The sequence below is a fragment of the Lampris incognitus genome, chromosome 17, assembly GCF_029633865.1.
Source record: "Lampris incognitus isolate fLamInc1 chromosome 17, fLamInc1.hap2, whole genome shotgun sequence".
NCBI lineage: Eukaryota > Metazoa > Chordata > Actinopteri > Lampriformes > Lampridae > Lampris > Lampris incognitus.
The window spans coordinates 42,702,904-42,807,903 of NC_079227.1; the positions used below are offsets into that span (position 1 = coordinate 42,702,904).

The 105,000-nt window shown below is 45.1% G+C and overlaps 1 protein-coding gene across 1 annotated transcript; it reads right to left on the bottom strand.

Moving 5' to 3' along the window:
• Positions 1-19,468: 19,468 nt before the first annotated feature.
• bms1 (BMS1 ribosome biogenesis factor) lies at positions 19,469-95,849 on the bottom strand. Its single transcript, XM_056297244.1, has 23 exons — positions 95,727-95,849; positions 90,876-91,056; positions 90,075-90,265; positions 81,883-81,962; positions 79,246-79,434; positions 78,876-79,018; positions 70,126-70,247; positions 68,912-69,105; positions 68,666-68,808; positions 64,857-65,491; positions 64,617-64,718; positions 58,968-59,119; positions 58,747-58,828; positions 57,533-57,615; positions 53,025-53,213; positions 48,592-48,780; positions 48,182-48,362; positions 47,657-47,718; positions 47,324-47,446; positions 37,555-37,702; positions 27,452-27,627; positions 22,461-22,622; positions 19,469-20,372 (listed from the first exon to the last, which is right to left on the bottom strand). Exons 2-23 carry the CDS (start codon positions 91,046-91,048, stop codon positions 20,145-20,147), a joined length of 3,747 nt encoding a protein of 1,248 aa, XP_056153219.1. The 5' UTR covers positions 91,049-91,056; positions 95,727-95,849; the 3' UTR covers positions 19,469-20,144.
• Between the last annotated feature and the right edge of the window lie 9,151 nt (positions 95,850-105,000).

Genomic DNA, 105,000 nt, shown 5'->3' on the forward strand with positions numbered 1-105,000 from the left:
TGTGTGTGTGTGTGTGTGTGTGTGTGTGTGTGTGTGTGCGCGCTCACCACTTCCCACGGCTCCATAGCTTTGGGTATACTTATTCCGTGAGCAGTCCAGAGTCTGAGGGAGGTAGGTTTGTGTGAGGTGAGACCAGCAGTCCAGAGTCTTCCTCGGTTTGAGGGAGGTAGGTTTGTGTGAGGTGAGACCAGCTGTCCAGAGTCTTCCTCGGTTTGAGGGAGGTAGGTTTCTGGGAGGTGAGACCAGCAGTCCAGAGTCTTCCTCGGTTTGAGGGAGGTAGGTTTCTGGGAGGTGAGACCAGCTGTCCAGAGTCTTCCTCGGTTTGAGGGAGGTAGGTTTCTGGGAGGTGAGACCAGCAGTCCAGAGTCTTCCTCGGTTTGAGGGAGGTAGGTTTCTGGGAGGTGAGACCAGCTGTCCAGAGTCTTCCTCGGTTTGAGGGAGGTAGGTTTCTGGGAGGTGAGACCAGCTGTCCAGAGTCTTCCTCGGTTTGAGGGAGGTAGGTTTCTGGGAGGTGAGACCAGCTGTCCAGAGTCTTCCTCGGTTTGAGGGAGGTAGGTCTCTGGGAGGTGAGACCAGCTGTCCAGAGTCTTCCTCGGTTTGAGGGAGGTAGGTCTCTGGGAGGTGAGACCAGCTGTCCACAGCCTTCTGCTGGGGTAGCCTCTGCTGACCTACAGGTGTTGCCCTTTGCGTGAAGACAGCTGGAAGTTCGAGGCAGTCGCCACCTGACAAAGTGCTTCCCTCCCAGCCAGACACCACGTAAGTGCGAACAGCTTTCTCTTCGTTCATGGTTCTCAGCAGTATGTCGGTCTTCATTCCGCTGAGCTTTAACTTATCCATCAGTGCCTCTGTACAGAACCTGGCTGAGCTCCCGGGGTCCAGAACGTGGCAGAGCTCCCTGGGTCCACAGAAGCACAAGTCTGCACCACCACACTTCCCTTCTTGGCTTTGACTTGGACAGGAACTATTGCGAGTGTGCAGTCAACTTAACCTGCACAGACACATGCACTCAACACTGTTTGGCCTTCACAGGTACCAGTCCTCTTCTTTGGCTCAGCAACCGGGTCCTTTTTCTTAATGTGCAGCCGTGTGGGGCGAGCTAAGGAACCCACCTCTTAATGTGCAGCAGTGTGGGGTGAGCTAAGGAACCCACCTCTTAATGTGCAGCAGTGTGGGGTGAGCTAAGGAACCCATCTCTTAATGTGCAGCAGTGTGGGGTGAGCTAAGGAACCCACCTCTTAATGTGCAGCAGTGTGGGGCGAGCTAAGGAACCCACCTCTTAATGTGCAACAGTGTGGGGCGAGCTAAGGAACCCACCTCTTAATGTGCAGCAGTGTGGGGCGAGCTAAGGAACCCATCTCTTAATGTGCAGCAGTGTGGGGCGAGCTAAGGAACCCACCTCTTAATGTGCAGCAGTGTGGGGCGAGCTAAGGAACCCATCTCTTAATGTGCAGCAGTGTGGGGCGAGCTAAGGAACCCACCTCTTAATGTGCAGCAGTGTGGGGCGAGCTAAGGAACCCACCTCTTAATGTGCAGCAGTGTGGGGTGAGCTAAGGAACCCACCTCTTAATGTGCAGCAGTGTGGGGTGAACTAAGGTACCCATCTCTTAATGTGCAGCAGTGTGGGGCGAGCTAAGGAACCCACCTCTTAATGTGCAGCAGTGTGGGGCGAGCTAAGGAACCCACCTCTTAATGTGCAGCAGTGTGGGGCGAAGCTAAGGAACCCATCTCTTAATGTGCAGCAGTGTGGGGCGAGCTAAGGAACCCACCTCTTAATGTGCAGCAGTGTGGGGCGAGCTAAGGAACCCACCTCTTAATGTGCAGCAGTGTGGGGCGAGCTAAGGAACCCACCTCTTAATGTGCAGCAGTGTGGGGCGAGCTAAGGAACCCACCTCTTAATGTGCAGCAGTGTGGGGTGAGCTAAGGAACCCACCTCTTAATGTGCAGCAGTGTGGGGTGAGCTAAGGAACCCACCTCTTAATGTGCAGCAGTGTGGGGTGAGCTAAGGAACCCATCTCTTAATGTGCAGCAGTGTGGGGTGAGCTAAGGAACCCACCTCTTAATGTGCAGCAGTGTGGGGCGAAGCTAAGGAACCCATCTCGTAATGTGCAGCAGTGTGGGGCGAGCTAAGGAACCCACCTCTTAATGTGCAGCAGTGTGGGGCGAGCTAAGGAACCCACCTCTTAATGTGCAGCAGTGTGGGGCGAGCTAAGGAACCCACCTCTTAATGTGCAGCAGTGTGGGGCGAGCTAAGGAACCCACCTCTTAATGTGCAGCAGTGTGGGGCGAAGCTAAGGAACCCATCTCTTAATGTGCAGCAGTGTGGGGCGAGCTAAGGAACCCACCTCTTAATGTGCAGCAGTGTGGGGCGAGCTAAGGAACCCACCTCTTAATGTGCAGCAGTGTGGGGCGAGCTAAGGAACCCATCTCTTAATGTGCAGCAGTGTGGGGTGAGCTAAGGAACCCACCTCTTAATGTGCAGCAGTGTGGGGCGAGCTAAGGAACCCACCTCTTAATGTGCAGCAGTGTGGGGCGAGCTAAGGAACCCATCTCTTAATGTGCAGCAGTGTGGGGTGAGCTAAGGAACCCACCTCTTAATGTGCAGCAGTGTGGGGCGAGCTAAGGAACCCACCTCTTAATGTGCAGCAGTGTGGGGTGAGCTAAGGAACCCACCTCTTAATGTGCAGCAGTGTGGGGTGAGCTAAGGAACCCACCTCTTAATGTGCAGCAGTGTGGGGCGAGCTAAGGAACCCACCTCTTAATGTGCAGCAGTGTGGGGTGAGCTAAGCAACCCACCTCTTAATGTGCAGCAGTGTGGGGCGAGCTAAGAAACCCACCTCTTAATGTGCAGCAGTGTGGGGTGAGCTAAGGAACCCATCTCTTAATGTGCAGCAGTGTGGGGCGAGCTAAGGAACCCATCTCTTAATGTGCAGCAGTGTGGGGCGAGCTAAGGAACCCACCTGACAGCTCACCTTTACTACAGGTTTTGCTCATGTGACCATGCTTCAGGCAGCTGAAACAGTCCTTTGCCTGTCAAGAATTCCAACTTGTCTTTGTGTGGCTTGTGTTTTAGTTTACCACATGACTCTATGGTGTGTTCGCCCTTACAGAAGAGACATGTCCTTGCCGTAGGTTTGATGGGGTCGTGTGTTCTGTTTGCACTGCGTCTTTTGTTTGATGGTCCAATAGTATAGTGCTTGTGGTGAACGACTTCTTGCTTCCACTTCTTTTCTTTGCTCTATGATCGTCTTGTTTAGTTGTGGATTCTTTAGCAGCTGTGCCGTCCTTTATATATCGCCAAAGACTGGATGAAGTGCAATGTTGGCCAGTTTGTTTATTAACTCAACCAGATCTTTAAACCCGACTCTCGTGTCGCATTGCTCCTGTACACTACACACAACAGCTCTCCACCTTTCACGTAGCTTGTATGGAAGCTTTGCTACGATAGCCTGTAAGTTCACAACATGATCCAGTTCTTCCATGTAACTCATTTCAGTCATGGTATTGCTGCATGCCGTTAGAAAGGGTGAAAATGCATTTAAAGCTCCTCCATCCTCTGGCTTGATAGGTGTCCAGCTCAAGACCTTGTTCATGTAGGCTACAGAAATCTTGTAATCATTCCCAAAATGCTCTTTGAGCAGCCGTTTAGCCCTGCAATAACCTACATCTGACTTCATATGAAGACAACTTTTTATCAACTCTTGGGGTGGACCGCTAGTGAACTGCTCTAAGAAGTAGAGACGGTCCTTATAGCATTCGGTGCGTGATTCTACTCCATGCTCAAAGGCTCTTACAAAAAGATTGTAGTCTAAAGGATCACCGCTGAAGATGGGGATGTCTAACGGTGGCAAGGTCGTCATTTTTTGCTGCTTCACCATCAACTCTGTAATGCTGTTCTGGCGTGTCATGACACTGCAGAGCGTTTCTACTGCATGATCATCTGCAATAAAGTTACGAGACTGACCTACACCAGTGGGCTGGGGACAAAGTGGCCTGAATTCTTCACTTCCGTTTTCTGTGTTGATGATTGGCTCTGCATGTGGTGGTAGAACTCCAGATTCAATAGTCATCCGACATGTAGGACTTACTTGGGATAAGCGCTCAGTTTCAAAATGTTGTAATACTTTGATTTTAGCGTCAGAGGCAGCAATCGCAGTTTGTAGTTCTAATGCTTCCCTTTTTGCCTTCAACTCAGCTTCCTGACGTTCAAGATCTTGCTTCTGCTTGAGAGCAGCAGCCTTTGCAAGTAATGTGGCGCTCTCTACCTCAGCCTTGAGGCACGCTGAGGAAGCACTGGAGGACGCCTTGCTTCCAATGTCTGACCCACGCCTTCTACTCTTAATGCTCGAAACAAAGGACGCCATTGATACACTGTCTATAGGCTTTACCTCTGCATCACAGCATCTAGCTTGCTCTACCTGCTCCTCGACTGCCTTTATCCATTTTTCCACTTCTTGTATAAATCCTCTTATACGACTTATTTTCGACTCATATGAATTTTGATCTTCAGAGAACTGGTCATCATGGATTAATTGTTTTATATTATCATTTAGCTTGTTTATTTCCCCAAGCGAATCCTGATAATCCAAACGTAATTTCCTTTTCACTGCATTGACGTTAGCATCATCTTCCATTAGCCGCTCCAGCTCATTTGCCTGGTTGGTTAGCTGACCCAGCTTAGCTCTTCTAGACTGTGTTAACCTATGCAGTTTGTCCTCGACAGCCTTTTCCATCATTTTCTCATTCCTCTTTTGTCGAGGTAGCTCCTCAAACCCTTCTTCCATATTTCCACGTTACTTTGAAACGTCTTCAAATGAAACAATGCTAGCGATAAGTTTTTTACTGCTTACCGTGCTGCCTTTCTTTTTACCGTCGCTCGCCAGTGCTCGGGTAATCCTCGTCAGCGAGTTTCCTTGCTGGTCACAATGCCTTGAATCCGTCTCAATCTTCCTTTTCCACTTGGAACAAAAGGGTTTTTCTGACAAAGATATAAGGGCTGCTATAGCTATCCTGATAAACTAAATAAAAGAGAAGAGCCTCATGGCTGACGCGTGTTCCACTTGTCTGTTTGGTCCAAGAGTGATTCTTCCTTTGCGTTTTAAGTATTTATTTAAACTTGCTTGAAGACATACAGTGAAATAATGATTTGCATCCATGAAATAATAACTTTTAACCTGACCTAATACACGTATGCACAAAGCACGAATACACGTAGGCTATGCACGGTCAGAAAACCGTGTGGCTCCACTCTTCCATATCGGCTACTAGCAAGTCCACTCAACTTCCACTCACTAGAGCGCGTTAACCCGGGAACACTCGTCTCCAGTTCTTAAAGTGACATGCACCTATTTAAGACTACACAGCAAACTTAATACATACACTAAAGAAAGCAGTTACCTATAGTATACAATGTGGAAAAAATAAGTATTTAAGCTAATTATTCAAATTACTAATTAAAGCATTAATTATTAACCATCAGGAGACATTTGGCTCCTACAGTGTGTGTTACCACCGCATTGTGCATGGTTCTGTATCAGGCAGAGTTGTGGAAATGAAGACACATGTATGTAATTATTATATTCACTGTTGTTCCTATAAGATCAGTTCAAGTGAAAAATATCACCACAGTAACTACAATGAGCCCTTTTCATCTTCAAGTGGAGATCATTGGGGTTATAAAAGCGCACGCACGCACGCACGCACGCACGCACGCACGCTCACACACACACACACACACACACACACACACACACACACACACACACACACACACACACACACACACACACACACACGATGGTTCACATGACGGAAGGCTATCGGGATTTGTCAAGCTGTCATACCAGAACAAAAAACTCAGGCTCGCTCGCCAGTACAATCGATACCGTACACCGATACCGTATGACAGTGTTTCTCAACCGGGGGTCCGCGGACCCCTAGTGGTCCGTGGTGTAATTGCAAGGGGTCCGTGAAAATAAAATATCTTTAAAAAAAAGATCCTATGACATTTATAGAAATAGGATTATTTTACTCAAATGTGACTGAGACCTTTATCTACCTAAACTATAAAGGGTAACAGGACTTTTTTCTCTAATTACATCTGTTTCACAAGTGTAATTTATTGTATTTTAATAAGAGATCTCGCTCCCGTTTGCATTGTTAAAAGTTACTGCATAAAAATTCTGTTGTTACATATATCTGAAAGTTACTGAATACATATTCTGTTTTGTTACATATATCTGAAAGTTACTGCATAAGAATTCTGTTTTGTTACATATATCTGAAAGTTACTGAATACATATTCTGTTTTGTTACATATATCTGGAAGTTACTGCATAAGAATTCTGTTTTGTTACATATATCTAAGTTACAACTGAAAGCTCTTATTTTTGCCCCAAAGAGTGAATAAATGCTATAATGCAATTTAAAATGCAGTTTCTACTGTTTCTATCAAATTGCAACCCCCCTCCCCCAAGATCAGGTGGAGGGGTCCTCAGGGTAGATCAAAAATACGCAGGGGGTCCAGGACCCCAAAAAGGTTGAGAACCACTGCCGTATGACGATACTGTACATCGATACCGCATGTCGCCTCGGTCCCAAACGGCAAAATGACACCAGGCCCAGGGGCATCATCCTTAGTTTTCCTCACGAGTCTGCAGAGATGATATTTGGAAAGGCACAAAGATGTCCCCGTTCTTGCGGGACAACGAAGTACGATTCGTGGACTTGACTTGACTTGATTTGACTTGACTTGACCTTTCAAAAGAGGACAGGGGGTGCAGGAACAAGCTGTGGCCATTGATGAAGAAGGCTCGAAAGGAAGGTAAAGCAGTCTACTTTGTCAGAGGTCTTGCATTCATTAACGGCTCCGAAGTGTCCCTCCCTTCCTGATGACTTTTCTGCTCACGGATAAACACCAACAGTGGTATAAGTTGATTAGTTTCATTTTTCATTCGTTTGAATTACTTTATAACATATTTTTGGTTTGAGGGGTTTCTCTTTTATATAAAATATATATTATAAACGAGATCCATTAGGGGATCTTGTTTATAATACCTGCAGCAGACAGGTACCGGGAGGCCAGAAGGGCTGCCGCTTCGGTGGTCGCGGAAGCAAAAACTCGGGTGTGGGAGGAGTTCGGCGAGGCAATGGAGGAGGACTTTCGGTTCGCCTCAAGGAAGTTCTGCCAAACCATCCAGCGACTAAGGAAGGGGAAGCAGGGCTTGACTCGGGCTGTGTTTGGCCGGGGAGGGGAACTGTTGACCCGGACTGGGGATTTCTGGGTCAACAGAACACATTGACGAGCTCCTGAACTCGGCTAACACGTCCTCAGGGGAGGAGGTAGAGTCTGAAGACTCAGGGGAAGCCCCACCCATATCCCTGGCAGAGGTCTCTGAGGTAGTTAAAAAGCTCCTCAGTGGCAAGGCGCCGGGTGCGGATGAGATTTGCCCTGAGATGCTGAAGGCTCTCGACATTGTTGGGCTGTCTTGGTTGACAGGCCTCTTCAGTGTCGCGTGGAGGTCGGGGACAGCACCTGTGGAGTGGCAGACTTGTGTGGTGGTACCTATATTCAAAAAGGAGAACCGGAGGGTGTACTCCAATTATTGAGGCATCACATTGCTCAGCCTCCCTGGGAAAGTCTACTCTAGGGTGCTCGAAAGGAGGCTCCGACCGATTGTCGGACCGCGGAACCAGGAGGAACAATGCGGATTCCGTCCTGGCCGTGGAAAAACAGACCAACTCTTTATCCTTGCGGAAGTGCTGAGGGAGGCATGGCAGTTTGACCAGCAAGTCTACATGGGTTTTGTGGACTTGGAGAAGGCTTACGATCGTGTACCCGGGGCACTCTGTGGGGGGTAATGCGGGAGTATGGGGTACCGGGGCAGTTGCTAAAAGCCATCCGGTCCTTGTATAACCAAAGTGAGAGCTATGTCTGCATTCTCAGCACAAAGTCAAACATGTTTTCTGTGGGTGTCAGACTCCGCCAAGGTTGTCCCTTGTCTCCGATTCTGTTTGTGATATTCATGGACAGGATCTCAAGGCGCAGCCAAGGTGAGGAGTGTGTCCGTTTTGGGAACCTCAGAATTGCATCACTGCTCTTCGCAGATGATGTGGTTTTGTTGACTTCATCAGAACGCGACCTCCGGCGCACACTGGGGCGGTTTGCAGCTGAGTGTGAAATGGCCGGGATGAGAGTCAGCACCTCCAAGTCTGAGGCCATTGCTCCCTCCGGGTTGGGGATGAGTTGTTGCCTCAAGTGAAGGAGTTCAAGTATCTCGGGGTCTTGTTCATGAGTGAGGGTAGGATGGAGCGGGAGATTGACAGGCGGATTGGTGAAGCATCAGCAGTAATGTGGACGTTGTACTGGACCGTTGTGGTGAAGAAAGAGCTGAGCCAGAAGACAAAGCTCTCAATTTACCAGTCAATCTTCGTTCCAACCCTCACTTATGGTCATGAGTTTTGGGTAGTGACCGAAAGGGTGAGATGGCGGATACAAGCGGCTGAAATGAGTTTCCTCCGTAGGATGTCTGGGCTCAGCCTTAGAGATAAGGTGAGGAGCTCGGACATCCGGAGGGAGCTTGGAGTAGAGCCGCTGCTCCTTTGCGTCGAAAGGAGCCAGTTAAGATGGTTCGTGTAGTGTATGGAGATACACACGAAAGCAGATGTTTTTATTTGCAGTAATATGTATTTTATGTTTGACCTCTGACCCTCCATGTCTATTGGTTGTGTATGTTGTATAAATGTACGCGCGTCTCTCTGGTGCGCGCCCTTGGAAGACAGAGCAAAAGGGTCACTCATGTGTTTTGGGGCCTGCGTAACGCAGTCGTTTTGTAATGTTACTACGGTCTAGCAAATAAAAGAGGAAGACCAAGATACACCTTGATCGTTTTATAATTCAGTTACCCTGTAGATACACGACAAGTTTTGGCGACGAGGATGGGATTTTCCTCTTTACTTTTATGTGCAGTGGGTTGCTCCCGTCTTGACCGGTAATGATTGAACAATGCTAGCAGCTTAGCAGCTAACGTACGCGATGGCACTGTATGGTACAGATATACCAGGACTGCAGTTCGACGAAACGGCAGAAACCTTCGACAATTATGAAGAAAGGCTTATGCAACTCTTGTCTGCTAACCAAATTGAGCAAGATAGGAGAAGAGCCGTATTTTTGTCCGTGGTCGGACCTAAGAATTTTGCCTTGCTAAAGGACTTGATATCACCGACAAAGTTCAGTGAAGTTGCTTTTGCAACCTTGCTACAGACGTTGCGGGATTTTTACACGCCGAAGAAGAAGGTACTGGCGGAAAGATTTGCTTTTAGAAGCCGTCGACAACAGTCTGGAGAGACTTTTGCTGACTACATTGCTACTAGCTTGGGAGGATTAGCTTCTACATGCAATTTTGGCGCGAGCCTGGAGGAGCAGCTCCGAGATCAGCTCGTGTGTGGAACATCTAACAAAGGGCTGCGCCGGAAGTTACTGAATGCCGCCATTGGCGAGGGATTAACATGGCAAAAGATGGCGGAATTAAAGAACAATTTCGAATGCAGGAATTCTGGATTAGAAAGCATGCAGAAGGGACAGTCATCTGTGCATATGCGAGCGGATCATGTCGGAGTGCTGAGACACCGAGAGGCCAGGACTGAACGGAACCATAGGGAGGTCAGCGACAGCCACCAGGACTGCTACTGGGGCCTCGGGGAAGGACACGGACCGGGGAGCTGCCGCTTCAAAGACTTCCAGTGTCGCGGATGTGGAAAGAATGGACATCTGGAGCGAGCCTGTTGGAACCAGCGCACCGATGCCGGTAGGGACCAAGGGATGCGGTCAACTGGACATTCGTCTGCCCGCCCGCCTCGGACCAAAGGCGGCCCGGAGATGAACTTTGTGGACCAGGCAGACGCAACTCGCGAACCGGACTCAGGGACTGATTCTGAACAGCGAACTGATATGAGACTGTCTTCAGTAAAGACTGAGTGTGAGTATGTGAAACCTTACAAGGTGATGGTAGAATGCAGTGGTGTTAGGATGTACATGGAGGTAGATACCGGGGCAGCCATGTCAGTTATCTCAGAGAGCTGTACAAATCCAAACTGGAAGGGTCGAAATTGCATTCATGTGACGTTACATTGACAACATACACAGACCAACCGTTGGCTTTGTGGGGTAAAATCCTAGTGAATGTGCAATGTGGGAAGCAGCATTTACAGCTGCCTTGCTAGTGGCCCGTGGTAAAGCACCGGCGCTGATGGGGCGTGATTGGATTCGAGTGCTCAGCTTAGATTGGTCAAAAGTGAATCGCGTTGCCGCATCTGACCCAGTGGAGCAAGTGTGCTCAGAGCACAGAGCAGTTTTCAGCGCAGCGCTAGGCCGTGCAAAAGGCCTCACTGCATCCTTGCGTGTATCACCGGATGCTATACCAAAATTTTACAAAGCGAGGCCAGTGCCTTATGCACTGCGTGAAGCCGTGGATAAAACGTTAATCGAACTCGAACAACAGGGAATTATCTCTCCTGTGCAGCATAGTGAATGGGCTGCGCCGCTAGTGTGCATTCTGAAAAAAGATGGATCAGTGGCGCACAAAGTCCTCGTAGGTGAAGCAGAAACTGGCCCTCGTGGGCCAGGAGGCAGTGGCCCACTGAGCTGCTCGGCCTGTGAGCAGGTTGGTCACGTAAGTGACACGGGCAGCATCAGACGTGAACATGCTAGGTCGGTGCGTGAAGACCAGCTCACACAGCATGATGAACGTGGCACAGGTCTCGAAGTTGCCATCAAATGGTCGTGGACTGGAGAGGCAGGGCTACCGGGGAACCAGGTTGAGCCCCACAGGGTTGACTGAGGCAGCGCGTCCAGGGGGCGGGTTACCCACGACTCCAGGAGCAGTCTGGCCCGGCGGCTGGGTGGCGAGAGCCGCCGTTATGGTCTGCAACTGCCGCAGGATCTCTGCTTGTTGGCTCGCCAACGCCGCCTACTGGCCCGTTAGGTTATCCAGAGAGGCCTGGAGGGGCTGGACCCGAGTCTGGAGATCCCTCACAGCGACAGAGGCCGCCTCTAGCAGCTGGGTGTGGGAGTTGGTCAGGCGGATCTGTTCGATGAGAGCTGCTTGAACCGGACTGGTCGGTACGCTCTCTGAGCCGGCTGGGGTCGTCAAGGCCAGTTCTTACTTTTTGGGGTTTGTGGAAGACCCCAAGCGCACGACACCAAGCAGAGATAGAGTTCGCCGAAACTGGCGTACTTTATTAACGGTTCATACAAAGGTCCAACGGGACCACATGCACGGCAACGAAAAGAGTCCGGCGAGTCGCTTTGCGGGTAGTCACCAACAAACAGGGAAAGTACGGGAAAACTCACGGGTGATCCAAATTGCGGACGCGGCAGGATGATTCCGCAGGGAAAAAACCTCCGCAGAGAAAACAGCAAATCCACGGGTTGAGATAAACTCTGAGAATACACAGGGAGGGAAGCATAACCACTTCAATGAGGACGTTACGGCACGAACTGGCAACGGGCTCCGGGAGACCAGCAAACTTAAGTCCAGCCCTGACGACTAAGCCCAGCCCTGACGAGCTGATTGGCTGCAGGCGCGGGATGGGCGAGCCGTAACAGATTTTTGCCCTATCCTCGAGTGTGTTTGCATTCTGGGTCCTGCTCTAGTTCAGTGCTTGACAGTACATACCTAATCACTAACAAGATTAAAGAGGTGTCCTTTAAAACCATTCATAAATATGTATTATCTCAACAGTCACTACAGAAATTTAAGAGTTGTAAACACGAACTGTTCTTCCTGTGATGAACCTCCAGAAACAGTGTTACACCTGTCAACCATGGCAAAAAAAATTTAAAAAAAAATCTGAATCCTAATCTACAATCCATTGCAATTTAAATGTTTCTGTGTCGTTCATACTGTTACGACTGTTCTCAGTTCAGTCGTTCATTTTACAGTTTTTTCCCTTCATTTTGGTGCCTTCGTAACAGACTAACAACTGCTTTCTGTCTCTGCGTTGTGTAGTTGAGTGAGACACACACCGGAGTTGAATTCATAAGATATACTACATTTCATAACACTGAATTCGCTACATTGGTGCCAGAAGTGGGATGGTGAGACCGTGAGGCCATCGGAAGAAACTGGTTTTATATCTGGTTGTTTTGGGGTACAGTGCTCTGTAGCGCCTACCAGAGAGGAGGGGTTGGAACAGGTTGTGACCAGGGTGTGATGGGTCTGCAGTGATGTTGCCTGCCCATTTCCTGAGTATGGAGGTGTATAAGTCCTGAATGGAGGGCAGGTTGGCACCAGTGATTTTCTCTGCAGACTTAACTGTCCATTGTAGTCTGTCCCTGTTCTGTTTGGTGGCCGATCCAAACCAAAAAGTGATGGATGTGCAGAGGACAGACTGGATTATTGCATTGTAGAACTGAATCAGCAGTGCCTGAGGCAGGTTGAATTTCTTGAGCTGGCAGAGAAAGTAAATCCTCTGCAAGGCCTTTTTGATGGTTATGTCTATGTTGGAAGCCCACCATAGATCCTGGGAAATTATGGAACCCAGAAATCTGTAGTTTTTCACCATAGACACCATGCTGTTGAGTATGGCGAGGGGGCAGTGTTGGGGGTCTCCTCCTGAAGTCCACTGTTATCACCACTGTTTTGGGCATGTTCAGCTTCAGGTTGTTATGGCTGTACTAGAAGGCCAGCTGATCAACCTCCTGTCTATATGTAGACTCGTCACCATCCTGGATAAGGCCAGTGATGGTTGTGTCATCTGCAAACTTCAGGAGTTTAACAAACGGGTCACCTGAGGTGCAGTCATTTGTGTAGAGGGAGAAGAGTACAGTGGAGAGCACACATCCCTGGGGTTCACCAGTGCTGATTGTCCGGGTGCTGGATGTGATTTTCCTGTCTCACCAGCTGCCTCCAAGAAGTTTTCAATCCACTGGCAGATGGGGTCGGGTACAGTGAGCTGGGTGAGTTTGGGTCGGAGGATATGTGGGATGATGGTGTTTAACACTGAGCTGAAGTCCACAAACAGGACCTTGCGTATGCCCCTGGGGAATTGAGGCGTTGGAAGATGTAGTGCAATCCCATGTTGACTGCATCCTCCACTGACCTGTTTGCTCGGTAGACAAACTGCAGGGGGTTGAGCAGGGGGCCTGTGATTTCCTTCAGGTGGGCCAACACCAGTCTCTCGAAAGATTTCATGATCACAGATGTTAGGGCAATGGGCCTGTAGTCCTTTAATCCTGTGATATGGGGTTTCTTGGGGGACCAGGATGATAGTGGAGCTCTTGAAGCAGGAGGAGACTTCACACAGATCCAGTGATCTGTTTAAGATTAATATGAAAATGGCTGCTAGCTGGTCAGTACAGACTTAAAGACAGGAGGGTGACATGCTATACGGGCATGGTGCCTTCCTGGTCTCCTGTCTCTGGAAGAGCTGGCGCATGTCGTCAACACAGATCCTGAGTTTGGGTGGGGGTTACGTGGGGAGGGGAGAGAGGCTGGAAGGGAGTGCAGTTGGTTGTGTGTTGTGGCTGGAGAGGGTGAGGGGTGTAAAAGTGTGCTTTTCAAACCTGCAGTAGAACCCATTTAGGTCATCAGCCAGTTGATGGTTCCCTGCAGTGTGGGGGATGGTCTCCTGTAGTTGGCAATGCCTTTCAAACCACTCCAGATTGATGATGGGTCGTGGGCAGAAACCTGTTTTTCAACTTTTCAGAATAGTACCTTTTTGCCACTCTGATCTCCTTTGTGAGTGTATTTCTGGCTTTGTTGTACCAGATCCTATCTCCACTCCTGTAGGCTTCCCCTTTGGCTTGACGAAGCTGCCTGGGGTTAGTTGAGAACCAGGGCTTATTGTTGTTAAAGATACAAAAGGTTTTGGTGGGCACACACGTCCTTACAAAAGCTGATATAAGATGTCACAGTGTCAGTAAGTTCGTCCAGGTCTGTAGATGCAGTCTCAACAACACTCCAGTCAGTGCAGTCAAGGCAAGCCTGGAGTTCCAGTTTTGACTCGTTGGTCCATTTCCTCACAGTTTTAGCCACAGGATTTGCAGGTTTTAGTTTCTGCCTTTAGGTTGGGCTCAGATGAATCAGACAGTGATCAGAGAGGCCCAGGGCTGCACGGGGGACAGAGCGATAGGCATCCTTTAATATTATGTAATGATCCAGGGTGATTTTGTCTCTGCTGGGACATTTAACATGCTGTCTGTATTTTGGCAGTTCGTGGCTGAGGTTTGCTGTTAAAATCCCCAAGGATAATAAGTGGGGAGTCTGGATATCTGCGCTCCATGTTTGTAATTTGATAAGCCGGGTGTTTTATTTATAAGTTTTCTAAATAAAACATGTACAGAATTACAGCTTTTGATATCGTGTATGTATATAAATATTCTTACCCAACCCCTCAATCCCCTGGCAGACCCTCCCGATCCAAGTCTCCCCCTCCATCCCCTGAACCCCAGAGGAAAGAAAGAAAAAAAATAGTAGTAACAATTGAACATTGTCCGTCTTGGGAGAGATCCTCCTCTGTTGCTCTCCATGAGGTTTCTCCCTATTTTTCTCCCTGTTAAAGGGTTTTTAGGGTTTTTAGGGAATGATCAATTGTAATTTGTGATATTGGGCTATACAAATAAAATTGACTTGACTGGACTTAATAATAATGATAGCAATAAAAAGGGAAAAGGGGGGGTAATATACAAATTTATCAATAAAGGTAGGTGGAAGTGTGTTTGTATGTGTGTGTGTGTGTCATATTACGGCTGATACTCCTGCTAATCCAGTTCTTGTTCCCATTCGGTCTTCAGATTGAGGGTTCAGGATTGATGCATCCGATCTTCTCTTAAAATATTGAAATCAAACTTTTTGACCTTAGGATCAAGTCCAAGAATTAAATCAATATGTGAATTAGGGGGACTGTACTGCTCCCTCAATGTTGTAAACTTCCCAGAAGTGTTGGAACAAAGATGAACAGCAAGCCAAACTCGAAGTCAGGGGAATTTAATGACGTCTTGCCATTAACTATAGTGAAACGACGACGACGACAAGTGAAACTGTAGAGAAGAAAATAAAATAAAATTTTGAGCACCTACGCTAAATATAAAAATATACATAGGTGTAAAATATCTGCATATCGATATACCGTTATCTATCAAAAGTAAGCTGAATTACAGTAAGACTGTATAAAATCTCTATGGCTAACTAGCTAAAACATCTATTTCTGCAGCTAACATATAGCTATTTACCTAATATCTGTAGCTAACGCAAAACTATCATAGTAATATCCAGTATTGCTAACACAATGCAACTCAATAATGTAGCTAACACATCCAAATGAATAGCTAGCACACAATACAGCTTAGCTTATAGATCCCGGTTTTCCTAAGCTAACAAAACTACCCTATAAAATATTCGGTAACACTTTAGTATGGGGAACATATACACCATTAATTAGGTGCGTATTAGCATGCAAACTAGCAACATATTGGCTCTTCATTGGTCTTTATTAAGCACTTATTAATGCCGTATTCTGCATGGCCTTATCATACAACCAGTAAGCCATTAACAATGAGTTTTCCCTCTATAACCTCAGAATTATTGCTTATTAGTAGTACCATCTCAATATGCTTTGCTTATAAGGTGGTAGTACCACAAGAAGAGTTATTCTCCCTTACTAACACGTAATGAATATGGTCTGTTCTTACATAACAAAACACAAAAGTACAAGTGTTAATAGTGTTAAATTATTCTAATTAAGTTTTTGTTACTTAGCATATGTTCCCCATACTAAACTGACATCTTGATCATTACTAATTCACTAGTAATTAAGTTTTTTTACTTAGAATATGTCCCCCATACTAAAGTGTTACCAAATATTCAAACTACACAATATACACCTACAAACGTTACCAAATATGTACACTATTATTTATCTTACAGTCATTGCTTTCTGATGGCATTAAACAGAATGATGAGCGAAGATTGAGACATGCAACAACTTTTTCTACTTTCTTTACTGTAACTTCACTTCCCGTTTCATTCTTCTTCTTGTGCCGGTGGCGCTAAATCACATCAAAACAATAGCATGTAGCGATCCAGTGGTTGAAAGTGGTATTACATCAAAATAAACACCGCGCAGGCAGAACAGGGACAGTTAGGAAATTGTGGAAAGCCAATCTGTACGAAGTGGCGAATTTGAAAATAACAAAAGGGATTTAGGCGGATAAAATTTCCTTCACAAATCTGAAAAAGAAAAAAAATCCACCTGAATAGAGGTCTCTTAGAGATTGTATTCCTTTATTGGACCATGTGGCCCAAAAGTGGGATCGGTACACGATGGAGCGAATTGGTGATTATGAGTGACAGGCGATAAGGTAGAGGATGTATGCAAGCCATAATGTTTTCTAAATTGGGACTAAATGTTTAGTGTATGAGTGACAGTAGGAACTGGACTAACATTGTGACTGAGTGGAAGTTGAGAGCAGATCAAGGAATTCCAGGATAAGAGTGAAGAGGAGATCTCCAAATGAGCCCATTCCAGCAAGTCCTCTAGGGTTATATTGCTGGACCAGTACAGTAATTTGTGAATATTACTAGCCCAGTACTACCGGGCAAAGTTTGGAAGGGCCATGTCGCCTGATATTTTAGGATGTTGAAGGAATGATTTCTTGCGCTTTGTTGCCCCAAAGACAGGCTGTTCTCTTCTGGTCAAGTATGGTGAAAAAGGTTTTCTTGATGAAAACTGGAATATTTTGGAAGAGGAAGCGAAATTTGGGTAGGATCATTTTGACTAAGTTATTGCGACCTGCCAACGACAAGGGAAGAGTGGAGCAGATCTACTTTGCAATTCAGCCAGCTGTTTTAACGTCTCGTTAACACATTCCTGCGGTGAACAGAACGGTTTTCTATTCACCAAACATTGTTCCAGACCAAGTACAATCCTTCATGGTAACGGCAGTGGCCTCTTTCAGTAGGTTAATGCACGCTGCCACACTACAAAAAATGTTCAGGAATAGTTTGAGCAACATGACAAAGAGTTCAAGGTGTTTCCTTGGCCTCCAAATTCCTCAGATCTCAAAGGATCTGTGGGATGTGCTGGAAAAACAAGTCCGATTCAGGCCCCACCTCACAACTTACGGGACTTAAAGGATCTGGTGTTAAAGTCTTAGTGCCAGAGACCAGAGGACATCTTCAGAGGTCTTGTGGAGTTCCTGCCTCTACCGGTCAGAGCTGTTTTGGTGGCATGAGAGGGACCTACAGAATATTAGGCAGGTTAGTTTTAATGTTTTGGTTCATCAGTGTACATCTCCAGAGCCAGGAGACAGGCAAGCAACATCACCGCAGACCCATCACAACTTGGTCCAACTCCTCACCTCTGGTAGGTGCTACAGAGCACTGTACACCAGAGCAGACAGACACAAGAACAGTTTATTGCGCAGGCTGTCCGTCTCATGAACACTTAAACCAGTCATGGTGTCAGAAACAATCCCCTTGTAATATATAGGGATGCCCACCGAAACCCGGTTCTAATATTTGTTTATATTTATATAAAGTTATATAATAGAATAATAAAGCAATGCCGATTCTGTTCTTAATCAAGTCTTTTTCCTTGCATAATAATAAAAAAAGAACCGATGAGTATCGATAAAGTACCGAACCGATAAGCAGTACCGATAAGAGTAGTAGTATCGATAAAATCCTAACGATACCCATCCCTTGTAATATACCAGTAACACTGAAGAGCCACTGCATATTCTGCCATGTCCACCTACGTCATGTATATGAGTAACCTGCTAACATGTTTATTCCTACACCGCTGCCTTGCTGTTCTCCCTGTGTGTACTACAGTCGCTCCGTGTTACATTCCTGAAGATTTGCTGCGTCGTTATTCTGTGTAAGTACACTGGTGCAGCGAGAGCCACTAAACCGGAGTCAAGTTCCATGTATATGAAACCATCAGCGGCCTAATAAACATGATTCTGGTTCCAAGGACGTCCATTTCCCCAGAGACATGGTTAGGTATTTGCAAGTTCTCTCAACTTTTGCTTGATTTTTCTGACACTTCCGGTGTGGGGGGATGGCGGCGGTCTCACCAAGTGCCGACTACGCGGCGCCTTAGTCCACGTCTGCGTCTAAGGTTGTGTCTTCATGTGAAGTTTTGTTTGTCTTTCGTCTTTTCTTTTCCTTTAATGGCTGGGAGAGCGGGCGTCGGATCGGCTGAGCGAGCCCAGTCTGCTGCGCCCTGTGGGCCCAAGGACCACGGCCCCTGCCTGGAGCTGTGCCCGGGGAGGAAGCACCGAGGGCGGTCTGACGAGACGTGGACACGGGGCAGGCTGGGCTAGCCGCGAGCCCATGCAGACCGGCAGTTCCGACAGTCCTCCTGGCTGGAGCTTGTTCTCTGGACAGAGGAATGATTTTGGACTGCGCTGCACTGAGTGGACTGTGTTGTTAACTGTGTGTGTGTGTTTGTATATTTTTGGTGGTGTCGTTTTTGGGAAAAACTGGATGTGTTTTTTTGTGTTGCACTGCTGTGGGCTGGGAGAAACGAAATGTCATTTCTTTGTGTATTCAAGTACATGTAAGAAATGACAATAAATTGCCCCTGATTCCTGATTTTCAAGTGTCATCAAAATAAAGGAAATCGTGTATCCAGATCCAGATCCAGCCCTGGTTTACTCTCCTGCCAGACTGTTGATTATGTTCACTGTTATGTCAGACCTACAAAGTTCCCTGAGCCAACAGCTGGAATACAAAAAAAAAAAAAAAAAAAAAACCCAGCTGGAATACAGGGCAAGATAGAAAAGCAGAAGTAGTAACGGTGCCCCCCACAGGCCTGGAGCTGAGAATCAGTTTTTGACCACATCACAGTAAAAAGATACGAGAGGCATCGATTTACTGGTCAAGCGGAAATGAACTGCCACCACCTGCAACACAGTACACTCTCTTTCATACGTCATACTGTTAAGTGACAAAATCTCAAGTACACATGAGAGATTTTGTAATGGGCTGGACCACAACAACCACCCACCTTCCACTTTTTCTTTTTAAATTGAGGGGAAGGGCACTTATGATGCAAGCTATGTGAATTAACTAAACATTTAAATATGTAGTAAATTCCTACATTTTGCAGGTACTGAGCATAGCGCCCTATCCTTCAGCACTAATGTGTGTGAATTCAACAGGACTGACTCCAGTCAGGAGTGGCAACCGGCATGAGCTGCAGTGTGTACACATGGCACTAGAGACATCAGCGTTCCACTTCTCCAGACCCAAGGAAACTAGAATTTCATTGGAGTTTGAAAAGCTGGAGAGGTTGTACAGGACAAAAGGACAGATGAGACTGTAGGCCCAGCTACAACCCCTCATGCAAAAGTCCAACAAGCAACCGCAGTAAGAGAGGGGCTCCTGAAGCCATAACTGGTAACCTACTGTACCACCACCTTCTGACAGGCATCTGAAGACATAAAATGAGTCAGATTTTCCACACTTGATAAACTTTATGACAAGTTTAATAAATCAGCATTTACTCTACATCCCCCCCCCTTTTCCTCTCCAATCGTATTTGGCCAATTACCCCACTCTTCTGAGCCATCCTGGTCACTGCTCCACCCCCTCTGCTGATCTGGGGAGGGCTGCAGACTACCACATGCCTCCTCTGATACATGTGGAGTCACCAGCTGCTTCTTTTCACCTGACAGTGAGGAGTTTCATCAGGGGGACGTAGCACGCGGGAGGATCACAATAGAGACCAGAGGAGGCACTAGTGCAGCGACCAGGACACATACCCACATCCGGCTTCCCACCCATAGACACGGCCAATTGTGTCTGTAGGGACGCCCGACCAAGCCGGAGGTAACACGGGATTCGAACCGCCGATCCCCGTGTTGGTAGGCAACGGAATAGACCGTTACATTACCCGGACACCCCATTTACTCTACATCTGCCTCAGTGAATTTGTGAAACAATTCTAGAAAACCAGAGTGGGATCCAAAGCCAGAGGAAGCTCGTACTCTGTCTGCAGGTGTCAGCAGCCAGAGAACTCTGTCAAAGCTCAAACAAAGGGTAAAAACACCCAGTTACAACACATCAGTTAGAACACATCAGAGTAAGCCAGGGCACTGACATGCTGACAGCTCAGTCCACAAAGTTGAACAGTTAAAATTAGTCCTTATGCGATGCCCCCTTAAGACTGGACTCCTGTTTCTTCTTCTCCATCTGGCCCATCATGCGGTAGAGCTTCTTGCGTGCCTCCTTCTGCCTCTTGAGTTTATCCTCCTCCTGTGTTTGCCTCTTCTGTAGGAAGTCTTTGTGCTTGCTACGCTGTAACAAGCTGGCTTTCTTACTGTTATAGTGGTACACCGTGGAGAGGGCATTCAGTAGAGCTGCCACCTGTAGGACCAGGAAGAGAAAGGCGATGCTTTAGGGTGTGGTCTGCACAGTGAACAATCAGTCTATGTGAGTCCAGCACAGGCAAATCCTTCACTTCTAATATGGCTGAATACTTCACCCAGAATGTACACATATTAAGCTGCTCAACATGTACATCAGTTTGGATAAAAGTATCTGTTAAAGCAGTGGTTCTCGACCCAGTCCTGCAGGGACCCCCAGCCCTGCTGGTTTTCTATTCTACCAGATAGTTAATTACATGCGCCTGTTTTGTCAGGTATTCCAGCTGTCTAATCACAACAGGTGAGTGTAATTAAGTGCCTGGTGGAACTGAAAACCAGCAGCACAGGGGGTCTCTGCAGGACTGGGTTGAGAATCAGAGACTGCGTTTACATGATGTTAGGAAAGGTAGATTTATTGTGTTAGTCTGACTAAAACTGGACTTTTAAAATACATGTAAACGTGTTAGGCCGACTGACATCATTCTGAATAGAATTTGTGGAAGTGGGACTAACACACCTAGATGATGCGGCTGGGGATGGATTTACTCTGGCATGTATACGCTTCAATCGTCCCCGAAATGGCCTAGGCATTCTGCGCATGATCCATAGCTCCCGCGGCAGTCTTTCATCCAATAGCAAGCAGCTGAAAGGGGGCATATCGCCACCTACCGTACCAGGGTCGACATACTTCCGTCGATAAATCAATTCTCCCCAGGTTCTTGTATACTGGGACAATGACAGTAGTCCAGTTACATGGCCTAATCGAGCTGTAACCGTAGCTGGACTTAGCTGTGCATGTAAACGCACTGACTGTGTTAAAGCATGACGCCAGACAGAACTTCTACAATCCAAACACATTCTGAATATATAAACAAAAAATACACACGCAACAATGGACTGCAGATGTGTTTGAGCGTAATACATGGTTTCACACTGAACAACTGGCACAGACAAGTTATTCAACAACTGGAAGTTTTTAACAGATTATCCTGCCGATTCCAGACGTGCCACTCACATCAGGACCTCACGGCAACTCAGCAATCCCTATGGTGCCTCCGGTCAAAAGCAGGCAACCTTTCATCACTGTAAATCTGGCTGTGAGTGGCTATTTATTTATTTATTTGTCTTGGGGATTTCCCCCCTTTTTTCTCCCCATTTGTACCTGGCCAATCACCCTGCTCTCTGAGCCGTCCTGGTCTCTGCTCCACCCCCTGTGCCGATCCGGGGAGGGCTGCAGACTCCATTTTTGCTCAACTTTCTGAAGCTTAATTTTGATGACCATGCGTACCCAGCGTTCGTGTACCGGTGTCACACAAAACATGGCTCGGCATGAAACTGTTCCACATCGACATGAATTTGGCGTGGCACCAGAAGCCTTCTTTAACTTCTTCTTCGTGGTTTTACAACTTGTATACAGTATGGAGACGATGTTTTTCCTCATCCATACTTCTCATATCCCTCACCAACATGCTGAACTGCCCCTCTCTACCCCTCCCTTCATTAAGTGGTCCAACATACCACCTCCGCGAGGTGTTCTTTTCAACATAGCCTGGCAACAGAGCAGCTCTTCTTCTTCATCCATGGACAGTGCCATGTTGTTTACAGTCTGTAACTTCCGGCAGAAAAGGAAAATGATGCACAAAGATTGTGGGACATGTAGGCCTTGTGTATGCATTGGTACGACTGGACTATGAAGACTGAAAAGGTGTGGTCCACACAGTGTGTACCGCCCTGCACTTTAGACTATGTGAGCACCCTTATGTGGTACGCACTCTACCAGATCAGCACCGGGGCACCCCAAATGATGAAGATTTCTCACTGGATTAACAACGAGGATGTTTACTGACCCTACTAAATGGCTGAACCTCAAATGGCCAGACATATTTGAAAACAGGGGAATGGAAAGCGACGAGCAGTTACAAGTTGTCATGTAAGCCCCGTGCTACTCAGGTGCTCATCCTGGGGCAGATCCCAGGATGAGCCCCAGGATGACGTTTACTGCTGGCTTAGGAACACCTTAAAAGGCACCCAAACATAAGATAATATAAATGGCTGTGAACATATAGAGCCCAGGTCTGGATTTCCTCACCTTCCTTTCATGGGGCTCTCTGATCGCTGCAGGCCTCTGGAGATCTGAGGGGGTTTTGCCTTTTGGCTGCTCCTGCTTAGGCTTACTCTTGAAGGGCAGGGCCTTCTGTAGCTGCCTTGGGATGTGTAGAGGGTTAAAGCGCCTCTCAGCTCGAACCACAGGCTGCAAGAGAAAAGTGAAGAAAGATAAAGATTCAGCACACATTTTAGGGTTCCTGTTCCAGGTTAAAGGAACAGGAACAGTTAAAGGAAGAGCATTTTTGAGTTGATCCCTAGTGCATTATGTAGATTTCCTTTTCAGTCATCCTTCCTTTTCTTCTTCATTACAGAGATGCATCTGCAGCTTACAGTCAATACTGCCCAGTGCAGTTAACGGAGGACAAAGCCACAATTCTCATTCAGCACAAAAAAGCACTTCGCAGTCCAATTACAGCAAAAATGATGCTATGGCAGTCTATCACAGCAAATCTGAAAATCTATTTTTTAACTTTACAATCCCTCTCATTATTACATTTCCTCTTAGTGTTTGCTTTACTGTGCCATGCAGAGTGACTCAAGCTGGTAACTGCTGGCAGGCTGTGTCGTACAGGAAGTACCATGGTAGGTAACAACCATAACCAACATCCATCCATCCATCCATTATCTGAACCGCTTATCCTGCTCTCAGGGTCGCGGGGGTGCTGGAGCCTATTCCAGCAGTCACTGGGCGGCAGGCGGGGAGACACCCTGGACAGGCTGCCAGGCCATCACAGCCCCCCCCCCCCACACACACACACACACACTCACATCTCGAGACAGTTTAGTACGGCTGAGTCACCTGACCTACATGTCTTTGGACTGTGGGAGGAAACCGGAGCCCCTGGAGGAAACCCACGCAGACACGGGGAGAACATGCAAACTCCACACAGAGGACGATCCCCAATGTTGGACTACCCCAGGGCTTGAACCCAGGACCTTCTTGCTGTGAGGCGACAGTGCTAACCACTGCGCCACCGTGCCGCATCATAACCAACAATAAAAACAAATATAAATGCTTAAATGACCACTGGAATTGGCAATGATAGACTCTTGCAGCATCATGTTAGACGTGGCTGAACCATTGAGTGCTTTCTGTGCATGAACAACAACTGTGGATTTGTTCCCTATTAATTGTAGTGAACTGTAGCCTGCAAGCTGAAACTGCATGTCCAGTATAACGAAAAGGAGAAGTGGTTGTGGAAATGAAAGCTACCTATGCATGTTTCGGATAAAACATAGGGACAGACTTTAAACATTCTACACTATTTCTTTAATATTTTCAGGTGGAAACTAGCCTCTTAGCTAACTCAGCTACATTTACATATGTTTCCAGTGTTGATTAATGTCCATTGCTCATTCATTCATTCATCATCAGCCACTTCTTCGCGGTCGGGTCGCAGTGGCAGCAAGCTAAGTAGGGCACTCCAGACGACCCTCTCTCCAGCAACATACTCCAGCTCCTCCTAGGGGATCCCAAGGCGTTCCCAGGCCAGATTAGACATGTAGTCCCTCCAGTGAGTTCTGGGCCTACCCCGGGGTCTCCTCCCAGTTGGCCGTGAACGGAAAACCTCCAAAGGAAGGCGCCCAGGAGGCATCCTAATCAGATGCCCAAACCACCTCAACTGGCTCCTTTCAACGTGAAGGAGCAGCGGCTCTACTCCGAGCTACCTCCGGATGTCCCAGCTCCTCACCCTATCTCTAAGGCTGAGCCCAGACACCCCACGGAGGAAACTCATTTCAGCTGCTTGTGTCCGCGATCTCACCCTTTCGGTCACTACCCAAAGTTCAGGACCATAGGTGAGGGCTGGAACGAAGACTGACAGGTAAATTGAGAGCTTTGCCTTCTGGCTCAGCTCCCTCTTCACCACAACAGTCCGGTACAACGTCTGCATTACTGCTGATGCTGCACCAATCCGCCTGTCAATCTCCCACTCCATCCTACCCTCACTCATGAACAAGACCCTGGGATACTTGAACTCCTTCACTTGAGGCAACAACTCATTCTCAGTATCCATTGTCCCTTCCCAAATAAACGTTTAAACTTAACAGACAACTGACAAGTTATGCTGGACACAAACACTTTGCAAATTATTCATACAGAAATCACAAAATAAGTGTAATATTATGTTTTCAGCTGTCAAGAGTTGTTTGGGAAAATGTTTGCATTTCACAAGGGGTTCTGGTTAACCATATAAACAGACCATCCAAAACATTAAAACCAGCTGAGGCCACTGCCATCAGGGAACACCACTCCCATGAAGAGGTGTATCTGGTCTGCAACGATGTTTAGGTAGGTGGTACATATCAAAGTAACATCCATATGAATGCCAGGACCCAAGGTCTCCCTGCAGAACCTTGCCCAGAGCATCACACTGCCTCCACCGGCTTGACTTCTTCCCATAGTGCATCCTGGTGCCATCTCTTCCCCAGGTAAACTACGAACACACACTCAGCCGTCCACATGTAAAAGAAAATGTGATTCATCAGACCAGGTCACCTTATCCCATTGCTCCATGGTCCAGTTCTGATGCTCACGTGCTCATTGTAGGTGCTTTTGGCGGTGGACGGGGTCATCATGGACACTCTGACTGGTCTGCAGCTGCACAGGTCCATACACAGCAAGCTGTGATGCACTGTGTGTTCTGACATCCGTCTATCATAGCTAGCATGAACTTGTTCAGCAGTTTGAGCTACAGTTGCTCTTCTGTGGGATCAGACCACACGGGCTAGTCTTCACTCCCCACACCCATCAATGAGTCTTGGGCACCCATGAACCTGTCACCAGTTCACCGGTTGTCCTTCCTTGGACCACTTTTGGTAGGAACTGACCACTGCATACCAGGATAATCTCACAACACCTGCCATTTTGGAGGTGCTCTGACCCAGTTGTCTTGCCATCACAATTGGACCCTTGTCAAAGTCGCTCAGATCCTTACGCTTGCCCATTTTCCTGCTTACAACACATCAACTTCAAGAACTGACTGTTCAATTGCTGCCTAATACATCCCACCCCTTGACAGGTGCCACTGTAACAAGATAATCACTTATTCACTGACCTGTCAGTGGTTTTAATGTTTTGGCTGATTGGTGTATTTCATCTTTGGAAACTAAACCTGGCTTAAATGGGAGATACTGGTTAAAGGATGTTCATAAATAAGGGTCACTTATATGTGAAGTAAATAGTTGAAGTAGACCACAAAGTTAATTACATACCTGAATTATCGGAAAATTATGAACAGCTCAATAATTTACTTAAAGGGGAAATTCATTGATCCTCAACCTTATCTCCATCCATCTGCCACAGGGATAGCACAGGAAAACCACCTGCAGCTCTTCCCAATCATTTCTGCATCTTTGGAGCGGCAGGGAAACCGAGAAAGTACAGCCTAGCATGGTTTAAGATACTCTAAACTACTAAACATGCGGTTCAAAAAACGCATCCCCCCCTCTTGGCTAAGCTATGTTTCTGATGGTGAAACTGATGTCCCACAACACTAGCACACAGGATCACCATACGCAAGCTTGCGTACAATGATCCTGGTACATGTAGGCACTGTGTGAAAGACTGAACAGCACAACACCAATTTCCCTGTCATTATAATATGTAGTGAGGACTTTACTGCTTCCATCAACTACATGACTCATGAGTACACAAAACCACCGGGGAAATTTCTTTTTGTGCCCCCCCCCTTTTTCTCCCCCAATTGTATCTGTCCAATTACCCCACTCTTCTGAGCTGTCCCAGTCGCTGCACCACCCCCTCTGCTGATCCGGGGAGGGCTGCAGACTACCACATGCCTCCTCCAATACACGTGGAGTCAGTCACCAGCCGCTTCTTTTCAGCTGACAGTGAGGAGTTTCACCAGGTGGACGTAGTGCGTGGGAGGATCATGCTGTTCCCCCCAGTTCCCCCTCCCCTCCGAACAGGCACCCCGACCGACCAGAGGAGGCGCTAGTGCAGCGACCAGGACACATACCCACACCTGGCTTCCCACCCGCAGACACGGCCAATTGTGTCTGTAGGGACGCCCGACCAAGCCAAAAGTAACACAGGGATTCGAACAGGTGATCCTGTGTTGGTAGGCAACGGAACAGACCGCCATGCTACCTGGATGCCCTGAAATTTGCCATTTACCTGTTAAAAATAGTTCATCATAAGAACCAAGGGCCAAACTACCAACATGAATTGGTGCAAATGAGATGTACGGCTATAATCGGGGAAAGGATGCCCTGTGCTTACAGTGTGCAATGGTAGACCTTACATTACATGAAGATCTAGCCCATGACACTAGTGCTCATAATGCAGGGTGACACAGACTGAGTGTCTCCATCTGCATGTACACAGACAGACAAACTGACTGACTGACGTATGGCTTCTACAGGAGCATGTACCATTGTTTTGCATATATCTTGCAAACAATATTGAAAATATCCTTCATGTCCATAATAGAACAAGACTCAAAAACCCAGCTAGACTACCTTGGGAAAGAGCATGAAAGATAACAGGCACAAGACCAAAGCATCCTTTTTATCAAGTGGACTATTAGTCATTACATCTCCTTAACCATGTAGTTTTCTCACGTTTTCTGAAAAGTCACCATCTTATCTTAAGTCTACCTTGTATGTTTAATGCGTTATGTGGTGAATATGATTATGGTGAATATAATAGTTATTATGAATGGCATTTTTACCACTGGAACCTGGTGTTTCAGGTTTATTTTGACTTATCAGCATGGCTGTCCAGGGACACAGAACAAGTGGAAAGAAATGGTGCTGTCCGATGGTAAGAATAACTGAGGACTGACGGGGGGATTAATATGGCAAAATTCCCTATAAGCCCTCCAATCAAGTGTGCATTTCATCCCACTTGATTGCTTATGGCTGAAGAGGTTAGCAGGTTTCTGAGCTGCATTATTAAAAAAAAAACCCATCTGCTCTACATTGGTGTAGTTGATCCAGTTGTGTTGGGCCTACCTTGTACAAAGAATCAGTGTTGGGTTTATTATGGATCTGAAGGTCATGTTTCAGCTGTCCTAGAGTTCTCATGCCTGACCAAGTGTTCTTCTGGCCATCAGGCAGAAGCAGTGAGGTCACAGGGTTGTAGAGCTGAGGAACTGATACTGGATACCAAGAGCGTAGGAACACGATATCTGCACAGAAACACAACCAATAATAGTCAAGCAAAATCCAGAAACAAAACTTCATCTAATAAAACTTCATCTGCACTTATTTAACATGTGCATCACTTACCTACAAGTTATCAATGAAAAGTTTCACTTTCTGATACGCCATGTTTCCCATCACCAATAGCACCTTTCAAATATTTTTTTTTTTTTTACAACTGTGTTTCATAAGAAGCTGGACATACGGGAAAACTAATGGAATTTTACTGATGTAGCGAGGTGGACTTGCCACAAAAAAATAAAGTAAAACACCTTGTTAAAATCTTCCTACATTCTCCATTTCACTTACACTACATGACCAAAAATATCTGGACACCCAAACATCTCACCCACGTAATAATGTAATAATAATAAACTTTACTTATATATTTTTATTTATATAGCACTTTTCTTAACAATGTTACAACGTGCATTGCAAAAGAAATAAAACAAGACAAAGCAAAATGAGAATAAGATCAGAGGACATGAGCACAGAGAAGGTAAAGACAGTAAATGACTAAGACCAAATGAATAGGAATAGAAATATAAACAGTATAAATAAATAAAAACAAATATCAAGCATTTCCAAAAGCTTTCACGAAGAGGAACGTTTTAAGAAGAGAATTAAAAGAAGGTAGACTGCGTGTGTTTGAGTTCAGTCGGCAGTAGGGCTGAATGATTTGGGAAAAATATCTAATTGCGATTTTTCTGACCAATATTGCAATTGCGATTTGATTTACGATATAATTTTTGAAATCAAACTTCAGTTCATTATTCACTGTATAATAAATTTAAAACGTGATGGAGCCTCACCACTTGAGAACATTGAAATATTAATTGTTCTTTATAATATTCCAAGGAGGAGAGTGAAAATATATGAATAGAGTCAAAATGTATTTATTAAAACAAAAAACGGTATAAAACATACACATATGAAGACACATAGAACAATTATCACAAAGCTCTGACTGGCGTAACATTCAACACGTTTCAGTTCACCCTCAACTTTTCCCCTGCATTTGTCATAAAGCTGAGGGATTGCCACTTGGGCTAAAATATGTCCTGGATGGAAGCACGTATCTTTTGTCCATCGTTTTTATGAGATTTCGAAAGCCCTCTTTGGACACCATATTTATTGCCACCATGTCTTTGGCGAGGTAATGAGTGAAGGTGCTTGTTATCTCGCGGTGTCTCCGTGAACTCGTCACATGGGGTAGCAGCTACAAAAGACTCCGAAATTGTAGTTTGCCTACTTTTATCTGTTGTGGTGGCAGCAGCACCGCTTTCCTCAGTCTTCTTTTTCAAACACTCATCGTATAGGTGTTTATGATGGCCTTTCAAGTACTGGTACAAGTTTGTTGTGTTACCTCGGGTGGTAGCCACTGTTCGATGGCAGGTTTTGCAGAGCACTGTCGTTTGCTGCACATCGTTTTTGGAAAATCAAAAATATTCCCAAATAATCAAAGTGCCACCCTTCTTTGGCACTAACTCTCAAGGTGCTTCTCCTTCCACGACACTGGCAGCCATTTCTTATCTCTTTTCTCTATATCTGTGATTCCTACACCACGAGTTTCCTAAACAGCTCACACATGTGTTTTTTTGTTGGTTGGCGTACTCGATCGCTGTACGTAGGGTCACTTCTGGTAGGTGAGTGTGTCTCCTACGTGAGGAACACTGATTGGTGAGTATGACTGTCACCCAAGAAGGACGACACATAGACCGATTCATACAGTCAACAGGCCCACACGAATTTTTAAACCATATACAACTGATTTACGACCGTATCAGAGTCACGAGCAGCAGAATTAATCGCAGTCTTTCTTTGCAGTTCGCTAATCGCGTTAGTTCAAATCGCGATTTCGATTAGAATTCGATTAATCGTTCAGCCCTAGTCGTCAGAGTTCCATAGTGTGCCTGAGTTCAGTAGGCAGAGTTCCATAGTGTGTCTGAGTTCAGTCGGCGGAGTTCCATAATGTGTCTCAGTTCAGTAGGCAGAGTTCCATAATGTGTCTCAGTTCAGTAGGTAGAGTTCCATAGTGTGTCTGAGTTCAGTCGGCGGAGATTCATAGTGTGTCTGAGTTCAGTAGGCAGAGTTCCATAGTGTGTCTCATTTCAGTAGGTAGAGTTCCATAGTGTGTCTGAGTTCAGTAGGCAGAGTTCCATAGTGTGTCTCAGTTCAGTAGGCAGAGTTCCATAGTGTGTCTGAGTTCAGTCGGCAGAGTTCCATAGTGTGTCTGAGTTCAGTAAGCAGAGTTCCATAGTGCGTCTGAGTTCAGTCGGCGGAGTTCCATAGTGTGTCTCATTTCAGTAGGTAGAGTTCCATAGTGTGTCTGAGTTCTGTAGGCAGAGTTCCATAGTGTGTCTCATTTCAGTAGGTAGAATTCCATAGTGTGTCTGAGTTCAGTAGGCAGAGTTCCATAGGGTGTCTGAGTTCAGTAGGTAGAGTTCCTAGTGTGTCCGAGTTCAGTAAGCAGAGTTCATAGTGTGTCTGAGTTCAGTAGGCAAAGTTCATAGTGTGTCTGAGTTCAGTAGGCAGAGTTACATAGTGTGGGGGCTCTAACAGCAAAAGCCTGATAATATAAATGACTATCAGGTTTGTGTTTTATCACCTTTATTTGAACAGCCTGGAAAAGTACAAGCATGCGCTATCTTTGAAATCTTTAGATAAGTCAAGTATGATTTCAGTCTGATCACACAATAACACTTTCTGACCCAAACAGCTGATCAGTGGTTGGCATAATACAGTTACGCGTAGGAGTATGGAAGTTCTAGAGTTGAGAAAATATAGTCCCAAAACAAAAGGGCTGTCTGACGACAACTTAGAGCACTAAAATACTATCAATATAACGTACACTTAAACTGATAGGTTCTTTTATGTGGGCCTTTTTTTAGGTGGCTAGAATACATTTTATTTCTGACACCTTCCACAGCAGTACATTGCTTGCTAACCCTGCATATACTCATTCCTGCTTCTCCAAACTGCAGGCGTGCTGCTTGCCAGTGTAGGTGATGCATTGACTATGGATAAATACCTCATACAACCCCACCTCAAAAAATCTGAATTATTCATTTAAGTGTGTGTTATCTCCTTACATCAGAGGACCAAAAACTGTGACATATATCATTATATGTTGTTATGTGACGGGTTTCTCATATTTTCAACCACTTTTGAGATTTGAAAATTATTGTAGTATGGGCCAGGCTTAAGACACCAAGCCTAAACCATGATTACAGCCTCAGACCATTATCCCTTCCTGGCACTATGTATATTTGGGCAGGTAGAATTCTCCTGGCATGCCCAAAATCTAAATTCGTTGATCATACCACAAGATAGTGAAAGGTGATTCATCACTCCAGAGAACATGTTTCCACTGCTCTAGAGTCCAATGGAGGTGGCAGCAGACGCCAGGCATGGTGATCTTTGGCTTGTGTCTGGCTTCTCAGCCATAGAAACCTATTTCATGAAGCTCCTGATGAACAATTCTTTTGGTAATGTTGCTTCCAGAGGCAGTTTGGAACTTGCAACAGAGGAGAGACAATATTTATGCCCTGCCCACTTTGTGGTCTCGTTCTGTGAGTTTGTGTGGCCTAATGGTTTGCATCTAATAATAATAATAATAATAATAATAATAAATTAAACTTATAGAGCGCTTTTCTAATACTCAAAGTCGCTTTACAGTAAACGAAGTGAAACAAGACGAGAGATAAACACAACACAGACATACAGGGGTGGATGGGAAGGGGGGCTACGAGAGGGAGAAGCGGCAGCCACACACGATGCCAGCAGTACTCTCCGACTTGGACAGATATAAAAGGGAAAGAGAAACAAACACCATAAATCACATAAATCACAGATGAAGTCTGAAGAGGTGAGTCCCGACCGATGACCTGAATGTGGGCAGCCCGCAGCAGTGTCCGATGCACTTGGGGAGGGAGTTGAGGGAGGGGGCAGGTCGAGTGCTCAGTCCCCAGCCTGCCCCAGACCAGGGGTGGACGAGAGGACAGGGGGGCACGAGAAGGCAATGGCGAAAAGGCGTGTCTTGAGACGGGAGAAGAGTGGGAGGCAGGGCCAATTCTGCGGGGGTAGCAACGGGAGCAACCGCACCGGGCCCAGGTCTAGAGGGGGGCCCAGAAAAAAAAAAACCTTTCTGCGCTGATTCTGCTGTAAGTGCAGTGATTGTTAATTGTGTGTCTCAGCAGTGCAAAGAGGCCCTGTATGTTGCTCCTGCTGGCAGTTTCCCTATTGGCTGATAACGATTTATTTTCAAAAATGTATCAAAAGTTGTGTCGTCACCCCCCTCCCCCATGAGTTAGTATAGCCTATGGTGAAGACTTGAAATTCGGTTCTACTAACCAAAAAATGTCTGGAAACAAATCTGGTTGTAAGAAAAGAAAATTACAGAAACGTAAAGTAGAAAATACAAAAAAAGAGGTAGAAAACGCAAAGAAGGTATACGGTGCTTGGCTTAACATTCGGGCAGCAGAACACTTTGAGGATACTGTGGATAGCAATGAAGCTAGCACATCCACCACATGTGCTAACTCAGCAGCAGAGGAACCGGAGCGGACAGCGACCGTGGCGCTTGTGCTACCACCTCCACCGCTATCGAGAATGCAAATGACCACCGAGAATCCGTCGAGGAAGAGGGAAGTCACGAAAGTGATGGGGAGCGTGAGTTTGACTTATTTGATCCTGCACAATGGCCAGACAGAATGCATGATGATGACATCAGGACGGACATAGTCAAAAATAAACCACTGCAGGTGACCGATTTTGATTTCCCTAAAACGGACGGCCATCGTTTCACACCAGCTAATTACACCAGGGCAGTCGGTGCCCTAAAAGTACCTCGGCCATGGTTAGTCTACTCAAAGTCTGCCAATGCCGTCTTCTGTTTCTGTTGTAAGTTGTTTGGAACTGACAAAGGGATCTTCACTACTGGTTTTTCAAACTGGGTCAAGTTATCAACGAGACTGACTGAACACGAGAATTATCGTTCTCATCTTGAGAATTTTTCAAAGTGGAAAACTCTGGAATTCGCTTTGGCTACTGGTACAACGATTGACAGCCACCAGCAAGCAGAGCTTCTCAGTGAGAGACAACGGTGGCATGAAGTGCTTAGCAGAATTTTGGATTGCATCATGTTTCTTGCATTACAAAACCTTGCATTTAGAGGAAGTGTCGATCGCCTTTACCAAGAAAACAACGGCAATTTTCTTAAGCTTGTGGAATTTTTGGCCAAATATGATGCGCCATTAGCACGACATCTCAATCATTCCACTACCCACTACCTCAGCAAAAACATTCAAAATGAGTTCATTGGACTCCTAGCTGAGGCAGTGTTGGAAAAAAATGTGCAGAAGGTCAAAATAGCTGGATATTACAGCATCATGATGGACTGCACACCAGATGTGTCGCACAAAGAACAGCTCTCTCTTGTTTTGCAATATGTTACAACAGACCAGAAGGTAGAGGTGCATGAGAGCTTTTTTTAATTCATTGCTGTGAAAAGCACAACGGGCGAGGCACTTGCAGATACACTGCTGGAAAGGCTGGCTAAATATGGCATTAACATTGATGATTTCAGGGGACAATGTTTCGATAATGGGGCCAACATGAGGGGTGTGCACAGGGGAGTACAAGCAAGGGTGAAGCAGGTTCACAAGCGGGCTTTCTTTGTGCCCTGTTGCCCTCACAACTTGAATCTGGCCATTGAACATGCAGCAGAGTCCTCGAATGAGGCCAAGAATTTTTTTGGAGTGCTAAATCGGCTATACAAATCATTTGTAAAATCAACGAAACGTTGTGGGATTCTTGAAAAACATGTACGCATCACACTGAAACCTCTCTCAGACACCAGATGGAGTGCTCGCGCTGACGCGACAAGAACGGCAATTGAGCAGCTACCCCAGGTCATAGATGCACTCATAGCCGTCAGTGAAGATAGCACATGTGATTCCGAGACCACCTCTAAAGTCACAAGTCTTGTACAGGCAACTGAAACATTTGACTTTTTGGTCAGCTTAGTTGTTTGGCACAAAGTGCTGAATACAGTCAATCAGGCCAGTGTCGTCCTGCAGTCACGACATTTGAGCATCGGTGATGCAGTAAGAGTTGTCACAGCTGGAAAAGAAGAGATGGAACAATGTCGACTGAACGGTTTACAAGATGCTGTTGAAAAAGCAAAAGAACTTGCAGAGAATATTGACGTTCCACCGGCTTTCCCTGAACATCGTACGCGACGCCGAAAAGGACTTCCCGGTGAAATGTCAGTCGATGAGCCTTTGACAGGGGAGGAAGAGTTTAGAGTGAGCTTTTTCACCCGCTTGATCGACACAGTGATAACTGAGACAGAAGAGCGGTTTTCATATTTGAGTCAGTGCAATCGTCTTTTCCACGTCTTGGAGGACATTAAAAATCTTAACCTGATTGACAATCACAGAGAGGCCTGTGAAGAGCTCATGGAGTTTGTGGGGGGGATTGATGGTGGAGAACAGGACAGTGAATTTGGATTTTTGTCACGTCTGCTCCCAGCTGACGTAAAAAAAAAAACCCTCTGAAGAGCTGGATGTTTTAGTTGAGAGAGACATGAAAACGGCATTTCCCAACACTACTGCCGCATGCCAGGTGTTTCTTATAACTCCATTCTCAGTCGCAAGTGCAGAGTGGTCTTTCAGCTAATTGAAATTGATCAAGACATATTTGAGATCAACGATGTCCCAAGAAAGACTGTCTGTGTTGGCTGTGTTGTCCATCGAGAACCGTGTGGCAAGACAGGTGGATTACAATGACACAATTGCAACATTTGCAGCAGTCAAGACACGACGCATAAAGTTTGAAGGTAAGATATTGAGGAGGACTTTACAATAGCCCGCTGTGGCATGGTTGCTTGTAATTGTGTCCTGTGGTTGATATTATTTTGAATTGGTTGTTTCTTCTGGTAGCCTGTGCTCACCCCACACACAGCTGTGTGTTGTATGCGTGCGTGCGTAAGCCTAGGCTTTATGGGTGTTGGTGGTTGTCACGGTCGTGTATGTCTGTGGGTTTTTTTTGGGGGGGGGGGGGGGGGTTCGGTGAGCGATGGTTACTCCCCGGCCCAGAATAGCACAGGACCGGCCCTGGTGGGGGGGGGATTCTGAGTCTCATGATTTGGGAGAGTGAGTTCCAGAGCCTGGGAGCTGCCCCGGAGAAGGCTTGGTCACCAAAGCCGCGGAGGTTGGACCTGGGGGTAGAGCAAAGGGAGGCTGAAGTGGATCTGAGGGACCGAGAGGGTTTGTAGGGGGAGAGGAGATCGGTGCGGTATGGGGGAGCCAGTTTGTGAAGGGCTTTATAAGTAAGAACCAGGATTTTGTAACTGATCCGGTGGGAGATGGGTAGCCAGTGGAGGTCTTTTAGGATTGGGGTGATGTGGTGCCAGGATTTGGTGAAAGTTAAAGGTCAGGTGGATGTGTTCTGGACCTATTGGAGTCTCTTGATAGAGCTAGCAGTGATGCCATAGAGGAGTGAGTTGCAGTAATCAAGGCAGGAGGAGATGAAGGCATGGATCAGTATCTCAGCAGCAGGGCATGTGAGAGAGGATCTTATTTTTGCAATGTTGCGAAGGCGGTAGAAGGAGGATTTGACCATTTGGCAGATATGTGGCTCAAGGGAGGGGGTGGGATCAAGGATCACACCAAGGTTGCGTGCCTGGGAGGAAGGGGAGACAGTAGTGCCATCGATAGTGAGTGCAAGGTTGTTAATTTGGCTGAGAGTGGACTTGGAGCCAATGAAGATGAGTTCAGTTTTGTCACTGTTGAGTTTGAGAAGGTTTTGCTGCATCCAGACTTTAATTGCAGACAGACAGGAGTCGATGTGAAAGAGGGGTGGATTGTGAGAGGATTTGGTGCTGAGGTATATCTGGGTGTCATCAGCATAACAGTGGAAGTCCAAGTTGAAATGGTGGAGAATCTGACTAAGAGGGAGGATGTAGACGATGAGAAGGAGTGGGCCGAGTACAGAACCTTGGGGAACACCTTGTGTGACTGTGGATGGAACAAAGGAGTGGTTGTGAAGTGAGATTAAGTGTGACCTGTTGGAGAGTGGTTGTGAAGTGAGATGAAGTGTGACCTATTGGAGAGGTAGGACTGGAGCTAGCTGAGTACGGTGCCTTCACTACCGACATCTTTCAATCTGGTGAGCAGGATGTTGTGGCTCACAGTGTCGAAGGCTGCATTCAGGTCGAGGAGGATGAGGATGTTAAGGGCTCCAGTATCAGCAGAGGTGAGGAGGTCATTAAGTACTTTAAGGAGTGCAGTTTCAGTGCTGTGGAGTGAGTGAAAACCAGACTGGAGGGGTTCAAGTAGGTTGTTGGAGTGTAGGTAGGTTTGGAGTTGTGTGGCGACAATGCGTTCCGGGGTTTTAGAGAGGAAGGGGAGATTGGAGATCGGCCGGTAGTGATTGAGGCAGGATGGGTCAAGACTGGGTGGATGGATCAAGACAAGAGCAACAACTGCTCAGATGCAGTTGTTGCTGCTAGACGTTTCAACTTTACAATAACAGCACTTACGGTTGACCGGGGCAGCTCCAGCGGGGCAAAACAATTGACGAACTGACTTGTTGGAAAGGTGGAATCCTATGAAAGTGCCACGTTCAATGTCACCGAGCTCTTCAGTACAAGTCATTCTACTGTCAATGTTTGTTTAGGGATATTTCATGGCTGCATGCTTGAGTCATGGCTGCATGCTTGATTTCATGATTTTTTTTTTTTTATTTAGCAGTGGGTTTGGCTGAAATAGCCGCACCCATTAATTAGAGGAGGTGTCCACATACTTTTGGCCATGTAGTCTATCTTCTGATAAGGACCAAGGACATCTTGACACTCCAATAGAATGACCTTGTTGACTAACTTTATCGGGAAACTTTACAGGAGAGGTCAAACTTAACACTCTAGAGGCTTTTTGACCTGCGTGTGAATGTTTGCTGTTTAACCAACCTCATGCCATTTTATTTTTTAATCTATAATTGGCTCAGACATCAGGTTTAAGAATATATGATGTAGCCTGATTTAAACGATTTATTTTACTATAACTGATTTACTTAAAGAGATTCATGACTATAGAGCATTTGTTGTCTGTCATTGAAAACATGCACTTTGTATCTCAAAAGAAATTACAGTAAAACATACCACTGGAATCTGATTAAAATAGAAAATAATTTCAATAACTTCGTGTTAAAAGAATCATGATAGTTTGCACGATCCACTCCAAATTGTGAAACATAAATTTTGTCTGATATATCTATTTTTGCAAGGCCCAAGATTTGCATAACCAAAATAATGGTAACCACTTCACACAAGATAAACACATCACTCCAACACACGAGGTTTGAAGAGGTGAAGCTAAAGTCCATTTGTAATCTTCTTCCTTCTTCCAATTCTAAAAGTACATGTGAACATGCAAATCAGTTGTCATTGACAGCCTCATGCAAAAAAGTCTAATTTGGGGCATCCGGGTAGTGTAGCTGTCTATTTCATTGCCTACCAACACGGGGATCGCCGGTTCGAATCCCCGTGTTACCTTCGGCTTGGTCGGGCGTCCCTACAGACACAAGTGGCTGTGTCTATGGGTGAAAAGAAGTGGCTGGCGACTCCACATGTATAGGAGGAGACATGTGGTAGTCTGCAGCCCTCCTCAGATCAGCAGAGGGGGTGGAGGGTGGGGATAGCTCAGAAGAGTGGGGTAATTGGCTGGACATAATCAGGGAGAAAAAGGGGGGAAAAAAATCCAAAAGTCTAATTTTCCACCAATGCAGATTGGGATTTGCAGTAAGAGAAAAACAGTATGGCTGAGTCAAACATTATAAGAAGTCCTACTGACCAGTCAACTGAAAATTTGCATTTTCAAGACACACAGACAGGCATTGCAGTGTCTGCTCACCACTCATCAGTAGCTTGTCCTCAAATGAAGCTCTGTAAGCTCCAGCGGGTGTGGCCAAGGCCTTCTTGATCTGACCCCTGATCCCTGAGACTGTTCTGATAGATGCCCCTTCAAATTTAGCCACCTCCAACACCGAGTTGAACATCCCCTGTGAACACAAATAAGAAAAGATATTGGTGAAGAGAATGTCATGTGTTGAAATACATACAAGTACATGGGCAGTACAAACACACACACTACAAACATAAACACTAAGCAATTTGCTTTGTTTTTGCCCCCACTTTTCATGACTTGAAATAAATTATCCCACATTTTTTCTATGAGACCTACAAGCTTAATTCTCAGAATCTGCACACAAATGTGTAATCATTTTATCTTGTTTCATCAATATTTCATCTGTTGCCAACATAATCCATCTGACAGGTGAGACATCAACATGCTTATCAAACAGCACAATCATCACAAAGGTGTTCGTTATGGGGGGGAGAATAAAATGATACTAAAATGTGCATTTTTTTTCTGCACAACATCATGCCAGAGATGCCACAAATGTTGAGAGATCATGTAACCAAGACGGCACTCCTCGGGGTCACCAACGACCTTCTGCTGGCAACTGACAATGGTTCACCCCTCAATCCTGAACCTCAGCTCAGCATCTGACACCATAGACCAGGGGTGCCCAACTCCAGGCCTCGAGGGCCGCAGTGTCTGCAGGTATTTGTTCCAACCGTGCACTACACCACCTGATTTAACTAATTAGTTCACCTCTTGGACCAAGGAGGGAAAGGAATTAGTTAAATCAGGTGGTGTAGTTCATGGTTGCAACAAATACCTGCAGACACTGCAGCCCTCGAGGCCTGGAGTTGGGCACCCGTCCATAGACCATTCAAACCTTCTTGAATGCCTCCTGGACCACATCTGGCTCACCTAACTAGTCCTCAGCTGGTTCAGTTCATACCTTCCCAACTGGACTGATGTCATCTCCCTAGGGGAAGAGGCAGATTTTGGTATGGACGGCATGGGCAGCCGCAGTGGGTGGCATGGGGCGACAGCACAAAACAATTCGGAATGGTGACATTTCGGTTTCGTGACTACTGCCGACGCATCCATATAGGAAAACTAGGCAGTTGGCAAGGGCGGCGAAATGTGGGTCAACTATTCATGAGTAAATTCATGGAGTAACCAAGAGCAGTAACTGCAGGCTCACTAGGCTACACGTTCTCTAAGCACTATGAATTGCTGAGGAATGTGTCAATAATGCTCCACCTGCAGCCGCCTCCCTCCCCCGCCTCCAGCTCTTACCAGCTGGTGACAATAATAATAATAATCATTACATTTATATAGTGCTTTTCTAGACACCCAAAGTGCTTCATAGCTCCACCAATGTGTAGCACCACCTGGGTGATGCACAGCAGCCATTTTGCACCAGAATGCTCACCACACATCAGCTTGAGGTGGAGAGGGAGGAACCATTCAGCCAATTACATGGGGGGATGATTAGGTGGCCAGATGGAGAGAGCCAGGTTGGAAATGTTGCCAGGACAGGCTCCAGGTGGCGGTACGCCCTGCTGTTCGTCTCCAAAGGTCAGGAAAGAGGCTTGACTGTACCCGGCTAGAAAAGGCTGAGGTCCAGAACAATCTCCGCCTCTCTCTGGCTGAAAATCTGGAAGACATTGAGCTTCTCTTGAGCACAGATGATTCCATTGATAGGAAATGGTGTTCCGTGAGCTCCAGACTCTACAAGGCAGCATCCCAATCCATCGGTTACAAGAGCAGAAAGCACCAGGACTGGTTAATGACAACACAGGCACAATAACTTCCATACTCAAAGGCATGCATAAAGCACACAGTGCTGTCCTCAACAATCCCACATCAGCTACACTCCGGCAACAATGGCCCGCATCCAGGAGAGAGGTGCAGTCAAAATTGCGTGCCCTGCAGAATGAGTGGTGGATATCGAAGGCAAATGAAATACAAACCCATGCAGATAGAAATTATATGCATAACTTTTATGATGCAGTGAAAACCATCTACGGCCCAAGAAACTGCTCTGTCTCCCCCCTGAATTCTGATGATGGTACCACCCTCATAAAGGATCAGAAACTCATCACAAAAAGATGGGCAGAACATTTTGAGACTCTTTTGAACCAGCCCTCCCCAACAAATCCCTCAATCTTGGATGAACTACCTGTCCGCCCCACCACCCAAGACCTTGACCTTCCACCAACCTTTGAAGAGGTTCATTGTGCAGTTAGGTCGCTGAAAAATAACAACACCCCTAGCTCTGACAGTATCCCTGCAGAGATTTTTAAACAGGGAGGCTACCTCTGCACCCGTGCACTTTTCCTGTTCATCTCATACGTATGGAAGAATGAAACTGTCCCTCAGCAGTGGACATCATCTCCATATATAAAGGCAAAGGAGACAAGTCCCTCTGTGGCAACAGCCGTGGCATTTCACTACTGGCTGTTGCTGGAAAAGTCCTGGCCAAACTCATGCTACACAGGCTGGTAAAAAACATCTCAGAGGAGCTGTTGCCTGAGTCCCAGTGTGGGTTCAGGAGGGATAGGAGTACTGTGGACATGGTGTTCACAGCACAGCAACTCCAGGAGAAGTGTAGGGAGCAACATCAGAACCTCTTCATAGCCTTCATTGACCTGTCAAAGGCTTTCGACAGTCAACAGGGACGTCCTATGGAACATCCTCCTGAAGTTTGGCAGTCCACGAAAGTTTGTCAACATCCTTCAAAGATTTCATGTGGGGATGATGGCACATGTGACCATTGGAGGCCAGGAATCCGAGCCCTTCAGGTTGTGCACCGGGGTACGTCAGGGGTGCATCCTTGCTCCAGTTCTCTTTAACATACTATAGCACTACAAGCTACCCTTGCAGCTGCTGCAAGGGCGTATGGTAGGCTGGGGCTCTCTATAAATGTGGCAAAGACTGAAGTAGTATGCCAGTCGGCATCTACTCCTCCATCTCATTCACCAACCTTCACCATCTCCGACAAACCACTTGCAACAGTGGAATCCTTCAAATACCTGGGCAGCTTCCTCTCTGACGACTGTAGCATCGACAGGGAGATACAAAACCGGATTAAACAAGCGCCATCCTCTTTTGGCAGACTTAGGAGAAGGGTCTTTCAAAACAAAGACCTCAACCTCCACACCAAAATATCTGTCTACTTGGCAGTTGTCATCACGACTCTCCTCTACAGCTGTGAGGCGTGGACCCTGTACAGCCCCACCTCAGGATGCTTGAGGCCTTCCACATCAGATGCCTACAATGCATCTGAGGATAACCTGGCGTGACCGAGTACCCCATACTGAAATACTCTGCAAGACCAACTGCATCAGCATGGAGGCTATCGTCACCCAGCACCAACTTCGATGGCTCAGTCACGTCATCAGGGTGCCAAAGGAGTGCTTACCGCGTAAAGTGCTGTATGGCCAGCTACATCTTGGCTGCCCCTTGGCAGGGGGCCAGAAAAACGGTACAAAGACCAACTGAAGACCATCATAAAAAAGTGTGGCCTGAACCCGAGCCAGCTGGAAGACACTGCCGCCCAATGCTCCATCTAGCGGCAGCTCTGTCAAACAAGGGGTGCAAAAGCTTGAGAAGGACCGCGGTGAACGACAGACCAGGAGACGTCTGAAGAGACATGAAGCCAGTACCACACCCACACCCCCACCACCTACACCCCCAGTCAGTACACCTACACCCCCAGTCAGTATTTCACCTGTTCTGTCTGTGGCAGACAGTGTGGATCGCAGATTGGGCTTTACAGCCATAAGAAGACTCACAAGTGACAGAGGCAGGATTGTCATCATCGGACACGACGGACAACCTAAAGGAAGGAGGAAAGTGTGTGTGGGCCCTGTGATGGCCTGGCGGCCTGTCCAGGGTGTCTCCTCGCCTGCCGCCCAATGACTGCTGGGATAGGCTCCAGCAACCCCACAACCCTGAGAGCAGGATGAGCAGTTCAGATAATGGATGGATGGATGGATGGATGGATAGATGGACGGATGGATGGATGGATAATTTCGTTATCTTGTTTCAGTGTTAAATCCTCTCACTCCAATGTATGACTAATGTTTTTTTTTCTTGTCTCTTCTCTCGTGTGTGTGAATGGTGTGATGTGAGTCTCCGATGCGTACATGTGTAGTCTGTCCTCCTGTCAGGTCTACATGGTGATGGTGGTCACGTGGCTCAGATCCTGGGCTGCTCCGGTGGCGTCTGGACACCGCTTGGCATCCTCATCATATTCTTCATATATTTTACGGTTGTTGTATTATGTAAGTTATGTAAACACAACATCATGGCACGTTGTCCGTCTTGGGAGAGAGATCCTCCTCTGGTGCTCTCCCTGAGCTTTCTTCCTAGTTTTCCTCCGTTAAAGGCTTTTAGGGAGTTGTTCCTTATCCGATGTGAGGGTCTGAGAGGGTCTGAGGGCAGGATGTTGTGTTGCTGTAAAGCCTTCTGAGGAGAATTTGTAATTTATGATATTGGGCTATACAAATAAAAATGGACTTGACTCTTTGCATTATGTGTATGGATCACTGGCCTGTGTGTGTTGCTGGTACGGTACGTAGTATGGTATGCAGTACAGTACGTAGTATGGCACATAGTATGGTATGTAGTATGGTACGCAGTACGTTAGGTAGTACGGTATGTAGTATGGTACGTACTACTGAATGTAATACTGTATGCAGTATGGTACGTAGTATGGTACATAGTATAGTATGTAGTAGGGTACGTAGTATGGTACATAATATGGTATGTAGTATGGTATGTAGTACGTTAGGTAGTATGGTACATAGTACGGTATGTAGTTAGGTACGTAGTATGGTATGTAGTATGGCACGTAGTATAGTATGTAGTACAGTATGTAGTATGGTACGTAGCATGGTATGTAGTACGGCATGTAGTACGGTATGTAGTATGGTACGAAGTACGTTATGTAATACAGTACATAGTATGGTATGTAGTACGGTACGTAGTATGGTAAGTAGTATGGTATGTAATATGGCATGTAGTACAGTACGTAATATGGTATGTAGTATGGCATGTAGTACGGTATGTAGTATGGTACGTAGTATGGTATGTAGTACAGTACGTAATATGGTATGTAGTATGGCATGTAATACGGTATGTAGTATGGTACGTAGTTTGGTACGTAGTACGGTACGTAATATGGTACGTAGTATGGTATTGTAGCGAAGAGGCTACCCCGTCAGAATTGTGCCCTCCTGTTTTACCCATCAAGCACTGCGTTCAGATTGTCAGTTGCTATTAAATGTTTTGTAAGTGTTTTATGTGGTTTTATGTGTTTATGTAATTACTATTTGGTGTGGTGTAATTATAGTTGTCATTCTGTTGTGTTGTGTAACCTTGGTACGGAAACCCGGATCAACTTTTTTGTTTGAGTAGATGACCCCCATGTATTGTGTCGCATTTCTCTTAAGTTCGTGAGTTCAATGAAGGAGACTGAAAAGTTACCTGTGACGTTACCTCTACGTTCGCCACACTGGTATCAGAAGTGGGATCGCAGATAATACCCACAACCTGAAGATGGCAACGTCAAGAAGCACATTCGACGTGGTGCTCCGCGAGATTGAGGACTTCATTCGGCATCTTGAAACAGAGCTTTCTCGGGGGAAGAGCATCGACGTTCGGAGGAGGATGTCCCGCGGAGTGAGGGCTGACGGAGCCAGCGCTACCACCGCCGACTCATCGCCGGCTGCCATTCCACCGCCATTCCGTCACCGGGCACCGTCACCACTTCGCTGACCGACGTCACGACAACCACAGCACTCCCTGCTAATGTGATGCTGCCACCACCAGTGATCTTCAAGCTCCCACTGTATGCTGGCATCACGGTCTTGGAGCCATACCTAGCTCAAGTAAAACTGGCAGCAAGGCACAACCAGTGGAGCACTCAAGACACTGCTGTTCATGTTGCTCTGGCGCTCGAAGGGAATGCGTTGCAGGTATTGCTCGACCTTACGCCATCAGAACAGCAGGATTACGGGACACTGGCCGCTGCCTTAGAACGACGGGTCTCTACTGACAGCATGCGAGACCGACTGGCCTACCGGCGCCGCCAAGAGGGCGAGAGCCTGGGAACCAATGTAGCTGACGTGCGCTTCTTTGCACATCGTGGCTACCCCACCTATGATCCAGCAGCTCGTGACGAGTTAGCCCCGAGTGCCTTCATCCAGGGGCTCACCCCTGAGAGATTGAAGGAGCACCTCCGCATCACGGCACCTACGACCTTCAAGACTGCGTTGAAAGAGGCAGAGAGGGTGGAGGCTGTGATGGCCCCACACAACCAACCAAGACCCCGAGTGCGTCAGGCTGAGGTCCACGCAGATGAGGGAGACATCGAAAGAGGGGTCGTCGGCCAGGCTCGTGCGTCACCACGCCGAAAGCAACCAGGCCGATGCCAACCGACCATATCCCCCATTGAGAACTCTTCCCAGATCGGCAGAGTGGGCCACGCACACGGTCTCTATCTTTGTTGCTCCATTGGTGGACACCGCTGCTGGGCCCTTGTGGACACAGGATCCACCATTTCCATTGTGCATCCAGGGGTGCTGCCAGAGACAGAGTGGAGGCCCACCACCTGTAAAATCAGAACTGTGACCGGGGAACTAACTGGCATGCTGGGGAAGAGAGCACTGCAGGTGCAGGCAGGGAAAGCATATATTCCATGTATATATGGACTCCCTAAGATCCATAAAGATGGAGCCCCCATCAAGCCCATCGTCAGCAGCATAAACTCGGTCATGTACAACATTGCAAAACATATAACCAACATCTTGACCCCTTCAGTGGGCGAAATACCTCACCATATCACCATCCATATAAGATACCTTCACTGCCTAACATCATCAATCCAACTAGCCATGCTCCTGTCACTGTCAGCAGCAGACACTGACTCACTACAACTTGCCATCGCAGTAATGGCGGTGATGCAAGATGGCGAAACACACAAATTGGTAGCCAGATGTCTCTATAAAAGAAGAAAGACCACAGGAGACAGCATGCACCTGGGTAACTATGCATTGTGTGTGCCATGCTCAAGCATCAATAAAGTGTGATAAACTGTGAAGAACTTCGTCTCTGAATCCTCTGTGTTCAGGCGAATGACAAGTCAAGACAATTAGAATTGCCACCACAGTGTGCAACTCTAAATATGACTGGTGATTCTTGGATGACTGATTCCAGATGTTACAGATAATTTAACAGATGTTATCTCTGTAAGCCATTTTCAGTCTGCTTTGCATCCCCGTTTTGCTGATCCTACTTGTAGCTGGTTAACTAATGTTTTTTGATCATAGGGAGAAGGTACACTACAGTTATTCTTGCTGGTTATTGGTACAATATTGTCTTTCTTTTTGATTGCTAAGTGTGATTTCAGCTGTGTCCAAGCTATGCTCCACAGACTGGTTGCTACTTCATTAACTATTCTGATGTGTAGGTTTCTTTGCTTAATACGTTACTGGATGCTCATAGTAAGTGTGAGGACCGTGATGATGAGGACTGTCTTCAACGACTGGAAAAACTCTACTTGGATGAGGACTTCGCAGATATGTAAGCAGAGTTCATGTGCTGGTGATCTCTGACAACTTATCGTTGTCACGGGATCTGCCTTTTGTGAGCCATAATAATCCTCACATCAGATGAAGATGTGAGAAGAGTACTACTATCTATCCATCCATCCATCCATCCACTATCTAAACTGCTTATCCCAATCGGGGTCGTGGGATGCTGGAGCCTATCCCAGCAGTCATTGGGCAGCAGGCGGGGAGACACCCTGGACAGGCCACCAGGCCATCACAGGGCCGACACATGATCCTTCCCATGTGCCAATTCCACATAACAAGGAAACAAACACTTAGGCAGGCAAAGACATCTGTCGTCAGACTGCCATACGTTATTTCCATATGTACATCCAGTCCTTTTCCAGGCTGATCTCTCTGTCTTGCCAGCATGGGTTTGTGCCGTTGCTAGATCTGTTACAGTACTAGTACGATGATATTGTATTTATATTAGCATATGTACTTGTTTTCATATTCTTTATAATTTAGGGTTATATTCTGAGCTATGATTGTATAAACTTCATTTATTGCTTCATCATTTAATTGTTTAAGATTACTTAGGATTATGTTCTGTTTAGATGAGGTTTGGGCATTCACACAGGATTTTTCCCAAATATCAAATCAGGGTTTTTCCATATGTTCCTTAATAGTGTAGGTTTCCCCGGGGTCTTTTACTTGTCACTTCTCAGGCATGGCTGAGATGTTTGACCCTTGAGGGCATTAGATAAGTGTGACTTCTGATGACTGCTGAGTTTATATGAAGTATGTTGATGTTAATCTAATCCATTTCCATTGACTTACAACTGACAGACAGGGCTAACAGTTACCTGTGTGAGGTAATATGTCCCCCAGAATGTGTTTGTTGATTCATAGTTATAATTCATATCCTCATTTGGTGTTTTATTTGAAGCACTGAAATAGCATGGAACATGATAAAAAGCAGGTAATGAAACATTTGGAGTTATTTATTCATTGTGTATTTGTTTATTTATGCCTGTGTTACTCTATGTTCAATATACCTTAAAGAAGATGGTGTTATGTGGTAATAGGAGCTGTCATGAGAAAAGTCATATAGGGAAGTCATATAGATAAGTCATACAGATAAGTCATATAGGGAAGTCATATACAGAAGTCATATAGGGAAGAGATATAGAGAAGTCATATAGGGAAGTCATGTAGAGAAGTCATATAGATAAGTCCTCTAGAGAAGTCATATAGGGAAGTCATATAGATAAGTCATATAGGGACGTCATATAGAGAAGTCCTATAGGGAAGTCATATAGATAAGTCATATAGATAAGTCATATAGGGGCGTCATATAGGGAAGTCATATAGATAAGTCATATAGGGAAGTCATGTAGAGAAGTCATCTAGAGAAGTCATATAGGGACGTCATATAGAGAAGTCCTATAGGGAAGTCATATAGATAAGTCATATAGGGACATCATATAGAGAAGTTCTATAGGGAAGTCATATAGATAAGCCATATAGGGAAGTCATGTAGAGAAGCCATATAGAGAAGTAATATAGAGAAGTCATATAGAGAAGTCATAGATAAGTCATATAGGGAGATTTTTTAGGGGCCCTATTTGTCTGTGTTTCTCAGTGTCTTTTAATCCTACATGCCCCCCTTAACCTGAGATGACCACATGTTCAATCTATGGTATAGACATGGAAACGTGTATTCATTGGTTAGCTGAAGATAACCAATGAGCAGACCTTTCTTGTATTGGAAGAATGTATATGAGGAAGGGATGGATGGATGGATTGCATCTCATTTGTGTGGTTGAGAATAAAGGGAGATAACCTATGAGGTGTTCCGCTTATATTCTCCATATTGTAAACAACACTAATTACCTTTTATCATCAACCATCAGTGTTTTGTGTAATTATTCCTGAGTCTTGAGTATTTGAAGGAAATTTCCACGGCACTAGAAACCTTGGAAAACCACTAGCCATGGTGGTTAGTGAGCAAAACAGTTAATGTCAGTCCCCGACTACCAGACCAGGACTGGTAGCAGAATGGGATTATGATCAGATCCAAGATCAGCATCATAAGCAGCCAGCCCTGTATCATATGTTTTCAGAAAAGATGCAGTGGTGAGGTTAAACATCAGATGCTAGCAGGCTGCAGTCTGCTTGCCAGCCTCCTGAGGTCTCCTTACATTAATGAAGCAGGTGTTCTTGTAGATTTTGTATGGGTAGCCGACCAGCTTGAGTTTCTTCACGATTCTGACCGACTTATCCATTTCCAGAACCACTCCTGTGGCAGCGATACGGAAACTAGACTGCAAACACACAAAAACATTCAGTAAACACCAACTTACTGCTCCAAAGCTATGAATGCAACCCAGAGGGCTGAGTAAAACTAAAAGTAAAACTACAGGTAAAACTAAAAGTCTCAGTAAACATGTCCGTGAGTTCACAGCCAGCATGCTCACAGCACTGAGGAAATATTTTGTTCAAAACATGTGATGTAAGTAGACCTGAAGACTTACTTTACTGGTTTCTGTTACTGACTGCACAGCTAAGAAGCCGCTGCCCTGTGGTGTGATGGGACCTGCAGACACAAAGGAGGAAACATATACAACTGTCAAACTGACTTGTCAATATCCATATTATATATAACATATCCAAATACTTTTCCAAATGATCTTGTGTATTTTGATTTACTTTCATTGTGCTGAGGAATTAATTCATGACTACCTCAGCCACTTAAAGAGAAAAATAAAACATAATTTATGTTAATTAATTAATGACACCAACATTCAGAAAAAGAGGACCACTACAGGTTTGGACTGAATCAAAATCTGAATATTGTTTGTTGTTCTTAAATATCATGCTAGTTCGAAATTGGACTAATATGAGTAATAAAATAATAATAAAACAATAATAATAATAATAATGTAATACAATAATGATAATAACAATATAATAATAATGATAACATAATGATATAATAATAATATAATCAGTGCAGGAACATGTAGCACCTGCAGTGTTTGGTTTTAGTGACATCCTACCGAAGATGGAAGCACCACAGTGCATATGCTGTGGTGTGTATTTAAGCAGGCGGTGGCGTCCGTTGTGGTCTTCAATATGATAGAGGGGGATTGTTTGGAAACGGCGCCAGCCCAAGGACAGGATGAGGGGGTCTCGAGTCTTCAAGATCCGATCATGCCAGCGATGTTTCTTCAACCGCATCTGGTTATTAGTATACATACTTAAGTACATGAATAAATAACTATGTATGCTTATATGTCTCACACACACACACACACACACACACACACACACACACACAGACCTATATACACGCATTTATACACATATATGTATAGAAAAACATTGTAAAAGGGAAATGGGAAAAGGGTAGCTTCCCTGTAGTCAGCAGGTGTGTTCATGTTTACATGCGATGAAGCATCTCACGTACTTGCAGGTATCCTACGTTGCCCTCACTTGAGCCGAGACCACCGAGGATTACAGGGAAGTGGGGGTCAAAGTTGGCGACGAACTCACAAGGCATAGAGGGCACCTCTACACGCACATACATGCCTGGCCGGAAACCTTCGTACTGCACTCTGGTGTCATCGTCCACATCCTCAAACTCTGCCCGGTTCAACTGACACATGAAGAAAGTGGAACATTAGCAGCTTTTCTATGGAAACCACCAAATATGTAACTAAACAGATAACCTTTATATCAGTCTGTGTTAAGATCAAGTTCTTAACAATAATTTGCAACCGTCTTATGATCAAATCCCAATTCAAACCCAAAGAGTTGCTTCACATGCATATGTAGGACATCTTAAATTAAAAAAAACATTTGAAATATAACATGATAAGTTCATCTTACATGAAAAGTAAACTTCTCATGACAAACAGATACAATTCCTAGTTTACTTCTTGTTCGGCATGCTTCATACAACATGTCTGTGGCACTTACACATGGAAATAAAATGTGCAAAATTAAGCCCAAACTCAAAAGAAATAACTCCTGAAACATGACAATCATGGAATCCCTTCAAACAAGCAGGCCCTCACTGGTCTTCCCAGGAACTAATCACATCACTGTAAATGACTTGAGACTGGAGCCTGCTCAGCACTATGGCACAACCAAGTGGCAGAACCATGAAGCAAAACCATGTGACACAACCATATGGCAGAACCATAAGGCAAAACCACATGGCAGAACCATGAGGCAAAACCATGTGGCACAACCACGTGGCACAACCATATGGCAAAACCATGTGGCAGATCCACATGGCACAATCACGTGGCACAACCATGAGGCACAACCATGTAGCACAACCATGTGGCAGAAGCAATTCATGAGACAAACCTCTGGTTTGGTACAGTGAGGTACATCTGTAGGTTAATAGCTTTGCTGAGCTCCACATACTGCTGCATTATACTGCCTCTCCTCTTTCCTCTTCCGGTATACCTCAGACTTCCAACACAACTTGGAGTCCAGTCACAGAGCTGCACAGAGCCGAATCAGCTGAGAGCGCCCTGCACAGAGCCGGAGCAGCTGAGACCAGCCCGCATGGAGCGGGAGTAGCTGAGACCAGCCTGCACACAGCTGGAGCAGACGAGACCAGCCTGCACGGAGCCGGAGCAACTGAGACCAGCCTGCATAGAGCTGGAGCAGCTGAGACCAGCCTGCACGGAGCCGGAGCAGCTGAGACCAGCCTGCATAGAGCTGGAGCAACTGAGACCAGCCTGCATGGAGCCGGAGCAGACAGCAGAGCAGATTACAATGAGACCGTAGCTGCTGTGTGACGTGCGAGTAAAAAACGAGTTTTAATGTCTAGACATGGGGGTCATCTTGTTAGTCCCTTCCTTTCATTATGATATCTAGGAAAATTATTATAGTGTATTGTTTCCAGATGATCAAATATTTCACACTTCCCAGGTTTTTTTTCTTTTCTTTTTTTTCAATAACATTGTCCAAGTGTGTGTGTGTGTCCTAGTCTCATTTTTGAAATCATAGATTTTTCTCTTCTACTCCTCCCTGTAGCTCTCATGAGACGAACTCCTCTTTCCATGTTGGTCTTTACTCCTCCCACTATTTTGAATCTCTTATTTCACATTTTATCAAACTCCTGATTTGTGTGTTGCTAAGGCTTACTGTCATGTCAATGTGTGTTTACTTCATTATGCAGCCAGTTTGTTCATTCTGAATAATGTTTGTATAATGTCAAATAAAGATCCTGCTTTCTCTTGGACCAGTTTATCTATCACACACTCCACAAAGCTGAAATGGAATTGGAGCACACCAGAACATGAGATGGCTGGTAGGTATCTGGTAACTGGAAGGCTGCCGCTTCCATCCCCGGCTCCTCTTGGGCAAAAACGCTGAGCAAGACACCTAAACCCTAACTGCTCCCGATGAGCTGGTTGTTGCCTGGCATGTTGGCATGTTGTGTGTAGGAGTGTGTGCTCATGTGGGTCATTTGTGTGTAGGAGTGTGTGCTCATGTGAGTCATGTGTGTATAGGAGTGTGTGCTCATGTGGGTCATGTGTATGTAGGAGTGTGTGCTCATGTGGGTCATGTGTGTGCAGGAGTGTGTGCTCATGTGGGTCATGTGTGTGTAGGAGTGTGTGTTCATGTGTGTGTAGGAGTGTGTGCTGATGTGGATCATGTGTGTGTAGGTGTGTGTGCTCATGTGGGTCATGGGTGTGTAGGAGTGTGTGTTCATGTGTGTGTAGGAGTGTGTGCTCATGTGGGTCGTGTGTGTAGGAGTGTGTGGTCATGTGTGTGTAGGAGTGTGTATTCATGTTGATCATGTGTGTGTAGGTGTGTGTGTGCTCATGTTGGTCATGTGTGTGTAGGAGTGTGTGCTCATGTGGGTCATGTGTGTGTAGGAGTATGTGCTCATGTGAATCATGTGTGTGTAGGAGAGTGTGCTCATGTGGGTCATGTGTGTGTAGGAGTGTGTGGCCATGTGTGTGTAGGAGTGTGTGCTCATGTGGATCATGTGTGTGTAGGTGTGTGCTCATGTGGGTCATGTGTGTGTAGGAATGTGTGCTCATGTGGGTCATGTAGTGTAGGAGTGTGTGCTCATGTGGGTCATGTGTGTGTAGGAGTGTGTGGCCATGTGTGTGTAGGAGTGTGTGCTCATGTGGATCATGTGTGTGTAGGTGTGTGGTCATGTGGGTCATGTGTGTGTAGGAGTGTGTGCTCATGTGGGTCATGTGTGTGTAGGAGTGTGTGCTCATGTGGGTCATGTGTGTGTAGGAGTATGTGCTCATGTGGGTCATGTGTGTGTAGGAGTATGTGCTCATGTGGGTCATGTGTGTGTAGGAGTATGTGCTCATGTGGGTCATGTGTGTGTAGGAGTATGTGCTCATGTGGGTCATGTGTGTGTAGGAGTGTGTGCTCATGTGGGTCATGTGTGTGTGTAGGAGTATGTGCTCATGTGGGTCATGTGTGTGTAGGAGTATGTGCTCATGTGGGTCATGTGTGTGTAGGAGTGTGTGCTCATGTGGGTCATGTGTGTGTAGGAGTATGTGCTCATGTGGGTCATGTGTGTGTAGGAGTATGTGCTCATGTGGGTCATGTGTGTGTGTAGGAGTGTGTGCTCATGTGGGTCATGTGTGTGTAGGAGTATGTGCTCATGTGGGTCATGTGTGTGTAGGAGTATGTGCTCATGTGGGTCATGTAAGGAATTAACTGTGAAGCACTTTGAGTGGCTGTTGCAGCTAGAAAAGCACTATATAAAATGCAGTCCATTGTAACAAGTATAATCCTCATCTCATCTCGTCACATCACATCACATCACATCTCGTCACATCACATCTCATCACATCACTTCACATCTCATCTCATCACATCTCGTCACATCACATCTCGTCACATCACATCTCATCACATCTCGTCACATCACATCTCGTCACATCACATCTCATCACATCACATCTCGTCACATCACATCACATCTCGTCACATCACATCTCATCACATCTCGTTACATTTCATTTCAACTCATCACATCTCGTCACATCACATCTCATCACATCACTTCACATCTCATCTCATGACATCTCAGCTCATCACATCTCGTCACATCACATCTCGTCACATCACATCTCAGCTCATCACATCTCGTCACATCACATCACATCTCGTCACATCACATCTCATCTCATGACATCTCAGCTCATCTCATCACATCTCGTCACATTTCATCTCATCACATCTCGTCACATCACATCACATCACATCTCGTCACATCACATCACATCTCATCTCATCACATCACTTCACATCTCATCTCATGACATCTCATCTCATCACATGACATCTCATCTCACCTCATCTCATCTCATCACATCACATCTTATTATATCACATGGAAACATGGCTGAATTGTATCATATGGTAGTATAGGCTGCTTAAAATGCATCTTACATGAATGATGTGATTGATCATGGATGGAAATGTGTATTGTATCAGTCTAAGAAAGTTACACACCCCTAACATGAAGTACATTTAAGTTTAAATATGAGAAATTCATGTTTTTTTTCTTTCTTTCCCATTTTGCACACGTATTTGTTTGTTTATACTCATTTGCATTTGTATCTTTTGCAAAACAAGCCATCCCCCTCATGGGTGTAATTTATCAAAGTGAAGTTTAAAGCAGCACCAGGTAACTTTGTGGATTCATGCAATGTCCTTCACATCATCTGTGACCAAGACAACAGACAGGCTGTTCAGTTTTAAAATGAAGACAACCTGAGCATCATGTAAGTGAGGATCATCAGAGATCAGGAAGATTAAAAAACTCAGCGGGAGTCCAGAGGTTAAAACAATCTATTCAAATGTTTCTTACAAGCCACCATCCCAGTGAATAGACTGTCTTACCTCAGCCTGCTTCTGCATCTCCTCTTTAAGGTCGTCAAAATAAGGCTTATCTCCTTCATCATACTCGACATTAAAAAGTTCCTTCAACTTTCGCTTCTTCTCCAGACGTTTGTTTTGCTGGACCTCATCATCCATTGTTATCACCCTCTCTTTGTCAGCATCTTCATCAGCATCTTCATCAGAGTTGTCCTGTTCCCATGATGCAGAAGTGCAGGAGAAAAGAAAATTCATGAATTAATTTTCCAATTGTTAGTCTAATATCCAGTTGACAATCTTTTCTTGACATCATCTTTCCTCAGCTAGCCCCATTCCACATCAGACATGTGATATGAGGTAACTTCATGTGAATTTGACAAAACTGGACATGACTGCTATCTCATGTATACAAACATACACAGGTTTTGCAGTTGAGTTAAAACCAATATGCAATGCGGTATGACTTGTGATTGGCTGACAAGCAGGGTTTCATTAGCTGGTAATTACTGTTTTCTTATCAGTTAAAACTCATCAACGTTTGACAAACAGGGTAGGGTTTGCAACACTACAGTTACCACTGTGGAGTCATTCCTTTTCCCAGGCACCACCATCACTCAGGACCCCAAGTGGGGGCTAAACATCAGCTCCCACATCAATAAAACACAGCAGAGGATGTACTTCCTGCGGCAGCTGAAGAAAGTCATCCTGCCACAGACGATAATGGTGAATTCTGCATCTCCATTACTGAGTCATCCTCCTCCATCACCACCTGGTACGCTGCTGCCACAGCCAGGGACCAGGGCAGGCCGCAGCGCATCAACCACTCGGTGGATAAAGTGATGGGTTGCTGCCTCCCATCTCTGCAGGACCTTGAGATGGGCAGGAGAGACTGTTGTCAACCCCTCCTTTTGGAGCCTTTGTCCTCTGTCAAGAGGCTGAGGTCCATCAGGACCCAAACCTCATGACACAAGAACAGTTTTTTCTCTGTTGCAGTTGGACTAATCAATAGGCCCCCTGCCCCCCCAGCCCCACAGTGACAGCCACTCTCCCATACATGTATATATGATCATTTGTATATAAAATTGTACTTTTACTTTCCTTTGTACTATTTATATTTCTTAGATCTGTTTAGATAGATAGATAGACAAATAGCTAGAGAGACAGATTTAGACAGACAGACAGACAGACAGACAGATAGATAGCTATAGCTGGAGCAGCTATAGTACATCAGAAAAGGGCCCCCAGGACTAACTGCTGAGTGAGTACCACAGGTAGCAGAAGACAGAGTGGGAAGGAAGAAGAAGAGGAGGTATCATGGAAGACCAAGCCCCTCCATGGGTTGTAGCATCAATAGATAGAAGATGTGGACGGCAGAAAAATCCTACCAGTGGCTAGAAAAGGCTGGACTGAAGGACAGCACAAAGGCTCGATCATAGCAGCACAAGAACAAACACTCAGCACCAGATCCGCTGAGGCAGTGGTCTACCACACCAGACAAGATGCAAGATGCAGACTGTGCAAAGACAACCCTGAGACAGTAGCAGGTTGTAAAATGCAAGCTGGGAAAGCGCACACTGAAAGACATAACCAAGAGGCTGGGACAGTGTACAGGAACATCTGTACTGAATACAGACTGGAAGTCCCCAGGTCCAAATGGGAGACACCGCCAAAGATGGTTCAGAATGACTCATCTAAGTGACCTCTTCAGTCTGAACATTGAGACTGAAGAGGTCACTTAGATGAGTGATGAAACGTTTCTCAATAAACATTGAGTCCAGATGAACTGATTCGCCTGTCTGTGGTTTTCTTACCTGGATTACTGAGCATGCGTAAAGACACTTTAGTGAACATATGGTCAGTGTTATCAAAATAAAAATTTAAATCCCCCATTAGGATTATATTGGGAGACGTTGCACTAACGGTGGTTAAAACTGTTGAGAGTTCAGTGATAAAAATATTCGATGCCTTAGGAGGTCCGTACAGAGCAGCAATCATGACGGGTGTCGGTCCATAGAACTTAACAGCCACAGCTCACAGGAAGATTGATCAGGTAGAGAGTGGCGTTAGTTTTATACTATCATGATAGATCAGTGCAAGGCCCCCCTCCTCTGCCCGAAGACGGAGGTTTGCATATGTAAACAGATCCTGGTGAAGTTGCTGAATTTAGCTGTATGAAGTCATTCTGTGATGAACCATTATTGATTTAGGGCCCAGATACAAAAAACCCGACTAGCGGTGGCGAAGGCTGACTGTTGCGTAACCTCACATCGCCTGCCGTCTGGGCCAAAAAGTAGCACTTGAACACACTGCAAAGACCACAGCCGACGGCCCTGATTCGCTAGCTTAGCACTGATACGCTAAGCTGAACAGCCAATCAGAGTGATCTCTCTCTCCAATGGGCTCTGCTGATTCAACATGCTGAATCGGACAAAAAGCTGCCGACGGGTCCGACTAGTGCCGACGGTGCGGGACACACCACAAAAACAAGGGCCACAGACGTTCACCGACGGCCGACCATCGGCCTGGTGTGTCAGGGCCCTTACCAATTGGTGACAGACGGTAACAAAACAGATATTTGTTTACATTTGTTCATATTTAAAACAGACATTTGTATATAAGTTCAAGATCATAACATTTTTCACCAATCACAGTTCAGAAATCAGAACTTTTATGTCAAGGAGGACAAGAGACCACCCAAGCTGTCCAAAGAAGACACCTTGAGCGGCCCTACTCCCTACTAAAAATGTCAGTCCAATACTGTAGCAGGGGGTTGACATTAATGTCAGCTCACCACTGGGCCAGTTGGGCCCCTGGGTCTTCTGAAATCACTGGCCCAATCCCATATCTATTTGCTTTGAACTTTGATTACTGTAATTTCTGGAAATATAAATCTGATACTGAATGAAATTATAAAATCCCTGATTGAAATACAGAGTACAGAACAGTGGCCGCTGGTGCTAACAATTTTGGGGGTCATAGGACATAGGCTACATTGTCCTTCTTAATAACTCTGTGACTGTGTGGACATTAAAGCAGCTGTCAGGTGTGCTGTGCCAAGGTAAATTGTGCCCCCCCCCCCAATTGTTAGCACCAGCCACCACTGGTAGAGAAACTGACAATTCTTTGTAATCCTGTTCTATTTAGTTCTTTGTATATGCAGGAAGTTCGTATATTTAGCAACACATTTTGCTCTTCTCATCATGACTAAACCATGTCCACCTCGCTGAACCTTCTGCTTTCTCTTGTTTTTCTCATGCTCCTTGTCCATTTCTTTTCAATTTTCCTATTTAAAAAAAGATCAGTTTCTTTTTTTGGATTTTCTGTCCCGTGCACATTGCCAGGAGCTGGGGGTTAAAGAAAAGCCAAATTCAGATAATCTGGTAGCCAATTTAGATAACCTGGTAGCCAGTTCTTTTGTCTTGTAGCACTGACCTCTTCAAGGAAATTCAAAGATATTTTTGTTCATAGAAGTTTTCTCTTTGTGGTGGCAGTAGCTCAGCAGTAGCTCAGGAAGAGCTCAGCAGCAGCTCAGGAAGAGCTCAGCAGCAGCTCAGGAGGTACAGTAGGTCTCCTAGTAACTAGAGGGTTTCTGGTTCAAACCTTGTCTCCTCTTGGCAAAAATGTTAAGGTGTCCCTGAGCAAGACACCTTACTAAACCCTTAATGCTCCAGCTGGGTGTTACCATACATGGCTGAAAACCACAATTGGTGGAGAGTGTGTGTGTGTGTGTGTGTGTGTGTGTGTGTGTGTGTGTGTGTGTGCGTGTGTGCGTGCGTGCGTGCGTGCGTGCGTGCGTGCGTGCGTGCGTGCGTGCATGGGTGAATGCGAGGCATGAATTTATTGCACAGCTCTTTGAGTGGATGTTGAAGCTGGAAAAGTGCGATATAAAATGGAGTCCATTTACCATACGTATACTTACCATTTGAAGTCATTACCTCTGCTTCTTGAGCAGAGAGAAAGAGTGCCTACTCTGAGCAGCTATTTCAGAGGGACATCAACATGCTGCAACCCTGATCAAAGAATTTGATTTTGAGATTTTGAGATATTTTATTGATCTCCATGGGGAAATTCTTCTCTGTATTTAACCCATCCTAGCTGTGTAGCTAGCAGCAGTGGGCAGCTACCGAGCAGCAGACGGGGACCAACTCCAGTTGATCTTGCCATGCCTCGGTCAGGGGCACAGACAGCAGTACTAACCCTAACATGCATATCTTTTTGATGGTGGGGGAAACCGGAGCACCCGGAGAAAACCCACCGCAGACACAGGGAGAACATGCAAACTCCACACAGAGGGCAACCTGGGATGACCCCCAAGGTTGGACAACCCCGGGGTTCCACTAACCACTGGGCCACCATGCCGCCGTAAGAATGCCAATTTTCCGAATAATAACCCCAACATTTCTCTGAAATTAGGCTGTATCTTTTCTAACATCCTTTCTGAACCTTACTGCTTGTTCTATAAGCCCTTCTGATAGTCTGACAAGAATTTCTTTATTAATCCTGGGTCTTTAGCACAACAAGTAAATTAATACCTCAGCTTGGTTCTCTTGCTCTCCTTTTGGGCCTCTGTGGACCTCTCCTGTTTCCAAGTCTTCAAAGTCACCATAAAGCTCCTCTTAAGAAAGGAAGAGGAGAAAATGAGGGCTGAAACCATTGAGCTGTAACATGTTTCGAGCAGAGAGCTAAACTAAGGTACACGTTAAACACCTAGATATGTCCAAATGGTAACATTTTACACCAGTATTGCTAACTTCACTACAAGGCATACAATGCATAGTTTGGAAACAGTTTTGCTTGCATAAGACAAAGGATCTGTTCAAAGTCACAAACTAGCTGTGATGTAAAATAAGTACGAGTTTCCACTGTGTCGTACATCGGTTGTGTGTACACAGGAAGTGCCTGGATGGAGGCTAAAACAGCAAGGACTTTTGGTTTTGCAGCCAATGTTTCTTGACATACACAGGTATCTATCTAGTGTATGTCGAGTGGTGCAGCACTGGGGCAAAACACCCGTCAAACGTAGTTCTTCAGGATGTTTGACCTTGCTACAGTACAGGAAGTCCCCGGGTTACGAACGAGTTTTTTTTTTTTTCTTCCAATTGTATTTGGCCAATTACTCCACTCTTCTGAGCCGTCATGGTCTCTGCTCCACCCCGTCTGTCAATCCGGGGAGGGCTGCAGACTACCATATGTCTCCTCTGATACATGTGGCGTCACCAGTCGCTTCTTTTCCCTTGACAGTGAGGAGTTTCACCAGGGGGACGTAGCACGTGGGAGGCTCACGCTATTCCCCCCAGTTCCCCCTCCTCTCTGAACAGGCGCCCCGACCGACCAGAGGAGGCGCTAGTGCAGCGACCAGGACACATACCCACATCTGGCTTCCCACCCGCAGACACGGCCAATTGTGCCTGTAGGGACGTCCAACCAAGCCGGAGGTAACACAGGGATTTGAACCGGCGATCCCTGTGTTGGTAGGCAACAGAATAGACCGCCACGCTACCCGGACGCCATACAAATAGAGCTGTAGACGATGTGAAGTTTGTACCTCTGGTGTCATTCTCATACTGTATGCTGTGAGAAAAACAGGTAGTAATGAAGACATATCTCCCCTGGCATCCACATGCAAGCAGCTGGAGATATTAAAGTCACTGAAGACATAAAATACTGCTCACATGCCGGAGCTGACAACTGCATTTATGTTAGCACAGTGTGGTTCGGGAGTTTGATAACTTCTCTCCTTCCTTACCTTCTTGTTTAAGCAGAGTGTAAGCATCTTTGTTTTCTTCCCATTTCCCAGTTACAAAGCAATCCCTGATGGACGCCAGCATCTGGAAAACAAAACATTACAGCACGCTTTTCTTTTTCAGTGTTTGTCCTCAGTTTTCATCCTGACATCACAAAGGGCAGTCATGAAAAAAGTTTATTTTCAGAAAACATCAGTGTATTAACCATGGCTCTTTCCTTTACCTCCTCCAAATCCCAATTGTGAGAGCCGTCGGGTTTGAAACAGGAGCAGTCAGTCGCATCTGCCCAGTACCTTTTGCTCTTCTTGGGGCGGCTTACACGAAACAACCCACCCAGTTCTTCCTCATCATCCACGTCAGACTCCTCCTCTGCAACTGAAAACATCAAAAATGACTAAATTCTAGTGTACTTCCGCATTGTGTAACTGTAAAAACAAACACTGCCATGCATGTTTAATTCAGAGCTCTACAAATAAACAGAAACTAGAACTGATGAGCTAAAAAAACAAAAAACATCACTGGTACCACCACAGGAACATTCTAGAGGTCAGTACAGTCCCACAACCGGTTTGAGGTTGTGTGTGCAACACCTAGCAAGCAGAAATGATCTCCAAGCACCTTCTAAAAAAATGTCAGCCATTATCAGAATGGTGCTGCTAGAATACTAACTAAATCTAGGAAATGTGACCATATTACACCAATTCTTTCCTCCCTTCATTGGCTTCCTATCCATGTTAGATCAGAGTACAAGGTGCTTCTGCTGACTTATAACATCCTAAATGGGCTTGCCCCATCTTGCCGGTCTGACCTCCCTAAACCGTACATGCTCTTCGCTCTCAAAACACAGGGATCCTGTGTGTACCCAAAGTTAAAAAGAAGTCAGCTGGTGGCAGCAGGGCCTTTTCCTATCGGGCTCCATTGTTGTGGAATAACCTGCCTGCTGCCATCAGACCATCAGAGTCTGTTGAGTCCTTTACATCCAAACTTAAAACTCATCTTTTTGCCTTAGTTTACAATTAGTTGCCTTTAAGTTGGGCGCTTCACAACCTGTACTGGATGGCGGGTCGGTTTTCTGTCTCAATGAATTAACCAACCACTGTTCTGCCGACGAGATTATACAGTATAGATTATGACTAGTTAATGACTTAATTGATTGTGACTAATGACTATTGCAAACTGTTCTCTTCTCTCACATGTCTCTTCTCTCTCTCTGAATGATGTCTCCTCCTTTCTCTTTTTCTGTGTGTGAATGGAGTCATGCAAGTCTCCCTTGTGTGCACGTGCAGTCGGTTCTCCTCCCAGGTCTCCGTGGTGATGGTGGTCGCCATTTGGATGCTGCCTGGCACTCCCCTCATCACATTTTCTTTTTATAAATCCATATAAAAACATTTTACATGGTGATGCTCGTCGCGTGACTTGGGTCCTGGACTGTTCCGGTGGCGTCTGGACACTGCTTGGCATCCTGTGCATCATATTCTTCATAAATTTTATAAGTCCATTATAATTGTGTTATCCTCTTTCAATGTTGTATTGTGTAAATTGTGTAAACACAACATCCATTGCACGTTGTCCATCTTGGGAGAGAGATCCCTCCTCTGTTGCTCCCCCTGAGGTTTCTTCCTATTTTTTCTCCCTGTTAAAGGTTTTTTTTAGGGAGTTGTTCCTTATCCGATGAGAGGGTCTAAGGACAGATCATTGGCAACCACTCGAGGTCGAATATGATGGAAAATCTGGAAGGTTTCCGTGAGTCTTGAGATGGCTGAAGAGGTCAACCCCTGAGCCACAGTTTGTTGAAGCAAGAGGACGGATTGTGTGACACCAAGCTAGGTAGATGCTGGGCTTTCTTTGGGGAATAACCTCTCTTTCCTATGATGCCTTTTGTCCTTCACAGCCTATCAAAGATCTTATTCAAGCATGGTAATTGTACGAACGGTGACTTTCGATGCCACTCTTCCCAGCTGGTGTGGCACTTGTTGAAGCTGAATGATGTTTTATACTGCCTCTTCTTACCTCCACGGGCAGTTGTGTGTTCTTTAAAAGGTTGATAATTTGGCATTCTGACAACTGAATTGGTGTTTAACACTGGTAGTGACAACGGAGCCAATGTCACCTTACCCCAATACGCTAACATTAGCAAATTAGCCTTCCTCACTACTGCACAGTAGTCCACAGAGACACCTCTGGTGGTAAGACTCCAGGGCTCTGAGACTTTATTAATATTTCATCACCATAATAGTTGGAGAGAAAAACAACAGATTTGTAGGCCAGTAACTTAGACGTCACAGTTCTTGAAGACACTACTGCTCAGCTTGGCAAACGCCTGAAAAACCCCACAGCACTGCAAATGTGGCGGTGTATCTTTCTGTCAATATCAGCTTTGGAGGAGATGCTGCCAAGGTAGATGGCCATTGTTAATGATTATTGGTGGTGGTGGTGAAGAGCTGTTGGGTGGTGGCTGGTACAGGATTTGGGTATTTTTGAAATTTGGAGACAGCCCAAGGAGTGCATACATCTTAGTAAACACATTAAGGATGCACTGCTCACGTTCATGTGAGCACAAGTGGAATTATCAACATACTGAAGCTCCACAATGGAGGTGGTGCTGACTTTAATGATGGCATTATGTGACAATGCCACTTTGGAAGCTCATTAGTTCACCAGCAAACATGGCTATTCTCAGGATTTTTCTGCCAAGAAGGGTTTGCACATTCAAGGCTTCAACATTTATTTTTGTTTTGTTTCTGACCGCCTGGAAGAGATCCCAATGGACATGGTAATCCAGTTAGGGGTTTTAACAAGTCAGGCTATGTATGGGTGAACTTTTTAAGTCTCCTCCCCTACTAGATGGAGAAGAGCAGACCCTAAATAAGACTACTCAGTCATGGGTTCTGTTACTGAAAGGCTTTTTCAGCAGTGGTCCAAGAGCCTAGTTACTAAAGAACAACCCACTGCCTGCATGCCAAGTCATCGCTATGAGATGACTGATGATTATGATGCCATTTTCATTGGCTGGTCACCACAGGTCTTGAAAAAGATGAGTGAAGGTGGCTGTTTCCAGATTGACAACTGTGTATATTTTAACACTGTTGCACAGCCACCACACAGACCTTGGCAGAAACAGGCCAGGGTCCAACAGCATGGACTCCCAAGATGGTTCAGGGTCTCTACTGCAGCCTCCTTCTGCGACCACAAACATGGTGCTCCACGCCTTTAACTACCCCACATCATCCCCATGCTACAATGTTGAGGGCTTTTCAGGCTGGACAGAACCAAGACACAACTCAGAGCAACACCTTGTTACAAATACGGCATTCACAACTGCTGCCTTTTAGTAGTCATCAATACTCCCAAAAGGTAGTGCAGTAGTCGATTAATCGCAAAAAATCTTTTTTTTCACCCAATAACAACAATCAGTTCTCGTTAAAAAAGGTCTCAAATATTACTAGTAAAGGGTTAACTAATGTAGGTGGGACCAACCTGGGGGTATATGAAATAACAGACTCTTGGATTGGCTTTGAGAGGCTGTTTACAAATAAGCTGCAATCTGATTGGACTAAACCCCCGGCAAGCTTGCCTGAGCTGAAGAGTGGCTGCAGTAACACGGCTGCTTTTTTGCAGGTGTTTCTGTTTAACTAGTGACTGTGACTTTCAGCCCAGTGCATCCGTGGTTGTCGTGGTGAAGGCAGCTGTTGAAAAGCCTAAAATAATCTTAAACTGAACATTCAATACAGTATCTGGTCCCTTTTGTCCTACATCATCTTAAGTAAACGGTGTCGCCAACAAGCATTCACATTTCCTGAAGTTACTTTCAATGTGGCGAAGACCAGATTAGCAGAGCAGCTAGCAGCTAATGAGGAATGTGACATTGTAACATTAAAGCTTAAATGATGAACTATGGGTCACTTTCCGACTGAAGATAATGGTACAAAATACAGCTGCACTGCCAGCTGTGGTTTCTTTCCCATATCACAAGAAACATCACGAGGTGAATGAATCTTGTTGAGCGCAACTTATCTTATGTAAAGCTTAAGCTTAGATATTAAACACAGATGACTGTGTACAGATGACTGTGTAAGCTTAGATATTAAACACAGATGACTGTGTATTAAACACAGATGACTGTGTACAGATGACTGTGTAAGCTTAGATATTAAACACAGATGACTGTGTATTAAACACAGATGACTGTGTACAGATGACTGTGTAAGCTTAGATATTAAACACAGATGACTGTGTATTAAACACAGATGACTGTGTACAGATGACTGTGTAAGCTTAGATATTAAACACAGATGACTGTGTATTAAACACAGATGACTGTGTACAGATGACTGTGTAAGCTTAGATATTAAACACAGATGACTGTGTATTAAACACAGATGACTGTGTACAGATGACTGTGTAAGCTTAGATATTAAACACAGATGACTGTGTATTTCAAATTGATTAAAGTAAAATTAAAGGCTGAGGACACTACGTGTTCTGTTAGCTGCCATCACTTAAGTCACCAGTTAACATGGTCACTCGTTACACCGAGACACAGGGACCACGGCAGTCTTTCCTTCTCTACCTCCTCTTTGGCGTTCCTCTTTTCCTCTTCCCTGTCTTCCTCTACATACCTTAACTTCTGTTTATTCAACATGGCATAACAGAAAATGATTGTTCAAACAAAACTATGTTCAACAACAACCAAAGTTATTTCCACCTACCCACAACGCCCCCTGCTGCACATCAGCTGTAGCTGCACTGCCACTGCTTTATTACTGCACATTGCTACAAGCAGAGATGAAGGATCAGTCTACAACTACACAGGGTCTACTGGTGGTTTTGACAGTCGACTATTCTGTGAAACCCCCAGCCCAATCACACAAGTTTCATTGTCCTTTCTTTTGTTCTGAAAGACGACATTGTTGATGTTGTCCTTCTGAAGACTCAACAAGAACATGAAGGAGCACACAGTTAAACGTACCCCAAAAAACAATCACTCTGACAAAACACTCCATACAGAGAGAGTCTTAAAAAAACGACAGACATCCACAGATAGAAATAGATTAGAGAGGAGGATACGCTAATAGATAATTGGAATAGTTATAATTACAATTAAATTAACTTCTCTTTTAAATCAAACATCCCAAGATATGAGTGGAAAGTATTGTTCTTGCAACTGCATTTAATAAAACCCAGGTCCTCCTAGTAGGAGTCTACTATGGCTAAACCTGATAGTTTTACTCTGACTACTGACAATTCTATGGTCCCTCCATCGCTTCAGGTTAGCAGTCTGGCAGAGTTGAAGATGATAAGATTTTCACTGGGAGTGATGAAGGAGGACACGATTAGGAACAAGTATATTAGAGGGACAGCTCAGGCTGGACGGTTTAGAGACAAAGCAAGAGAGACAAGATAGAGATGGTGTGGACATGTGTGGAGGAGATGCTGGGTATATTGGGAGAAGGATGCTGAATATGGAGCTGCCAGGGAAGAGGAGAAGAGGAAGGCCAAAGAGGTTTATGGATGTGGTGAGGGAGGACATGCAGGTGGCTGGTGTGACAGAGGAAGATGCAGAGGACAGGAAGAGATGGAAACGGATGATCTGCTGTGGCGGCCCCTAACGGGAGCAGCCAAAAGTAGTACTAGTAGTAGTAGTAGTAGTAGTAGTGGTAGATACATGGGAGACATGCAGACACTCCGTGCCCATTTCACTTCTGATGTAAATAACGAGCTGAGACTCTACGGAAACTCCATCCTGACCATCCCAGAAGACCATCTCATGGTCGTTCCACGTGCTGTGTAAATCCGGTGTAAGGTCGTGACACTTGATTAAGTGTCACTGACGGAGTCAGGGAGTGACTGAATCTGACAGAAGCTTTATTACCTCTGCTGTAAACCAGTTTGCGCAGATTGGGGGTAGCTTGCTTTTGCTGTAGAAAGGCCTCTGCGGCTTTCCGGTGCAGGCCCTCCTTCCACCGTAGTGTCCCTGTAAACAAACAAAGGAGAAAAGGAATTTTAAACAGTTATGAAGTAGGCTTATTCCCCCCAGCATTTTTCACCTCCCTGGGAATGTTACTTTTGAAATTCAGACAAAAAAACCCACAGCCTCAAGACATTTGAATACCTTCAGTTTCACAAAACTGACCAAGGTCCTCTCCCTTAATCTCCCGATCATGATTGTTGATGCATTTTTCATTGGTTTTGGATGTACCAACATGTACTTCCATTAATTCAGCTTCTGACTCTTCTACCTCATCTTCATCATCCATCCCCTCTACGTCTTCATCCTCCTTGAGGCAATTTCTAGATACTCTTTCTACCACAGGTTTTTTAACCTCTTTGTCATCTTCAGAAGCTAATTCATACTGTTCGAGTTGCCCCTGTCTACTCTTGTGTTTTGTCTCCTTTTTTCCTTGCTCCTCTTCATTCATCTCCAAGTCATCTTCACTGTCAGCAAACACAGGCAGCTCAAACAGTTCTTTCTCGCCTTTCCTCTCTCTTTTTGTTTTTTTCAATAGTGGAGTCCTGCCTGCTGTTTCAGTCTTTTTAGGTTTAGCCTTTGCCTCTTCGATCAATGAGGATACGCTGCCCTCTCCATCCTCGTCACTCGATTCTTCCTCAGTATCTGTTTTGACCTCATCTTCATCACTGGTGATACCATTGCCTCCTTTTTCTTCCTCCTCAGGAAAGAAAACCTTCCGTCTCTCTCGCTGGTTCTCGGGATCCAGTACCCAGTTCTCCTTGAGCGCCTCGTTGTTCCTATGATACACACAAGGAAACATGTTATTCTCTTCTGTCAAAACCCAAGCTGTGGCTGATCCCATAGTCGCATTCGACACACAATCACATTACTGCATGTTGTTGGTATTATAGGGGCAGTTATTGTGGTATGCCATTGACACATTTAAACTCACTGCACACCCAAACTGGTGTTTTCAGTTGAGTTTGCTGCTGAGACCTCGTCTCAGGTCTTCTCAGGTCTTCTAGGCGTGTTCACATTGTGCTTGACTGATATGTCCCTGACTCTCCTATGTTAGCTGTGTTGCACCAGTGCTGAGTGACAACTTACACTATTGGTAGGGTGACCAGACGTCCTGGTTTGTCCGGGATTGTCCCAGTTTCAAGCTAGATGTCTCGAGTCCCAACAAATATTTGTAGAATAGTAAAATGTCCTGGTTTTCAACATCCATCCCCATCATGTCCGGCGAGACAAACAAGCTTGTGAGCGCGTGCAAATGCGTGTGCACGTGCTCACAAACGTGCGGTACACTTTTTAGGGTCCCGGTTTGGGATTTTGAAAATCTGGTCACCCTAACTATTTGTTATTTTGAGTTCATGTAACAAGCTGACCTCAGCTTGTACAACACACAGCTCCACCGAACTTCACCCTCATAAGAGCTCTAATCAGCTTAAGCTATGTAAAACACCCGTGCAGGTGTCCCAAGTCTTTACTGGTTTAGAGAGCTTTAACTTTAATTTATATATATATATAGATATACTATATGTGCCCTGTCCAGGGTGTCTCCCCGCCTGCTGCCCAATGACTGCTGGAATGGGCTCCAGCATCCCTGCGACCCTGAGAGCAGGATCAGCGGCAGAGATAATGGATGGAGATATATATATATATATATATATATATCAACACGGATACAGGAAAAAAGATGTTAATGCATAGCAGTACAGGCTTGTTTCGTGCGTCTCACACTCATCAGCTGCCAATGTTTTTTTCACAAAGAATCATACCGTTACATTGCGAAGTGTCACGCCCCTAATGTCGGTTGGACAGCGACCAATCAGATGGGGAAACATTCAAATTATAACAGCCAATGGGGCAGGTACTTATGATGCACAGCAACCAACGGGGGGGACAGAAAACACCACAACCAATGGGACTGGGGCCTATCTTGAAAAGCATTTAGGGGCCAGGGCACCGTTGAAATGGAGTTCGTTAAAAATATAACAGGGTAACATGTGAATTATATATTGGGGTGGTGTTGGGGCGCAGTTGGGAGGACAGGTAGTTAAAAAAAAACATATTTAAAAAACCCATATTTAAAAAAGCATATTTTAAAAAATCCATATCTAAAATAGCATATTTAAAAATAGCATATTAAAAAAAATAAAGCATACGTAAAAAACCTAATAAATGCCATTTGTGTATCATCTAATGGGGGGGAGGGAGAATAATAAAGACGTTTTACAACTGGTGGCCAGACAGAAACGAATTGGCCACCAGTTGTAGATACCGAAAAAAATATCTCCTTTGTAACTATAGGTAAAACGTCTTTATTATCCCCCCCCCCATTAGATGATACACATATGACATTTATTAGTTTTTTTTACATATGCTTTTTTTTTAAATATGCTATTTTAAATATGGGTTTTTTAGATATGTTTTTTTTTAAACTATCTGTCCTCCTTACTGTGCCCCAACATCACCCCAATATATAATTCACGTTACCCTGTTATATTTTTAATGCACGCCATTTCAACGGTGCTCTGGCCCCTAAATGCTTTTCAAAACAAACCCCAGTCCCATTGGTTGTAATGTTTTCTACCCCTCCATTGGTTGCTGTGCATCATAAGTACCTACCCCATTGGCTGTTAATAATTTGAATGTTTCCCCATCTGATTGGTCGCTGTCCAACCGACAGGGGCGTGACGCTGGACAATGCAACGGTATGATTCTTTGTGAAAAAAAACATTGGTAGATGATATGAGTGCGAGACGCACAAAACAGGCCTGTACTGCTATGCATTAACATCTTTTTACCTGTATCCCTGTTGATATCCCGCTCCTCATTAGTCGAGCACTCAACACCATTGACGGTTTCGGTAAAAAAATGCTATATACGTATACATATATATATATATATATATATATATATATATATAAAATGTTCCCCCCTTTTTCTCCCCAATTGTACTTGGCCAATTACCCTATTTTCGAGCCGCCCCGGTCTCTGCTCCACCCCCTCTGCCGATCCAGGGAGGGCTGCAGACTACCACATGCCTCCTCCGATACATGTGGAGTCACCAGCCGCTTCTTTTCACCTGACAGTGAGGAGTTTCACCAGGGGGACGTAGTGCGTGGGAGGATCATGCTATTCCCCCCAGTTCCCCCTCCCCCCCAAACAGGTGCCTCGACTGACCAGAGGAGGCGCTAGTGCAGCGACTAGGACATATACCCACATCTGGCTTCCCACCTGCAGACACGGCCAATTGTGTCTGTAGGGACGCCCGACCAAGCTGGACTTTTCACATTAATACTACCAACACAGGGATTCGAACCGGTGATCCCCATGTTGGTAGGCAACGGAATAGACCGCTACACTGCCCGGACACCCTAATTTTATATTTTAAAAACTTTAATTTCATAAGTTCCAATTTAAAGCAAAAGGTGGAAAATGTTCTGATATGCATTCTCTTGGTTTCATTTTGTCTACACCAGAACCTGCCATTTTATCACGGGGGTGTAGAGGTTTTACAGCCACAGTAGGTGGACACGTCACATTAACACTGCTAGCATCTGCATCACAGCCTCCATGGAACACTTCTGATCACATCCTTCTTCCTAGTCCTTCCTCCACCTTTCTTCACTTTTCTCTCTCGTCCTCTCCTTTATCACTAGCGATAAGACGATTTAACTATGCTCTGTTAAACATGTCAGCATGCACTTCCACGTCCGAGTATAGCAGACACATGTCATGTTTTGCTTCTCAGTGTCCTTGTGTCACTCATGGGGATTATCCCCCTCTTGGAGAAGCAATGCTAATTTGATATTTAGCCTAACAAACATCCTGAACAACTGGTGAGAAAAAAAGGGGAGGGGGGACCATGCTGAAGAGGGGGCCCGGTGGGGTGGGGGCTATAAATATATAACAAAAACCCTGAAACCCCGACTGAGTGACACACAGTCTCTATGATTTCTCACCCCTCCTGCTCTTCCACATCTGTGGTTTCCAAGGTGGTGGCACCAGTGAACAGCGACAGCTTACTGGCAGCCATCTTGGCATCAAGGGTGGCATGTGTTTCAATGAGAGACTGAACCAGCTCTGTAGCAGGATTCCCTTCCTCCTGTTGATTCAACACAGAATCACAACTTCAGGGGTAACAAGCAGCATCCCAACGTTATGCAATAAGGGACTTTAGAACTGATATGGAACACACAGAAACCTACCTGGTCCTTATTGACATGAACGCTAGGTAAATCTATGTACACCGCATCCTTGTCATAGACCACCCCCCCAACCCCCGCCATAGGGGCATAGAGCAAACGCTCCTTCTCGTTTAAGGACCTCTTCTTCTGAACCTCTGGAAGGGGACAAGGGTCTTGCAGGAAGCTCACATCTGCAACTCCAAAATCTCCCACACCTGTGGATGGCATCCCAACGGTACAAATTACAAATCTTCTGAATTATTTCAACAGTCTCAGTGCAAGATATGTCATCCTCTTCACGGGAACAATGAGGGCAAAGAAATTGTTGCTAGAAAACCTCTGGCACATTTCACTGTCAGTGTACAGATAACTCCCATTCCCAGAGGGTTTTTCAAGGGAAACCGTCTTTTAAAATCAAATCTGTTCAGGCATCTCTACAGATACAATTGGCCGTGTCTGTGGGTGGAAAGCCGGATGTGGGTATGCGTACTAGTCGCTTCACTAGCGCCTCCTCTGGTCAGTCGGGGCACCTGTTTGGGGGGGGGGGGGGACTGGGGGTAATAGCATGATCCTCCCGCGCACTACGTCCCCCCTGGTGAAACTCCTCACTGTCAGATGAAAAGAAGCGGCTGGTGACTCCACATGTATGGGAGGAGGCATCTGTAGCTCTCCCTGGATCAGCAGAGGGGGTGGAGCAGAGAGCGGGATGGCTCGCAAGAGTGGGGTAATTGACCGGGTAGAATTGGGGAGAAAAAGGAGGGCAGGGGGAGAGCCAAAAAAAAAGTGTGTGCTAAATGAAATGTAAATGTAGTTCAGGTTGCAGGGATAAGAATCGTACTTCCCGCAGGGTGGTAGCAACCATCACCAAAACAAGTAGCAGCCCAGCTAAGACACTGCATAACGGCAAATCATGTACATAGTGTAACTGAGGTACTAGGTTTACTAGGTTAAAGTTCATAATTGCAAGATGCTGCTGTAAAGTTGTGTGTAGTGGTGATCTCATATTCAAAATATCCAGAATTAAGCTGCTGAATAAACATCCTACCCCATATGATGCTAACCAAAACCATGGAGGTAAGATCCAGGCGATAAAAACAATTATCATTTAATTATCATTTAATTACCTTTTAATTATCATGCCATTATTATTTAATTATCATGTAATTATCATTTCATCTCACTGATGAACCACAATAATTCCAGAATACTGGAACCAAAACCAAAAACGTGTTTACCTGGGATGTGGACCTGTCCTTTGTTTTTGAAGTATGTCCCTCTCAGGTAGCCATAGAAGGACACTGTCCGGTCACATTTGGGGTCCAGCCTCACTTTTTCAGGGTCCGTCAAGTCTTCCATACTGTCAGAAAGAGAGGTGTGATGTAGTGAATTCAGTTTAGAAACGAGGAAGTACATGTGTCAAGTGGCGCATCAACAGATTTTAGACCTGTTTACAGCCGATCACATCTGATGTTACGGACCAAGAAAAATAAATAAGAAAATCTACAGACAGCAGAGACATCTGATGTTACAGACCAAGAAAAATAAATAAGAAAATCTACAGACAGCAGAGACATCTGATGTTACGGACCAAGAAAAATAAATAAGTAAATCCACAGACAGCAGAGACATCTGATGTTACGGACCAAGAAAAATAAATAAGTAAATCCACAGACAGCAGAGACATCTGATGTTACGGACCAAGAAAAATAAATAAGAAAATCCACAGACAGCAGAGACATCTGATGTTACGGACCAAGAAAAATAAATAAGAAAATCCACAGACAGCAGAGACATCTGATGTTACGGACCAAGAAAAATAAATAAGAAAATCCACAGACAGCAGAGACATCTGATGTTACAGACCAAGAAAAATAAATAAGAAAATCCACAGACAGCAGAGACATCTGATGTTACGGACCAAGAAAAATAAATAAGAAAATCCACAGACAGCAGAGACATCTGATGTTACGGACCAAGAAAAATAAATAAGAAAATCCACAGACAGCAGAGACATCTGATGTTACGGACCAAGAAAAATAAATAAGAAAATCCACAGACAGCAGAGACATCTGATGTTACGGACCAAGAAAAATAAATAAGTAAATCCACAGACAGCAGAGACATCTGATGTTACGGACCAAGAAAAATAAATAAGTAAATCCACAGACAGCAGAGACATCTGATGTTACAGACCAAGAAAAATAAATAAGTAAATCCACAGACAGCAGAGACATCTGATGTTACGGACCAAGAAAAAATAAATAAATCCACAGACAGCAGAGACATCTGATGTTACAGACCAAGAAAAATAAATAAGAAAATCCACAGACAGCAGAGACCCAGTGCAGCACTTTTTTATGCTCCCTTCTCTCAGCACTTTGCATTACCTATAATGAGGTATTCACATGTCTATGACCACGATCTGTTTTCATCATTAACAGAAACCTTTTTTTTGGGGGGGGGGGCGATTTTTCCCTCTTTTTCTCCCCAGTTGTACTTGGCAAACTACCCCACTCTTCTGAGCCGTCCTGGTTGCTGCTCCATCCCCTCTGCTGATCCGGGGAGGGCTGCAGACTACCATATGCCTCCTCCGATACATGTGGAGTCACCAGCTGATTCTTTTCACCTGACAATGAGGAGTTTCACCAGGGGTCATAGCGCACGGGAGGATCATGCTATTCCCCCCAGTTCCCCTCCCCCCCAATAGGCGCCCCGATCGACCAGAGGAGGTGCTAGTGCACCGACCAGGACACATATTTACATCCGCCTTCCCACCCACAGACACAGCCAATTGTGTCTGTAGGGACTACAGCCACATGGTTACACTGCATACCACATGGCCTCCACAGCCACATGGTTACACTGCATACCACATGGCCTCCATAGCCACATGGTTACATTGCATACCACATGGCATCCACAGCCACATGGTTACACTGCATACCACATGGCCTCCACAGCCACATGGTTACACTGCATACCACATGGCCTCCATAGCCACATGGTTACATTGCATACCACATGGCCTCCACAGCCGCATGGTTACACTGCATACCACATGGCCTCCATAGCCACATGGTTACACTGCATACCACATGGCCTCCACAGCCGCATGGTTACACTGCATACCACATGGCCTCCATAGCCACATGGTTACACTGCATACCACATGGCCTCCACAGCCACATGGTTACACTGCATACCACATGGCCTCCATAGCCACATGGTTACATTGCATACCACATGGCCTCCACAGCCGCATGGTTACACTGCATACCACATGGCTGCAATGGCTGCCGCTTCGATTCCAGCCAGCGACTTCTGTTGCAGGTCATACCCCTCTCTCTCTCCCACATGTCCTGTATGACTCTTCATTATCACTATCAAATAAAGGTAAAAAACTGGCCAAAAAATTTAATCTTAAAAAAAAAAACAAAAAAAAACAAGTGTGCACCCTCAACAAGTTGTGCAGACGGTAGATAGTAGGAGAGTAAGTTTATGGCAAGCAAATCTAACTACAAAACAATGCTGTGGTGTCACAATAACACTGTCCTTTGTCACACCTTTATTTCAACTAATAAAAGACATGACCCCAATTCTTCATGATGCTGGAATTCTCCATTCAAAGTAATGTTCTGGCATCAAGCCACTTGATCTTAAAGGGGTCAGAAACACTAAAACGTGTTTTAGATGTTAACTGATATCTGGGTCATGTCTGATGTAGCAGAAAATAACGGCATCTGTTGAAACACTGCTGTTTCAGGTGATAAATCCACATTCTCTTTTCTGGTGGGGACTGAAAATCAGAAGTAGGTGACTGTCATTGAATGCTTTGTACTGTGTTATTTGGTACAACTCTACATGATCAGTTTCAAAATTGTCCCCGCCCTCACTAACACATGACACAAAAGGTGAGGCTCTATACAGTTTTCTCTGCCTGCGCACTTTAACAAGTTTTAACCAGACAATTTTAGCCTGAGCTATGTTTTTCCACGTATTTATAGATAGCTTACAGTTCATCTATCTTCCTGTTATTTAATAGTTTGGTTTGTTGGTGTGAGGTGGGGAGGTAGAAGTCCTTGACCTCAAATGACTGTTCTTTGGAACAAGTTCTATGAGGTTCTCTTTAACGCTCCATCACCACTGTAGTGGAGACAACAGCTAGGCCCCCCTCCCTCCACCCCCAGGTCACTGCATCTTTAGAAAGGTGGGGTGGGTGCAAAGGGTGGTGAAACCCTCAGTTTCATCACCCTTTAAAACGATTTTATGGTCATTTTATATTTTATACGCCTAGCGTACATGGACGGATTAATGCACGGGCCGACGGGGCCCGGGCCCCAGGGTACCGCCCTTCTGGGGGCCCCCAAGATTAGCGAAATTACGTCCTCTGAAATCCGCCCAATGATTACCCCTTCTATAAATAATCATTACAAGAGGTAATGTCGATTACCAGGGTGTATATAAGACATGATTTCACTAGAATTCTCAATCATGGTGGTAAAATATTTTTTTCCAATTGTATGCCAAAAATATTCCTGTATTATTTCAAATATGGATTCATTAGCACCAATGTACAATTAAATGTTATAGGCTACACATACAAACAAAAACAAAAATCAGTAAAAAATTAAAATAAATTGCATCATGGGCCAATAGATTTGCTCTTGACGATCATGATTCACGTTCAAGTACGTAGCTACGTCATTGTAGGCTATACAAAAAACAAAAATGGAGAAGAGGCGTTATGCTAGCGGGTTCCTTAAAAGAAAAACAAAACAGGAAAAAGTTGAAAGACAGGCGTCCGAGTTGCAAAAGATCCCAAAATTATATAGTTTTTTTTAAAAAGAAAGAAACTCAAACTCCGGATAAGGATGAACAAGAAGCGCTACTACCGCCAAGCGTTAGCAACTGTGATGAAGCTAGCTAGCAATGTTAGGCCTACTGAAGATGAGCTAACGTTAACAGCAACCGCCATGAATGAACAGCAGCAGCATTTGGATAAAAGTGGCTGCTCATCAGCAGGCGAGCTAACTGTCGCCACGTTCGGGGGGTTACTGCAGCAAGAGCAACCGCCAAGCCCAACCGTGGAGAAAAACGGTGATGAGCAGCATGACGACAATCACAAACAATATATCAGCGATCCTGGGAAGTGGGGTGAGAAGATTAGTGAACATTTAATGTGTTGTTTGCTTCAGAAGGGTCCAACAGCTTGTCAGAATAGAAGCAAGACATATCCTGCATCTGCTCGGGAAATCAATGGAAAGTTAAGATCACTTTCTAATGAACTGTTTTTATGTCGTTTGCCCAACGGGGAAGAGGTGGCTCATGAATGGCTGATTTACTCTCCATCAAATGGACGCGTTTTTTGTTTTGCCTGCAAATTATTTCTAACGAAAAAGAATGCATTTGTCGATGGATTCTGCGACTGGAAGCACCCAGAGCGTGTTGGAGAGCAAGAGAAAAGCCCGGACCATCGGAACAGTATGGTGGCTTTAATGTATCGGTCAAGGGGAACTGGGATTGTCGATTCTGCTCTCGTTCAGCAGTTCGAGTCAGAATGTCACTATTGGAAAGAGGTCCTGCGACGAGTTGTATCAGTGATTAAATTTCTGGCCGAGCGTGGATTGGCATTTCGTGGCAGAGATTAATTATTGGGCTCTGAACACAACGGTAACTATTTGGGTATTCTCGAGCTAATGGCCCAATACGATCCGTTTTTAGCCCAGCATATCGAGAAATATGGTCAAAAGGGTAGGGGAAACACCTCTTATCTAAGCTCTACAATTTGTGAAGAGATTATCGATTTGATGGGGGAAAAAATGAGAGGCGTTATAGCTGCAGAACTCCAGAAGGCCAAATATTTTTCCGTAATTGTGGATTCAATGCCCGATATATCCCATGTTGATCAACTGACCTTTGTTTTTAGATTTGTAAGCACTGATGGAAAAGTCGTTGAACGATTTATAGCATTTGAGCCCATAGAAAACCACACCGGCGCAAGCCTTGCGGATTGTGTGCTATCAATGATCGCCGACTTGGGTTTGGAGCTGGAAAATTGTCGTGGGCAATCATATGACAACACTAGTAACTTGTCTGGGCGCTAAAATGGTTGTCAGGCCCATTTGAGACAACGCAACCCTCTTATTCACTACATCCCTTGCGCTGCCCACTCCCTGAATTTAGTAGGGGTTAACAGTGTTGAGAACAGCTGCCCAACCGCTAGTAATTTTTTTGGAGTTTTACAGTCACTGTATAATTTCTGTTCCGCGTCTACCTACCGTTGGAACAAAGTTTTTCATGGTGACAGTGACAGCTGCTCCCAAAAGCTGAAAACATTATCGGATACTAGGTGGAGCTGTCGAGCCGATTCAGTGAAAGCACTTTGCCAGAGTTATGTCCCGATCAGAGAAGCCTTGATGGCGTTATCTGAGGATGCGAATCAATCAGCTGATACTCAAAGGGAGGCTGCTTCATTGCACGGTAAACTGGGCGAACTTGACACTGTTTTATGGCTAAATTTTGGAACACTGTTTGGCAACGATTTAAAATGACAAATGTTCAATTGCAAAACAATGACATTGACTTAAAGACAGCAGTCGGATTACTGGACTCTGAGATATTTTGTAGTTTCGCTGCGAGATCAGTTTGAAGACTTTGAAAGATCTGCCACAAGCGTCAACGGTGTTTCTAAACAGTACCAGCATGAACTGCATCGCAAAAGGAAGCCGAGGGTGTTTTCTGATAAACCCCAGGGTGATGCAGGACCCCTCCGCTTCGCGTCGGGGTCTTCAATCACCCTGTCGGGTTTTATTTCATAATAATAACCGGATCACTGTTCATTATCCCTTACATATTCAATGCATTCTGGGAGGTAACGTTAACGTGACGTTTGCGCACCTTAGCAGTTAGTGCTGGTGACGGGTGAAATAATAACAACAACAACAACAATAATAATAATAATAATGTAACGTTTTGTAGGTCCTTTAATAATATCACATGCGTTGCGTTGTTTCCGGTGATTACTGTAAGTCACATGACTAATCAAAACTGCTTGGTGAAATTGCATTCAGACTCTCTGGTGTTGTTATAGGGGGGCCTCGTGAATTATTGTGCCCCGGGCCCCAGATTGGTTTAATCCGTCCCTGCTAGCGTAAGGTCAAACACAGTTTTATTAATCATGCCTTGCCTGTGTGTAATATATGTGGATGGCATGTTAGATGTTGCATTTTATTTTAAACTGAACTGCTGTTCAAGTAATGCATGTTATGTTAGACACTAACTGCCTAATTAGTGTCTAACTGCTCTCATAAGTAGGGGGTAACTGTCAGGGTCTAAGATATTCTAACAAAACAATACTTAAAAAGTCATCAGTTCAAATTTTATTTAATCAGTTCATAATCTGACCATCAACTAAACAAAATATTTCTGAAGAAATAAACCCTTCAGTCCTGCCTGTTCTGTTTGTGTTGGAATGTGAAGCGTTATGAGAGATGCTCCTTGTCTCCCTGTCAACATGCTGCTGCCTCTGCAGCTGCTGGGAAGACTGTCAGCATGCTGCTGTATCTGCAGCTGCTGGGAAGACTGTCAGCATGCTGCTGCCTCTGCAGCTGCTGGGAAGACTGTCAGCATGCTGCTGCCTCTGCAGCTGCTGGGAAGACTGTCAGCATGCTGCTGCCTCTGCAGCTGCTGGGAAGACTGTCAGCATGCTGCTGCCTCTGCAGCTGCTGGGAAGACTGTCAGAATGCTGCTGCCTCTGCAGCTGCTGGGAAGACTGTCAGCATGCTGCTGCCTCTGCAGCTGCTGGGAAGACTGTCAGCATGCTGCTGCCTCTGCAGCTGCTGGGAAGACTGTCAGAATGCTGCTGCCTCTGCAGCTGCTGGGAAGACTGTCAGAATGCTGCTGCATCTGCAGCTGCTGGGAAGACTGTCAGAATGCTGCTGTCTCTGCAGCTGCTGGGAAGACTGTCAGAATGCTGCTGTATCTGCAGCTGCTGGGAAGACTGTCAGCATGCTGCTGCCTCTGCAGCTGCTGGGAAGACTGTCAGCATGCTGCTGTATCTGCAGCTGCTGGGAAGACTGTCAGCATGCTGCTGTATCTGCAGCTGCTGGGAAGACTGTCAGAATGCTGCTGTCTCTGCAGCTGCTGGGAAGACTGTCAGAATGCTGCTGCCTCTGCAGCTGCTGGGAAGACTGTCAGAATGCTGCTGTATCTGCAGCTGCTGGGAAGACTGTCAGAATGCTGCTGTATCTGCAGCTGCTGGGAAGACTGTCAGAATGCTGCTGCCTCTGCAACTGCTGGGAAGACTGTCAGAGTGCTGCTGTATCTGCAGCTGCTGCCTCTGCAGCTGCTGGGAGGACGGTGCTTCAGCTCTGTGACTGGTGGTCCAGCTACCATGTTACAGATGTCCAAGTAATAGTAATTCAATGACAGAGGACTTTCAAATGACAGTAAAATTGACCAATAATATCTTCCCTCTAAATGGGTGGGCTTTGTTATCGTTAACTTTATGACATGTTCCACCCACTGCGGGGGGACACGAATCACAAGGTAGTGGGAAAAAAAGAAGAAAAGCCAACCGAATAGTTAGCTAGCTAGCTAGCCTGTTGGTTCACCATGGAAGCTGTGAGTAATGTTACTGCTACTCAGGAGGACATCGTTGCAAACTTATTATCCATGCCATTTCCAAAATTAACTTTTAATGAAAAGCTGGGAGTTCATCGACAAAGGAAAACCTACACCACAGCTTAACTTAGCAAGGTATTTAAAATCTAACAGGCTGCCGTGCTAACTGATCCTATTCTGGCCGCCACTACCACTAAGGTTGATTTGAGAAAACAGTCAAAATGCAGAATTACCGGTCAATCTGTAAATTTACCAACTCAGCAGTCATTATGCACATTTACCATAACATATATGCTTACTAGGCCGCTGTGCCAATCTAATAATATTATTTATTAACCATATTACTCCACACAGAGGACGACCCGGGATGATCCCCACGGTTGGACAACCCTGGGGTTCGAACCCAGGACCTTCTTGCTGTGAGGCGACTGCGCTAACCACTGCAGCACCGTGCCACCTCGAACAGTTGAGTTAATCATTATTGGACGTAGACTGCCAACACGCGGGAAACAAGTTAATGAAATAACTGAAGGCTTTTTTATCAAACCTAAAAAATAAATCTAAATCGCTCTTGAAATGGACAAGTTCAAAAAGATTCACACCACGAAAGAAAAAACAACATGCTTCAATGTCCAGGGCGTCTCCCTGCCTGCTGCTCAGTGACTGCTGGGATAGGCTCCAGCATCTTGCGACCCCACTTAGGATGAGCGGCTTGGATGATGGATGGAACATTATTACTTGTTTGTGGTGGTGGGTTCCTAAAATGCCATGGTGGCTGTTCTCTGTCCATGGTTCTTAAGTGTCTGTCGCTAATAGTTGCTTAGCTGTGTGAGCTGTCATGATGTGTAGGCTTGACATTTTGTTGGTTTTGTGTAGTAGGAGGGGATGGCTGTCATGTGTTTTGCATAGTTTGCACCCTGTCCCATTGTCACCATATTCCACTTAAGTGCACACACAGCTTGTGTGATGGCGTGGTTATTTGGAAGAAGTATTTGCATTGTGCTTTAGAAATGAGCTGTTTGTGTTTTGGTGATAATTCTCACTCTGCTGCATTGCCTAGGCTGGACTGGCTTCATAATTGTTGATTCAGAGCAGGAATTGTCATAGGAAACTTTTGCAATACCATAAGAGAGGAAAGAGTAAGCTAGGCTGGTAGATTGCTTTATTTCCCAATGACGGAGCGGTAGTCAGAGGGCCATGGTGTAAGAGTCACTGTTCCTGCTGCTTACAGGGGTAAATCAAGTTGCCCTGTATCATAAAGAGAACTTCATCAGAGGGATAAAGCTTTTTGTTAAGTGTGGAAAAAGAGTAAGACTTTGAATTGTGGTGAGATGGAAGGAATTAATCAGTTGCTTGTACTTACCGGTCAGCCAGCACATATGGGTGGGAGGTCTGCCACGTCAGAGGACGGAACTTCATGACAGAGATAAAACGACCTAGGTTCTTTACTTCCTGACTCTGGTATTCCCCATAAACCATTCCAGACAGGTAAAACAGCTTGGCACCCTGGCGTGTTTCAAGGTGAAAACATACCACAGCAGTCAAATATATCATGGAAGCACATAAATCAACTTGTCAGAAATATCTACAATTTACAAGTCAACCCAATGCTTAGTGTAATTCAGTATACTTGTAGCTTGTGTGCTGTATACTATAGGTGCCGACCATTGTAGAGATTCAGAGGTTCCAGATTTTTCTTACAAATACACTAATACCTCGTGTCTAACACTTACCTGGTAGACCTCTGTCCAAAAACGATGTTTAAGGTTTTTCTTTGTCTTGCGCAGTGACTTATTGTTTTTGAAGGAGTCGAGGTGTGTCAGTATACCCATGATACGGGGGAAACCATGAACCTGGCAAATGTTGAGAAACTCAAAAGTCTCCATTTCAAAACCAAAGCTGGCATCGATCAACATCAGAACCTGGAGGAGAAAAAAAAAACTTTTATATTATCTCCCTAAGCCTGTTTAAAGCCTCCTACAGGCTGTGGGATTTTAGCAGTCCAATAAGTTTATTGGAAGCCACACTGTATGATATGGACCTAATAAACTTGGGTGCGACATCAAGTGTGATGTGTGTAGACTGTCAGTGATAACGCTACTGAATCGCAGGCTAAGTCCATAAAAATGTCATCAGCGTGCATGCCACATCAGCACACGTCATCAATCGGCACCGCTGGTAAAGCAACATGACGCCAAGCAGGAATTGAGTCTTCAATAGTCGCCGCAGCTCGTTTTGTTGCTGGTTTTGTTGCTTGTTAGCTCATTTTGTTGAATCCATGGCATTTGGGTCACAGATGCTAACAGTCTGTTTGTTTGTGTTTAGTGCCAGCAAAGATTGTGCGTGGCGTTGATCAGTGCGTGGCGTTGATCAGCGCGTCATTTCGTGCTGCATTTCTATTGGTTGGTTAGTAGACTTAGGTCGTAGCAGCAGTCACACTGTGAGATGGCCATCTTACATTTCTGGCACTGTCACGCTTTTGTCCCAGGTTATCTTCTGTCGCAAGATCGTAACAACAGCCATCTTTGAACCTGTCTCACAGTGCGACATAGGACCACCGTTTTGGAGCCATGACCAAAGAAATCGCCACGTTTAGTCATCTTTCATCTGAGACGGCCCAAATCACACAGTCTGTAGGAGGCTGAAGGTATCAAATAACTACCTTTCTGTTATTAAAAGAATGCCACAAAAGTAATAAAATCCCTAATCCTAGGGATTTTTAAGATGGAGAAAAAAGATTGTTTATTGGAAAAAACAAGTCAGTACATTAACCCCTACATATACATACAACAGAATGCTGCTGCCTGATCATGTGTGAAGGTTTCACACCTCACTCAGACCAGATCAGCCTCACAACTAACATTCTACATGCCACACTCACCAGATCAGCCTCACAACTAACATTCTACAAACCCCAATTCCAATGCAGTTGGGACATTGTGTAAAACGTAAATAAAAACAGAATACAATGACTTGCAAATCCTTTTCGACCTATATTCAGTTGAATACACTACAAAGACAAGATATTTAATGTTCAAACTGATAAACTTTATTGTTTTTTTGCAAATATTCTCTCATTTTGAATTTGATGCCTGCAACACGTTCCAAAGAAGCTGGGACGGGGCATGTTCACCACTGTGTTGCACCACCTTTCCTTTTAACAACACTCAGTAAGCGTTTGGGAACTGAGGCCACTAATTGTTGAAGCTTTGTAGGTGGAATTCTTTCCCATCCTTGCTTGATGTACGACTTCAGTTGCTCAACAGTCCGGGGTCTCCGTTGTCGTATTTTGCGCTTCATAATGCGCCACACATGTTCAATGGGAGACAGGTCTGTTGTAACACGTGCAGAATGTGGCTTGGCATTGTCTTGCTGAAATAAGCAGGGGCGTCCCTGAAAAAGACGTCACTTGGATGGCAGCATATGTTGCTCCAAAACCTGTATGTACCTTTCAGCATTAATGGTGCCTTCACAGATGTGCAAGTTACCCATGATGCCATGGGCACTAACACCCCCCCATACCATCACAGATGCTGGCTTTTGGACTTTGCGCTGATAACAATCTGGATGGTCCTTTTCCTCTTTACCCGGAGGACACGACGTCCATGATTTCCAAAAACAATGTGAAATGTGGACTCGTCAGACCACAGCACCTTGTAGATGTAGCGACGAACTGTGTTAACTGACGATGGTTTTCCCAAGTGCTCCTGAGCCCACGTGGTAATATCCTTTACAGAATGATGTCGGTTTTTAATGCAGTGCCGCCTGAGGGGTCGAAGGTCACGTGCATTCAATGTTGGTTTTCGGCCTTGCCGCTTACGCGCAGAGATTTCTCCGGATTCTCTGAATCTTGTGATGATATTATGGACTGTAGATGATGAAATCCCTAAATTCCTTGCAAATGTACGTTGAGAAACGTTGTTCTTAAACTGTTGGACTATTTGCTCAAGCAGTTGTTCACAAAGTGGTGAACCTCACCCCCTCCTTGCTTGTGAATGACTGACCCTTTCGGGGATGCTCCTTTTATACCCAATCATGACACTCACCTGTTTCCAATTAATCTGTTCACCTGTGGAATGTTCCAAACAGGTGTTTTTTGAGCATTCCTCAACTTTCCCGGTCTTTTGTTGCCCCTGTCCCAGCTTCTATGGAACGTGTTGCAGGCATCAAATTCAAAATGAGTGAATATTTGCAAAAAACAATAAAGTTTATCAGTTTGAACATTAAATATCTTGTCTTTGTAGTGTATTCAACTGAATATAGGTGGAAAAGGATTTCCAAATCATTGTATTCTGTTTTTATTCACATTTTACACAATGTCCCAACTTCATTGGAATTGGGGTTCGTAACATTCTACATGCCACACTCACCAGATCAGCCACTTTGGCCAGGTCAATCATTGTATTGATGTCATTGCTGCACTCAACAAAAGTCAGCCGACGCTTTTTACCTGATGAATAAAAAACATGTCATGATTAGTCCATAAGCAAGTAAGTTAATAAAGCATAATTTGTTCCCTGTTGTTATCCTTCTGCTAGCCAGTCTCCCCTGCTTCTGGTATTCCTGCTTTTGTTTACACAACATTTTCTGGAACACCAAGATGGCACTGCAGACGGCAGCCTCAGCGCTGTGCTCTCTATTACTTTTTCTGTTTGTTTGGTTTTGGGCTCTTATTCTAACATGTGTGTGCCCACCAAAACTTTCCATTTCCTCCTCGGCGCAGCTCCAGGCAGGGGCCGTGGTCCCCGGGCCCACCGGATGAAGCAGACCAAGCTCTCCCAGCTCGTCCAGAGCCAGCTCTCCCAGCCAGACACCCTCCCTGCACTCCTCACGACGACATAAAAACACCACAGTCAACGCCAGGTGAGGCCGCCGCCAGACCGCCCTCAGTGCTATCAGAGCTGCTGGTCTGCATGGGCTAGCATTTAGCTTAGCCTGCCCTGCTCTCCCAGCCGACCCAGCAACAGCTCTCCCAGCCATCAAACGAAGAAAAAACATAAGACACAGATGTGGACAAAGACACTACATAGAGGGTACAGGGTGAGGCTGCCACAAATGTAAATTCGCGCTGCCATCTTCCGACACTGGCACTGGGTGAGGCCGTTGCAAACGTGAATTCGCACAGCCATCTTACCACACCGGAAGCGGAAAATCCGCTGAACTCAACAGCACTTTGTCTGCTGTGGAATCTGGTTTCTGGTTTCGTGATTGTGTCTGTATCCAAAACAGACACAATCATCAAAAAGGGCCAGCAAAGGATGTACATTCTCCTTCAGCTCAAGAAGTTCAGCCTGCCTCAGTAACTGCTGATTCAGTTCTACTCTGTCCTCTGCACATCCATCACTGTCTAGTTCGGATCGGCCACAAAACAGGATAGGGATAGACCGATTATCGAACGGGCCGATTATCGGCGCCGATTATTGGCATTTTGACGCATATCGGCATCGGCCTTTTTTTTAAATCCAACGGCCGATAAGAGATCAATTTAAAACGGGGTTATTTTGGCTCTGATGCAGGTGCGCCTCTCTGTCTGCTGTCACTACTCTGTCTCTCCAGCATTGTCCCACCCACAGTACTATCTGATTGGTTACACGCAGAGCCACGGCACGGGTAACAGCCAATCAGCAGTGATAGCTGTGCATGCACAGTGCTCACACACGGGGTAGAGGAAAAAAGTTTTGCCGAATCTGGAGAAGGTCCGGATTCGGAGAGCAGATATATGTTTCGAAGGTAAGTTAAGGCAGCAGACTCTCCCGAAATTGTAATAAACATCCCAGTCCTCTACAACTCACAACTACTAGTAACATTACTGTGAGCCCATTAATGTTATATAAACATAAGCGGCAGCTCTGCTCACTCGCAGTCCCTCCAAACGTGCCTGTTAATCACTTGAAACAAGGTTGCTGATAATATCGATATGGAAATAGTCCGTGATAGTAGAAGTCTGTGTGTGTGAGTGAGAGAGAGAGTAAAAACCTAATGAACTCAATTCAGTCCAGTTTTATTGCAGGGAAGCACGTTGAGGTGAAGGCTGATTAGCTTTTAGCGTAACGTTAGCCCACCGGTCCGCTTTCTCCTTCTCCAAGCCAGGAGGCTAGCCAGAATAAACCGGAAAAATGTCCTGCCTTCACAAAGCAGCAGAGTGTGTTCTGAGCACCTTCATTGAGGTTATAATCTAGCCAGATCAAATGGATTAATGCCAGTGTTGACAACTAACGTTAACGTTATTGTCACGTTAGTATAGCAGGGTAACAAGCCATAAGCCGGCTAGTTAGCTAGCTGGCTGGTTAACTTTAGCGCCAATGCTGCAACTAGCGTTCGCTAATTTTCGTTAGCAGAGAGATAGCCTTACGTTATCTTAAAGGAGCACACTGGCCACTCTGCTAGTAAACATACAGCCATTGCCATAGCAAATGCCTTTAAGATAACGATCGCTCTCTGCTAACGTAAATTAGCGAACGCTAGCTGGAGCATTAGCGCTAACGTTAACCAGCCAGCTAGCTAACCAACAGGGACAGAAACAGCAAGAAGATACCAGCGTTCAAAAGCTAACGTTAGAAATGCACCAACAGTGCAAAGTTAGTGCTATGCAGCAGTATTTGTGTTGGCGGAGTCAAATAAATGATTAAATAAACTAGCTAATCATTATCTGTTGTCGCTTATTACTGTTAACTAATAAATGGCGCTTGTAGAATATTGTATAAAAGTAATATCACACTCGATGTCGTGCTGTTATACTGGCCGCGGTTCGTTTTGAGTGACGTCATGGAATACTATGAATGGGGAGAACGTCTGTTATGGTAGAGAATAGTGTGTTTGTGTGGAAGCCACATGAGAAACTCTACAATTCACTACTACTAACGTTACTGTGAGGCCAAATACGTTAGCGGCAGCTGTCTGTTCCTATGATAAACTGATTATTAAAGTGAAGATGCTGTAGGCTATTTAGTGTTTTTAACGGTTTAATCACTTGAAACAAGGTTGCTGATAATATTGATAGGGAAATAGTGATAAAAGTAAGCAAAGCACCGTCTGTCTGAGAGAAAACTGTAAGGCAATAATGGCTGTTTAACTACCAAGTTATTTTACTTTACCTTTTTCTGTGTTGATTGAGAGATCCCAAGCAGCAGAAAATGACATATTGTTAGATTAAGTGTGTCCCGAAGCTGTCTTTGATAGTTTCTTGTAGAGAGGAGCAGGATATTGCTGTTTAAGACTTAAGACATAATGTAACTGCATCATAAAGCCTACATGAACTGCATGGTGTTCAGGGATGAATAGTCTCTCCTACTGCTATTGTACTATTTTTTCAGATATAGTTACATTAATCATTATTAATGTAGCAGCCTAGTTTTGAATGACAGGGTCCCTGCTATCACATGTTGTTAAAATGTAACATTTACATAATAAAATCAACTACAGGCTTCCCAAATGCTGTAATAAATGAAGCATGATGAGTTGAGCATATGTCAGCATGTGGCCCCACTTTTAACTCTCTCTTTTTTTCAAACCCTTATTGCAGATGGATAGACTTCAGTTTAAAAGTGCAGTATGGAAGTATTACACTCAACCAACACCAGGGAAGGCAGTCTGTAATACATGCAATGAAGGTGTCAGCATGGGAGCAACAACTGGGAAAAACAAAAATACTTCAAACCTGTGCTCCCATCTTAGGATTCATCACCCTGAGTTGTATGAAACAGCACAGAAGAAACGGGAATCTGAATCTCATCAGGATGAGGCAATTTCATCTCAGCCAACAATAGAGGACATGTTTCAGAAACAAAGAAAGTGGACAAACTCAGATGACAGGTCGAAACTAATGGACAAACTAGTCCTAGAGATGATAGTCACTGACAACCAACCGTTCTCGGTGGTGTCTGATGTTGGCTTTAAGCGCCTCATGGCTGCAGCAGAGCCACGATATGCACTGAAAAGTGAAAAGTATTGCCGAACTGAGAAGCTGCAAGAAGTTCACCACAAGATTGTGGACAAGATCAAAGCCCTGATTCAACCAGAGAATGCTGGCTACTTTCTCTCCTTCACCACAGACTGCTGGTCTGGTGTGACAGAGTCTCTCATGAGCCTGACGTGCCATTTCATCGACGCTGAATGGACAAGAAAGCAGGTCATCTTAAATACAAGAGCGATGGCATGGGTCCCACACTGGGGAATACCTGAAAGAGACATTCCTCAATATGCTTGAGGACTGGAAGATAAGCAAAGACCGTGTAGCACTAATGCTTCGAGACAGCGGAGCCAATATTGTGAAGGGAATGAGGCTAGCTGAACTCCCAGACCTCAGCTGCATGGCGCACACCTTGCAACTTGTGGTGAATGACGGTCTGGCAAGTCAAAGAGCCGTCACAGATGTCATTGCAATGCTTAAGAAGTGTGCCACAAATTTCCACCACTCCATTCTGGCCAAACAGCGTTTGCGAGTCATTCAGAGGGAACTTGGCCTGCCAGAGCACAACATAATCCAGGCTGTTCCAACGAGGTGGAACTCAACGCTCCACATGCTGCAAAGAATGCTGGAGCAAAAGCGTGCGCTTACCATCTACTGTGGTGAACATGGAGGATTTGCAGGTCCTAATGCTCACCAGTGGGACCTTGAGTCCAATTTAATTGAAACTCTTCTCCCAATAGAGGAATGACACTTCAGGTGAGCCACAGCAACTCATCAGCATCCTGCATCATTCCATGCCTGACTGTGCTGAAGATGCTTCTTCAAGATGATGAGGGGCCCTCCACAAAAGGCATCAGAACGCTCAGGCAAGCCATGAGGGAGAGCCTCGACAAGCATTTCTCAAAAGTAGAAGACACAAAAACTGTGGTGCTGGCCTGTCTCTTAGATCCTTGTTATAAGAGTCATGCATTCTCCTCTGCCACGACATTGAGCAAGGCCAAAGGATGGTTGAAAGAGGAAGAGGACGCTGCCACACAACAGACCACTCAAGAGGAGCATGCTGCCAAAGAAGGAGCCAATATGGAGGAGCAGGCTGCCACAGAAGGAGCCAGTATGGAGGAGCGGGCAGCTGCATATGGGACACACGAGAATGACGGAAACACCCACAAAAGGCAACGGAGAGAACACACATCCTTCCGCAGCCGTGTTGATGAGATGTTCAGTTCTCTGCTGGCACATCACACTGGTGACCTGCTTGCCAGTAGCTGGGTTGAGGATGAGCTACATCTGTACCTCAAGGAGCCAGTGATCGACAGGCGTAAAGGGGACCCACTCCAGTGGTGGAGACAGAATGATGGGCTCTTCAAGCTACTTGCGAAACAAGCAAGAAAGTTTCTTTGTGCACCACCCTCATCATTCCCAAGTGAGCGCGTCTTCAGTGAAGTCTCTGCAATTTATGAAAGCAAGAGAAGCCGTCTCACTGGACAGCACGCTGAACAACTCTGCTTTTTGCACCACAATCTGGTGCTGCTCAGTTCGGACTACTAATTGATTTTAGACTCACATTTCTGTGCAAATTTTATTTAAATCTGTTTTATTTACTTTATAAAACTTCAGGGAACTATTTATTTAAATTTTCAGTTAACTTTATAAGAGATTCTGCTGACCCTGGGAACTCCCTGCACTTTTTGTTTTTGTTTGAAATTAAAACAAAGATAAGTGAAAGATTAATATTTCAGTTATATTGAAATTTTGGACAACTTTATTTACTGTAGACAACTTTAGGGAGCTATTTATTTGTTTAAGTTTTCATTTAACTTTATAAGACATGCTGCTGAGCCTGGGAGCTCCCTGCACTTTTTGTTAGAATTTTAAAACAAAGATGTCTATTGTCCAAGATTTAAAAAAACCTTTAACATGTTGCAAATCTGAAAAGCTGTTTAATAAACATATGCTTAAAGGCATTTAAACGAAGTAAAGTGTTGGAGTTTGTATTATTCAAAATTTTGACGCCAATATTTTCCCTTTTACTGCAAATTAATATTGGCTCCAGATATCGGTTATCGGCCTCCTTGACTACTAATAATCGGTATCGGTATTGGCCCTGAAAAAAACATATCGGTCTATCTCTGAAACAGGACAGGGACAGACTACAACAAACAGTCAGGATTGCAAATAAAATCATTGGTGCCAACCTGCTCTCCATTCAGGACTTATACACCTCCAAAGTCAGGAATAGGGCAGGCAACATCCCTGCAGACCCATCACACCCTGGTCACAACATGTTCCAACTGCTCCCCTCTGGTAGGTGCTACAGAGCACTGTACCCCAAAACATCCACATATACGAACATCAAACACGGTTGAATCAGTTCATCTGAACACAACGTTTATTGACAGATACATTTCATCATCATCTAAGTGACCTCTTCAGTCTCAGCTGACTGCAGGTGTCCCCACCCTTATAAACAACACAGTGACTGCAGGTGTCCCCACCCTTATAAACAAGGCAGTGACTGCACTGTTTACAAGCTTAGTGTTAGCGAGGTTAGCCGACCGAGCTTGATCGCAAACAGCGCGCGCCTGAAAAACGCATCTAAAATCAGAAGTGATGTAGAAGTGATGATCTGCTTTACTCTGTCTCTGATTAGCTGGTAGGCTACTTGTTGATGCCATTGGTTGGTTGTGGGATGAAGTAAAACAAAAAAGATTGTCTGCACTGCATTGACCACTCGCTTTCAATATAGGCCTATAACTATCTATGCCAGCTTGCAGGACCCCCCCCTCAAAAAAAAATCCCCAAAAAAAACTCCCCAGATCTATACGAGTCACATAAATGACCTATTTTCAGTTGAAAACGGTGAATTTCGCTGAAAGGTGACAAGTTTGCAACCATGGTGGAATCCTGGCCTGTAGATAGTGTAGACTGTGGAGTTCTGGTCGGACGTGTTAGCTCTCCTGTGTTGTACCATCCTCTTGGCCAGCGTCTTTTTAGTTTCCCCGATGTACAAGTCATGGCAATCCTCCTGGCACTTAACAGCTACACTATATTGCTCCGTTTGTGCCGGGGGACCTGATCCTTGGGGTGCACCAACTTCTGGTGCAGCGTGTTTTGGGTTTGAAAGCAACTGAGACGCGGTGTTTAGAAAATATGCATCGCAGCTTTTCGGACACTCCCGCCACATACAGACTCACCACTAGTTTACACTTAAACAGCTGTTGTCCTTCTCCTCTCTTGGATCGGTTGGTGCACTGTTTGGGGTCTTCCTGGCTTTGACAAACGCCCAGTTAGGATAACCACACTCAACCAGGGCCTGTTTAATGTGGTATTTCTCCCTTTCCCCCGGCCGCTGTGTCAGCAGGAACATCGCCCATCGCTGAACTGGGGGGGGGGGGTGTCTAACAGTACATCTGTCACCATCTTACAATGCTGTGATGCAACCATTCCCAGATCCTCTGTGAATAGTACACATGGCCATTGTAAGTCTAGTTAATGTTCACACCATATTTGCATATGAAACTGGTCGTTGGTTTGGGTCGTTATGCCACTGTATTGTTTACACCTGCAGTCAGTTGAGACTGAAGAGGTCACTTAGATGATGATGAAATGTTTCTATCAATAAACGTTGTGTCCAGATGAACTGATTCACCCTTCTTGGATTTTCTAACCTGGATTGAGCACGCATCAAGACAGACAAAAACAGTTTGTTTCTGCAGGCAGCCACTCTGTTGTAAAATTAACATGGTCATAATAAATCTAAGCACACTGTATGTACTGTATATTGTACATATACAAGCATATTCTGTCACATCCACCTACCTCATGTAGATAAGTAACCTGCTAACATATTTATTCCTGCATCTTCACACTCTGCACCATTGCCTTCCTATTTCACCTGTACATACAGATTCCTTGTACATATTCCTGAAGATTGCTGTGTTGTTAATCTATGTAAGTACTGACAGGTACTGAACCGGAGTCAAATTCTGTGTATGTACCTGACCTGCATGTGTGTGGACTGTGGGAGGAAACCGGAGCCCCCGGAGGAAACCCACGCAGACAAGGGGAGAACATGCAAACTCCACATAGAGGATGACCCGGAATGACCCCCAAGGTTGGACTACCCCGGGGCTCAAACCCAGGACCTTCTTGCTGTGAGGCGACTGCACTAACCACTGTGGTATTTATCATATTTACCATTTATCATATCTACCATCATATTTACCACTAACCACTGTACCATTTACTATTTACAAAGCTGCAACATTTTTCAAGTAAATAAATGTGCAACTATTTCAAACTCACTACCACTACTACTACTACTACTACTACTACTACTACTACTACTACTTTCGGCTGCTCCCATTAGGGGTCGCCACCTGCATGTCCTCCCTCACCACATCCGTAAACCTCCTCTTTGGCCTTCCTCTTCTCGTCTTCCCTGGCAGCTCCATATTCAGCATCCTTCTCCCAATATACCCAGCATCTCTCCTCCACACATGTCCAAACCATCTCAATCTTGTCTCGCAAACTCAAACTAACAAACTATCTCAAACTATGTCAAACTCACTCTTTAACATAAAAAGAAAAAAACAGAATAAATTACTGTATCATCGGCAAACAAGTGAAGTCAATTAAAATATACCAGCTTACCACAGACAATAGTTACTGGGCCACATATATCCACCAGTTTCTGCCGTGTGAAGTTTTTAATCAGGCACCGGATTAGAGTGCTTTTCCCCACCTTGGGCGGCCCGACTACAACCACCACCACCGGAGGAGGTTCCAGGGGTGTGCGATCAACAACAGGTATGTGGTGTTTTCTGGCCTTTAGGTCCTGGGCCCTGAGGTAAAAATAAAACCAGAATAAAACTGTGATACTGTACGACATTGCTGTATTACAGTGTGAGGCCATCAACACCATGTCACAGGAACACAGTCTGAGTTCCTTTCAGTGATGTGTAAATATGATTTTTTTTGAGTTTGAATAGTAATTCAAAGGAGTTGAATTAAGTGCAACTGGACTTGGTATATATCCGTGAAGACGTTTCGCCTCTCACCCAAGAGGCTTCCTCAATTCGTGCCTTTCTGACTAGACTAAGCAAATCTGACTGGATGAGAGGCGAAACGTCTTCACAGATATATACCAAGTCCAGTTGCACTTAATTCAACTCCTTTGGATAACCATGACCTGGATGAATGAGAACATTCACAGACAGTTTGAATAGTAATATATTTTTGTTATAACAAGGTTTTCATATGCAATAAATTCAGTTGCTATTAATCATGTATGTATTGATTGATAATGAAGAGCCATATTTGAAAATATTTCTAGACTATATCAAAGCACTGGCTATGTGAATATTGATCATTTATTAAGATTGAATAAAGTAATTCCACAATTTGTTGAATCTTGTGAACAGTAAACTTTTGAAACAGTTATGAGATACTGACCTGTGGAATGTTTTGGCCATGCGCACAGCAGACTGCACGGCATAGGCTTTGGGATTCCTCTTGTGTTTCTCCATCTCAGCTACCTCTCCTTGATTCTTCATCTTTTTCCTCTTCGCCTTGGGTCCACTATGCTTCTGCTGATGTGGCTTCTGTTCTTTAACTTTTCCATCCATCCTGTTCACTTCAAAACACAAACACAAACTGCTTAGTTAAACACAAAAGTGCACAAGAAAAGCAGAGGCAAGGATGTATATTCATTCATCATCAGCTGCTTCTCCAGGGTCGGGTCGTGGTGGCAGCAAGCTAAGTAGGGCACGCCAGACGTCCCTCCCCCCAGCAACGCCCTCCAGCTCCTCCTGGGGGATCCCAAGGCGTTCCCAGGCCAGATGGGGCATGTAGTCCCTCCAGCGAGTTCTGGGTCTACCTCGGGGTCTCCTCCCAGTTGGCCGTGCCAGGTAAACCTCCAGGTTTACTGGGAAGTCGCCCAGGAGGCATCCTAATCAGATGCCCGAACCACCTCAACTGGCTCCTTTCGATGTGAAGGAGCAGTGGCTCTACTCCGAGCTCCCTCCGGATGTCCGAGCTCCTCACCCAATCTCTAAGGCTGAGCCCAGACACCCTACGGAAGAAACTAATTTCAACTGCTTGTATCCGCAATCCACCCTTTCGGTCACTACCCAAAGCTCATGACCATAGGTGAGGGATGGAACGAAGATTGACTGGTAAATTGAGAGCTGTATATAAGGATGTATACGTCCCACCAAATGTTATGCAAATACTATGGTTAACTACTGCTCTCTAGTGTCCATATTTGAGCTTAACACTTTACGTCATTTAAAACATTTAAAAATAAAAAAAACAAAACCATGTTATGTTTTGGAAAATGGTCAGGAGTAATGTTAAGTAACAGTGGTGAACAAGCTGGACATGTACAAAACACTTGGTTGGCAAACAAAAGAAAGCAAAGCCCACAACTATACATTATATTTTTCATTCTCAAACTTTAGTCACAAAATTCACTTCTGATAAAATCTGTGGCAAGAAATCAAATTGTCAGGTGAAAAGAAGCAGCTGGAAACTCCACATGTATCGGAGGAGGCATGTGGTAGTCTGCAGCCCTCCCCAGATCGGCAGAGGGGGTGGAGCAGAGACCGGGACGGCTGGGCAGAGTGGGGTAATTGGCCGGGTACAACTGGGGAGAAAAAGGAGGAAAAATCTATCCATCCAATTTCCCCTCGGGGATGAATAAAGTATTCTGATTCTGATCCATCCATTCATCCATCCATTATCCAAACTGCTTATCCTGCTTCAGGGTCAAAAAAAAAAAAATCAACAGTGTAGCTTTCAAATCTTTGTCCCTTGTGGAAAAGTAATGGTAATTTTAAATTTTGCTCTGATTTTTGTGGCGCTAGGAAGCCCCCAACCAGAATACCAACCAGAGTTGGGAACACCTGCCCTATTTCCTTCTTTAAAATCTTTGATATCGCAAAACAAATGAAAAAAATATCTCAATGTCAGTTCTTTCCAGTATCATTCGGTCATACTCATGACTCAGGATTTCTACTGAAAAAGGAATGAAGTTTGAAGGATTATCATTCTGACAAGTCAGATTGTGTTTGCAGCTATATTGAGCTACAATTCTGGCAGGTCACCTTGTAATTATAATGCCTTTGTAGATATTTAAACTGTAACTGGGGCTTTCGGGTGGTGTGGTGGTCTATTCCGCTGCCTACCATCGCGGGCATCTCTGGTTCGAATCCCCGTGTTACCTCCGGCCTGGTCGGGCGTCCCTACAGACATAATTGGCCGTGTCTACGGGTGGGAAGCCGAATGTGGCTATGTGTCCTGGTCGCTGCACTAGCGCATCCTCTGGTCGGTCGAGGTGCCTGTTCAAGGGGTGGGGGTACTGGGGGGGAATAGCGTGATCCTCCCGCGCGCTACGTCCCCGATGAAATTCCTCACTGTCAGGTGAAAAGAAGCGCTGGTGACGCCACTTGTATCGGAGGAGGCACGTGGTAGTCCGCAGCCCTCCCCGGATTGGCAGAGGGGGTGGGACAGTGACCAGGACCGCTCAGAAGAACGGAGTAATTGGCCAGATAAAATTGTGGAGAAAAAAGGGGGAAAAAAGCCACAAAAAAAAAAGAAATTATAGAGAGTCAAGTAGAAACATGTTATGTCAAAAGGGCTTGCCACAGAGCGCATCCCACTCAGACGCAACAATGGTTCTACCTGTCCACCATCCTATTTGACAAAGCCTAGTCCCTCTGGGAGCTAGCCAGTCATCTCTAGTGATGTTATATTTGATACCTAGGCTCCACGGCATGTGTCGAGTAAGTAGGATAGATTCCACAGGAGCCCCACACTGGGATTTACATCATTTTCAAATAAGTACATGATCGATTACAAAGGAGGGCTTGTCTTCTGTAGAAGTATGTGTTTCAAGATCGGTTTGTAAGACATCACTAAAGAAACCCCCCTTAATCCCTGGCTTGTCATTGTTGGTCGGTTACTGCAAAAAGTTCCAAGGGTTTGTTACCGAGAGTTAAAGTTTTGAGCTTTTGAATAAATCCTCAGAAGTTAATTCAAAGATCTTTTTATGAGGGAAAAAAAACAATCTGCGAAATAGACAAAATCTTCTGTTTGGGATCATTTTAAACTGTCATCTACCAACGTTCAGTGGAAAAAAAAAACATTTCTAAATAAAAACCAATAAAATCTTCCCTTACTTTCCCAGTCACACAACATCTTCTCTTTCACTGCCCATGCTGAAGTAACCTCAGCTGCCATTTACATGTACTTTTACTGGACACCTCATTTACACGTACTTTTACTGGACACCTCATTTACACGTACTATTACTTGAACACCTCATTTACACGTACTTTTACTGAACACCTCAGGAATGTTGTCCCTGTCCATGTCAGCCATGCCGTTTTCTGCACTTAGTCAAAATAACTACTCAAATCTAAATATGTGTTTATCTATCATAAAACTGGTTGAATAACACATTATTGTACAGTATCTTTCAGTAGGAAAAACTAAAAACCTAGCCTGATGGTAATTTCACTACAAGTTGGGGAATATTAAAAGTGAAATCACAACAGTGGTTACAACAGTTACTATGATTTGGTTACTAGGACGATAGTATGGGAATGAAAGTAGTAGTAGTAGTAGTTACTAGGACGATAGTATGGGAATGAAAGTAGTAGTAGTAGTAGTAGTAGTTACTGGGACGATAGTATGGGAATGAAAGTAGTAGTAGTAGTAGTTACTGGGACGATAGTATGGGAATGAAAGTAGTAGTAGTAGTAGTTACTGGGACGATAGTATGGGAATGAAAGTAGTAGTAGCAGTAGTAGTAGTAGTAGTTACTGGGATGATAGTATGGGAATGAAAGTAGTAGTAGCAGTAGTAGTAGTAGTTACTGGGATGATAGTATGGGAATGAAAGTAGTAGTAGCAGCAGTAGTAGTAGTAGTTACTGGGACGATAGTATGGGAATGAAAGTAGTAGTAGCAGCAGTAGTAGTAGTAGTTACTGGGACGATAGTATGGGAATGAAAGTAGTAGTAGCAGCAGTAGTAGTAGTAGTAGTTACTGGGACGATAGTATGGGAATGAAAGTAGTAGTAGCAGCAGTAGTAGTAGTAGTTACTGGGACGATAGTATGGGAATGAAAGTAGTAGTAGCAGCAGTAGTAGTAGTTGTTACTGGGACGATAGTATGGGAATGAAAGTAGTAGTAGCAGCAGTAGTAGTAGTAGTAGTTACTGGGACGATAGTATGGGAATGAAAGTAGTAGTAGCAGTAGTAGTAGTAGTAGTTACTGGGATGATAGTATGGGAATGAAAGTAGTAGTAGCAGTAGTAGTAGTAGTTACTGGGATGATAGTATGGGAATGAAAGTAGTAGTAGCAGCAGTAGTAGTAGTAGTTACTGGGACGATAGTATGGGAATGAAAGTAGTAGTAGCAGCAGTAGTAGTAGTAGTTACTGGGACGATAGTATGGGAATGAAAGTAGTAGTAGCAGCAGTAGTAGTAGTAGTAGTTACTGGGACGATAGTATGGGAATGAAAGTAGTAGTAGCAGCAGTAGTAGTAGTAGTTACTGGGACGATAGTATGGGAATGAAAGTAGTAGTAGCAGCAGTAGTAGTAGTTGTTACTGGGACGATAGTATGGGAATGAAAGTAGTAGTAGCAGTAGTAGTAGTAGTTACTGGGACGATAGTATGGGAATGAAAGTAGTAGTAGCAGTAGTAGTAGTAGTTACTGGGACGATAGTATGGGAATGAAAGTAGTAGTAGTAGTAGTTACTGGGACGATAGTATGGGAATGAAAGTAGTAGTAGTAGTAGTTACTGGGACGATAGTATGGGAATGAAAGTAGTAGTAGCAGTAGTAGTAGTAGTTACTGGGACGATAGTATGGGAATGAAAGTAGTAGTAGTAGTAGTTACTGGGACGATAGTATGGGAATGAAAGTAGTAGTAGTAGTAGTTACTGGGACGATAGTATAGGAATGAAAGTAGTAGTAGCAGTAGCAGTAGTAGTTACTAGGAAGACAGCAGACCACGACAGAATGAAAGAAGTGTTTCAGTGAATAGAATTGTTTTACCTTCCCATTAAAAGAACAGAGCAGAACAGAACAGAACAGAGAACGAGGGAAGATGGGACCGTATCCTATTTTAACCGAACATTTCCGCGTTAACCGCTTTCTTCGCCAGGAAGCGAGGGAACAGAGGAGCTGTGCTCCAGCTAAACCTGACCGCATTTCTTTCACGAAACTGATCTTTGTCACAGCTCCCCGGCGTGTGAGTATGAGCGGAATAAAGGTGCAGGTTTTGAAGACAATACTTACAGTATCAGCCGAAGGATATCTTGAGATAGTCGAAATACGTTCGCTTGGGCAATACAGATAAAATTGACTTGCCTTCACTCGCTTGTCTCACGTGTACGGTGTAAACTCTGATCCGGAAGTTGATGGTAGGGCTGACGGAAGTAAAAGTCCCATCGGTCTTTCGTCACTGTCTACTGTAATGCCTCATATGAGCGGTGGGGGGAGCGCGCCAGAGGTTCCTCACTTAATGAGAGTCAACGGAGCTGAACGACCATCGCCTGCGAGGCGAAATTCCTATGTTTTATTCTTTTAAACAAATCTTTATTAAAGCAACGGATTCAGAACACAGCGGACAATATACAGAACGAACTTACATAACAAAGGAGCCAGGGGTACATTACATTCCATGACGTAAAGATATTACAAGACATACCTACATTAAACGTTTCGACAGCCTTTTTGTTCGTAGAAGAAGAAATTAGTTTTATTTACATATGCCATCGATTATCCAAACCGCCTATCCTGCTATTTTTATTGAGGAGTACAAATGGTACAAGAACACTGCACATACCTGCCATCAGACCAAGCAACTATAGACAACCTTATATCTTCACATGCGATGGCCATAACAAAAGTAAATGAAGTAAAATAAACTATAGTATTAACAATAATAATGATAATAACAAAAATAAAACACTTTTGCCAGGGGGTAAATTTAAAGTGCACAGTAACTGAAAATGTTATAAAGTAAGCAAGCATTATATGTTTAGACTGCTTTTCTGTTTGTGCTTCTGGAAATAGTAGATATATATTTCTCAATTTCTATAATTCAAGCAGGAAAGAATGGTTTATTATTTTAAAGATTTACTTTTATAGATGTGAAACTTTGCACACAAAAATTAAAAGCTTTATTAAGTAAACCTTACTTTCACTATTTGTGTCATGGAAAGAAAACAATACATATTCCCATTTAAGAAAAAAATATCAGACTTTATACATAATTAAAGAATTTAATTCCTTCCAAAGTCTTCTGGAAAAGCTGCAGTCCCAAAATAAATGTGTCATGCTGTCAATTTGAGTTTTGCATAAAGAACAACCGGGGGGTTGGTCGTTTTACAAACCTTCTCAGGTACTGACTCGGTGGGTGAAACCTGTGTAATAATTTAAAGTCTTTTATTTAGTTATTTATCAGCAATTTATGTGCTAGCATCCAAACCAACAGATATTTTTCCAACAGGTATTAGTAATACATTTACTCCAGTGAAAAATGACATAGGGTACAGAGACTATATCTTGTTGGAACAAAGCACGGAAAGCTCTGTTATTATTTTTAGAGATACAGCGATACAGCGAAGAGCTTCTAAATCCAGGGGAAGAGTTTTTAAAGAGCATCTAAATCCATAGAGGAAGGGTAATTTTTAAAGAGCTTCTAAATCCACAGAGGAAGAGTTTTTACAGAGCATATACATGCACAGAGGAATAGTTTTTAAAGAGCTAAATCCAGAGGAAGAGTTTTTAAAGAACTTTCAAATCCACAGAGGAAGAGTTTTTACACAACATCTAAATAAAGAGGAAGAGTTTTTAAAGAGCTTCTAAATCCACAGAGGAAGAGTTTTGACAGAGCATCTAAACCCACAGACGAAATGTTTACCGAGCATCTTTATGCACAGAGGAAGAGTTTTTAAAGAGCTTCTAAATCTGGAGGAAGAGTTTTTAAAGAGCATCTAAATCCGCAGAGGAAGCGTTTTCAAAGAACTTCTAAATCCACAGAGGAAGAGTTTTTAAAGAGCTTTCAAATCCAAAGAGGAAGAGTTTTTACAGAGCATCTACATGCACAGAAGAGTTTTAAAGAGCTTCTAAATCCTCAGAGGAAGAGTTTTTAAAGAACTTCTGAATCCACAGAGGAAACGTTTTTACGGAGCATCTACATGCACAGAGGAACAGTTCTTAAAGAGCTTCTAAATCCAGAGGAAGAGTTTTTAAAGAGCTTCTAAATCCAGAGGAAGGGTTTTTAAAGAGCATCTAAATCCACAGAGGAAGAGTGTTTAAAGAGCTTCAAACCTACAGAGGAAAAGTTTTTAAAGAGCATCTAAATCCACAGAGGAAGAGTTTTTACAGAGCTTCTAAATCCAGAGGAATATTTTAAAGAGCATCTACACGCACAGAGGAAGGGTTTTTAAAGAGCTTCTAAATCCACAGAGGAAGGTTTTTAAAGAGCAACTTAATCCACTGAGGAAAAGTTTTTCAGAGGATCTAAATCCACAGAGGAAGGGTTTTTAAAGAGCATCTAAATCCACAGAGGAAGAGTTTTTAAAGAGCATCTTAATCCACAGAGGAAGCGTTTTTAAAGAGCATCTAAATCCGTAGAGGAAGAGTTTTTAAAGTGCTTCTAAATCCACAGAGGATGAGTTTTTACAGAGCATCTAAATCCACAGAGGAAAAGTTTTCAAAGAGCCTCTAAATCCACAGAGGAAAAGTTTTTACTTTTATGGAGCATCTACATGCAGAGAGGAAGGGTTTTTAAAGAGCTTCTAAATCCACAGAGGAAGAGTTTTTAAAGCGCATCTAAATCCCCAGAGGAAGAGTTTTTAAAGAGTATCTATAGCCACAGAGGAAGAGTTTTTAAATCGCTTTCAAATCCACAGAGGAGGAGTTTTTATACAGCATCTAAATGCAGAGGAAGAGTGTTTAAAGAGCTTCAAACCTACAGAGGAAAAGCTTTTAAAGAGCATCTAAATCCACAGAGGAAGAGTTTTTACAGAGCTTCTAAATCCAGAGGAAGATTTTAAAGAGCATCTACACGCACAGAGGAAGAGTTCTTAAAGAGCTTCTAAATCCAGAGGAAGATTTTAAAGAGCATCTACACGCACAGAGGAAGGGTTTTTAAAGAGCGTCTAAATCCACAGAGGAAGAGTTTTTACAGAGCATCTAAATCCACAGAGGAAGAGTTTTTAAAGAGCATCTAAATCCACGGAGGAAGGGTTTATAAAGAGCTTCTAAATCCACAGAGGAAGAGTTTTTACAGAGCATCTATATGCACAAAGGAAGCGGTTTTAAAGAGCTTCTAAATCCAGAGGAAGAGTTTTTAAAAAGCATCTACATCCTCAGAGGAAGAGTTTTTAAAGAGCTTTCAAATCCACAGATGAAGAGTTATTACACAGCATCTAAAGGCACAGAGGAAGAGCTTTTACAGAGCATCTAAATCCACAGAGGAAGCGTTTTTAAAGAGCTTCTAAATACCCAGAACTGTTTTAAAGTGCTTCTAAATCCACAGAGGACGAGTTTTTACAGTGTATCTAAATCCACAGAGGAAACGTTTTTAAAAAGCTTTCAAATCCACAGAGGAAGAGTGTTTAAAGAGCCTCTAAATCCACAGAGGAAGAGTTTTCACAGAGCATCTACATGCATACAGAAAGAGTATTTATAGAGCTTCTAAATCCCCAGAGGAAGAGTTTTTAAAGAGCATCTAAATCCCCAGAGGAAGAGTTTTTAAAGAGATTCTAAATCCACAGAGGAAGTTTATACAGAGCATCTACATGCATACAAGAATAGTTTTTAAAGAGCTTCTAAATCCAGAGGAAGGGTTTTTAAAGAGCATCTATATCCACAACGGAAGAGTTTTTACAGAGCATCTAAATGCACAGAGGAAGAATTTTTAAAGAGCATCTAAATCCACAGAGGAAATGCTTTTACGGAGCATCTTTATGCACCGAGGAAGAGTTTCTAAAGAGCTTCTAACTCCAGAGGAAGAGTTTTTAAAGAGCATCTAAATCCACAGAGGAAGTGTTTTTAAAGAGCTTCTAAATCCACAGAGTAAGTGTTATTACAGAGCATCGCAATCCACAGATGAATTGTTTTTGCAGAGCATCTAAATCCACAGAGGAAGAGTTTTTAAAGAGCTTCTAAATCCACAGAGGAAGAGTTTTTACAGGGCATCTAAATCCACAGATGAAATGTTTTTACCGAGCATATTTATGCACAGAGGAAGAGTTTTTAAAGAGCTTCTAAATCTAGAGGAAGAGATTTAAGAGCATCTAAATCCACAAAGGAAGCGTTTTTAAAGAGCTTCTAAATCCACAGAGGAAGAGTTTTTAAAGAGCTTTCAAATCCACAGAGGAAGAGTTTTTAAAGAGCCTCTAAATCCACAGAGGAAGAGTTTTTACAGAGCATCTACATGCATACAGGAAGAGTATTTATAGAGCTTCTAAATCCCCAGGGGAAGAGTTTTTAAAGAGCTTCTAAATCCAGAGGAAGAGTTTTTAAGAAGCATCTAAATCCACAGAGGAAGAGTTTTTAAAGAGCTTCTAAATACCCAGAAGAACTGTTTTTAAAGTGCTTCTAAATCCACAGAGGACGAGTTTTTACAGTGTATCTAAATCCACAGAGGAAACGTTTTTAAAGAGCTTCTAAATCCACAGAGGAATTGTTTTTACAGAGCATCTAAATCCACAGAGGAAGAGCTTTTACAGAGCATCTAAATTCACAGAGGAAATGTTTTTACCGAGCGTCTTTATGCACAGAGGAAGAGTTTTTAAAGAGCTTCTAAATCTAGAGGAAGAGTTTTTAAAGAGCATCTAAATCCAGAGGAAGAGTTTTTAAAGAGCTTCTAAATCCACAGAGGAAGAGCTTTTAAAGAGCCTCTAAATTAACAGAGGAAGAGTTTTTAAAGAGCTTCTAAATCCACAGAGGAAGAGTTTTTAAAGAGCAACTACATGCACAATGGAAGAGTTTTTAAAGAGCATCTATATCCACAGAGGAAGAGTTTTTACAGAGCATCTAAATGCACAGAGGAAGAGTTTTTAAAGAGCTTTCAAATCCACTGAGGAAGAGTTTTTACACAGCATCTAAATGCTGTGTAAAAACTCCAGCCGACACAGAGAGCGTACCGGCCAGTCCGCTTCGAGCGACTCTCATCGGACGGATCCAACTGACTAACTCCCACACCCAGCAGCTAGAGGCGGCCTCCGCCGCGGTGAGGGATCTTCAGACTCGGGTGCAGCCCCTCCAGGCCTGTGTGGGTAATCTAACCAGCCAGCAGGCGGCGTTGGAGAGCCAACAAGCGGAGATCCTGTCTCTCTCACCATTGCAGGTAACCATGCGGAGAGACTTCGGTTCTACATCATCCAGTCCCCGTTAGTCCCTGTGATCCTAGGGCGGCCCTGGTTCGTGCAGCATGAGCCACACATCGCCTGGGCCTCCGGTACCATCATGGAGTGGAGCTCCTCCTGTCATGCCCAATGTCTCCAGACTGCTCCCGCCCCATCCCCCCGACGTGCCCCTAGTGCCCCGCCTCCCGACCTCTCCTCTGTTCCCCCTGAGTACCATGAGTTAGGTGACGTTTTCAGCAAGACCCGGGCCCAATCTCTTCCTCCTCATCGGCCTTATGACTGTGCTATCGACCTCCACTCTGGGGAACCCCTTCCCAGCAGTCGTCTGTACAGTCTGACCATCCCCGAGAAAGCTGCGATGGACGAGAACATCTCCGAGTCCTTGGCAGCGGGGCTCATTCGGCCCTCGTCCTCCCAGTTGGCAGCTGGATTCTTTTTTGTGAAGAAGAAGGACGGGGGCCTCCGACCCTGCATTGACTATCGCCAATTCAATGAGATAACCGTCAAAAACAAGTAGCCCCTTCCTCTCATGAGTTCCACCCTTGAGCCCCTCACCCAGGCTACAGTCTTCACTAAGCTGGACCTCCGGTGTGCCTATCATCTGGTCCGGATCTGGAAGGGGGACGAGTGGAAGACAGCCTTTAAGATGCCCCAGGGTCATTATGAGTACCTGGTCATGCCGTTCGGCCTCACCAATGCCCCGGCGGTATTCCACGCTCTCATGAATGACATTCTCCGCGACATGCTCGACGAGTTTGTGGTGGTCTACCTCGATGACATCCTCATCTTCTCCAGGACCCTCGAGGAACATGTCCAGCATGTCCGCCGGGTACTCGAACGTCTCCTCCGGAACCGGCTCTTCGTCAAGGCAGAGAAGTGCCGGTTCCATTCCCCTTCCGTTGACTACCTGGGCTTCGTTGTTGAGAGGGGACAGACCTGGGCCGACCCCCGCAAGATCCAGGCTGTGGTGGACTGGCCCGATCCCACATCACGGAAGGAATTACAGAGCTTCCTCGGGTTTGCAAACTTCTATCGGAGGTTCATCAGGAACTACAGCCGCGTGGCAGAGCCCGACAAACCGGGGGTTCAGCTTCTTCGTGGTGGACTGAAGCGGGAGATCCTTCGAGGACAGCCACACCCTTTGGCCTGGTTGGTACGTAGGCGCCGGGGACCGGCGTCGGTTGGCTCCCCGACTGGCGCGCTCAGCTGCCCGGAGCAGAGCAGCTCTGGTCACCTCCCAGACGCGACGACACCATTTCAGATGGGCCTGCACGGAGGGAACTGCCACTTCCGACTCCTGCGCAGCAAAGAGAGGCGGCTGGTAGCCCAGGGACACCTCAAAAGGTGAGAGGCCGGTGGCAGAGCTGACCAGGGAGTTGATGGCATACTCGACCCAGGGGAGGAACCGGCTCCAGGAGCTGGGCTTCTTGGCGGCCACGCACCGGAGGGCAGACTCCACGCTCTGGTTCATCCTCTCCGTCTGTCCGTTAGCCTGTGGGTGATAGCCAGAGGAGAGACTAACAGAGACACCCAACCCCTTACAAAAGGTCCGCCATACCTGGGAGATGAACTGGGGCCCTCGGTCCGAGACGACGTCCAGGGGAAGGCCGTGGAGACGGAACACGTGGCTCGTCAGGAGGTCCGCCGTCTCAGAAGCCAATGGGAGTCTGGGGAGGGCCACTAGGTGCACTCCCTTACTGAAGCGGTCCACCACTGTCAGGATCACAGTGTTACCCTGGGAGGGAGGCAGTCCGGAGACAAAATCCAACGCCACATGGGACCAGGAACGGCTTGGAGTTGGGAGGGGCTGCAGCAGACCCGCGAGTGCCTGGTGAGAGGCCTTGCTGCGAGCACAGACAGAGCAGGCCCTTACGAAGTCCTTGACGTCGATCCTCATGGTGGGCCACCAGAAACGCCGAGCCAGAAAGGTGAAGGTGCGGTGGACACCCGGTTGGCAAGCAAACTCACTGGCATGGCCCCACTGGAGAACCCGGGGCCGGACTGCGTCCGGGACTAATAGGCGGGATGGGAGCGCAACGCCTACCTGACCACGGTCTCGATGCCCCAGGTAACCACGCCAACCACCCTGGCCTCAGGAAGGATGGGAGTCGGCTCCTCTGTAGCTGGCTCCCTCCTCGGGTGTTGTCGGGGCAGGGAGTCTGCCTTCGTGTTGTGGGACCCGGGGCGATAAGTCAGCGTGAAGTCAAACCGACTGAGGAAGCTGGCCCACCGTGCCTGCCGACCATTGAGGCGCTTGGTTGCCCGGATGAACGTCAAGTTCTTATGATCAGTCCAGATGGTGAACGGCTGTTCCGCCCCCTCCAGCCAATGGCGCCACTCCTCCAGAGCAGCCACCACTGCCAGCAGCTCCCGGTTCCCGACATCGTAGTTCTCCTCGGCGGGGAGGAACCGGCGAGAGAAGAAGGCGCATGGATGGACCTTCTGGTCAGACGCTGAACGCTGGGAGAGGACAGCCCCCAACCCGGTGTCCGAAGCGTCCACCTCTACGATGAACTGCCTCTTGGGGTCGGGGTGGAGCAGGACCGAGGCGCTGGTGAACCTCTCCTTGAGGGACTGGAACGCAGAGCGGGCAGCCGGGGACTAGATTAACGGCTGGGAGGGGGAGGTCAGCCTGGTCAGAGGTTCTGCCACGCGGCTTTAGTTCCTGATGAACCTCCTATAGAAGTTCGCAAACCCGAGGAAGCTCTGTAATTCCTTCCGGGATGAGGGATCGGGCCAGTCCACCACACCCTGGATCTTGCGGGGGTCGGCCCGGGTCTGTCCCCTCTCAACGACGAAGCCCAGGTAATCAACGGGAGGGGAATGGAACCGGCACTTCTCTGCCTTGACGAAGAGCCGGTTCCGGAGGACACGTTCGAGTACCCGGCGGACATGCTGAACATGTTCCTCGAGGGTCCTGGAGAAGATGAGGATGTCATCGAAGTAGATCACAACGAACTCGTCGAGCATGTCGCGGAGAATGTCATTCATGAGAGCCTGGAATACCGCCGGGGCGTTGGTGAGGCCGAACGGCATGACCAGGTACTCATAATGACCCCGGGGCGTCTTAAAGGCTGTCTTCCACTAGTCCCCCTTCCGGATCTGGACCAAAAAAATTTTTAGTTTTATACTTACCCTTGTTTCCTGAAAAATAGAGGATTAGTTATCCTAACTGTAACTCTAGATTGAGTAAGCTATTTTGTATTGTATACTGATGAATGCTTTTCTGTATGTTTATTTTTAGTTTCACACTTCCTTGTTATTAAATCCAAACCATATACAACACTGGTCTGTTCCTTGGAGGATATGATGCAAGGGAGAGTTTAGCTGGCTGTAAAACCTAATATAGGACAAGAGTCACATTGGGTGTAGCAGTACAGTCTTGTTTCACCCCGTTTATTGTAAAGTGACTTTGAGTGTTAGAAAAACGCTATATAAGTTTAATTTATTATTATTATTGTCTCAAGTTCAAAACACACAATATGTTTACGTGACTTATACAAATGAAATGACATGTTCAGGGGCACTACAGGCGCTTGCGAGTCAGCAGTGACGTTTGTGTTTTCAGTGAGCTGAGCAGCTACTCCAACGTGAACAAACCAGCTAACTAGCTTACTGCTAACATCAGTAATGTTTCTACGTGGACACAGCAGCTAGGTAGCTTACTGTTAACCAGTAATATTCCAATGTGGACACACCAACTAGCTAGCTTACTGCCAACACCAGTAATGCTCCAACGTGGACACAGCAGCTAGCTAGCTTACTGCTAACATCAGTAATGTTCCAACGTGGACACACCAACTAGCTAGCTTACTGCCAACATCAGTAATGTTCCAACGTGGACACAGCAGCTAGCTAGCTTACTGCTAACATCAGTAATGTTCCAACGTGGACACAGCAGCTAGCTAGCTTACTGCTAACATCAGTAATGTTCCAACGTTGACACAGCAGCTAGCTAGCTTACTGCTAACATCAGTAATGTTCCAACGTTGACACAGCAGCTAGCTAGCTTACGCGCTAACATCAGTAAAAAAAAAATTAAATTTTACGCCTTTTTCTCCCCAATTGTATTTGGCAAATTACCCCACTCTTTTTGAGCCGTCGCTGCTCCACCCCCTCTCTGCCGATCCGAGGGGCGCCCCGACCGACCAGAGGAGGCGCTAGTGCAGCGTCCCGCCGATCCAGTG

Coding starts and splice junctions, on each gene's coding strand:
- bms1 (XM_056297244.1), bottom strand. CDS start 91,048: ATGGATGGAAAAGTTAAAGAACAGAAGCCACATCAGCAGAAGCATAGT. Junction 64,719..64,856: donor TCAGTTTTGTGAAACTGAAG/GTATTCAAATGT, acceptor GTTTGTTTACAG/GGACACTACGGTGGAAGGAG. Junction 48,781..53,024: donor AGATGCAGAAGCAGGCTGAG/GTAAGACAGTCT, acceptor TTCATGTGTCAG/TTGAACCGGGCAGAGTTTGA.